Source organism: Lissotriton helveticus, chromosome 3_1 (genome assembly GCF_964261635.1).
Source record: "Lissotriton helveticus chromosome 3_1, aLisHel1.1, whole genome shotgun sequence".
Classification (NCBI taxonomy): domain Eukaryota; kingdom Metazoa; phylum Chordata; class Amphibia; order Caudata; family Salamandridae; genus Lissotriton; species Lissotriton helveticus.
The window spans coordinates 1,925,413,523-1,925,557,701 of NC_136061.1; positions in this window are offsets into that span (position 1 = coordinate 1,925,413,523).

Genomic DNA, 144,179 nt, shown 5'->3' on the forward strand with positions numbered 1-144,179 from the left:
GGGCGATAGTGCTAGTGAACTCTGTTAACATGTTGCTTTCAGGGAGTCCACTCCTTAATCCTTTTTGGGGCAAGGCAACATCCTCAGGGCTATAGTTCAAAATGTGCAGCAGAAGCAGTCCTTCAGAGTGCATTCCTTTGGGGGGCAGACCAGTTTTCCAACAGGGGAGTCCTTTTTCTCCTTGCAGTTTCAGGCAGTATGCAGGTCTCACATGTTCAGCCAGTGTTCTGGAGCAACAAGCAGGGAGCACCCCTGACCAATGGGGTACAGGGTGCCACCCATATGCATAACAGCTTCCTCCATGCTGTGGCATATTCTTGTCCAACAAAACACTGTACTCACTGTGTTCAAGATAGAGAATTGCTCTCCTTGGGAGTAAGAGCAAGCTAAGCCAAACTACTGGTGTGGCTCTTTCCCTCTAACTCTGACCTCCTGCAAATTCCATTCCTGGGCTCCCATCAGGCCGAGGGGTACAGTAAAAAGTGGGTACCCTGATTGGCATTCCTTACTATCGTGTTCTCTTTGAAGCCCAGTTGGTGTGCCTAGCACCCCTCCTTGCCAGTTCTCTGCAGTTGCAAAGCTCCCCCACCAGATAACCTCTGTCCCAATGCAGGCCACTTACCACCTCATCATAGCAGTTGGGTTAGCCTGTTAAGTGCTGGCAAATCAGGAGAGCCTGCTAGAAGGCTGGATTTTGACTCACAGAAAAGAAAGTTCTATAACTTCTTTTCTATATTAGTTATGATAAATTCAGCAGTTGCAAGTTGTTGGATTTATCATTACCAATCATTTAAGTCCTTGAAATATTATTTTAACTCACTCCTGTCAATAGTTACACTGTAGCACAGTATTCCCATGTTAGCCTATGCAGCTAAAATGCTACAATGTGGAAAACCGAAATTGGTAGTTTTTCCCTCAGATGGGCATATAAAACATCTTTCCAATTTCCCTACTTATTTTTACATGGCACCACATCCTTGGGGCACCTAGGATAGATCTTAGGTGTGACTTATATGTGAAAATAAGGTAGTTTAGTACTTTGGAAGTGCCTTTAAATCAAAGTTGTCTTTTCATGTCATTTCAATTTAAAAGCAGCTTGCAAAGCAGGGCTGTCTTTTAAAATGACAGCAGGCAACACAGCAATGTACACATAAGTGCCTCAAAGCTGCTGGGCCTTTAAATCTACATGCCCTACCATATACTAGGTACTCACAGGTAGGTTTTCAGTTCAAATTGTAGTTACACCTAATTGCCATATACCTTTTAAATCAGAGCACCAGCCCTGGTTAGTGGTGGTTGATGAATTGTTGAGACATAGCTTTCAAGAACTTCCACCAGGATTGGGCAAACGTTATTTCAGATCTTCTGAGCCCGTATAATGTTTTTCAATAGTGAGGTAATCTGTCCAGTTTTTAGTCAGTTCAGAACTTTGCCCTGTGCCAATGATAAGTTGACTACCTGAGTCTAAAAAGGGCATTGTGGGAGGTAATCTTTTTCATTAGTGAGGAGCGAATCAGATCCACAAAATGTCTCCTATTAGATAATATCTTGATGAGTTCACTTACCTCGTGAACTCACTCCAGATTACATTGCTCTTTGCAGTAGTAAGGAATGAAGGGCTGTCTGTTGGTTTTATTGGAAGTACCAGCCCAGTCTTTTTAATCAATTTGGTGAAGAATTCATATAGCTCATTACCTCTTTCTTTATAGCTGTTGATTGCCAACTTTTGTTGTTAGCCAAGTGTGCTGTTTAATAATGCCATACAATTTTCTTGGAAGGCATTTCACTTAGTACAATTTTGCTCTGAAGAAAGAGACGTTGGACCTAATTATGAGTTTGACGGCGGGGGTGTGGGCACCGGTGGTCCGTCCACACAATTATGAGTTTGGCAGTCGGACCACCAAAGGAACGTTGCAACCACCGGGGATCTGTGATCCCTCGATGGTGTTGCAGCAGTGTGAGGCAGCAATATACTTGGGGTGCCACAGCGGCACTGACAAGCATATTGCAAGTTTCATCACATCCACCCTTTTCAAGGCTGTGAGCCCACTATTAAAAGGTGAGGAAACTAAGGGGTCCTACAGAGCCCCCTGTTGCCTTTATGTCAGGTGATGCATGCAGGGGGACATATGTTGTGGCCCCCTGTCTGCATGCAACCACAGTTCCTACACAGCATGCATTTCACAGTCCATGTCATTCACGAACATGCTTTGTTGCTCCCATTGCAGTGCCTTTCTATATGAGCCTTTGAAAGGCACCCCCACAGAACCGCCAAAGCACAGCTCACCAGACCAGGAGAAAACTCCTAATCTGGTGGGCAGTCGAGTTTTGTTGCCTTCACTGCATCCCCAAATGCAATGTAGTGCACGCAACTAAATTTGTTTTATTCATTAATATGTTTACTTGCCTGTAAACCTCCGTAATCCATAGTTTACTACCCCCCACCCTGCCCCTCCCCACATCACCCCACAGCAGGTACTCCCACTACCACACTACCCACATATCATCTAGGTACTCCCACTACCGACCGCGGCTGGATGGAATGATTTGTTTTCCGAGGTCTCCGGGTCCCCCATGAGAGAGAGGGACTTGTAAGTGAACTGTAATTGGCCGATTACAGTTCCCTTACACTAGTCCTTCTCTCTCGTGCGGGAACCGGAGACCTCGAAAAACAAATATTTCATCATGGTTCAAGCACAACTTTGAACAAGGATTCCAATACCGTAGGGACACAGGAGTATTGCAAGGTCTGCCCATTCTGAGACGAGGGATCACTCATGCAATAGAATGAACAATTGATGAGCCCTGAAGAAGTCTTTAAACAGGACGAAACGCGTTGGCTACCGGCAAAGAAAAGAGAATTAAATTTAAAGTGGAATTGATTCTTTATCTTTAATGTGTGCTGATCAGATCGTTATTGTGAAAGCATAAGACGAATTGCAATGAAGTTTAAGGAGGAATCATTGACAACTGCACTGTTAGTATCTTCTAAGAGGGCTTTAAAATCATCCACCCACAAGTAAACATGAAGAACAGCAAGCGTGACAGCCTCAGTGTCAGAGCTTGCAACCTGTAAGGACCAATCAATCCACTGCAGCTGTTTTGCAGTGTTTTGATCCCGCTTTAATACAAACATGTGGGATGTTTTCCAAGTCATGTGTTGTAGATCATTCACCCATGCATGTGTGTGATCATACCATATTAATGAGCTCTCATTCCCCTTAGGTGTAACCCATGAGAAGATATAAGTGTTTAAAATGTATATGATTTCTCTTTTCATCATCATTCGATCTGGTCCACCTTTGTACTACACCCCACTTCTGTCTTCATCGGCTGTTCCACCATTTGTGTGAAGAACAATCTCTCGCACCCAAGGTTCTACTCATCTGATTGTAACGTGCTGCATGACTCAGAAGTGCTGCACATCTTCTCACGGCTGTCTTGCATTGGGTAGGCGACGGAAAGATGACTTTGACCTCTCCAGTTGCATGTTCTGTGTAGTTCCACATTTGCTCACCTGCTGTCCTAGGCTGACGCATTGGTGTCATCAGCTAAGCCTGCTGTGGATGGCATGTGTCACCTTCCAGGATCTGCTGGAGCAGGCCATAGTCACCAGCGTATACTGTAGCTCCACTACCTTCCCGCCCAGACTTTAACGTGCAATTACCAGGAAGCCATGCTCTACGCTGTTGGGTTGCCATGACATTGGTTAGAGCTTGGTACATTCAATCATGAAGCCATGCTTAGTTCCATAAACAAGAATGAAGACGAAGCCTGCATGTGAAGGTTCCTCAGATCACATGCTTTTCAGTTTTTCAGTATGGTTTCCCTTGCCCTAGGAACAATAACAGAACATGTGTACTTTTAGTCATACATATGATGTTTTGAAACATTGTCAAGGTGTAGAAATTGGTTTTCACACTGACATGCCTGTAAGCACCATGATGAGAGTTCGTAGCATAGACTGTTAGGTTGTCTTTAGCACCGAATAAGGTATCTGCAGGACTGCAGGCAGAGGGCAGAGAAATTGCAACTAGTGCAGTGATTGCTTCCAATGTCTTATGACTTCTTAGTGCGGTCTGGCTGCAATCTAGTCAAATTAAGGAGGTGTGAGTCACTCTTTGGAAGGGCTCGGAAGCCGGCAGGACTTTACCTTCAACCTTAATATGCCAATAGATTTGAATGCAAGTGATATCTCTGCAATGGCAAGGGTCAGCATGATATGACAACAAGCCCAGAAATCAGGAACGCTAGCCAGAGACATTGGAGCTAGTCTTGAAGCAGTAGGGGGTTTGATTTTTCCATAAAAACGTAAATAGGACCCCCAGGCAAGAGATCTGGATGAACAAGATGGGCAAAGGCTTCAACTGTGGGCTGCAGTGTCCAGCAGATTCAACCTAAGTGCCGGGCTGCTGTATCCTGCATTTGAATAGGCTAAATAAGGAGTTGCTCTTTGAAATTGAGTTTCTGGTTGGCAGAGGTATGCACCCTGTCCAAGCTGAAACCACAATCCTAGTCAGGGACAGTAGATCATGTACTTAGATTAACCTGTGCCCACCCACTGGTAGCTTGGCGCAGAGCAGTCAGGCTTAACATAAGAGGCAATGTGTAAAGCATTTGTGCACACTTAAGCACAGTAACACAGTCAAAACACCACAGAAAGACTCCACACTGGTATAGAACAATAGTAGACTATTTACTGTTTTCAACAAGACCAGAATGACAAAGATCCAATTAGAGATACTCAAGTAAAGCATTTTAAAAGTATACTGGTAAACAGGGTGCTTTAGCAGCATTCACGGTCATCCAGTTACTTGCGATCACTTTATCTGGGGAGAAACAACCCAAATTCGCATAGGAAATGTTCACTATTACTTCCTTGCAATATCGTGGCCGAAACAGTGCTCAAAGAGACACCTAGAAAAAAAGAGGCTTCATGGGTCCCTCGAAACCAGTTCAAATGGTTTATTTCAGCTGTCCACAAGAGCGTTGCTGGGCTACCGGGACCTTGCGGGTCCCGTTCTCACACACAGGACCGTTCTCCGAATCAGCCGTGGTGGAAGGTAGTGCATCGATGGGCCATGCTGGGCTGTACAGTCTCGAAGGTCAGATGCAAAAAAAAAAAACAGATGCAGCAATCCCCCTCAGTCAGGCCCCTCACCTCGGAGCAGCCAATGTCAACGTGCAGCGTTGGTTCTGTTGACGTGGACAGGCCAAGCTGACACGTCGTCATTGGGGGGCTCCAGTTACCAGGGCAACGCCAAGTGAGTCACGCTGGAAGGGCTTCCCTCTGCATTTGTGGTGACTTCATTGAGACTGAGATTTCCATTGGCATGGGACACTGATCCTCTTAGGTTGTAGTTGCAGGTTGGAAATCGGAGTGCTAGACCTTTGTAGAGCCCCTTCTGTTGGTCAGGATGTAACGTGCTACACTGGATGGAAATGGATTGCGACACTCACAGAGGGCACAGTCCAGCAGTGGCGTACGATCGGAGATTGAAGTCTTTTGTGGCCCTGAGACTTCTTAAACAGGAGGCGAGACATCAAGCCCTTGGAGATCACTTTAAAGGAAGTCAGAGTCCAGTTCTCCTTTAGCAGATTCAGGGGGCAACAGGCAGAAGGGCAAAAAGCAGTAAAGCAGTCATTCCAGAAAAGCAGTCCAGTTGAGTCCTTTACGCAGCACATCGGCCCTTTTCACAGAGGTTCAGTTCAAGATCCAGAAGTGTCTCATTTTAGGGGGTCACAGACCCAGTACTTATACCCAAAAGTGCCTTTGATGTAGGGGGTGACCTATGGCCTACATTAGGGGTGACTCATGTTTATTTAAAAGTTGTATATAGTGCTTGCAAGACCCAAGGGTCTCAGAGTGCTTTACAGTAGTCCAAGTTCCCACAAAACACAAATAGAATCAGGACAGCTGATCTGAGTTCAATCAAGTCAGTGGTTGAGCACGAAGGGAGAGAAATAGCTCAGACGAGGTATAGAGAGAGCATGGGTTGAAAAGCCTGTCACTTTGAGCGACTGATGACCTCCTAGTTGAGGTGTCTGTTGAGGTGGAGATCTTTTAGCTGTCTTTTAAAGCTCAAGAAGGATGTGTTCATCCTGATGTGTGTTGGTATGGAGTTCTTGATTTTAGTGGCATTGCTCGAGAACAAGCATGCCCGTGATTTTTGTTTATGGATTTTGGGTGGAATAAGAGGTAGGGTGTTTGAGCTTCTTAGGTTTCTCGTCTGACCTGCTTTTTTGTGTTTTGAGGCAAGGTAAGCAGGTTTCCCTGTGTGGAGGGCTTTGTAAGTGAAACAAGCAGTTCTGAAGCTGCATCGAGCTTCCATCAGAAGCAATTTCAGGTCTTTCAGGGTAGGGGAAATGTGGTCATATTTTCTTGATGCTGTGACCATTCTGGCAGCATTGAGAGAGGTTCTGAGGGGAGCAAGGTGGGAGTAATCCGCTCCTGTGAGGGTAGCATTCCCATAGTCTAATTTAGACAGCACTAGAGCTTGCGTGGCAGACTTCAGATAATTTGGTGGTATGTGCGGTTTAATTTTGTTTCGAAGTTTCAGGTAGGCCTGGGCGTCAATTCCGTTCCGCTCACGGAAATTGCGATAATTTGACATTTTCACGTTCCGCGGAAAGCGCGAAAATGTCAAAATTTCCGCAATTCGAATCTTACCGGAAATTTTTGTCTTACTCGTGCTGTAAAAAAATACATTCTCGCGCGCACACGATCGGCTTACCTCAATCCCCGTGTTCGCCGACAAGTTTTCCCGATCCGGTCGCGTTCTCCACGAGATGCTGGACTGTGGTACCCATTTTGCGCTATCTCTCGAGAGTTTACGCCCGCATTAACGTAATTCGGCGCGCGATCACGTAATTCGTCGCACGATCACGTCTTTCTTCTCGCGATCATGCACCGCTAGAGTATGAGATGATTGAGTACTCGAACACGTCATTCTCAACCGCGAGCGAGAGCGTGAGGACGCGGACACATCATATCGAACGCGTCAAGGAGCGAGAGAACCTGAACACGTCATATCCAACGCTACAGGGAGCGAGAGAACGCAATCACGTCATTTGGACGTGCCGGCGGAAGTAATGCGAAGCTCGAGAACTCAAACATGTGAAATTATCAATTTTGAGAAGAATATCAGCTCTAGCAGCATGAAACCTTCTGGAAATGATGATTTGGATCAAAAAAACTCCTCAGATTGACATTTGGCTGTTCTTTTTTGTGCAAGGAGTCCTTTTTGAAAAAGGTGGGGACAGGGAAGAAGTGCCACAGAATCTCAAACTTCCTGTTCCTGTCCAGCAGGCTCCTCCCAGTGCTTTGTCCATCTCCTGGACATTCTGCCTTTGGAATTTGAGCTGGAAAGATCACTCTTTTTGTCTGCTGCATCATTGCAATTGGATTTGAGGATTTTTGAATTGGATATTGTACAAGTAAGTGTATGTTGTGTCTGTTTGATTGGGGGCTTTGCATTTGTTGCAACTACAATTACATTTTGGTAACTATCATTCCTTTTTTTTTTTTAAATGTTGCAGGTAGTAGTAGTCAGTAGAAGGCCAGAGCTAGTCATGGCCTCATGGGTGTGTGCATGATGTTGGGAAGTGTGTTTTTTGGGGGATGGGCTTTCTGATGTTGTTCTGCCTGGCCATGTGGCTGGTGGCATTTCTTTGTTTTGGGAGTTAGTAGTGTCCTACTTTTGGCATATAGGCCTGCATGGTTTTCCTATTGGCTTAATGCTTCCATCCATCCACCACCTTTGCCAGCAGCAGCTCCATGAATGATGTGATGCTCTAATAATTTAATGGCAAATAGGGTCCACCTCACTTCCATTACATTTTTAATTTGGTGGTTCTTATTCTCTTCCCCATCCTTCCTGAGAGTGTAGTGTGTGTGTATACACAGTAGTATAACATAGCCCTTGTTGACAACGTCTCAGAAATGGCTAGACTATATCTTTTGTACAGTAGTAAGTAACTTAACCACACAACAACAAATGCAACATTTCACTGATGTTCTTCTCCTGGCTTATTTGCTTTTAGGTGCACAAAATGCCAGAGGAGGAGGTGTCATCATCATCACCCGTTGTACTGCCAGCCAGACAGAAGTCCTGCTGCGCATCACACCCACGTGTGAACACAACTTGTTGTGCATCTGCGTCCTTCCTGACATCTGAAGAAGATGGCCCCAAAGAAAGGTACCAGGTCCAGTACCAAGAAAGTTGCAGGTGAGAAGAAGGAACAGAAAAAGGAAGTTCCATTAACCACGATTGGTGTGCCGGCCAATGTTTTTTTTAGGAGCAGAAAAGTTACGCCTGCAGCAGCGTTGTCCGGGAGCCAAGCTGGGAGCAGCACCGCTGCACCAGAGGTCCAACCCCAGGAGGTGGCAACATGTTGGAACTCAACGTATTATATGCTTGATCATCTGTTTGAGCAGTACAGGCCACTTAATGAATATGTCATGCAAAGAGGGGATGCTACTGTGAAAGGCATGACCCTTCAGATGGAGCAATGGGGCCTAGTTAAATGCCTGACTGAGATGCTTCCTCCTTTTGAGGTCTTCACACGTGAAGTCAGCAAGGACGACTGTACAAAGGGCCAAGCTATCCCATTATTGCAAATGCTAGAGCATCAGCTGAAGAAGGTGTCTGAATCATACAAAGGTGTAGAGGACAAAAAGGAAGCCTATGACTTGGTGGAGAGCTTAGCCCGTCGCTTAGCTGAAAATACAAGGATACAAAATAAGATTTTGTCACAAGAACATTACATTTCTGCCACAATTCTGGATCCACAGGCAAAATTGGGACTGAAGACATTCATTCCTTTTTCAGAGATGGTTGTTACCCGCTCCAAAACTTGGATAGCTGAGGCAGCGAATAAGTTGCAAAATTAACGGCTGTTAATTAAAAGCCCGCAAGATCAACCCACAAGAAGTTCTGCAGAAGGGCATGTAGCATCAAGTGCAACTTTGGAGGCTGAGGGCAGTGCGTTTGGATCACAACTCTCACCATCACTATCGACAACAGCAACAATAACTGGATCACCATTAGGCCCAGTAGAATCGTTAGACGATTGGTATTTACAGTTAGGCATTAATAAGCGCAGTGCTAATGCACAGAGAAAAGAGCCCAAAAGGTTAGCAGCAGCACCCCTGAACATTGAGCGGATGGTTCAGGCCTATCTGGACGACCCAACAGAGGTGTACATTGATCAAAACCCATTGCAGTACTGGTACAGGAAAAGGTCTGAATGGCCACTGTTCAGCAGGCTGGCAATAAGCTATCTGGCTTGCCAAGTTGCAAGTGTCTCTTCCAAACGAGTTTTCAGTGCTGCTGGTTCCATTGTAACAGTGATAAAGACCAGTCTCTCGCCAAAAAACGTGGAAAGGTTAACAATGATCAAAATGAATCAGCACTTCATACCACCGAATTACACAATACATGAAGCAAGGGAGGAAGATGAGGAGGACAGCGGAAGTAGTGTGTCACATGATGATTACCTACTACTGGCTGAACCCCCAGAGTTTGAGGATGAGCTATACTTCCCTGACAATTAGGCTTGCACTTACTGTCTTCCTCCCTTTTTTTCCTTTGTTTTGTGTGTCTGTCGTTCCAGTTACAAACTTCTGAATCACAACAAATCCATTCCATTACCACCGTCTTCTACTCTTCTTATTTCAATATACAACTTTCAGGTGTCTGCATTTGACAGTACAATCCTCAGAATCCAGCTCCTCCGCTCCATCATACTGAATCTCCCGCCTAAATCCATTACCCTCATGATGATTGGATGATGGAAAATAGAAGAAAAAATAAAAACGTTCCTAGTCCCGCCAAAAGAAGTGGAACATGATGACTATTATAGCTATCCTCCTTTCAGAGCCGAGAGAGACTGCCCATGAAAATGAGATGGAACAGGTAATGATGATTGATGCCATGCATTGGATGCAGAGTCGTAGACTGAGTGATTTTGATGTTGTTTGTTGTGTATGAAGTTATGTCATTGTGCACTAATCATCTTTCTACAGTACACACTAAATGTAACTCAAGGTGAATTTTCCCCTTCTTGCAAATAAGAAATTTGTACTTCTACTGCAGCTTGATACATTGCTTTTGATTGAATACAGGAAGGGGACTCAATCTGCGCACTGAGTATGACAACAGCACAGTCCATGATGATGATGGCAAAAAAGACGGCCTGTAAACTTAAGATGAGAAGGAAGAGGTAATGAAAATGAATGACATGCATTGGACACCTGACTCGGAGCGATTGGTGTTTTTGTTGTTTGTTTGTTGTACACGAAGTAAAGTCAAAGTGTACTAGTAGTCTTACTGTACACACTAAAAAGTGACTCAAGTCAATAATAGTTCTACTCTTGTTGTGTAATAACAACATTTTACTTCTACTGCAGGCTGACCTTCACAGTCAGTCAGTACAAGTATCAGAGATGATTGATGGAATAATAACAAGCCAGCAGGACGTTTCATGCGTGACATAAAAGCCTAAAGGTAAACACGTCAACAACAACCACAGCAGACCCAAATGTCTGTGTAGAAGTGGAGTCGAGTGTAGCGGTGGGATGACTGCGGTGCTTTTAATTAACTAACTTAAATTGTAAAATGCTATGTTTGGAATAGATATGTGCTTTGCCTTTGTCCAACTCTTTAAAAAAATACTCTAAACGGAGGATGTGCAGGCCTGTCACTGTGGGCCTGCTCTGCCCTGTTGTTGTTGAAGGTCAATGCTGGAAACATACTAGAGTAGAAATGAAGCATACATGCCGCCTCGGAAAGTGTTCTTGTGTTGTAGTATTGATAACTTGTGCATTTGTTTGAACTTTGTTTCTCAATATCCCCTTTGTGTTTCCATCTACAATTAGAGGCTGGGCCTTGCCCTATACTTGGGAAAACATTACAATGCACACTTACCTTAGCAATAAATCTAAAATAAATTCCAGGCCGGCAGTTGCGACTGGCGAGTGGCGACACCCAAGATTGATGGACGAGAGGACCAAGAGGAATGCCGAGATGCAAAAACAGTTCACATTTTTGACCAGGATAACACAGTAACAGTATCAACTTTCACCTTCTTTTAAATAATTTGATTCATTTTTTTGTCTACAATCTTTACAACAGTGTGTTCTTCTTGTTGTTGTTATTATCATTAGGTTTTCTCTCTATTTATGATTCATCCCTACCAATATTTAAAAATTCTATTTGCTATCTGTAAAGGTATTAAGCCCGGAACAACAGAACAAGAAGTGTATCTAATCCGGGACTCCTTATCAATCATCATCATGCATGCATTTCCTTTTAATCCCTCAACATATTGATATGATATGGTAGTCTTCAAAGATTGTTGTTTGTTTGTCCATGCGTACTGTTTTTCACTGTCAAACCTTCCCCCAAACCTCCTTCCCATCCATTCAACAAACTCTAACCCTCTTCCCCCGGGCTGTGTGACTTATTGAGGTGTGACTAAATTAAATGTATACCAATAACTAATCACACGCTTGCTGGGGCGGATGTGGTGAAAGCAACAGTACTTCAATTTCAAGGCAGAGCGATGATCTTCTTCTGCTTGCCCACACATGAGCAGTATATTTTAGAGGTGATTTTTATTCAACAAAGGAACATATACCTCAGCATTGATTGGATTTGTTGGCATTCCTCATACACAGCACTAACTGTTATGCTGTAGGCCTAGTCAAGTGACTCGACACAACTATAGTTTTTGTAATTCTGTCTAGTAGGCTATCCCCACCACCATTACGTTTTGTTGTAAAATATTTAGCATATTATTGTTGCTCGGTAAGTTCTGTACTGTACTTCATTCTACTACTCCTCGAACAGTCTCTCAAAGGCGACTGACTGTCTCATTTTCTTTTTTTGCAAACGCTGCTGCCCTGCCAGTGTCTACGATGACTACTACCACCACCACCTCAATCATGGCATGTTAGAAAAGAAAAAGGAAACCATCTTCACCATGCAGCCATCGCTGTGCCTAAGTTAAATATCAAGCAAAGGTAAGAGAAGTTTGGGGGAGGCATAATTAATAATGGACATGTTTTCAATGAATTCACACACCCCTTTGAGTTCAGATAAAGAATGCATAGACTAGAAGAGAGAGACAAAGTACTGGTAGGACAACTCAATCAGTGAGGGGTGTCGCATCTATCTGTTTGTGTCTTAAACAGTCAGCCAATTATTTAAATCAAACACTGGCTATGGGCGGACCTGCACCAGCAAGGAAACAGTGTGATGTAAAACAGTAACGGCTCATTTTCACTGCCGCAGGGAGAAGGAGCTCGTGCTGCCGATTCTTTCATGGACTCCTTCTAGTCCGGACCGATGGACCAATATCAGTTTTATGTTTTCCGGATATCTTTCTTGGATCATATCCGAGTCACTCATTAAGACACATGGATGCTCTGCCCTGCCTTTTTGACCCATTGTGGTGGAAAAGTTGCGTACATGAGAAGTCGTGTGGACGCTCTACAGGCCATTTCTAATCCGATGCCTCAAATTACGATCGCCCATTGAGTACTTTCACAGACTGGACCACACCAATCTTTGGGAAAAAAATTCTGTTCTAAAAAATTATTCTCAGTGAGGTTCTTTTTGTATCAATCCTGTGAGACTCAACCACTTATCATACTGCTAAGGTCCTTAGAACACCGACCTTCAGTCCATGCTGCTTCTAGGACCGCCTTCCTGCACATTGTGTCAGACGTCATTCATTGCATTTGCGTCTGTCCAGTATTTATTCCAAGTGCGCCCTGATGAAGGAAGCCTTTTTTTATGGCACTTGTCCGAAACGCGCGTCGGCGCTTTTCTGTGTATGATATGTATGTGATTGTTTGTGTATGAATCTGACTGTACAAAAGGTGTGTCTGAGTGTTTGAGTGAATGGATTTTGTGCCCCCCCCTTTTTTCGAAGTTATGTTTTGCGTGTCCTAGCTTTTATACTGTTTGTCTGTACAAAAAAACTCTAATGATATATATTGTTTTACTGACTAAATGAAATCAATGCTCCATGAAATCTATAATGAAAAAAATGAATAATAAAAAAGTATTTTCTGAATAAACATCCTTCTTGTTGGTGTTGCTGTGGGTTGAGCTGAATGTATGATTAGATGTTTTGCTCTCTAGATATTTAGGGAACACCCCTTTCATGTTGCTCCTTATGTAAAACAGTAACCCCACCTACAAAACATTAACAACATTGCATGTATAGTATAAATATAGATTTAATTTACCCTAACAAAAATAAACTATGTAAAACGGAAACCCACAAAAGCTGACCCACACCTCCCTAACCTCAACCAATGTCCATAAGAAACTGAAGTCCAAAATCCAAATGTCCAAAAATCCCCAACGCCCAATTCCCACTCACCCAAACAAGAATTAAAAAAGGGGCAGAACTAATACAGGGACTGGCGGCGGGATTGGAGGACGACACGCATTTGCTCCTCTAACCGGCGGACACGGCGCTTGAGAGTGCGGCAGCAGGAGCAACAGTGGTGGGCGGCACCAGAAATGGTGTTGCGGCTAGGGCGGCGGGCGGCCGCCAGACGGTGGTGCCGTACCGCTGGAGGGCGGTGGCTGGGGCCCGGGGTACTGGAGGAGGCTTTAAGTGTTGCAGCAGTCTCCTCTTCCTCCTCTGTCAAGACCACCAGCCGCCGGTATTCTCGCTGTATCGCCTCCAGTTTCCGGCACCGTGCCTTGGCGGCCAGCTCCTTCCTATCAACCGTGGAAGGAGTAGGTGTATATCAAAGAGAAGCAAGACAATTGTAAAATATACTCCTAGAAAAACAGTAAGACAAGTTATAATTATAGACATAGTGGCATGGCAGCACTATAAAGCACAGTACAAAACATTTATTAAACTCGCCCATTCTTCCTTCCACCCGTCTTTCACTTTTTAGTTGAACACCAGGTGATCTGATCTGACTTTTAGTCTTCTCCATAAAATTTTCAAAGCGGAGTTGAAATCATAGATAAATGAGGCCATTGGTTACTCAATACTCCCGCCCCTATGCCAATTAAAGGGTGTCTTCTTCACTCTTCAAACGTTCACAACAACTCTTACTTACTTTGGACATCGGATGGCGGGCTCACGCTAAAAAGGGTCCACCCGCCTTAAGGGCGGGGGTCCCGTGGGGACAATTAGGATGCGTCCGCCACAGTGGTGGGCGCATCCTGTATTTTTAACATTGTGGTGGGCGGTGCCAAAAGCACCGCCAGCCGCAACGCTAAAAATACATGTTGTGCTTTTCCAAGCACAACATGACAGGCCCCGCGCGGAGCATAGCATAGGTAGGTACCCTCAATGGGGGCCGGCAACGGGCACCCCAAGCATACTCCGCATGCCTTTCCATGGCGGCAATGCCGCCACGGAAAGGCATTCCAAAATGCAGATTATATGGCTGGCGGTGTGTTCAGACACCGCCACCATATTGAAACCTTTTCCGCCCGGTCGACACGACATGTCAACAGTGCGGAAAATCGGCAGACGGTTTCTACCTGCTGCGGACCCCCCAGCCATTGTAATATGGTGGGGGTCTTTTCTACAGGGATGGCGGGAGGTTTGCCCCTGCAAGGTCGGCAGTGACTACTGCCGGCCCGGCGGGGGCAACCCTTGCAGTGAGTGTAATGTCAACAATAGTTAAGGCTTATGAATCTAACTTACCACTGCCCGCCACTGGTGCTGGCACTCCCCCTACCGCTCCATCGGTATCCTCGGCAACTGCCGCATCCTCTCCCTCCGTGTCGCCTTGGCTGGCCGTGGCAATGGTGGTCGTGGGAAGTGCGCCTAGAAAACATTACACATTTTTTAGGCGTCATATACACCTCCCCCTATTTGTCAGTAGCAAGATTGTAAAATGAGTTAATAGTATATAACATACATCACTAGTAAAAATCAGGTAGTAGTTTATATAAACTAAATTCCTACCTAGGAAATGGTGGTGCTTCCACCACTGTTCAGTTATCATGATTTAATTAACAACTGTAAGTAAGTGTAACAATGTTTATGTTAATGTACAGAGCTAGTCAATAAACATTTTGAACTTACATAGATTTGGCGGTATTTGGTGTGGACTTACACGAGTGAGCAAATTAAAGGAAGCATGTGCATTGCTTCTACGACTGTGAGGTTGGGTGTGTTATGTTCTGGGTTGTCTACTTGTTGGGTATCTTGGGGAGAGGGTACGGAGAGCTAATAGTTATGACAAGACACTACTATAACTAGTCGGGCAGGGGATTGTGGTAGCTTCTGAACTTCTGATTAAGGTGTGTGAGGAAGATCCAACCTACCATCACCAACATCCTATTTTCTTGTGCAAAGGTCTGTATGTGCAAAATCCCTACAACAGTAGTAGTATGTCCTATCATATCAAAATAGTAATAAATCTGCTGGGGCATTTGTTGGTGTGAATTTTCAAGGCCTCAAGATTAACAAAGACTCAAGATCAATAAGACTAGAAGTAGTACAAGAGGACGACCAAAAGGACTGAACTCAATGGCTAGAGCTACTGGTGAATCTGAGTTTATTTACAACCTTTTAAAGAAAGAGTGGCCAACTGGGCAAGCGTAGCTACTACAGTACAGACAGACTAATAGTAGTAGTAGTACAGAGAGTCATCATAGCAGAGGCAAGGATAACAAGATTTTCGAAACAGTACAGATCGAAGGATAGTTGTTGGTAAAAAATAGCATTAGGAAACTGAAGCAATAGTTCGGGAAAAATATGGTGCGGTAAAAGTTATGGAATAAGAATTATTATTAAAAACAAGAAGACTTACTAGGGCCAGCAGAGGAGCCCTCGTTGGTGTCGTCCTGGTGTTGTGGTTCTCCCGCCGACTGAGCCCCACTCCCTGTCTGTGTCTGCCTACCCCTGGGTGCTGAACAGGAAAGATATAAGAAAGAGACAAACATTGATGGATGGTGTCAAACAAATAAAATATTTTCAAAGAACGGTCAAAAAACACTTATGTAAACAACAATTGAAATAACTAAATTGACCGATTTTATCTGGTCAACAAATAGTATTGGGGGATTCGCGGATCGACTACTTCCTATTTATCAATACTAATTCAGTCTTCCATTCTGATTCCAGAATACTAAGCATAAGTACAACGTGCCACCCGACCTAGCCCACCTATTCCAGGCATGCCAATTGTACATTAAGTATGCATTTCCACTTCTTTTAGTCCTCGCCAATGCATATGGTGAAATGGAGGACACACAGGGCCGGAATGGGAACTGAAAGCAGCCCTGGCAAATTTCTGCAGACCAGCCCCCGTGTGGCGCGTAGCGAGCGAGCGCAGCGAGCGAGCCCGACTGCTACTAGGGGGGTTTGGGGGGGTTCTCCCCCCGAGAAAATTTTGGAAAACGACAGACCAAAATGGTGAATTTTACAGCACTTTTTTTCATTATATATTCAATTGTATCAACTTTCAAAGCACAGTAAATAGTAGATGATGACCTTAAAGAGCACCCAGTCATATGTACCCATAGACATTCTTTCAGAGAGCACCAAAAATAGACACAAGTAGTGAATCAGAGAGAACAAAGTAAAAGTGAGACCAGCCCCCCATATGGTATGTAGTGAGCAAGCGCAGTGAGCAACCACTACTAGGGGGAGTTTAGGGGGTTGAACTTGTCCCCCCCAAGAAAATTTGAGAGAGAGAAAGGCCAAAACAAAGCATTTTCCATTACATATTAGATTATATTACCTTTTAAAGCATAGTAAATTGTCACTCATGTTGTCACACATGAGCACACAGGCCACTGACTGATGCCAGAATACTGTGGAAATGTCACACATAAGCACCTAGGCACTGACCCAGGCCTGGTCACACTTCCAGGCAGTAAGCATGCAAACGTCACACATAAGCACCCAGGCCAGTAAGCATGGCAATATCACACATGATCCACCAGCTCCAGGTCACGGAGGCCAGAAACTATGGAAATAGCACAAATAAGTAAGCACCCAGGCCAGAAAGCATGGAAACGTCACACATAAGCACCCAGGCTGATAGAAGGCATGGAAATATCTCAAATGGCACCCTGGCCAGAAAGCATGAACAATTAACACAAAGGCCCTGGCCTTGACATGACACATCTTTAAATAGCCTACTTAAGTGGGTGGCACAATAAGTGTTGCAGGCCCGCTTGCAGCATTTAATGTACAGTCCCTGGGTACATGTAGAACCACATTTCTAGGGACTTACAAGTAAATTAAAATTGCCAATTCAGTGTAAGCCAATTTTACCATGTTTGAAAGGAAAGAGTGCAAGCACTTTAGCACAGGTTAGTGGTGGTAACGTGCACTGAGCCCTAAGAGCCAACAAAAATTGCCTTTTTGATGTAATGAGAGGCCAACAGGCACTTATCTAACCTTGTCTCAGCAGTCAGTATGAACAATATGTATCTAAAAACACATTTTGCATGTGCTAATGGCGCTGGGACTTTTTCTGTAGCTAGACCTAAACAAGAGTGCTTTAATTGTGCAGGGACTACAGGTACTTGCTGCCTGCACTTTAATTATGAAGGAATAGTACAGGCACTTCTCTGCACTGCCCCCAATTCTTTTAATGGAAGAGTACCAGCACATCTCAGCAGCAAACAGGCAGTCTGAGACGAGGAGTACCTACGGTTCTATATTTCCATTTTGAGCACTAGTATAAACTCTCCCTTTGATGCAAGCTACTTTGGATGTTGCAATATTTTAAGGCATTCCCTTCAACCAACCTTATCTCATCACACTAAGGGTGTGAGTTTGCTTGTACACTGACTCACTGGAGAAACTTCTCACCACATGATGCATGGAAGGGACCTCGGTTACTATAGACGGGCGATAACCACTAACTTGCAACAGCGCATCCCTCCTTGTCTCTGTGCAGTTTAGGACACTCCTTACCCAATGATCCTTCCTCATTTCTTATCCACGATATCTAACACCCGCCCTCTGCAGAGCCACATCCCTCTTCAAACCAGCAAGTATAGCGTTACCTACATCATGTTATGCAAACTTACTAGCACATTCACAGGGAAGCCACATGGTGTGGGGTTGTTCCCCTTAGCAACAGCAACTCATTGGTCCTGTGGGGGTTGAAGCCGGCAGTCTGATGGTGGGGAGCTTGCTCATGGTTCTGCAACGGAGCATCCGCACACAACAGCAGAGCACAGCTTGGACTGGGCTAACTGTAGGGCAAAAGTGCACCATCGGCCGAGGGGCATGACTTTCCACCACCATGCCATCCGCCAACGGAATGCACATTTGCTTTAGGTCCGGGCGTGGCATACACACGCCAACGACTCTTCTCATTACCTCTGTAAGATTGACCGCATCGACATCAGTGACACAAAACTGGACTATAAGGCCACCACCCCCTTTAGACTGAGATTGTTGAAAGAGCAGAGGGACATGGGATACAGACGCTAGTACCATGGGCTCGTAATGGCCATACACAAGCTCAGACTTCCAGACTGCACCGTGGTCCTTTGAGTACTTGGTGTATGATATAGTAAGTCTGGTCAGGCGATCCCTAGGAGACAGGTGTAGGTTCAAAGTTGGCTCATTTATTGTCCAGTATTCATTTTCTGTTCCCAGTGTTTCCTTGTGACTGTTTGTAGGGATCTTCCTCGGTGTGGGACAGTGGAAGTCAGTGGATTGCATTTATTTATTTATTTATGCATTTCAACCCTCGGGAACAACTTTCATGGATCTCCTCGAAAACGAGGGAGGTCCTAAATAATGGGGTGGTACACAAACAGTCAATATAGCACCATAGACTAAAAGCAGAGGGCTGCCTGTGAAGATCGGCGAGGAGCTAAAATTTACACACTTGAAGGAAACATTGTTCAGTTGGAAGGCTATGATACAGGTTGTGTGAAAAATAATCACAAGCAGTGGCACCCGGTGGTACAAAATACATGTGCCAATGTTAAAATCTTACCGATAGGTGTAAAAATGACCCTACAGGCTTCTGAAGAGGAACAGACAGGTAGATGGTTACACAACGGTGCTAAATGGCTGCTATAATGATTTAACAGTTGAAGTCAAGCATCTGGCGTCCCTTGTTAAATGCTGGTACCACAGTCTGTGGAGCATATGTGAGGCGCTGGGAGGATTAAGTCATACCGTGCAATAAGCAGAGTGAATCTGCTTGTGTGCAGGGCCGGGCAGTAGTCTCTGGTGAGGTCTCAAGTTAATCGTAGCCTGTCCAGATAGAGAGGGTGCCAGGATTTTGAAGGCAATTGTTGGTCCCAGAATGGGACGCCGGGGCTAGACGAGGCCTAAGATTTGCTGCAGAGGCACGAGACCGGGGACAAGGGTCAGTTCGGGCCCAGGCCCATACAAAGTAGTGCGTGCGAGGTGCAGGGATATCCACACGTCTGTGCTCGGTGTCTGAACCAGGGGCAGTTGCGGTATGCGGGGCAATGCTCCAACTGGTATGAAAGACTAGAGGGCAGCCCAGAGCAGCTTGACCTGACATGCACCTGCAAGCAGCACACCCAATAATGGCTCATTGAGGCCCAACAAGATTGTGAGAGATCCGGGGGCCAGCTCGGCCCTATGTCTCTCAACCAGTGAAACGACCAGAGACGCCAAACACATCTGGAGCACCACTCTGCTCCACTCACCCAACTCTCCCAGCAGTGAGAGTCCCACACTCACAGGTGGACATGCACGCATCATGGAAACAGGTACATGGGGCAAACGTTGAACCTTCGACTTCGAGCAAATACACTTCCTGTGTGACAATTATGAAAAGGAAAGAGCAAAGGTAAACGTTGTAATTTATTGTTTTTGTGAAGGAAGGAAGCTCTAAACATCCTTTGAAAGCCTATGACGTAGATAATGATTGATGCTGAATGTATAATCTATCTTGCCTTGGAAAGCATAAGGGCTCGATAGACTTAAGGGCGGCTAGAAAAGTAGTCCAAATAACGTTGCTTCTTAGAATCGTTAAACTTTTCACCGGGGGAACATCCAGAAATTCTACATCTCCAGCCTTCTGTTTCTCAGGATTTCACCATATGAAACGCATTTAAGTTCCAATGAATCTTGCTGATATGTTCCTTCTGAACTGCATAAACAGCCTGGTTTGAAAATGATTTCCCATCGGCGTCCTGAATCAGAAATCACGCGACAGTCCCAACTTTGCCTCGAGCTGCATGGCGCGCTACAGCAACGGGACAGAGAACAGAGCTTATTTCTTTAGCTTTCTTTGATGACAAGTGAAGGACAAGTGCCATTCTTAGAAATTATATATTTATATATTGCGCTGAGTAATTTTCCATGTAAATTGAATAACTTTTAATTGGTGAGGTCCAGCCATTCAGTATTGTTTCCTCTTATAACCATGACACAGGAGCCAGCATGTTATAGAAACGTGTTGAAAACAAATTCACCTGGCAGGATATTTTGTAGAAAATGTCAATAGATGTGTGCTCGCTCCGAGGCCAGTCATATAATATTGGTTTGTACAATGTGTTTCAGCACTCCAGTGCCAGTATCACGCTTTTTAAAAATGGAGCCTGTTGTTGAGTCTGCTCACGGGGGCCCCTTTTGTTATTTTGTTAGCCTATGGTGGTGCAGCATCATTTTCCTTTCTGTCATAAATCCAGGTGCCAACTTGTTGAGGGTGAGCAAATGTTTTTCAGCCCAATATCTATTGAAATTCCTTGAATACAGAACTATTGGCTGATAAAAAAGATTTTTTTCCGAATGTCATAGACAATTCCTGTGGGGTAAGGGGGATGTTAACACACATGTCACTAATCCAGTCTTTTTTTTACAGTAAAGTGAATCCTTCATCATTGTTCGCAGCCCACCAAAGTGTTTCGGCAATAAAGTCTGCTAAAAATAGAATGTCCGAGTCGTTGATGTAGCACAAGCAGCGGCGTAGCAATTGCCTCGCGGGCTCGAAAGCAAGGAATGGCCACCGCCAGCAGCTGCCACCAAGTGGTTAGAAAAATACAGCCATCTTTGGGGTGCAGAGAAAACATACGATTCTACAACGCCACCTACAGTCCCAGCCCTGCACAATACAACCTCCCACTGACCCACTTCAATTCGACACACCACCTACTGATCCAGCCAGCACAATACCACCTCCTGCTGACCGACTCCAATTCCACACACCACCTACTGAACCAGCCCCGCACAATACCACCTCCCGCTGACCGACTCCAATTCCACAGCACCACCTACTATCCCAGCCCTGCACAATTCCATCTCCCGCTGACCCAATCCACCCAATTCTAAACTGAAATGTTTCATTATGAAACTGTGCAAGACAACTATTTAGGCACTGGCCAGTAAGCACATGCCTAAAAGATGTTATTACTAAAAACCCATGTGTAATGAGAATCCTCTTCAAAGGCCACTGAGGAGAGTGGGTGTGTGAGGGCCCTTCCAGGTCCAAGGCATTCCTGTGCATGCTGGTACTTGTATTAGCGTTTATCCTAGTCTGACATCGGGACTACAAGTCCCAGAATGCAGAGGGAAATATGGCCCTGTACTATGCATGTGACAAGTAGGCTTTAAATGTCCCCTTACAAAATCCCATGGTGCTGGATTCTGAGATAGCTTGCCAGCAGTTTGAGGTGACTATTTTCTCCTTTGTCGTTGACGTTTATTGTCTAGCGACAACCCTCACTGCATCGTTCACACTCTCATGAGGCATTATTCACTGTCTCTTTGATTCGCTCATATGGCGGGACTTTGTTCACCATCATTCTCCTGCTCTTCTGGTCACTATTGTTCTTCTTGCTGGCAGTCATGATTCGTTTCTATTCTGAAGGCATCGCCCTTCCTTTTGTGTGTCATAGCAAAAAGTGCCATTCTAAAGTTGTCAAAAACTGTTAATTAATGAATAGCTGATATTCAAATGTCATTAGTTAAAATCGCCAAGAATGCATCCAAACGATCGTTGGCTCAGACGGCCATGTTGCTATTCGACAAAGTGGCCGCCACATCTGCATCACAGGGCATTAGGAAAGCTTATGTCACATTAGTCCAGCTGTCCTGTAGGACTATTCTCTTCTATAGTGTGGGATATGACATTACAGAAATATTCTAAATGTCAATACTTCATACTATATAATGATATATGAAAAATAATCCACTGTTTAGCTTTCTTCTGTGCCTAAACTGTTTCCTTGAAATAATGAGGTGAATTACATATCCTTCCATTCAGGGTCTGGCTCACAAACTTTTTGTGTAACAAAGAGGTATTTGGGTGCGCCAAAAAGCTGTTTCCACTCTTAAGTCCAAATCCCTAGTCATGAAGTTCGGTTTTTTAAATTGGACGGCATAATGCACCCACGATGGTAAGAAATCCAACTAGCCTGGCGCATTTTTCAGTCCATGGCAAGGCAGACGGAGGCAGTCATAACCAGGAGTAATAGATTCCTCTCACGCCTGAGTCCCGGTGCCACTGCTCCTGCTGCACTCATGAAAGCTGTGGCCTTGCATACATTAATACTAAGGGCCTGATTACAAGTCTGACAGACAGATATTCCCTGGAGCATTATCACTCTGTCTTTTCATAACTGGCCAGGTTTTCCAGTTCTCAGATGTCTTGGGTGACCTGATGAAAATCCAGCAGGTAAAATCACACGGGCCGGGGCCTCAGACTGTAGGCGGCCCCGGTTTCACCCTCTCCTACGTCACAGTGAGCACTTCCACACCCCTCCCACGCCTCTCTCTTCCACTGCCTATAGATTTGCTTTACAACCTTCATTTTCGGCCCTTTTGTTTTTTTTAATATTTCTTTTAGAAGTGCATTTCACTTGTGCAGTATTTACTTGCACCCTTCCTGCTCATTCCAGCTCCCATTTAGCTCTCTGAGACAAAAGGAAAGAAAGTGGCATCACGTCAGTTTCATGCTACTGTTCATGCTCTGTTACAAGCAAGCTTTTTTAATCTTGCACACATTTGGTGGTGTGATGCAGCCTTGTCCGTTGCTGCCTGTAGCTCTGTTGCTTGTGTGTTTTGCAATCAGGCATAATGGGTACATAATAAAACTGCACGCTTTGAGAGTGAAACAGTGGCATAAGGAGTCACATGGATATAATCAGTGCTTTAAATGGGCCGGTACTCGCCTGTACTGAGTACCGGCACTTCTTCATTTTCTCCCCTTGAGTACCGGCACTTTGTTCCAGAAGATAGAGAGTACCGGTACTCATGGGGATCTGACTTTATCCGAGGCAGCGCGCTCCCTTTATCCCTCAAGTTATACTACGGCAGCACCTTTCAAGCACTGCACGGAATCAATCACAGGAGCTCGTCACCAGGACCCAGCGTGAGCTGCTTTGTAAATCAGAGCAGGGGTCTGTCTGCAGAGTCATTTGCTTATCCAAAGATCTTTCACAGTGGGCGCTAAGAGGGGGCTGTAAAATCTAATGGGTGGCGGTGGGAGGCACTATTCGGGACATAACAAAAGAACGTATGGGAAGGCTTTTACAGTCGCCACGCATCTGAATTGCTTTCTTGCACACTTCCACTTCCACACTCGCTGATTCCTATTTCATCGACCTTGGACAGACCTTAAGACCAATCAAAAATTTGGAGATTGGCACCTGGTACCCCAGTACAGACGTTGTCAGCTCTGGCCCTAACTCTGGTTTACAAATGTTCCAGGAGAGACTTATTTATTTTATGCGTTTTTATATAGCTCTGACTTTACCCGAAGGTGTCAGAGCGCTTCACAATAGGAACAGTAATGATACACGCGGAGAAAATTACAAGTGAACAAATTACAAAAGCAAACGTTAAGTTACATAAGGCAAAAGTGACAATTGTGAGCAAACAAAATACAAGAGGTAGCAATCGGTACATTACAGGAGGAGAAAGTGACGTGTGCAGGTTACAAAAGCATAAAAAGTACAAGTAGAGGTATAGTACTGCAATAAATGGCAGACACTCCAGCACAAGAACAAACGTTACATGAAGCAATGGTGGCACTTGCGCAAGTATCTAAAGCAAACAAAATGTAAGAGGTAGCAAACAGTATGTTACAAAAGAAAAGTGACGTGTGCATGTTACAAAAGAGTACCAGTACTGGACAGATGGCTCAGTGGGCTGTAGGCCACCGGTTCGATTTAAGGCAGGCTGAAGCAGCATGTAATCCTTAGGCGGGTAATAAAATGCATGCAGATTTCGTGCATACAACCTTGGCACGGTCAAAAAGCTAACCCCGCCCCTTGTTCCCCCTTAGCCCCGCCCTAAACTCCGCCCACTGCTCCTTTTGGTGAGTACCTGCACTTATTTTTTCCCTTTAAAGCACTGCATATAATGAAAGAGAAAAGGCCAGCCTTGAACAACAGATATTTTGCAGCATGCACATACAAGCTACTCCAACCCATAGGCATAGAGCTTAAAATGCATGCACCCACAACAGAAGTAAAATATTACAAGCTGCAATTAAAAAAAGCATTTGCAAAGCAATAGGTCTCGCATTACTGAAAGTTTCAGCTATTGGCATTGCAATTAATAATGGAGCACCAATAGCTCAACGTTTCAGCAATGCAAGACTTACTGCATTGCATATGCTTGTTTATTTAAGCAATTATTTTTTGTGTGTAATATCATCCTGTGGGAGGCTTATCCCAGTTAAAAAAGTGTCTCCCAGGAACTGTTAAAGTGATGTGTGCTACAGTCACGAGAAACGTTATGCTTGAGTAAGAAAAGGCAGAGATGTCTTACGAGAATTATGTACAGAAGCCTTGCCCTCTTATAGTTTTCACGCAAGATACTGTCCAAGCAAATTTTGTCTAATAAGCATAATTCCACTCTTTTTCATGAACATTATGCGCCCTTTGCACTGGGAAAGCTCCATAGGAACTGCTCTCAACCCTCTTTCTAGGGAGTTTTGATAGGCCAATGACCCGGGGTTAAATAAAATTGTTGTCTCTCAAAGACAGTCTTCAAAATGACTACATAGCAGCATGAGACAGCGGGGGTGGATGTAGTGCATTTTTCTTGTTAAGTTTAAGTGGGGGTGTTATTCGAGTCTCGTGAAGGCTTGACTGGGGGAGTTAGGTGAGCCACAAGCACGCAAGGGAAGTGACAGGGGTTTTTCGGTGCTAAGGAAGGTCGCATGCCCCTGTCCCCACACAGCATGCGTGTGGGGACAGGCATCCCCACACGCAGCCAGCCACTGAGCCTCAGCCACACCCAGCTTGCACGGCCCTGAGAGGCGCAACTTACTTTGTGAGGGGCTGGTGTGCTTCTAAGGCTGTTGAGGAGCAACTCCAGTTTCCGCCGCCGGTCAGGACCCTCAAGTGTTTTACGGAGATAAATACCATGGCACAGAGAACTCTGTTACGGCGCCGCTCACATGATTAATCACGCTGGTGCGTGCGTAGGGTAAAAAGCGCGGTGGCTGTGTTGGGGAGCTCAGAAAGACGTGTGATCGCGAAAGGTTTAATTGTTGCAACTGCGCATGCGCGGTGAAATACGCATACGCCTAATGCGTGAAACTTGGCAAGACTGTATTTCTGTTTTTGGATCCATTTCACAGAGAAGCAAAAAAAACGAAAGGAGGAAAGAGATGGTAATGCCTGGCTGTTCGTAATGACTAATAATGACTGTCTTTCTGACTCATGCAGGGATCGGTTCCAAACGGCCAAATCGGCCCCAGCAATAGAACCGGCCCCCTCTCACAAAACCGGCCCCCACCCCCCTCCAGCCGACCGGGGGATTGCCCGGTGCCCGGACTTACCAGTCCGGGCCTGAGGACACATGACTACATTTTTTGTATACACCAAATTTTTGGTTGATTAATTGATGCTGATGTTCTGCTAGTGCAAAGCCTATTACCACCACTCATTGAACAAACTAGAAAAGGTTCTAATAAAGACTGGGGTACCAGCAGCATGTGACATAACTGAGGGGGCATCATGCATACCGCAAAAAAAATTACAAACTCATACAAAGTAACTAAACCTAAGTATCAATCCGCCCCTATCTCTTAGTGACAGGACAAAGTAAGGACTAGAGTCACTATAGCATTACATAACTTAATTTCTCAAAAATAAACTTACATAATCACGCTAAGCGAGCGCAAACGCAAAGTTGCAAACAAGTAAGATTAGTAGTAGCACAGAGGAGCACCTGTGTCATATTAATCACAGAAGACTTGTAAACCTAATTAACCTGGAATGTAAGCAGCAACATTCTAGCTGGTTGGAAGAAAAAAAGATATTCGCAATGTATAACACAGAGTAGAAGAACAGACACAAAGTAGTAATAATTAAATAGTTACTCACCAAGACCCGGGACCTCCACTCCTAGCAGGTCCAGCAGGTCCTGCTCACGGTGCAGGATGTTGGACCACCGGTGCGTCAACTGCGCCTGGTTGCGCCGGACCCCAGAGCAGTGGAACACTGCCCGGCGCACCTTCCCCCAGAGCTGTTGACGCTCCCGGAGCCCGAATCCGGACCCAGGCCTGCCACCTGCTGCGAGGGTAGGGGGGAGGTGGCGCTGCACAAAAAGATAAGTGCAGCCAACTCCACCTCCCCAAATAAGGCCCGTGCCTGCTCCCCTTGTGGGCGCCGCCTTCCGCAAGGAAGGCGGTCGCGGCTCTGGCTGTGGTGAGCCCTACCCTTTGGCATGGTTCTGGGGAGAGAGAGAGACTGGGCGGGAAAGAAAAGGTAATAACATTTAAAAAGTAAGTAAAGGAAATAAAAGGGAATAGAAAAAGAGTGAAAAAGTAGCTAAACAACTCAAAAAAAGTAGACAAAAACCAAAAATATAGAAGCAGGAAAATAGTTAGAGAGATAATAAATAACAAAGATTTTAAAAAAGCGGCTGGAAACAAAGAATTGCAAAGATACAGGGAGGATTCAAAATCAGGCCCCAGAAACAATCAAAAGAGTGAAAAACAAGATGGCCGCGCCCATTGCGACCACGTGCGCAAGTTCGCGCGATATTTTCTCCCTGAGCATGCAAAAAGCGGCGCTAACAAGTAAAAGCTTTCTGGAACAGGAAATACGTACCGCGAACGGGCACGAAGATGCATTGCGCGACTTGGAACAGGAAGTAAGCATCGCGGGCGGGCGGGACAAGTGAAAACAAGATGGCCGCATGGGTAAGTTGGCAAGCCGCGATCACTCAGAAAATATCACGAACGGGCGGAGGAAAAACATCCGCGTCTTTGCAATATTTCCGCGTGATCGCGGGGATTTTTGACATTTTTGCGATAGTGCGCAAATTTCGCAAATTACGCACACCCCTAGTTTCAGGTTGTAAAAAGCACTTTTTGCACTATTCTTTATGTGATTTTTCATGGTCAGTTTGGGGTCCACTGTGATTCCTAGTGATGATTTGACAGGGATAGCTAGGGTTTGATTGCAGTTAAGAGCATCTATGGAGTTTATCCAATCTTGCATCTGGGGTGACACTTCTGATTTGATATAAGGAGAATTTCGGTCTTGTCTTGGTTAAGTTTTAGGTGGTTACGAGATAGCCAGTGTTGGACTACTTTGAGGGTGGAGTTAAGCCGGTGTATGTTTTCTAATGAGGAGATTTCCATGTATAGCTGGGTGTCATCTGGGTATAGATGGAAGGGGATTTTTGCTTCATTGAGGATGATGGTAAGGGTTTCCATATTAGATATTAAACAAAGTGGGCGAGAGGACGGAGCCTTGCGGGACACCCCAGGTTACTGCTGCTGTAGCAGAGTTGTGGTTGATTATTTTTATTTGTTGAGAGCAGTTTTTTAGGAAAGATGTGAACCAGCGTAGCATGACTCCCTTTGCACCATTTTTTGTTTGGAGGGATGTCTGAGGGAGCTTGTGACCGACCATGCCAAAGGCCGCTAATAGGTCAAGGGGTATGAGTAGGCAACAACGGTCTACATCCAGGGATTTGTGAAGGTCATCTACTATGCTCAAAATAGCTGTTTCCGTGCTGCATCCTTTTCTGAACCCAGGGTTCACAAGATTGTTGCTTTCAGTGTATTTGTTGAGTTGCGAGATAACACATCTCTCTAGAATTTTGGCTAGGGAAGGGAGATTGGAAACAGGTCAGAAGTTATTTAAGTCATTTTAGTCTGCTTCCATTAGTGACAGGACAAAGTAAGGACTAGAGTCACTATAGCATTACATAACTTAATTTCTCAAAAATAAACTTACATAATCACGCTAAGCGAGCGCAAACGCAAAGTTGCAAACAAGTAAGATTAGTAGTAGCACAGAGGAGCACCTGTGTCATATTAATCACAGAAGACTTGTAAACCTAATTAACCTGGAATGTAAGCAGCAACATTCTAGCTGGTTGGAAGAAAAAAAGATATTCGCAATGTATAACACAGAGTAGAAGAACAGACACAAAGTAGTAATAATTAAATAGTTACTCACCAAGACCCGGGACCTCCACTCCTAGCAGGTCCAGCAGGTCCTGCTCACGGTGCAGGATGTTGGACCACCGGTGCGTCAACTGCGCCTGGTTGCGCCGGACCCCAGAGCAGTGGAACACTGCCCGGCGCACCTTCCCCCAGAGCTGTTGACGCTCCCGGAGCCCGAATCCGGACCCAGGCCTGCCACCTGCTGCGAGGGTAGGGGGGAGGTGGCGCTGCACAAAAAGATAAGTGCAGCCAACTCCACCTCCCCAAATAAGGCCCGTGCCTGCTCCCCTTGTGGGCGCCGCCTTCCGCAAGGAAGGCGGTCGCGGCTCTGGCTGTGGTGAGCCCTACCCTTTGGCATGGTTCTGGGGAGAGAGAGAGACTGGGCGGGAAAGAAAAGGTAATAACATTTAAAAAGTAAGTAAAGGAAATAAAAGGGAATAGAAAAAGAGTGAAAAAGTAGCTAAACAACTCAAAAAAAGTAGACAAAAACCAAAAATATAGAAGCAGGAAAATAGTTAGAGAGATAATAAATAACAAAGATTTTAAAAAAGCGGCTGGAAACAAAGAATTGCAAAGATACAGGGAGGATTCAAAATCAGGCCCCAGAAACAATCAAAAGAGTGAAAAACAAGATGGCCGCGCCCATTGCGACCACGTGCGCAAGTTCGCGCGATATTTTCTCCCTGAGCATGCAAAAAGCGGCGCTAACAAGTAAAAGCTTTCTGGAACAGGAAATACGTACCGCGAACGGGCACGAAGATGCATTGCGCGACTTGGAACAGGAAGTAAGCATCGCGGGCGGGCGGGACAAGTGAAAACAAGATGGCCGCATGGGTAAGTTGGCAAGCCGCGATCACTCAGAAAATATCACGAACGGGCGGAGGAAAAACATCCGCGTCTTTGCAATATTTCCGCGTGATCGCGGGGATTTTTGACATTTTTGCGATAGTGCGCAAATTTCGCAAATTACGCACACCCCTAGTTTCAGGTTGTAAAAAGCACTTTTTGCACTATTCTTTATGTGATTTTTCATGGTCAGTTTGGGGTCCACTGTGATTCCTAGTGATGATTTGACAGGGATAGCTAGGGTTTGATTGCAGTTAAGAGCATCTATGGAGTTTATCCAATCTTGCATCTGGGGTGACACTTCTGATTTGATATAAGGAGAATTTCGGTCTTGTCTTGGTTAAGTTTTAGGTGGTTACGAGATAGCCAGTGTTGGACTACTTTGAGGGTGGAGTTAAGCCGGTGTATGTTTTCTAATGAGGAGATTTCCATGTATAGCTGGGTGTCATCTGGGTATAGATGGAAGGGGATTTTTGCTTCATTGAGGATGATGGTAAGGGTTTCCATATTAGATATTAAACAAAGTGGGCGAGAGGACGGAGCCTTGCGGGACACCCCAGGTTACTGCTGCTGTAGCAGAGTTGTGGTTGATTATTTTTATTTGTTGAGAGCAGTTTTTTAGGAAAGATGTGAACCAGCGTAGCATGACTCCCTTTGCACCATTTTTTGTTTGGAGGGATGTCTGAGGGAGCTTGTGACCGACCATGCCAAAGGCCGCTAATAGGTCAAGGGGTATGAGTAGGCAACAACGGTCTACATCCAGGGATTTGTGAAGGTCATCTACTATGCTCAAAATAGCTGTTTCCGTGCTGCATCCTTTTCTGAACCCAGGGTTCACAAGATTGTTGCTTTCAGTGTATTTGTTGAGTTGCGAGATAACACATCTCTCTAGAATTTTGGCTAGGGAAGGGAGATTGGAAACAGGTCAGAAGTTATTTAAGTCATTTTAGTCTGCTTCCATTTTTTAAGTAGAGGCATGACTTGCCCAAGTTTTAGACAGTCAGGCATCACTCCAGTCATCAGCAACCGGGTTATAATTTTAGTCCAGAGGGGGGGGTTAGTGCATGGTTAAGTTTTTTTGCAAAGGAGGCTGGGAGGGGGTCAGATAGGTGGGAGGAAGGTTTAGACATAGACAGCACAGTGGATATGTCCGCCTCCGAAAGTGGGCAGAATACCTTCCAGTTCCTAGAAGCTGTGTTGTGCCCTTTGGGGTCTATTGCATCCATTGTTGTCTTGCGGTGTAGTGGATGAAAGGGTGATCATGTGGTGGGGGTTGTTAACTTCATTACTGGAAAGGGGGTTCTCCTTGGAGGACTAGTTGTGATCATCAAGGGAAGGCCCTATTTTTGTGATTTTATTGTTGAAGAACTTGGCAAATTTGTAACACCTTTCTCTGGATATCAGAGGATATTTTGGTGCTGTTTTGACGGTTTGATGTTTGATGATGTTGAAGAGTTCTCTGGGCTTATTTTGCTTTGTCCAGGGCATTGAGGAAGAAGAAGGCTTTTTCGTTCATGGCATGTATTATATTTCCTGTGTTCTCTCCCAAGCTGCTCCACGTGGGTTGTGGATGGATCTTTCTCCAGAGTCTTTCCACTGTTCTGAGCTGTCGTCCTTCGACGTCGAGGTTTTTGTTGAACCAAGATCTTTAATGGTGTGTTTCCCATCGTTTTTAGTGTTTGAGGGGCTACTTGGTCCAGGATGGAGGACACCATTGAATTGTAGCTATTAGTGAGTTTGGTTGTAGTGAGGTTCTTGGATGGGGGTGTAGTTGAGCAAACATTCTTTCTTCAAGGACCGCTAGTGGAATTTGCCTTATATTTCTTGTCCATTGGAAGGTTTTTTGCGAGCAAGTTGGGTAGGAAGGCACTTTGTTGATGCGGAAAAAAATGGAGTGGTGGTCCAACCATTCGACTGGGGGGATGTTGTCAATAGCAAGTGTTTCCTCATGCGCTATGATAGCATCTAAGGTGCAGCCTTTGTTGTGGGTTTGAAGTCTGTAGTGCTGGGCGAGGTGTTTACTGAGTAAGAGGTAATTTAAAGATTGTATTAGGGTAGTGCTTTCATCGTTCCAGTGAAGATTGAAGTCACCTAGGATGAAGGTAGGGTGTGAGAGTGAGCTGTGTGTAATTAGATCAGCTAGGTGTTTGCCAAAGGAGACTGCGCTTCCTGGTAGGTGGTAAAGAAGGTGAACGTTCATTGTGGTGTTGTCTTCCATCGTTGTGGTGGTACTGATATATGATTGAACAAAAAAGGGAGAACTATAGGCAATATTTATCCAGGTCCAGCATACATGCCCAGGAGTACATGAACACAGCAGGGTATGCAGTTCCTAGCGAGCACTGTAGGTCGATGTTTTGAGGGTGTGCAGTGGGTCACACACTTAGAGGCAGGAGGAAGTTTCCTCCTTTCTGAAAAGAGACCCTCACACACCCCCCAGCAGTGGGGTGTATTGCTTCATTATCGGGTCTGAGAGGTGGGAGTTCGGGGCATGCGTACTTTGGTTGGTGTCCCAGGATGTCTGGGCTTGTGTATGGGGCTAGGGATTATGGGAGTAATTGAAGAAGGGGTATGGATAGTGGTGTGCTTTTGGTGTGAGCTGGTGAGCAGAGTTCGACTGGTGAGTGGCTCGGTGGGTGACTCGAATCTCATTAGTGAGCTTGGAGTAGTGGTGCGGATCAGTGGGCTACTAGATGCACCAAATTCGGTGTCAGCTGGGGTGGGGGAAAAGTGGGTTGTGAGTGACGGGGTTAGAGTTAGGGGTGTCATTCTTGAGTGCTTCCTTGAGGGCATGATGAGTGTCGAGAGAGGAGGTAGAGTTATTGGAGTGACTTGCGTGGGTTTCGTTTTATGTAGTGTCCTGTGCGGCTGTGGGAGAGAGTGGTGGGGGAAAGAGGAGTGAGGCAGTGATATGGCACTTTTTAGTGACATGTAATAAAAGGGGATTTTAAGGCTTGGCAAGTAGTTTTAAATACCAAGTCAGATTGGCAGTAAACTGTACCCACAGGGCCTGCAGTGGCAGGCCTTAGACAGGTTTAAAAGGATACTTTTGTGGGTGGCACAATCAGTGCTGCAGACCCACTAGTAGCATTTGAAGTACAGTCCCTGAGTATATGGTATACCACTTTACTAGTGATTTACAAGTAAAGGAAAGATGCCAAACATGTGCAATCAAATTGAACTTTAGCAGTGGTAAAGTGCTCAGAGTCTTAAAGCCATAAGCGAGGTCAGAAAAATAGGAGAAGGAAGGCAAAAAGTTTGGGGTGACCCTTCGGAGAGGCCCATTTTCCAACTGTTGCCTAAATCAGAAAATGACACCTTTTTTGGCTACTATTGTTTGGATCAAAGACGTCTTGCTAGAAGTGAGAACGGAGTTGCTGTTAGAGTGGGGGTGGGAGGAATGGGCCCGGCAGAGGAGATTGGCATGAAAGTTAACTTTTGGAGGCACATATAAAACAACTTTTTCATAACGCTTGCAGGTCAGCATAGCGTTGTACTAAGACTACATAAAATAAGATTTACCTGACCTACTTAGTGCTGCTGTCCTAGTGAAACAATGGAAGCAGGATGAGTCTCCTTTCCCCATATCCTCTCTGTTGAACCCTAAATTGTCTTTCCCTTGAAAGTCTTGAAAGTTGTCTGGGGGAAATTCTAGACTGCCAGGCGGATGCTTCCTCATTTTAATTAGAAAACTAAACAGTCTCAGAGATCTAAGAAATAAAGTTTTGGGCCTCGCATGAGAAAGGTAACCCGGGGCAGGCATTTTTGCTCTCCTATTAAGGGCGGCAACCTATCAGGTGCTTTGCCTCTCACCCTCGCATGTGCAAGGTGCCGATGTGGGCAGGGTGTGAGCCTTGACCCCTCTATGACTTGCACAACGTGTCCCCATGTATCTTCAAGATCCTTCAGAAACATGAGACAAGCTGAGGGCATGACCGCCTGCCTAGTTTTAGCTTCATCCGGCCTAGCATTACAAGGTGCAATCTAGGCCTTCAAGGATTGCACAGTCTGTGCTCAGGTTGCTAACCTTGGTTGCTCTTCCACTTCTAACCTCGCACATGAAGTGTATTAGGTCAGCAGAAGGCAGCATCCCTCCCTTTGCAAAGCTGCATTGCTGCTCAAGTCACCAGCTTCCTTTATTTCCTGGTTGGCCTCATTTTACTCGTTTGGCTCCTTGTGCATTTGGCCATAAGGGTTACTGGGTCTTCTCTGGTTACCCTCCTCCCCCTTTAATAGTGTCCACATACAGTCCCCTGCTGCCGCTCTCACCTATGGCTCGGTTGTTGCTTATCCTCATGTCTGTCTCTTGCACCTCCTCGCCCATCATGCCGCTAGTGTAGCTCCTGCAGACACAGTAACAGCAGGGCACAAGTCCTAAAAAAGAAGTGGGGGGACTAACCTAATTGATCAGTATGCAAGAGGCATCAAGGCGTGTGACATCGTGGCGCGTGACATCACAGGAAGTGGCATCACAAGAAGTGACATCAGATCTTAAGCTCTCACATATATGTTTAGCAGGTCTATCATGAGTACATTTGAGCAGATTCATTTAGGCATAAGATTCACACTTTTGTAAGCTTCACATAAACCAATGTTGCCTTTTGTCAGTGTAAAGCTTCCTCTACCCATCGTGCTTTAAAAGAAAAAATAGTGCTATTTTAATTATTTAAATGATTACAACGCCTCCTCACGGGTAGTATGCGCTATATAAATGCTATTTATTTTGTGCAAATACTGGGAAAGATCAACACATCTGACTTCTTACAGTGCATGCATATCCCCTAAACAGAGCCTGAGCAAAGTGAAAAGCTGCCTCTCCTAAGTATGTGTGAAGTGCTACCAAGGTATGAGCCCTTGTTTCCCTTCTGCTGCATTTGCTTCTAGGTGTGAGGAGGCTCCTGACTGCTGCCAGCCAAGAGACTCAAACAAAGGGAGGCCTGATGACCCCTCAAATTCGGCCTTTGTTCTGGGCCCAGCAGGAGTCCGAAAAAAGACAGCCTCATCCCTTCACCGCATGCACGTTGTTGCGTCATCCCTTCCCCGCATGTACGTTGTTGCGGATCGAGAGCAAATAACAACGTGCATGCGCTGCTGAAACTGTCCAGGTGTTTGGAAGTTACACCGGGACAAATTCAGCATCTTTTTCAGTGGGGCCCAACTTCTTGGTAGGGAGGACAGCGTCCACCCTGTGAAAAAAGTGAGTGGACGCCGTCCACCCGCGTGTACCCCCGACTCGTGCCCTCAGTAACAGCGTCCCTCTGGTCCCTCGCAGAAGAAGTTAAAAGGCTTCCTACATAAGATCACAACAAATGCAACACTTTGACTACCATGCACTGACCATGCTCCCCGTCTCGCGGCATAGCGTGGGTTGCCAGCGCCCGGGGCAAGGCAAGTATCCTTTCACTTTTCTTTTAAAATGTTGCGCCCCTATTCAAATTTTGCATCCCTAAAAATGCCCCTAAGAATTTTACGTCTGGGGGAACCGGCCCTGTGGCCCTCCCCACGCTATGCCACTGCTCGTCTGGCAATGTCTGGGGCACACCACAAAGGATACTGAAGTGCTATATTGATGCAACAATACAATACTTACAAGTGTCAGTAGGGTTGTGTAGTATATAGATCGATGGAAACTGTGTCTCACACCATCATCTCATGAGGGAATGCATTCTTGCCTGTCTGCATGCGACAACATGAGTGTGCTTCAAATGTCTTTCTTCTACAGTTTGTGTTTAAAGTTGTGATGAGATGACGCTGTATAAGTTGTGCTTATGGTATTTTTGCAGGTGTGAGAGGCAGAAAGAGGTCTAGAGAGAGAGATTAAGAAGCGGGACCTGGTGTATGACGCTTCGCACTACACATGCCAAGCAGAGACTAGGGGTCATATTTACTAAAAAGTGACAGAGTGCAGGGTTAGCCTTTCTAACGCCGCTCTCGGCCACTTCTGAAACGCACGGTGGCACCATATGTACAACGATATGGTGCATCCCTGTATTTGCCCTTGAGCTAGTGCCAAATTTAGCAGCTAGCGCCAACTTAGACACCCTTGCACTATAGTGCAAGAATGTCTACATTGAGGGGAAGATTGTTTATGGGCAGGAAGGTCTCCCTTCCTGCTCATAAACGAGCTATACATGTTGTTTTGTAACATCTCTTTGTCCTGCTTAATGCAGCACAGATAGAAATTTCAAAACATTATTTTTTTTTAATGATTGTTCATGTGCAGGAAGGGACACCTGCCTGCACATAAACAATCAATGGTGTTTTGCTGTTTCTTTGTGCGACAACAGAGCACACATGAAAACAGCAAAAACGAGGAGAAATCAAAATTTCTCCTTGTCTCACCTGGTTAAGACCAGGTTTTCCCAGGTCTTAATTTTGGCACTGCTTCCTGTTTACGCTGCGCTTGTAAATAGGGGGCAGCCTCAAATTCAATGGGTGTTACTGTGGAACGCCCACCGTAACACCCATTGCCCTCCCCTTTCAAGCTTAGTGGGAAAGGGTGCCTTATTTACAAGCAACGTTAAGCCACAACAAGTGGCTTTACGCTGCCTTGTAAAGAAGGTGAAGTCCCTATCGCCACTACAACGTCCTGAAAAGTGACGTTGTGGTGGCGATAGGGGCTTGTAAATATGCCTCTAGATCTGCTAAAACGGCGTGAGAAGGCCCGTTCAGTGAATAACGTCAGCTGTGTCTCAAACCCCAAGCACAGAGCATCAAATAAAGAAAAATGGCGGAATGTCTATTACTGGTCATTGTTAGCCATTCTGGACAAGCTGAATAGAAACGCTTCTTCTCTACAATGGATGCCCCTTTAAATAACAACCAGAGCAGAAAGTATTAAATCCACGCAATGAGGCAGCATCTCAGCGCACATAGGTATCTGAAGGCACCTTAGACCTGGGGAAAGACAAACCAATGCAGACAGGGAGGAGAGAGGTCAGCGCAGCAGTAGAAACAAATGTAGGGCAAAGGAAATGAAGAACAAAATACATTTATAGAAAGAATGGGATGGAAAGGCGGAGCAAGGGACAGGGGGACAGGTCAGACAAGGGACAGGTAGCGCCATGGACAGAGGGACAGGTAGAATAATGAATAGCGGGACAGGGAGAACAAGGCCTAAAGGGGCAGGTTGAGGTAGGGATAAAGGGGCGGGGAGAGCAAGGGATAGAAGGGCAGTTAGAGCAAGGGGCAGAGGGTCAGACAGAGCAACGGACAGTGCGACAGTTAGAGCAAGGGATAGAGGGTTGGCTAGAGCCATGGAGAGAGAGAGAGAGAGAGAGAGAGCGGAGAGAAGTGTTGTGGCGAGAGAGTGCGAAAGAGGAAGTGTGAATATCCCCAAAAGAGGGAAATAGTAATAGAGGAGGGGACGAGTTTGAGGAAAAGAGTTTGACCCAAGGTGTGAGTAATTCTGACACTGTGATGACGACGGCGCTGATGGTGACGAGGCACTGGTATTACCAGGGGTGGTGTTTCAGTACCACCGCTGGTTCCAGCACTCTTACCGGCATTGGTACTGTCAATAATGCCAGCAATGGTCCTGGCATCCTCGGTGGCAGTGCTGCTGCACGTGCTACAGCCCTCGATACAACCACTGGAGCTGGCACAGGTGCAGGCATTATTAACATCATTGGCACTGGTACTGGTAAGGGCAGTGCCAGTGGTGCCAGCCTTTATTACTAATAGTGGTACTAGGAATGGCAGTGGTGTTAGCAGTGCCAGGGGACCGGAAGTGGCACTAGCAGTGGTTATGGGACTGATGTATTGCATGACATTATCAGTGCTACTAGACGTTGTACTGGCAGTGCCAATGGTGGTGGCAGCTGCAGGAGTTCTAACAGTAGTACTGTCAGCTGTACAGCCAGTGCCACTGGTGGTGCCAGGCCAGTGGTAACTGCATTGGCAACGGTACTGACAGTGGCAAGGGTGCATCTTCAGTGGCATGCCTTTAAGTACCAGAAGTAAGAGCTGACTCCTGGCAGTTTCGAGCCTGAATGGAGAGCATGAGAGAGGACCGTGCCCACCTTCCACCGGTGTACAACAGCGTGTCGCGGGAGACTCCTGGTGACATGTTTTAGTCACACTGCATGAGGGTTTCAGACTTTGATGCTGATGGCTGGTCTCAGTGAGGGCTCAGAGGGGTGTAACCAACAGCAGGGAGAGCCCAGCCTGGAAACACCCTGCAGGCAGGTGTCAGCTCAATGTGTGGCAGCGAGGATGAAGAGCAAGGAGGGTGGCGGCTACATTCCTGTGTCCACACTGATTAACGATGCTTCAGGAAACCGCTGTGGAGTCTGAAGGGTTCACAACACTAATGCTCACCTTGACACGCCAAGGACCTATAGAATCTGAGATAACAGCCCATAGCCAACATAGGGGTGGTCAACTACTTGTGGAAGGAAGCCCACGCTCCAGAAACAGGGACACCAACAACCACCGCTAGCCAACAACATCTTCTCAACTATTCAAGGACATTCACAAGAAGGAAATAGGAGAATAGCTTTGCGCTGTTTCTTAGTTCCCCTTTTCCCTCGCAGGGAATAATCCATATGGTCCACATTAGTTCATGTGCTGAGAAAGACACACGTAGCTGTTCAGAAATGCATATAAAGTCTTTTTATTTCAAAAAAAGTCTTTGTTTCATACACTTGATCAAAATTCTCCATCAAATAACGTGACATATACAGCTGAGCCAAAACGTGTTTCGCAAAAGTTTCGCTTCTTCAGGGCTACAATCAATGGCAAGCGACAAAATAATCTTAAATCTCCAGTTTTCAATGTTCCTTAGTTTTCTTTATAACCTCGATCTCATCTTCAGATATGTCTTCTAATATCTATCTCTGGCTGTAGCTCTCGTCTATAGAATCTCGCAGTCACTATTCAAGGACAATGACTCCTGTTCGGCAATATATGTGAAGGAAGCTATGCCGGACAACCCAGATCTCAAGGTGTGAGGGCAACAACCCATAATAAATAACCCATGAGCAGCAAACCATGATCAACAACCCCCAGCCAACGAACTGCAGGTCACAACCCAAGACCAGTAATACATGGCTACTAACCTCCAAAATTCAGAGAGATGAATAATGCCTTCTCAACACTTAGCTGGGTGCACTAGTAAATATACCCATTTTATTCCTCATCCACAGAAGTGCTGAATGATGATGGCGTCATCTGCATCTGTAGACTTTATCTTGTTTTACTATCTTCCATTTAGACAGAAGTGGATATGCTAAGGATGGGTACTCAACAGAAAGCTCTAGGTGAATGTGTAATTATCTCTAAGCTTATTAAGAGCCTCTTGAGGTCATAGCTTGCCTCCCAGTCTGCCTTTGGTGCTTGTTGAGAAAGCCTCCTATGATCAGTGCTGCTTCTCCATTTTTTCTTGTTTGTGTCTCTGATGGTCCCATCACTCCTCCGTGCCCCATTTTCAGTGTTTCTGCAAAGGACCTCACATGGGCAGTGTCGTATCTCTTCCTTGTGACCTTAGTCTCTCTACGTGATCACGTGCCATCTGTGTCACACTTCTGTTTCTCCTCTCCCTGAAGGCTCTGCTATGGCATTCTGCACTCATAATCACTTCTCTCCTCACAGTCAAGTCTCCAGTGGCCAGGGCCGGCTTTAGCTCTGATGGTGCCCGGTGCAACAATCATTTTTGGTGCCCCCACACCCTATGACCGTCTCCTCGGATTCTCTCACTACCACCAGGCAAAAGTACCCCTCATCTCTCCAATCATAAGTGATTGCTAAACACAGCCCCATTCCTGAGGTCAGCGCCCCCTTCCACAGGTCAGAGCCCAGTGCAGCTGCACCAGTCGCACTACCCTAAAGCCTGTTCGGCAATATATGTGAAGGAAGCTATGCCGGACAACCCAGATCTCAAGGTGTGAGGGCAACAACCCATAATAAATAACCCATGAGCAGCAAACCATGATCAACAACCCCCAGCCAACGAACTGCAGGTCACAACCCAAGACCAGTAATACATGGCTACTAACCTCCAAAATTCAGAGAGATGAATAATGCCTTCTCAACACTTAGCTGGGTGCACTAGTAAATATACCCATTTTATTCCTCATCCACAGAAGTGCTGAATGATGATGGCGTCATCTGCATCTGTAGACTTTATCTTGTTTTACTATCTTCCATTTAGACAGAAGTGGATATGCTAAGGATGGGTACTCAACAGAAAGCTCTAGGTGAATGTGTAATTATCTCTAAGCTTATTAAGAGCCTCTTGAGGTCATAGCTTGCCTCCCAGTCTGCCTTTGGTGCTTGTTGAGAAAGCCTCCTATGATCAGTGCTGCTTCTCCATTTTTTCTTGTTTGTGTCTCTGATGGTCCCATCACTCCTCCGTGCCCCATTTTCAGTGTTTCTGCAAAGGACCTCACATGGGCAGTGTCGTATCTCTTCCTTGTGACCTTAGTCTCTCTACGTGATCACGTGCCATCTGTGTCACACTTCTGTTTCTCCTCTCCCTGAAGGCTCTGCTATGGCATTCTGCACTCATAATCACTTCTCTCCTCACAGTCAAGTCTCCAGTGGCCAGGGCCGGCTTTAGCTCTGATGGTGCCCGGTGCAACAATCATTTTTGGTGCCCCCACACCCTATGACCGTCTCCTCGGATTCTCTCACTACCACCAGGCAAAAGTACCCCTCATCTCTCCAATCATAAGTGATTGCTAAACACAGCCCCATTCCTGAGGTCAGCGCCCCCTTCCACAGGTCAGAGCCCAGTGCAGCTGCACCAGTCGCACTACCCTAAAGCCGTCCCTGCCAGTGGTTCACTGGATTGGCTTTCACGGTCAGTGAGTCATCGCAACTCTAAGTCCTCACTCGAAGGCTCCTCAGACAGTTTCACATTATACAGCTGCTGGTCCCTCTTCCCTGTTCCCTCTTAGAAGGACTTTTTGTTAGACTGCCCTGTGTGTTAAGTATCATAGTCATCTTTCACTGCTGTGTTGGGTGGTTCATTGAGCTTTTCTGCATGGTCTGTGCGGCATCCCTGCTCTCCATTCTGTCTAGTGGTTCCTCAGGCAGCCTCTTGAGTCCAGTCTAGCGTTCCTACTCGCAGTCTTGACGCCAGGTGATCCTCGTACCAGGTAGTCCTTGCCCTATACCCCCCTGTGCTTGTCGCCGGTGGTTTCTCAGAAGATCTTTCAGATTTGCTTCCAGTTGTTCCCTATTGGCCAGTCATGTTCAATGTCAGGTCCCTGGTTTCTCTGCTGTGTTTGCTTCTTCCTCAGATGCGCTTTCATGCCAAACCTGCCCTTTCAGTCCTGCTGTTGCTGGTTCCCACGGCAAATGTAAGCCACACAATACAAAGCCGAACGCTTTATCGTTCTTGTGTCATGGCAGTAAACAAGTGGCTAGAAATGCTGCACTGTGAAAAGCAATGGTGGCCGCGCTGTTCTATGCATACAGTAATACACTACACTGTTTCAGGGAATGCAATGAAGCACACTCATTTTCAGGTGGATGTGTATATGTGCTCAGAAAATGGAAGGAATCACAGGGTGACAGAGCCAAAAACTAATGTTGATTGAACCATTCCCACTTCGCCACTCTGCCACTCTGCCGTGGATGGAATCAGAGTGCAAAATACACTCAAACAGACCAAAGGCAGAAACGGGCTGACCAAAGGCTATTTATCTGTCCATCTATCCATCCATCCATCCATCCACCCATCCATCTATCTCTGTCTGTCTAGCTTAGCTATACACATATATATATATATGAACTTTTTTTAAAAATTTCATTGGGCTCAAATCACAGCTTGGATGCAGATTGTGGGCTAGATCAAACACTCCCAAGTACAATTCTGCATTCACAAGCACCAAACATGGTAGTTGTCCCCCTGTGGGTACCGGCCACTTCAGCTATCATTGAGAGCTGCTGTTCCTCCTCTCCTGTGCAGGTCAAGGCAGGCTGTCAGGGGTCACCGTCTTTATGCCAGAGTTGGAGGGGGGGGCAGGAAGAGGCTTTGGAAAATGCACCAATGTGCAGTAACAGGAGGAGGGGAGGGATTTACAGATTTCTGATGTCAGAACTTCATAACATGACGTGTATTTGTAAAGCAAAACACACAAGATGATGGATGGAATGTTGCACAATGGCAAAACATTCACCCCCAGTCACAGATCTGGGTTTAATTCATCGTTATTTTGCTCACCAAGCCACCCCAGTTCAGATTGGTTCAGATGCTCCGTCCATCACCACCCCCTTTTGTACCACTTTGTGTATTTGTAAAGAGCACATTTATTGCACAAAATTCCCGAAGTTATGCCATTACACTACGTTGCATGATTATGTAAGCACCTAGCTGTTATTTGCAGTGCTTTTGTTCCTTTAAACCATTGTTTTAGTGTGGAATGTGTCTTTCCATCAAAACTTTATATGAGGGTGCAATTTGCTCTAAAATATCTCAATGACAGATTCGCATTTGGTGTAATTATGTGTCAATTTGCTGAAATTATGCGTAATAACCTGAACTCAAATTACACGAATTTCATGCACTGCTAATCAGAAATACAGCATGACTGATTCTGAATGTAATCCTATTAGAATTACAACTAGATGGGTTCAGAATCTAACCTTATACGGATGACAAGGCCTTAGTATTAAGTGTCACATACAATAATCATTAAGATGTACTTAGATTCAAAGACTGCTGTATCCTCCCATCAATCTCAAATTGCAGATTTAGCGCATACTTCTCTGAAGGTATAAACCACAAACATATTAATTCCTGAAGAGTTAATTCAGAGTTCTATCAAGGTTTTTCAGTTATGTAAGGAGATATGGCTGTTGTAGTTCTACCGGGATTTTGCTCCTCAGTAAATTAAACAATATTTGTGTCCAAAAACATAGATATACAGATACATATGTATATATGTTAAGAAATGTGAATATTGAGTGAGTGACCACCCACCTAAAGGAATAATCACACTCTTTCTCAGGCTAAACCCTCAAAGTCACTAAATTAATCTGAGCTCAACCCCCTGGTATATATTGAAGAGAGCAGGAAAGCTTAATTTAGGGCAATGTGTAAAGTATTTATTTGCTACCAAAACAGTGATAAAGTCAAAATGCAAAACAATATGAATCCCAAACCAAATCAGAAAAATTGAGTAAAATGTAATAAACACAATTACACCAACACGACCAAAACCAATAAAGGGAATCGTAGACATACATTTTTTAAGTTTTAAATCGAAATAGCTAAAACAAAGCACAAATCACCAATGAACGTCAATGGTCACAGTAGACCGGGAGCTAGGTGCAACCACACTGGAGCGGTGGTAGGGTACACCAACTAGATCATCCTGGTCAAAGATTTTATTTTCTGATTTAGCCTTTTAAGTCCCAATTCACTACAGGAGTACACTTCTAAACCCCACTAGGACCTATGGGCAGGCACTTAGAGATGCACAGGCAGTGGCGGCTGGTTGGGAAAGATGGCGGGGAAGAGGGGGTTAAGAAAAAAAAAAGGAAAAAAAGGAAACAAAGTACCATATCATCGCTGATCGATAGCCGCCGCCTTTCCTTCTCCGACACAGGAACAGGAAGAACCTATCCTCCAAGAATCCCCTGATCCATCAAAGCGCTGCTAAGGCAGTGTTGTGATTGGTCTGAGCACCATGGTTCAGCGCTGAGATGGGGACTGAGAGGCTAGGCATACTCTCATGCGCACTCAAGGGCAGCAGGAACTACTCCTCCTTCTTTTCCCAGGCAAGCCCAGCCCTGCCCTAACCGGTCTGGTTCCAAGAAGAAAATAATAATAAAGTAAAGTTTTTAACGTTGCATTATTATAATTTTTTATTTCTTTTTGTACTTATTGAGGCGACGCTCCTCCGCCTTAGCAGAGGAGCCGCCCCTGCTCACAAGGTGTTGGTAAAGGCTAGCAGCAGGGATCAGTCCACTGCTCAGGTTAGGACTTCTAGGGAAAGGCCTCTTGCAGATTGTTATCTTCCTGTACCCACACAGAAGGTCAGCCAACTGGCCTTCAGAGTCCATTTCTTTGATCTGTGTACATAAAAAGCAGGTCCACGCCTTCAGGGCTACTCTCAGGTCACAGACAGCAGGTCCAGTCCTATTCTAATATTCTTCATGTCCCGAAAGTAATCAGAAGGGGGTGCCTCGTGGTGCCACATTTATGTCTGGCATGAGCTTGGGTGTAGGGCTGACTCTTGGCTCTTTCCTAACCAATGGAGTAAAAGTTCCTACATGTAATATTTGATGATTTTTATATTATGAGATCGTGCCAGACAGGAAAGCCTGTAAACTTCTGGAGAGATTCTAGCAGGAATTATTGCAGTAACAATTTTCTACCTCTAAGTTTTGTTTAAAGGGAGTAACCAACAATAAAATCCATCACTACAAAGGTAATCTGTGAGATTTTGTGTAAAAATATACCTGTCTGCAGGCTCTTGTTCATTGCAATTACTATCCACCATTAAAAGCCTATTGGCTTTAGCATAGGTGTCACATCGTAAATAAAACTGGCCTGCTACCATGGCCCTAACTTTTTACAATGAACGGATTAGACCCACGGCATATGAAATACCTTTTCCTTGTGAACCAATCAGGCCCATAGTTGTCATTGGCTTGTCACCATAACCAACTTAGACCTACTATACTGAGCTTAAGCTGCAATGCAACCACCAAGCATACGGTCATTAAATTACAGAACTGTACAAAATTAAAGCTGACAAAGCAGAATACTATCTCTCCTAAGTCAGTCTAACAAGATTTCTCTGTATCTTTTATACCTGTCATCAATAATGTCAATAGTAATGTCATCAGTGATGTAATTGAACATGTCATGAGTGATGTAGTATGTGAGGTCATGAGAGTTCTATGGCGGGGGTGCAAGTTATAGTCATCTCTAAATTAAAACTGGTATTTCAGTGTTATTTTTTAGTTTAAAATTGTTTTTTGGCTCACATTTTCATCTAGCCATACCATCACTTTAAAATTAGTTTTTTGCAGTGAATTTTGAAGTTTTTTTAAACGTAAAGTAAGATAATATTACCAGACCTGACTATCATGTCACTTTAACTTTTGTTTTTTTGAGTGAGTTTCTAAGGACTTTTTAACATAAAGTAAGATCCTATTACCCTACCTAACTATAACATCACATTAGCTTTTGATTTTTCAATGAATTTCTAGTTTTTTGTAACATAAAGTATGAACTTAGTACTAAACCTAGTTATAACGTCACTGACCTGTAGCGGAAAGGCCCTGCACCCAACCCCACCAAGGATGGACAGCCACCCAGTGCATGGCTAGCCTATGAGAGAGCTCAGCCCATTATAAAGGAGTGCCATTTTAAATATTGCTGGTCTACCGGCTTCCTCAATAGATCACCACATCAATATATACAGAAGGCAAGCCCGTTGGTTTTCTCAAAGGGTCACCACATCATTGTATAATGGCAAAAATGTTGCCATTTGCAAGGGTTGAGCACATAAATTTACAAATCAATAAGAATAGGCCAAAAATCCGTTACACTCGCGAAATTTGCGGATTTTCGGCAATTTCGCGGTCCGCGAATCTCGCGAAAGTGCCGAAAATTCGCGAGCGGGCGGATTTCTTTTTTTTATGGCCAGCTCACTCAAGGGACCCCTGCGCCCTTCGGCGCGATGGCATAGTAACCCACACATGGTCACAGGAGACAACTCTTCTGGCACTTTACACAGCTGTAGTGTAGGAAAAGCACTATACATTTACCCAACGAGGTAGCACTTACTGATTAGCCAGTGGAAAGTACTCCAGTTGTGTAGAGGTATCGCCCAAAACGATGGCGTCTTCGTGGATAAATATGAAGGGCAGGGTTCATTCTGGCACGATGCTCCTGTCACAAAAATTAAACCTCAACAGGAAGCACTTACAGTTATAAATAAAGCAGGTGCCCGAGTTGATGCTCCAATTCAGTGACGCATTCATCAGCCCAAAAACAATTGTGAGCTTTGTCGAGGCTGGACAGGTGTGCTTTCTCCCCATGGCTACCGTTTCTGTGCGGGCCAAACGGGGGGGGGGGCTTCTATGCGAGTTCACATGCCTCTTGTGTGTATAAAAGGTCAGAGACCGATCAGAGCAGCAGACGAGGAGAAAGAAGCTCCTGGTCACAGGAACTGCACAGGGATTGCGCTCGTAAAAGTGAAGGAAGCAAAGTGCATCCTTCACTGGCATAGAAGCCCGCCCGTTTGGCCCGCCCCACACACTAGCAGCGTGCACCATCTTCCTGCCATTTACCCACTATGATGGACAGCTCACTCAAGGGACCCCTGCGCCCTTAGGCGCGATGGCATAGTAACACACACATGGTCACTGGAGACAACTCTTCTGGCACTTTACGCAGATGTAGTGTAGGGAAAGCACTATACATTTACCCAACGAGGTAGCACTTACTGGATTAGCCAGTAGAAGGTACTGCAGTAATAGGTTATGCAAATCGCAAAAAAATCCGCGAGTTCGCTGGAAAATCCGGGAACTCTCAGATTTTTTTGCAATTTCGCACGAATTCGCGGACCGCAGATCTGCAAAATTCACCCATACTTACAAATCAAGTCTATTAGCTTTGTCAAGGGGTCCCCGCATCCTTATATAAAGATAAGCCTATTGGTTTTGTCAAGTAGTGACCACATCAATATATAAGGCAAGTCTATTGGTTTTGTTATGTGATGTTAAAAACTTTTGTTTACATTTCTTGGGTCATACAATGCAACTATAAGTCCAACCACAAGGAATGGACCCCCATCTTATTTCTGCATATCCAACCTCATTCATCTCAATGTCACATTTCAGATTCCTCTATATTCCATCCACTTGCTCCATATTGTACCCCATTTCCCAGGGCATCCCTGGCTTTGATAGGCTACTTTTTTGGCTGCCCCACACCAGTCAAGAACATTTTCCCAGTGTGTAACTCTGGGAGGATGTGCTGCCCCCACACCGCGGCAATGTTCCTTTTGGCAATTACAGCTGCTAGCAGTAACCACACCCTAGTGTGTCACGGCCATTTGGTCTCCCCAGTGATGCATAGTATGTGCCATCTGGCGTCTAGTGGAACCGGTTGCCCCATAACTTAGACATCACCTGCGTGATTTTGCTCCAATATCTGTGCAGTCCCGTGCAGCCCCACAGTATATGGTAGAAGGTACCCTCTTCTCTACATCCCCTTACACACATGTTTGAATCACTTTTACCCATCTTGTATAGTCTTGTTCTCATGTGTATGACCTGTGAAGGATCCTAAGTTGTATGAGTCGGAATCGTGCTCTTAAGGCTACTTCTCTGGGGCTCTGTATAGCTTCCTCCGAGTCATCGTCTTCTATAGCCCCCACATCCTTCTCCTACGCCTCCCTCACGGTCCCAAGTGGGTCGGGCGCATTATTCATAATTTGTTTTATATATAAGGGAAGTGGCTTTCTCAGTAAGTGGGTTTAAGAGTTCTCTATCTTCAAGTGGCTCTCTTTTGGGTATTTGTACTCCCGCTGTCATTTGCGTTTTCATGGCATGTTTGAACTGTATGTATCAAAATTGTTTGGTGTCTGGCATTTGATTGTCTGTCTGTAAAGTTCGGAAATTTACCATCTTTTGGTCCTTCCAGACATATCCTAGATAGTCGATTTCTAGCAGTGACCACGCATGAAAACCACGTAACCCACTTACCTCCCTCAGGAGGCACTATTCCACAGAGGTGTGTGTTCCGTTAGTTTGCTTTCCCATCCATGGGTGACCAGTCTCAGTCAGGACACCATCTACTTTTTTAATTACTGGGAGCTGTGGGGGAATTCCACATCACAATGGGAAGTGCATTTTTTGAAAAAAGGCTCTTTTTTCGCAACCAACTTTACCATGCTAAGAATAGACCCAGGGAGCTCTTCAACATTGTTAAAGGACAAACCACGCTCACAGCCCTACACAAAATAACAGCCTCCAAAGAGCGCTGTGAAGAAATTGCTAGCTTCTTCACTGATAATGTTGCAAAATTGATCAATCCTCTTAACAGAGAGGGGTGTTTTTGGTGGGAAGCCAGCATCACAACTCCCCACAGGCCCCCTTGTCCCACAGTTCAGCAAGGTGGAGCACACACCCCACCCCACCCAAAAGCATGTGGCAGCCATTACATTATCCCCATCACACTAACAGGTAGGTAGCCATCTTAACAGAGAGGGGTGTCTGTGGGTGGGAGGCCAGCACTACAATTCCCAAAAGGCCCCCATGTCCCCATGTCCCACAGTCCAGCAACATGGAACACTCCCCCCCAGCCAGAAGATTGTGGCAGCCATTGTATCTCACCAACCAAACTTATAGGTAGGTAGCCATCTTCATAGGGCGGGGGGTATTTTGGTTTGAGGGCATCACCACTTCTCCCGCAGGCCCCCTTGTCCCACAGCTGAGCAGGATGGAGCACACCCCTACCCAGAACCATGTGGCAGACATTGCATTGCTCACCTTCACCTAACAGGTAGGTAGCCATCTTATGCTCTCTTGTCCCACCCCTGAGCAGGATGAAACACTCCCCCCCAACCAAGAGCTACTTGTAACCTATTCCCTCACTCTGCCAACTACACAGGTAGGTAGCCATCTTCAGGGGGAGGGGTGTTTGTGGGTGGGAAGCCTGCACTACAACTCCCAACAGGCCCTTGGCCCAAAGCTGAGCAAGCTGGAGCACTCTACACACCCACAACCATGTGGCAACCATTGAATCTCAGTCATCAAACCTACAGGTAGGTAGCCATCTTCACAGGGAGCGGTGTGTGTGTGGGAGGCCAGCACCACAACTCCCACCAGGCACCCTTGTCACAAAGCACACTATGATGGAGCACTCACCCCACCCAGAACCTTTTGTCACCCTTTGCATTGCTCGCTTCAAACTAACAGGTAGGTAGCCATCTTAACAGGGAGGGGTGTTTGTGGTGAGGAAGCCTGCACTACAACTCCCACCAGGCCCCCTTGTCCTAAAGTAGAGCAAGATGGAATACTCCCCCCACCCACACCCATGTGGCAGACATTGGATCTCACTCATCAAACTAACAGGTAGGTAACCATCTTCTCAGGTAGGTGTGTGTGTGTTGGAGGCCAGCACTACAACTCCCACCAGGCCCCCTTGGCCCACCCCTGGGCAGGAAGAAGCACTCACCCACCAGCCAGAAGCATGTGGCAGCCATTGTACCTCCCCAAACAAACTGACAGGTAGGTAGCCATCTTCACAGGGAGGGATGTGTGTGGGTGGGAGGCCAGCACTTCAACTCCCAACCGCCCCCCTTGTACCACCCCGGGGCAGGATGGAGCACTCCCCCTCAGTCAGAAGCATGTGGCAGCCATTGTACCTCACCCACCAAACTTACAGGTAGGTAGCCATCTTCACAGAGAGGGGGTAGGCGGGTTGGAGGCCAGCACTACAACTCCCACCAGGCCCCCTTGTGCCAACGCTGAGCAAGATGGAGTACTCCCCTCACCCATTATCATGTGGCAGACATTGGATCTCACTCATCAAACCAACTGGTAGGTAGCCATCTCATCAGGGGGGGTGTGTGTGGGTTGGAGGCCAGCACTACAACTCCCACCAGGCCCCCTTGTCCCACAGCTGAGCAGGATAGAGCACTCACCACACAACCAAAAAGTTGTGTCAGAAATTCCCTCCAAATGTGCCAACAGAATAGGTAAGTAGACAGTGCATGCACCACGCCATTTCTCTCAAAAATCATGGAGCCATATGACCACACCTGCCCTCACATCCCACCAAAATTGTCATGGATCCAATTGCCACTTACAGTGCACAGACAGCTAAGCATATGTAACTGTCACAGAAACCAAAGTGTGACTCACCAAATCACATCTTGAAGAAATTCAGTGCACAATCATGCACACCACTAAATGCTATCTGTAAATGCCATGGGGGCAGAGCATCATGGACCATATTAAAACAAAGCAATCATGGTCTGTAGTACAAATAAAGCAAAGCACATGACATGCCAAAGGTATGTATGAGATAACAATGGCTAGTTCATGCTCAGATGTAACGTCTGCCATGCCGAGTAATCAACAAAGATGCTTCACATAAAGTCGTTGTGCCGCTAGTCGTTAGATGACAACATGTCCTTGTAATCACAAAATCTGCATGTGTGGCATGGTATCTATTGACATGTCACACCATGGTCAAGTAATGTATGTACCTCCACATCATGTAATGATGCACAGTACTGTGCAGATATATAATGTGATAACTAGTAAACTGTGTGGTGTATAACCTGTAAATAAGATACATCTAACACCAAGCTAGAGAGGTGCACTTCAATGACCATTTCCCATCTGTTCCACAGGTGACAAAGAACTGACAGCAGAAGATGAGCACACCAACCTGCAGAGCCAGTCTCCACCCCCGGACATGAACTCTCTGATGCTGACTCCCTGGATTTCGCGGTTGCAGAGCCAGAAGCCGGCCCATCAGGCATGGCAGGGTGCAACAGGTCCCAGGATCCCACTGTTCCCAACACGACATCAGCAACAACAACTACGCTGACCCCTGCTGTAATGACCTGTGCGGCCTCCACCACCACCACCACCACCAGTACTGCCTGCAACACTCTCCCTGCCTCAGAGGATCACACCCCACCACACAATCTGAGGAGGGCAGGGAGAGTACGCGGGTGCGTAGAGTGGTGACACCACAGGTCCAGGAGAGCAGGACAGGTGGGAGGGCAACTGGGCATCAAACCCAACCAGACACTGGGACCGAAGCCCTGGTCAACATCACCAGAGTCCTTGGGGCATGTGAACGAGCCCAGGGACACACGGACCAGGCTCTTGAAGAGTCACGTGAGCTCCGCCTGCTGCTGAGGTCCATCAACACCCGCATGGGCCAAATCGTGGACCTCTTGGGCCAGCTTGTGGCGGTTTTGAGAGACAGGCCTGCAGCCAAAACAACAGCTCCACCTCCTTCCAGTGGCCCGCAGGGTGACAGTTCCTCCATCTCCCCTGCGGGCACAGAGAGGGGTGAGTCCTCAGACCCCGCTGAGCCTGCAGCAGAGGCCCCCCCTGCCAAACATTCAAGGGGCTGTCCAAAGAAATCCCAGGGAGGATCCTGTGGCAAAGCACCAGCCAAACGCCAGTCAAGAAGCCAGCCATGATGACACCCCTCTTCACCTTGCCATTGACTTTGTTGATTGTCCTTACCCACACTGCCAAGTTAATGGCATGCGTCTGTTGGACTGGGTCACCACATCAATGTGGTGACTACTCGATTGTTTCATCTTCCATCACTGACAACTCATTGAGTCCCTTTTCACCTTTTTGTAAATATTCACTCCCCTGTCACATATACCCATTGTAAATAAACATTCTTTACACACCTATGTGTTCGTATCAGCTCGATGTTTATCACAGGATGCACAATGTTGACTCTGTTTACAATGTACCAGGAGCACTGATTGTTTTGAGACATCGAGAAGCTGAAGGGACCTAGGAAAACACAAGAGAACAATATTCACTTGTCTTCATAGCCATTAAACACTTGTCATCAAGGTTCTCAATTCTGCACACATTACAATGAGCAACAGGACCAACATAGACATCTTGTAGTTGTGCATGACTACCCTGTCCCAGAACCATTAGCAGCCAGCACAGAGTCAACAACAGGCGGCAGTCACAAAGCTCACCTATGCCTTTTCAGCGGATGTATGACGTTACAACACAGGCTATTACAACGCCTGCCTTTACAACGTGGTTTTTACATCGCATACCATTACAACGCATAGCGCTTTTGGGTGCTGGATAGTGAATAGTTTAATTTACTATTCCAACTCCAGTCCCCGTGGACACTAGGGAAGGTGTTGGATAGTAAATTAAACTTAATCCCTATCCTAGAGCGCCCCCCAGCGCAATGCGTTGTAATAGTTTGCGTTGTAATGACCGCGTTGTAATGGTAGTGCGTTGTAAAAGTTTAGTTGTAAGTGATGTTTACCCTTTTCAGCAACAACAAAATCTGCATACAATGGCACCGTTGTACGTTTTCACTCACCTTCAAGAGAAGTAGCAGCTGATGAGCTGTTGACGCAGGTCGACACCTTCCTCCTCTCCATTATCCTCATCACTGGACATGTGTGGGTATGCAGGCGGAAGCCTAGGCTTCTCATCATCGTTCAGGAGCAGGGGGATCTCCTTGGTCAAGGCCAGGTTGTGGAGCATGCAGTATGAAACTACGATCTGACACACCTTTTGGGGTGAGTACATCACTGCACCTCCGGTCTTGTCCAGGCAGCAAAATCGTGACTTATGTAGACCAAAGGTACGCTCCACCACACTACGTGTCCTGCAATGGGCATCATTGTAGCGGACATCCACCGGGGTCCTGGGATTCCTCAGTGGAATCAGCAACCAAGGCCGGTTGGGATATGCAGAGCCACCTAGGTGTGAGATACACAGACCAATATTGTAATATAAACAGTAGCTGAGAACAGCATGTCACAAATCCAGCACACTTCTTAACTCTGCAAACTCACCCACAATCCATGCATGCTCTGGATGCAGATTTGCCATCAGATGTGGTACGATGCTGTTACGCAGGATGTAGGAATCGTGGGCTGATACTGGAAATTTGGCACAGACATGGGTAAGCGAATGCAATAAGATATCATGCTTTTGAATACATGTTTACATATGCATATTTGCAGGTGATGTGAATGTGTGCAGTCACCCGGTGCTCACGTGATCAGTTGATGCGTGTGCCATAATGAGATGGTTGCAGGTATGAGGAATCTCTGTAACCATCTGGTAACTATGCATTTTTATTAAGTAAATCCCGAGTCCTTTGGAGTGCTTAAAACAATTTGGCGGTATTTACTCTTGGCACGTTCTTTCTTTTCTTCTCAATGTCATACAACTACAGGTATGATGTGAATCTCGTATGTAGTGAGAACTTGGAACCCCTTTAACATTGAAGAAGTTGCACAAAATGTTGGCAACGAAACATATTGGCTCTTCATAATTGAACATGGTTTGATTGAAGCCATTTTTAATTGGGACAGTGACAACACTGAATAAAAGTTACGTTGAGCCAGTAAGCTGTACCTCATTTTAACGGTGGGAATTGTATCTTTATTCTCAAGGGGTCCAGTGGGCACTTTAGTGACATTGTGCACTGTTAGTTAATTTTCCTTTGGGTTTCACTGTCTTTTTCCTTTCTCTTCAGTTTTTCGAGAATTTCAAGATAGAACACACCTTTTTCTTTATCGGGAGAAAGCAACCGATGATGATAAGTGGGTGTGCTAAGAGTACCAACCAGCTAGCCCCCCTTGGTGTTATAACATGAAGTGCTTTCTCTCCTTTCTCATACTTTTTTTATGTTTGGGTGGGAGTTGTCCTACGTTGTATTGACATTTTTGTTATAAATAGAACACATGGACACTTTGACTAGCGATAGTGAGTCGCTATTGTGAGGGAGTATTTGAAATATATTGAAAACTCCTACAGCATTGTGTACTTTATAGTAGGTGTTCTAGCTAAGTCAGCCTTCGTGTTGATTAATATTCGCTAAGTGGGGGGCAGCCTGACTTTCTCTCCCCCTGTTGCTCCAGTTGTGTTGATTAGATTATCATATCCGCCTGGCATACCACTTGCACATTGATGGAATGGAAATGCTTCCGATTCCTGTAGATGTGCTCACGTGCCTGTGGTGGAACCAGGCCAATATGTGTGCAGTCAATGGCACCAACAACACTAGGGATGTGGCCAAGGGCATAATAATCACCCTTCACAGCCACCAATTCATGCCTCCTGGGGAAATGGAGGTATCGGTCCTTGTAGGTCATCATAGCGGACAGGACATCACATAGTACCATGCTGAACACAGGTTGCGACATCCCAACTGCGGTGGACACCGTATACTGGAACGAACCAATAGCAAAGAAATGCAGGGTCGCCATCACCTTACACGTTGGTGTCAAAGCAGTTGGATAGGTTCTGCGAGGCCTCACATGGGGCTCCAACAGAGCACATAGGTCTTGAAAGGTAGGTTGATCCAGACTGAATTTCCGTATGATGTCCTCATCCTCCATGTCCGCCAGCACTGTGAATGGACGATGCACATTTGGTCATCTCCTAGGTGAGATGAAAGGGCACACATGTCAATTAAATCCCCCTATTTGATTTGTCCAACATCTTACGTGTTCACTGAGACAGCGCCAACAATGACTGGCAAAAACACTTTAGCTTACAGCACAACTCACATGTAGGGACACCTTGATCTAAACTATTCGCACACTTGTCCAGTATTCACACAGTGAGTACCCCTAAAACAGAATCAGACTAAGTGAATTCCAAAAGGTACATTTCAACATCTTGTGTCACCAGCCCTGGGAGTAATTGACACAGCACATGTGTGAGACAGCAACACTGCTAGCCTCTACATAGCTGCTGTACCTGCCACATCTACTTGCGTAAGTCGGACAGGGCACCCACTAACAACACAATGTGCACAGTGTGTGCACAAAGAGCAAGTATTATCATGAGTTCAGCAATCTACACTGTGAAATAGGCACATGCTATGGTCATACCTTCATTATTGTGTGTCGCTTAGCCATCTCACACATTGAAATGTGTACATATGTGGGAGTCCATCACACCACAGATGTGTTGTACATGCACAACATTTCATAAGTAACATGTGAGTGAGTGCATGCCCGTGCATGTAATCGTGTGCACTGACATGGCATGTGTAATCATCAGTGTGCTAAATATCACACTAGCATTGCTTAGCACTATCTAGTGGCATGATTCATGTGTCTACTGTACAATATTTTGATCTGGCCATTGACACTGCCACTGCATGATGTGTCCATAGGTGCCATAAGCGTGCACTGCCACCACAATCACGGCCATGGGCACCAATCTCAAGCCGCCAAATCATGGTAGCGACCGCCTGGCCCCTGCAGTGTCACCGCCAATGCCCACCGCAATTACGGTAGTGATATACACATCGTAAAATGGTGGTTGGTGTGCTCCACCAACACAATCACGGACATGGGCACCAATATCAGGGCCAGTCCCTTCACCACAGAGGAGTTGGAGGTCCTGGTGGACGAGGTGCTCACACAATATGGGAGGCTATATGGTGCTCCTGATGTCATGGTAAGTGTTTCAGAGTGAAAGTAGGGGAGTGCAGGGAGTGCACTAATAAAGTTGATCTGCTGCAGTATGTGCCTGAGAGTGAGGGTATGTGTGATACACTGCCTAGCATGCTGACTTCAGGGGTAAGGGGTTTGTAGCCTATTTTACACGTATCCCTGTCTGCATATCAGGATGGGAGGGGCGGACATGCAGTATTTTTGCAGCCATACAGTGACACTGCAAGTGTGGTAAATGGGAGTCAGGACAGAAATTGCCTGTGCTAATGGATGTTTGGGTCCATGAGGTTCTTCACAGGCTCATCTGTGACATTACAAAGGGTTTCCGTCCAGAGGGTACTGATGCAAGTGTGTCTGATTTAATATTGCCACAATGGATATGTCAGCAGTATGCACAAGAGTGAAATGCCAGAGGGTGACACTTTTGGTGGAAATTCACCTATGTCACAGCAGATTGTTGTACTTTTGAAACATCCCCCTTCTATTTTCATCATATTGTATACTGACTCGCATGTGTAGGCACTGTTTGCCCTCTCATATTGTACATGCATGGGACAGTTCTGATGGCCCACATTAGACCATAGAATGAGCCCCCCTGGCCTGCACAGTTACTGCCCAATTTGTCAGGGACCCATCACTAAATGGACAGTGAAACATATGGGTTGTCTGCTACCCTATTCCTCAATGAGCTATCATAGGCCTGTGGATTGCACAAGGTAGACCTTGTGATAAGGGTGTGAGATTGTAAGATCATGTCCCCATATGTCACCTCCATGACACAGGTACCCATTCACAGGCCAAGGACATTGAGGGGTTTGCAGTGTTGGACACAGTGAGTCTGCCCCAAAACATCCTTTGCAATGTATGTCTTGCTCCCTCACATACTGCATTGCAGATGTGGGCCATCTTCACCTTGCTTTCTGTGCTGGCATTCTGCATCTGTATGAAATGGCCAGGTACTGTATCCATCCTCATAGCTGCATGTATCTAGGATTATCTCATACTAATGTACTACGTGTCATGCTGTATTGCCTATAATGAACATATCTGTATAGCTGTCCTGAGTGTGTGCTTGCTCCTGTAATGAGACACAGTGGTACATAACCCAGTGTTACTGAAATTTGCTCTCCTAGTCTCCCATGCCTGCAGCTCAAAGTCCGCCAGCGGAAGGCCATGTGGAGGGCCAGTGCACGCAAGGTGCGGGCTCTGGGTGTCTCCAACCAACGGCACACACATTGTCACAAGAGGTGAGATGACATCTGCCGGCTGAGGAAAAACATGGCAGAGATGACGCTGGGGCTACTCCCTCAGACTGGCAGGTTGGCGCGCAAGAGCATGACACCACTAATGGCCCGCATCTTAGCTGTGACACAGCCTAAGTTGGATGAACGCTTGAGGACCCATCAGAGCAGCAAGTTGGGGTGAGTATTCTGAAAAGGGTTACTTTGGGCCTGAGCCAGTGATGGGCTCTGTGATGTTGCTAGAGTGATGCAATGACTTGTAAGTGACCTCTGTGTTGGGTGCAGCTGTCATGCATTTTCACTGCGTGTACTTTTTAATATCATTGATGTAATGGCCCTTGACGTTGCATTCTGAGTTGTGGCCTTATGGCATCGGCTGCATTAGAGAAGTCAGGGACATCCAATGGCAGTGAACGGCAGTGTACCTCATCTGAGTGTGCTTTCGTCAATGTGCGCAGTGCATGAGCTCTAAATTGTGAGAACTACACATCTGACACCAATGTGAAATTGTAGTTGTACACAAAAGCATGACATGGTAGATGGCAGGAGCTAATGGCCATTGCTAGATGACATTTTGGAGTCTGTATCTGTGTTGTCCCCTTATGCTGACTCCATATGTGAATGTGACAACATGTTGGGATGTGCATCTTTTTCACCCACAGTGACGTAGGTATATTCACAGTGATCTGTATGTCAGGTTACGCGGAGGCACGGGCAAGCTATTTGACTGTGTGGACATCACATGGGTCAATAATGCCAAGTGTGCATGCTACCAGCAGCCGCGGCCGGTAGTGGGAGTACCTGCCGGTCAGTGACGTGGGGAGGGGCAGGGTGGGGGGTAGTAATGTATGGATTACGGAGTTTAACAGGTAAGTAAACATATAAATGAATAAAACGAATTCCGTTGCGCGCACTGCATCGCATTTGGTGACGCAGTGCACGCAACGAAATTCGTTTTTTATTTATATGTTTACTTACCTGTTAAACTCCGTAATCCATACATTACTAACCCCCACCCTGCCCCTCCCCCTCCCCACATCACTGCCCGGCAGGTACTCCCACTATCGGCCGCGGCTGGCCACCAGGCATCTTTTGAGTTTTGAATTAAGGTTGCACAATGTTACTGCGCAGGGTGTTGTGCAACTTGGGGGTATCATCATCTTGTTTTGTGCTTTGCTTGCATACGATGTGTGTGTGTATGACACTAAACTGATCCTACGTCTCTGTCTCTTGCAGCATCTACCGAGGGCACAGAAGGACATGGGATAGACACCAGTGGTGAGGCATCTTGCATGACTGCTACACATGATCTCACTGACACTGATGCGACCAGCCCCTCGGATGGCGACAGGAGTGTCCTTGAGGAATCATGCCCGGAAACACCAACCTCTACGACATCTGACGCCAGCTGAGAATCCTCAATGTTGGCGGGCACAGGGAGTGGGAAATCTGCCTTCTCTTCCACCACACATCGTCCAGTTCCCACCCTCCCAGCTACTTCCACTAGTGCTGCACGTGCTCGTACCAGTAAGAAGGGAAGAGTGTCCTTCCCCCCAGGCACTGCTGCCCCTGCCCCTCTCTCCCCTGCTGCCCTCTGTGTTGAGGCGGTGGACCTTTTGCGGCAGCTGTGTGTGGGTCAGACAACTCTCCTGAATGCCTTCCAAGACCATGACAAGAAGTTGGCACAGGTGGTTGCCTTCATGGAGGGCATTCATTCAGACGTGGGTGGGCTACACAGCACTGTCCAATCTTTGTCCTCTGCAGTGACGGCAGCGTTTCAGCTGTCACAGACTCAGAGTCCAGCTCCGATCCCTTTGGCAACCCCCCCCCGCCAGTGTCTACATCTGACGAGAGTAACCACAAACCACAGCCCTCAGGCTCCATGTACACCACACACAGCACACAACAGCAGCAGCCCAAACGGGCTAGAGTGCAGACACCATCCCCCATACAAACTAAAGTGACACAGGAGCGCAAAGGCAAAAGCCCTTCAAGTGACACTCAGGGGCATCAAGCCAAGAAGCAAGCCTCAGACTCACATGCCTCAAAATCAGCCCCATCCAAGGACACTCTTGTCCCAAAAGCGTCTTCCCAAAGACAGGCAGACAGTTGCTGTGCCTGCTGTGAAGCTGGTGTCTGCTAAGAGTCTGTAGAAAAAGCCCTCTAAGGCAGATTCACCCATAACCTCAACTCCCACCCACACCCCTGTGAAGCTGGGAAAGGAGGGCACTGTAGGGGGTTCACCTGGTCAACAGGGGATGGAGGGGAAAAGGCAAGGCCAGGCCAAGCGTACCACTCGATCCAGCATATCCCCAGAGGGAGGGCCACCACCTGCACCTGATGCACCTGTGGTAGAGAGTGAGTCTGTTGTGCCCGCCACTCTTACCACTCCTACCAAGACACTCATTACCTATTGAATCCCCAAGAAGTGGAAAGGCACCCCTACATATTCTCCCTCCCACACTGTGTCTCACGGCAGCATTTCTCCGCCTCCACGTTCCACCACACCACCCGGTCCAAGCAGCCCTCCGGCTCACAAAGCCACTGATGCCTCTACCGCAGCTGGTCCTCTCTCTACCAGGTCCAGTCCTACAACTGTCCCTGACGATCAGCCACCTCCAAGTCCGACTGACAGCCAAATCTGATGCTGAGTCCCCCTCCCACTGCTACTCTCACAGCGGTGCCTGGACTGCCCATTGTTATTCCCCTAGCTGTGTTGCTTCCCATGGCAGTGTACGGTGTCACCCATTCCTTGTGCAGCTTCTCATGCACACATGTGCCTACTTTGAGCTATGGACTGGCCACTGGCCTTGCTGGGTATCACTTTGTTTATCCAGTCACTGTGTAGCTTCTCATGCACACATGTGCCTACTTTGAACTATGGAATGGCCACTGTCCTTGCTGTTTGTCACTATGGATGTCCATTCCCTGTGCAGCTTCTGATGCACACATGTACCTACTTTGAGCTATGGACTGGACACTGGCCTTGCTGTTTATCACTTTGTTTGCCCATTCCCTGTGCAGCTTCTCATGCACACATGTGACTACTTTGAACTATGGACTGGCCACTGGCCTTGCTGTTTATCACTTTGTTTGCCCATTCCCTGTGCAGCTTCTCATGCACACATGGGCCTACTTTGAACTATCGACTGGCCACTGGCCTTGCTGTTTGTCACTTTGTTTGCCCATTCCCTGTGCAGCTTCTCATGGTCACATGTGCCTACTTTGAACTATCGACTGGCCACTGGCCTTGCTGTTGTCCACTTTTGATGCCTATATGGGTAATACCTAATCAAGACAGTTCTTCCTTTTGTCAGCTTTGTCAGTGTCCTTGCTTAATAAAACCTTTTCTGTATGGGTGTGGTTTCATGTGACACATGCTCAGTATGCCACTTTGACATTGCCAATTGTTTCATTTACTTTTTCAGGGTTTGCCAGTGGTGAGGAGCACTTTAGTTCTTCTTCATTCAGAGGCTTGAGGGTGCAATGATGGGTGTTTGTGATGATCTACTGTTATCATACTCATCATATGGTCAGGTTTGCTAAATTGTACACGTCATATTAGGGCGCACTACCAGCACAGAAGAGAATTCTATCCACAGGATTACAGGGAGGCTGGCCGGGGTCCATCATGTCTGTGTGGACTTTCTCGATGTGTGAACAGCAGTGTTGATGTATGGTCATCTTGTAATGGCCTGTCTTCCTAGTCACATGGGTACATTTGAATGTGTGCACTTCAGTGGGCATGAAGGGTGAAGGGGGTGACTTGGTCAGTAGTGTTCATGGTTATGTGCCCTTGCAATGCCAATTGCACACATGTATGACCCAGGAGCTGAGTGCCTGTTTTTTCTTTTGTCAGTCCTGTGCTTGTGATTATGTGGACATGTAGGATGTGTACGTTGTGCACTCTGCAGTGTGTTGGTGTGTCCTTGCAATCCTGGGGGACACCTACTTGTTGTTGCTGCCAGTTGTGAGTATGCAGTGTGTGACAGCCAAGTATGTGTCTTGTTACTGTTTGTGCTCACTGTGCAGACCTGCTCAGCCACACTGACATTTTTGGTGAGTTTTCTCATGAATTGCTGTCACTTCAGCCATTTTTGGCTCCAGTATGGCATGTGGGATGTGGAGTCCCCTAGCTTTGCTTCTGATGCCTAACCATTGCGAGTGACTCCTCCACGTATTTGTGTAGAGTACACTCCTGACCTGTCGACTACTGACGTACACACCACTTCACTCTCATGTCACCTATCCTGTTGGGTTGCCAGTGTGCGAGCCTTCCCACCACTTCATTTGTTACACCATGCTTAGTGGTGCTGATCTGTGCACAGGACCAATGTGCCACTCAGGACAGTTTCCCAATTAGTTATGTGTGATTTGCTTGTACTGGTTTGCAGTCATGGTTGCTCATGTGCAGTGCAAATGTTTGTGCTGCACAGTCTTCTGGTCATGTTGTTTGCACCTGGGTGTCCCTGAGTTGTGCATCTCTGAGTGTTGGGTTAGCTGTATGTCTGTTCGCTGAGGTACTGCTACCTATCCTGAGTGTGATGTTGTCTGTGTGCTGTGCTGATTTGTGTTGTGGGAGTACATGGTATGACACTGAGATGTGTGTGCTACTAATTTGGTTGGTGTGCACAAACTGCTTAGCCTGCATGCATTGCCGTCAGTGTATGTTGCCTTGTACTTGCCTTTTGTGCACCCCCTGATGTCCAGTTGAGTTTGCAATGTGATAGATTGGCATGTGCATCTGTTGTGTTTTTGTTGTCAATGTATGCCTGTGTTGGCACTTTCTGCTGACAGATGCTCTGTGTGTGGTGTTCTATTTGCATGGCATTGTGTGTGAGTAGTTTGGGCATTGTAATACATTCTGATGTGTGTTGCAAGTGTAGTGTGCATTACTTGTGTGTGTCACATGCAGCAAGGTGTGTTCTAGTTACTTGCCTTGTGTTGAGTGCACACTAGTGCTATGTCCTCCTAACTTTGACTTGTCACTTGTCAGGATTGTGCATGTGCATGAATGTGGTATACTATGACACCATGTTGACTTGATGGGTGGTGTGGTGTGTCTGTCTGTGTTGGCTTATTTTCCCAGTGATCACAGTTTGTGTTCATGAATGTTTTGAGATGATGCACTTCTTGTTTGTGTTGGGATATGGTGTCAGTGCATTGGTCCCGAGTGACAATGTTGTGTACTCCAGTTCTGTCTGGGGTCCCATTGCCTTTCCACTGTTTGGCTGGCCATATGAGGGCTTGTTCGACTTCTATGTATGCTGTTTGAGAGGTTTGTGTTTGGCTATTGTTTTTGTGTCAGCATTGGTTCAGGCATCCCTGAGTGTGTATGTGATGTTTGTGGATGTACCCCAGGGAGTGTGATTGGTTGTCAGTGTACTCACATGACATCATTTGCACCATTCTGTATGTTTAACACTGGTGTTGAGTACTGCAGGGGTGAGGTGGGTAGAGGAGGGGTATGTGTGAAGGATCCAACTTGTGTTTGACAGTCAGGTAGTGTGACAATGAGCCATGTGTGTTGTGCTGATGCCATACACATGTCAAGTAAGTTAGACAGATTTGTGCCTGATCACTGTTTGACTTTAGACATTCCTATCATTCCTGTGCCTATACATGGCTTGCCTTGATGTCTCCCTGAGTGGTTGCACAGAGGTCACTTTGGTTTAATTCTATTCACTGTGCCACCCATGTCTGATTTGATGGCCTAAGGGTGGTGTGATATGTTCCTTCTCTTGCATGCGATGTACACATGCTTTGTGGCTTGCTTCATGGCTTTCCAGCACTGTCCACTTCACTGTTGGCTAGACCATTTATTGTCCTCCATTGCTGCCGACATCTGGTAGGTGTATGTGGCTGTGTGTCAGTGTGGGGTGTGTCTGAGTGACTTGACAGCCAGTGTGTACAGTTAAGTGGTTGTTCATATGCAGTGTGAGTGTACATTTTGTGAATGGACTCAGTTTGCTTGACATGAGTGGAGGGTAGGTGTGAGGAGGAGGAATGACCTGCCCCTGAGCTTCTGTGCAGAGTGTTCCTCGTCACCCCCACCTTCTGAGACAGGCTCCCTGGTTGTTTGATGTGTGTGGTGCAGGGTCTAGGTACACCTGGCTGGTTAATTGTGCAGGGGGGCACATGAGGAGCACACAACATGTCCCCAAATGGGTGTGGGGGGCATAGTGTTTGAAGGGTGGAGGTGGGGCCCTGAGACTGTTTGTGGACTGCCCATGCCTGGCACTGGCCCTTCATACTACATTGTGCACAGGTTTTGCCGCGTCTGCACCGCTGCGATGACGTGACCGGGACATTGCTGTGATTTTGCAGTTGATGGATGACCCGGATGCGGAAGGGTGATTTTGTGACAGGTAGGATACTTAGTGTAGGTGGGTACACTTGGGGATGGGTTCCTGTCCCCACCAGAGTGTCTGATGTGGATAGGAACAGCATATCAGCCCAGGAGTTGTGTGTTGTGGTTGTGTGCGGAGTTGTGTGATTGCGTACCTGCGGCGCTAACCGCGACAGGCCATTATTTGCTTGTAGTGGATCAGGTTCAGCACCGCAAAGGCTTGTAGAGCTGGATCCATTGCGGTCGGGACCGGGTGGAGGGGAACGGGAGTCTGGTTTCGCGCTCCGCTGTTGTGCTTCCGCCGTCTCCGGGTGGCTAGTTTCTCTGCTGCGGTGTGACAGGCTGTTTGGGGCATCCTGATTTGTACGCCTGACGGGACGTCATTCCGCATGGTGGTGGGTCTCTATTGGCTCCCAACACCGCGGTGGCGGGCACATTTTTATGCCGTGGTTGTGGGCACATTTTTATGCCAGTTCACGTCGCACCGCGGACGACGGGAAATGGGCTATGTTTGCCCATTGTGATATGGCGGGCGTGAGGACCGCTGATGGCGTGCGGAAAATGACATTTTCCGCCAGCACCACAGAGGTGCCTCCGCCTGCCATCCTAATGGGCCCCTCAGTGTCTAGTATCATATATAAATCTACGTTATTCTATGTTTTTATTTTATGTAAAACGCTCTGATACCTTTGGGTATAACTTGCGCTATATAAAACTGTATAAATAAATAAATAAAATGTGTAATCCCCAAGGCCCCTGCGACTCTGCAGGCTCCCCTCAAGCAGCCCCTGTCCTACAGGTCTGTGTGGGAGCCAGTAACATTTTCTGTCTGCTTTCTAGGTGTAAGTAGCTTTTTTTCTTGGCTTCCATCTGGCTAGAGCAAATTTAAAAGCACCAACCCCTGTACCCTGTCCCAACCATGGGTATTTACAGCCAAAGTGCACCATCCAATTGGTTTTGGAAGGTGGGTGCTCTACAAGGGCTAGGGATTCCTGCTATCCCTACCACGCCCCCTTATGTCCTTTTTAAAAAACTATTTCAGGACAGGGAACCAAGTCTCCGAGTACTGTACTAGCCACCGCAACATTTATTTTCATGTTGCAGGCTGAAGAACCGGGTCAATCAGAACCGGCGGTGTCAGGGACACGGCCGATGTCTTCGGATTCCCCTGTCCTGGCAAACAGAGACACGGAATGCTTCTAGGTGGCGTCAGAGATCAAATTTATTGGCTGCAGCCAGTAACAGAAGTCCTAGAAGTCATCACGGTATGAGTTCTCAGGAGACTGCTCAATTTTACAAAGCAAGTCATCCCTTTTTATGCCAAACATTATGCTTCAGGCAAACATTCCTAGTTTACAGTTCAACCAATCACATGTTTCCACAGCAATAAGTATTGCATAACGACAAACCCATTTTACAGTTGTCCGGCCCATGATCAATCACTGAACAAACCCAACATTCTTCTTTAGACAAGCCGGACAAACCCATAATAAAAGGACCACAACCCATATCATAAATAGACCATAAAAGTAGGAACAGAAAACAGATAGAAGTAAGATAAGGCATGTTTGTGTGCAGTAAAATTTTACAACGTCCTGTGCTCTGATCCTTAATCTAGATCAGCTAAAGGGCAGGAACTGGGTCAACAAGGTCAGCTTCAGGCAACAGGGTCAGTTCACTCAGGTCAAACAGAAGTCAGCACGAACTGGAGCTAAGGTATACGTATACTTAAAAAGACTAGTTCATCCACAGTCATCGGCCTATGTGAGGGCAACCACAAAATGGCTGCCACACACACAAAATGGAACCCAAGGGTTCAAAACGAAATCCCTAAATACGTAGTGAATCCATCGGTCTAACATGACGAAAACACTCATACCTTCCGCACTAACTAGTTACGGTTCGCTAATATCAAATTTGTAACGAAACCATGCCATTTATAAAACGGGTTCAGAATTCACGGAACCACAGCCCCTCCTTTTGCCCTTACATAGGCAATCACTCAGTCTGTGTCTGAGTCAATGTCAATATTCATCAGATCATCAAGATGCTGCTGGAGCATCATCCTATTACTCAGGACTTCTCTCGAGACAGGTCTTCTCACACACGTAGTAGCACAAAGGCCCCATATGGCATGGCCACACTGTACACAGAGACAACATGAGAAGAGAATCGCAAAAACCATCCCAATGATCATCAGAATCTTCCATCCCCAAGTGGATAACAATCCCCAAAACCATCCAGTCAACGACCAACCGTCATTATTCACATGTATAGACTCGGAGATCTTATGTAACTTAGATATGGCCTGGTATACTGTAGGAGCATTGTCTGGAATGAAAATGCAGCAACTTGATTGGATCACTTTACATACCCCACCTCGGTCCGCAAGTATGACATCTAAAACCATTCGATTCTGTAATGTCATAAGGCGATCCGCTTGAAGCTCAGCGGTCAAATTACTAAGGGCACCGGCAGTTTCATTTATGGTGGATACAACCACTCTCGTTAATTGCCGTAAGTTTCTACTGTTTGCCATAGGTCCCCAAAACGCTCGGAAACCCTTAAAGAAGTCTCCCACTTCTTGTCCAGTGGTATCTTCCTGATCGAAGTGTCGTGTATTTCTATAGGTTCTGAATCAGTCCCCCTATTCCTGACCCTATTCTGGTTAAACTAACTATCAAGTTAACTAACAGTCAGCCCATGTGGCAAGAAATCCCCCATGATGCAGATACCGTTATCTGACGCAGTCACACTACGGCACAGGAACGTGTTATCTGATTAGGTCATAACGCTTGAGATCTAATTAGACAAGCGACATTCCTCCAGCCCCTGATAAGGCATACGACGTTCTCATAACAAATCAAACCTATGACAACCTGGATAATCCGTGCGGCCATTGTTTTGATTTCACAGAGAACTTTAGTAAAGAATGTGCTAACGAGCAAGTCGTATGACATCTTTATTGACGTACCTATGTCCATCCTTACGTCAATCCCGGCACCTTTAAGGTATAAATATTGCCGACCTTGCCCTATGCAAAGACACGCGTGGTGACAAGACGGAGCAGCCATACTTGCCGAAGCCGAGAGCAGAAGCAGACCCCGCTGGCAGCAGCCCCGCCTTCCTGACGCGCTGAGAGACGCGCTGCTATCTCAAGCCGAGAGACCCAGCACCGGCGCTTCCGGGTAGCCCTCGCAGGCAGCCTGGAATATCGAGAGCAGAGAAAGAGATACCATTCCTCATCCATCCTAAATTCCAGGTACAGAACTGAATAACCCCTCACAGAGAATTCTTTAGTTATTCACTTGGCAAAAACAAACTTAACTTAAACTGTAACTTTCTATTCCCGCCCACGCATTAGACTTAGGTCAGGTACACGGGGTAGGCGTATCTAGAAACACCAGTTGAGTACGTTTAGTCAAATGTATATGTGTATGTAAATATATTTTAATCATTTTAAAACATCATATGGCTCAGAAACCATATCAATGTTTTTACAGTATTATTTTATACTATTGCTTTTAATGTATGCACTTTACTTAACTATAAGTATTGCAATAATATCGATCCATTTCTCTTGTACGAGAAAAGAGACTGATCAATAAATAACACCTTTTATTGAACACGCCCGTCTCTTCCTTTTCTCTACATTCTGATGAGACTAAGAATGCACGTACTGACTGAGTAAAATAATTGCCTTGTGCTCACACGACTCTTGAGATTGACTCTTGATTAGGGGAGAGCAAAGTTGTCATGTTCTATGGTTGTCAGAAACTAAATCCCTTCTTGTCTAATCAGGGGAGTTAATCCTTCCTTGAACATTCGAGAAAGTTTCTAGCTGTGGTATATAAATAAATAATACCGGATCTAGGTTTGACTGGACATAGTAATAACAGATAGCTCAATAAATAAGAGTCAAGATTCGAGGTAGTAGGAGTTTGCAGGTTTTAATACAGCATAAAGGACAGGAACAGGACAACCTGCACGGGAACAGGATGGCAGGGCCCTGCAGGGGGGACAGGGAATGAGCGCGCTAACTTTAATAACAGTACACAAGTATATATACTAAAACAGTTGCATTACAGTGAATACAATAGGCGGAGCAGTGGGTGTGGTCAATAGCAGTCGCGAAAGATAAGGGTGAAAGTAGGTGTAACAGGAGGCGTATACATAGACATGTGATGTAAACGTAACAGAATATGTCATAAATGGGGCGGAAACATGGAGGGGGCTACCTAAGGAGCCGGGACCTCTAACCTAATGGTGCGCGCAAACTGACAATGACGTGTTACTAGGAAGAAGCTGGGGGCTATGAACTCTGCGCTAGGAGTAGAGACTGGAGTCTGGAGAGTCAGGGCGACATGTACCTAAATCCTATCTAGTATCTAATGTTTAGAGAACATGTTGATATAAACTAAGAGTCAGGAGGGGAGAGGCTAACAGACTCTAAGACTGGAGCATGCATTATTCTACATGTAGTGCGTGATGAAGAATATTAAATGACCATTAATACAGTATTTCTCTTACATGGAGACGTAAAGGCTAGACAATGACGGAAACTATTGATGCGATTCAGTAGCTTAGGAATGCAGAGAAGGAGGGCTGAACTGATAACTAGAATCATAACATACTCTTGGCAGACTCGTAGGCAGAGCCAGGCTGAGCCGGGCACTGTGAGGCAGGAAGTAAGTGAAGGGTCGAGGATACAGGTGGGGGCTGTATCGCTCCTCAGCGAGGGTTCAGGAGACAGGAGCTGAATCTGGTGTCCGGGCCCTTTTGAGGCCTAGAAAACGGGGACTTTACAATGAAATAACGTGCACACTGAGAAACGTGGCAACGTAACTTTACATAGGCCTAATACTCGTAGCTTTCACGAGAACTGGAAACTGGCATACTAGAGATGGACACAACTATAATTGCGTCTTTAATCAAACATAGGGAATACATATGCATATTAATCATGCACACATAACATAAGATGGGGGACACGTAGGGACACAGAACATGGCAAAATTTACTTTTCCACATTCCCTCCTTGTCACTACGTTTCCATCAGGAAACATCAATATTCATGATACCATCTATCATTTCATACAGTATCATTTGCTCGTCTCGAATTTTCTTGGAACGGGATTTAGAACGGGACTTGGGACTAGGAATACAAGAGGTAGCACAAATGCCGCAAATCGCAGGGCCACATTGTATACAGAGGCAGCAACTGAATATGATCGCTACTGCAATACCTAGAAATGACAATACTTTCCATCCCCAGGCAGAAATTATATTCCAGAACCAACCGGACCATGTCCAGGTGCCTGGATCTTGGTGTAACAGATGGGCAATTTTATGGAGTCTGGTAATAGCTGAATAAACAGACGGCGCGTTATTAGGAATGAAAATGCAGCAACTAGATCCGATGACTCTACAGGCCCCGCCCCTATCGGCCAGTATGACGTCAAGGACGAGACGATTCTGGAGCACGACAATTCTCATAAAGGATTGCTCTTCGGTTAAGTTACTTAGAGCAGAAGTAGTCTCAATCACTACTGCTTCGAGGGTTCTGGTTAATCTACGTATCAGTTTACTATTCACGACAGTACCTAAGTAGGGAAAGACACCTTTATTGATGTCTATGTATTGCTCTAGAGCAGTTTCAGTATAATCGACAATCGGGAGGTCTCTTTTGTGTCTAGTATGTACTAGGTGGGAATTCCTATGATAGTCAGGTGGGGCTAGGAAAACTGGTGGCAGTAGGAAGGCAATATAACAGATACCATCCCAATCGAGGGGCAGACGAACATATGCGGTTTGACCACAAACAAAATAAGAATGACGTGAGGCTTTGAAAATAGATTTCCTACTGTCACTATACTTGATAATAGTAGTACAATCACTATGGCCTACATGTACAGAACCATTCTTTCGGACACATAATTCGCCTTTAACTGGTAGTACTGACATAGCAGGTAAGTCTGGAGTAGAATCAGACTGAACATTCAGGACCATGAAATTCGAAGAATAATTACCCAAATTATAAACTTCATTTTCTAGATCTAACCCTGTTCTGTGGGGAAGACCTTGCTTGTCTGGAAAACATGTACTGTTAAGAAAAGACATATCTGTTGAGGATGACGTTAACGTGGACCATGCTCCACACGAACCATTATGTGAAAATGGATAAGGAAAGAGTGGCAGAACTCCCTTCGGTGTCTGGAAAGGGGGGAGTCGACCACACACCCAACAATTAGTGGCATTGCTGGTCTGGTGTGAATAATGTAACATGCGGATAAAGGAATTATTACGCATAGCAAGACGATAAGAGAGTTCATGAGGAGGCAGATCACTAAACGTGTGCTCTACTGTAACAATAGAAGACTTATTTACATGAGAAACTGGAAAATACAAATAAAATGCATAACATGTGCAGGTAATCATAAGGCTGAGATATAGCAGAAAACATAAAATAATAGTGCAACTTTTAGAGTTCTCACTAACTCTCTCTCTGTGGGGGTCTATTATATACATGTCAGAAACCGGTCTAACCGTTTCACCTAGGGGAGGACTTAGACAATCAAACTGGCTGACTTATTTTACTAGACCTTAATTTCTTCTTATACTCCTGCTGCGGAGTTTTCTCTAACAGGGAGGGATTCGTATCATAGTCCTTTGCGGGACAGTCCTTAAGAATAGTACTTTGGCAGTCTTTCAAATCCTCGGAAATGTTCTTGGTAACAGACTTCAATCCAAAAAATCTTTTCACATGTGACAAATGGACCCAGCCCTTCCTGCCTTCCAACTTGACGGCAGTACGGGTGGCCAGGAGGACCTGTTTGGGTTCTTTCCAGCGGGGCTCCAGCGGACTTGAACGATCAAAGTTCCTCACAAGAACCATGCATGCGGGAACGATTTCATGCGGTGCCACCTCGGTATTGTCTGGAAATGCGGCAGCAACCTGTGAACGACAAGAGTTGAGGGCAGACATCAAGGAAGCTAGGTAATCTGTCAGCATATTACTTGAAACATCGGTAATACTTCGGGGTCTAGGTGTACCCCACATGTTAGGGGGGCGGCCGAATACGACCTCGTACGGAGACAGACCTGATCTGGAATGTGCGACCATGCGCATATAAAACAAAGCGACTGGCAGAGCTACTAGCCAGTCTACACCTTTCTCTTTACATACTTTTGCAATTCGGATTTTCAGGGTCTGATTATGTCTCTCTACGAGACCGGCTGCTTCAGGATGGCGTACACAATGGAACTTCCACTGGTACCCTAACAAAAGGGAAATATGTTTCATAAGCTCAGATGAGAATGGCTGGCCGTTATCAGAATATACGACTCTAGGGAGTCCATAACGGGGGAAGAATTCACGAACCAACTGCTTGGCAGTGGTCGCGGCTGTGTAATCTGGGACTGGATATGCCTCTGTCCACCTGGACAAAGCGCATACAACTACGAGGACATACTTGAAACCTCGACATCGCTCCATCTGAATATAATCCATCTGGAGGACTTCAAAAGGGTGGTCAGGGGGCTGGAATCCCCCTTGTTCCACCGGGACACTTTTACCTGGATTAAACTGGCAACATATCATACAGGTACGGACTTTCTGCTTAGCTGCAGCTCGTAAATGCTTGTTGAACCAAATGTTCTGGATACTATCTAACATAGCTTTTTCTCCTAAATGTGCTGGACTATGTGCGGTATTGATAATGACTTGAACCATAGAATCGGGGAGAAACCATGTGGCTTTTCCCTTCGTTACCCATCCCTGATCTGTCTGGACCCCTCCTTGTTCGGACCATTTCTTGATTTCATCGGGAGTAGCATGTAACTGGATATCTATGACATCTTGAGTGGGGTCCTTAACTGTCATACAGGCAGTCGGATCTGGAGTATGTGTCTGTGTCGGATTAACTGGAATGTCTGGAGTCTGTGCTGTAAGCTTGGCTGTGCGATCTGCTAGATCATTACCTTGAGAAATAATGTCAGTAACTTTCGTATGTGCTTTGCATTTCATGACAGCAATAGATGTCGGTAAGTGTATGGCATCTAACAGAGCTTGAATAAGGAGACCATGCTGAATCTTGGTTCCATGAGAAGTCATGAAACCTCTCTCCTGCCAGAGCACTCCGAAGTCGTGTACAACTCCAAATGCGTAACGTGAATCTGTGTAAACATTGACTTTCAGGTTCTTGGCGTGTATGCAGGCTTGTGTCAGAGCAACTAGCTCTGCTGCTTGAGCAGACAGGGTGTCAATACGGTGTGTTTCTATAACTTCAGTGTCTGTAGTCACTGCATACGCGGCTACTAGTTCTCCTGTACTTGTTCTCATACATGAACCATCCACGTAAAGTGTCAGGTCGGGATCTGGTAATGGAATATCTGTCAGATCTTGTCTTGGCTTTGTCATAGTGTTAACTACTTCCACACAGTCGTGTGTGGCAGAATTCGAAATAACTGATGGTAACAGTGTAGCAGGATTTAGAACGTTGCAGCGTCTGATTTCTATGTGTGGCTGGAACAGTGTTAGTTCATAACCTGTTAAACGTGCAATTGTCAAGTGCTGAGTCTGTGTTCGGTTTAAAAGAACTTCCACGGAGTGTGGAACTTGTACTGTCAAGGAATGCCCTAATACTATGGAATCACTTTGTCTGATAGCTAGTGCTGTGGCTGCAACTGACTTGAGGCACGCAGGCAGAGCCTGGGCTACAGGATCTAGTGTGCTCGAAAAATAAGCACAAGGCTTGTACTGTCCTGCTTGATCTTGTGTGAGAACAGATAATGCTGTACCTTCGCGTTCTGTGACGAAAAGTGTAAAAGGCTTACTGTAGTTCGGTGTAGCTAGAACTGGAGCTTGGCATAGAGCTTTCTTTAACTCATTGAAACTAAGTGTATGTTCAGATGTCCAAGGGAGGACAGTCGATACGGCTGCCTCCTGTGTCGTTAACTGTATCAGTGGCTTGGCTAGAAATGCATACTGAGGAATCCATTGTCTGCAGTAAGAAGTGAGGCCGATAAAAGCACGTACCTCCTTCTGGGTCTTGGGCTGAGGAAGACTCGCTATTAACTGGATACGGTCAGGTGTCAACTGCCTACCCCTCTTGGACAGTAAGTGGCCTAAATAGATCACTTGCTGGACACAGAATTGAAGCTTCGAAGGGGACACCTTGTGCCCCATCTCGGCAAGGAAATACAAGACTGTAAGTGATGCTCGCTCGCAAGCACGTTCAGAACGGGCTGTGATCAGTAGATCATCGACATACTGGAGCAGGGCAGTGTCAGTTGGCATGTGAATGTTGTCTAGTTGTCTCTTAAGTGCTTGACTGTAAATACTAGGACTTTCTGTGAAACCTTGAGGAGCTCGTGTGAACATATAGCTTCTTCCATTTAAACAAAATCCGAAAAGAAACTGGCTGTCTGGATGAATGGGGACACTGAAAAACGCGTTCTTGAGGTCTATGACTGTAAAAAATGAGGCTTCGGAATCAATGGCTGTCAATAGGGATGAAATATCTGGGACAACTGGGTACTGGGGAATAATACATTTATTGAGTTCTCGAAGGTCAATCACTAATCGATATACTGGGGGTGCATTTGGATCAGTACGTTTCATGACTGGAATGATCGGAGAATTACATACATTGGAGTCAGTTTCTACAACTACTCCTTGAGCGATGAGCTCGTCAATAATTTTGGATAAGGCTGTTACAGCCTCAGGTGGCAATCTGTACTGTCTGATTCGTGGCAGGACTACACCTGGCTTGAGAGTCACACGATGGGGTGTGATTTGCATATAACCAACATCAGTTGGACCTTGCGCCCATAGATGCTGCGGAACATTGGACAATCTCGGATCAAAATCTCGTAATACATAGTGACCCTTGAAGTCACGTAGGAACAATCGTATTCCCTCTGGGGAGCAGCAAATAACTGCACCTAATTCTTTCAGTGTTTTAATTCCTAACAGATTTTCTGGGCATGACTTCGTAAGTAACAGATCAGTAGTGCGGGACAATGGACCTACTTCTAGAGTAACTGGCTTAGATATCTCGTTTACAATAGGCTTTCCTGAAAAACCAAGGGAAACATTTCTAGAGCCTGAGAGCGGAGCCCCTGGAACTTCGGCGTGACTGATGGTCGTCCTACTTGCCCCTGTATCAATCAGAAACTTTCTGTCTTTCCCTAGTACTTGACTGTGTACATAGGGACCTTCTTGATCTACAGGAATCTCGATGAGAGGCAAGCCTACCTCCCTCTCTAGGCTGTTTCATGAATACGGTTGATACTCTGGATACTCAGACTGGGCATACTGGTACATCTGCTGTGTAACATGCTGTGTTGCAGCTATAGGCTGCGGTGCTGGAACTGTCTGTTGTGCATTCTGTGGCTGAGAAGTCTGTGAAACTTGTTCTTGTCTAGGCGGACGTGGTCTTTCTTTAGTCTTACCAGTAGCTATATTATGTTTCAGAACTGCACACTCGTTTATGAAATGACCTGGCTGTTTACAATAATTGCATGTCCCTTTAACGGGAACTGCAGGATGACTGGCTTGATTCGTACCCCTCTTCTGACTGTCTTGAGGAACAGATTGTGCAACTAGTACTTTCATTTTCGTGTCTTTCATACGTTTTCTTTCATGATCTTGCTCTTCTCTGATTCTATTCTGGTGGTACTGGAGCATCTGTAACATCTGGGACGGAGTACTAGCTTGCCATGTGCTTTCGACTTTCAAAACTCGGTTCTTAACTTGTGGACTTGAGTTCTCGACTAATTTAGTAACAAAAAGATGAGGGTATGACTCGCTACTCGTCTTGAGGCCACTGTTTATAATAAAGCATTTCTCAAATCTAGAATAAAAATCACTAGTGTCTTCGTCTTGTTTCTGTTTACAGGCTGAGATTGCATCCCAGTCTTCCTTTTTAGTGGCTAATAACCTTGGCAAAACTTGTATTAACAGTTCTGGTAATTCTTTACATTTCTCTCCTAGACCGGTACCTGGTACTCGTATCTTATCTTCAGCTTCTAGAACTGCCCAATCGATCTTTTTCTCTCCCACCTCCCATTCTTTTTCCTTGGGTTTCTCGTATACCCCTGCGGGCAACAGGACCTTTAACATTTTAATAATATCTGGATACGTGTATTCTCCCATACGGAGCATGTCTTTTAATTCTCGGTGGAACCCTGCTGGATCTTTGTCGTGACAAGGAATTAATTTCTTCATCTCTAAGAGTTCCATCTTTGTAATCGGGGTGTAAACAAACACTCGTTGCATTTCACCATCTGCTGTCCTGACTGGGTGTACTTCTCGTAACGGATTCTGTCTGTCTATGTAAAAGGGTTTACTTTCTGGGGGTGAGACATGAACAAAATGTGGGTTCAGGAACGTTCTATATTTGTGGCGTTGTTCTAGAATGACACTAATTAAATCGGTACCTAGACCTTTCCATCTATACTGGAGTAACTCGTTCAGGACATCATGTAACGGACCTGGATCAGAATGTTGACCCTCATACAGAGTAATGAGGTGCTGGATCATATACATACCCACCAGTCGTTGCTCGGCTGGGGGCAATTTCAGAAACATTTGTGCCACTATTTCGTCTGGAAAAGTGGTAGAATCAGTAATCCATCGGACTGCTGATCGGGCTAGTTCTTGTTCATGCATAGTACTTAATTCACTATAACCGATTCGTGATTTCAGAATGTGATCGGTAGCTTGAAATACTTGTTCTAGAGAACCTTGTTCTGGTGCTGGATGATGAAAAACTGTCTTGTGTTCTAGGCGTAAATGGCGATCTGGAAATCTAGATTTTCCTACATACGCTATTCTGGCGGGATTCTCGTCCTCTACCTCTTCAGTAGAAGAGTCATTTTCTTTCTCGCTTACTTGTGCTGCTTTTCGTTGTTCGTGTAACCTTATTATTTCCTTACGAATTCTCTTGTACATACTCTCTATACTACTGATAGTTCTGTGTTTACCCTCGGCTATATTATCACTCCACCTTGTCAGGATTCTCATTTCGGCCGGATCTTTGGTCGGGGAATCTTGTTCTCTTATTAAACAATTAATCAGAAATTTTAATATCATGAGCTGGATCTCAGCTTTCCTTTGAGACATGGCTTCACCAATACTTTCTGGATCATCCCCTGTACGGATGAAACGATATATTCTGTCTAGATCTTCTTTCATGTCCGGTAGGGTGTCCAAATACCCGGTCACCCGTCTTACACGGATGGAATATATTACTGTACTATCATCACCTGCAACTGGATCATAACGGCATTCAGTAAGAGCTCGTCGGATGTCTGCAACGGACTTATATTTGGGCGTACGCTGTAACGCACATTCATGTAACTCGACTAACGTTACTCGTTGGTGTGGTGGCGGGGTACCAGGAGGACCTCCTCCTGCGGCCCCTAAACTAGAATCGTCGACTGATACTCATCGTACCGGTGCGGTGGGAAATTGTAATGTAGGCTGGACCGGGGGTACCGTAGCGGGTACTGCAAAGGGTGCCCCGGTGTCTGGGGGAGCAGGAATTGCCTGATTTACAGGAACTAGCGGAACAGGATTTGCATATTCCGGGACTGTGTCGTCCAAATAGGACGAGATGAAAATATCAGCTGCGGTCGGTTTGTGACGTAGCTTAGTCGGAACTAATGGTGGCGGAAAATTACTGGATGCCTCCGGGGTCGCTTTTGGCAAGCCCTCGGCAAGAAGAGGATACATACCCTTAATAAGGGCATGCCTCTGTCTGTCTGACTGTTCGGTTTTGACTCGTTCACCTATCTCGATTAATTCCCTTTCTTGGGCTCGTTCTAAGGATTCTCTACTTAATTCTGACTTTCTGATTTCTTTTTCGGTTCTTTTATGAGATTCTTTGCGCCATAACTCGATGGCATCTTTCTGTGACTGTCTGGCTTTCTTTTTCCATAATGCTTCTTCTACTCGCATGATGCACTCGGCATCCCACGTGCCTGATACGGGCCATCTATACTTTTCCTCTAACTGTTTGGTATACTCTACCCATAAATCTAGATATAATATGGCACTTATGCCATGCTTTTGATACATAAAATTACCTGGACTGTCCCTAGGCGGGACAGGAACTGCTGCTTCTAGCAGACCTTTTCTGGTTTTTAACTGACGTAATTTAGAAAATAAGGGCATGACTGAACTGTAACCTAGACACAATACGCAATTACAATACACAATGAACACGGTAATTACTCCACATTCATACCACGACATTACAATACATGAAAAACATTTAAAATAACAGTTCGAACAGAATACTACCTGGAATACTGAAAACAAAATACATGAATTTTCTCGAGATACAGAACTGACTAGAACAGAAACTAGATGCACTGCTAAAACAGTACGAAACTCACCGGTCTCATAAAGAGACACGTCAGGACCCGCATCCACCGAAGTGGACACTTCGTCTTGGGATCTGTGTACCACCAAACCCCACGGACCAGAGACAATAAGATTGACCCTGTCTAGATACTCCCCAGCCACGGTACTCACCGGGCAGCAAGAACGGAAGGCCTCGGACTGGACTGGATTGGACTGCTTCGACGCCGGACGGACGAACTTCGGACTTCTGTTACGGGTGGGCCTCCGGATACCTCGGACCTTGGACTCTCGGCTTGGGCTCTGGTCGGGACTCGCCGCGTTCCTCCACCGCCTCGTCTGGATGCTGGACCGCCACCTCCGTCTCCTCCGTGGGCCTGAGGGATACTTGGAGCTGAAATATCTGCACGTGGCCGGTATGGTTCCGTCACGGCTGCAGAGGGTCAGGGGGCCGGCGTGGCTTCACCGGCGCGTGGGGAAAGGGCAAGTCCCTATTCGGGCGCCATTATGTGGTATATAAATAAATAATACCGGATCTAGGTTTGACTGGACATAGTAATAACAGATAGCTTAATAAATAAGAGTCAAGATTCGAGGTAGTAGGAGTTTGCAGGTTTTAATACAGCATAAAGGACAGGAACAGGACAACCTGCACGGGAACAGGATGGCAGGGCCCTGCAGGGGGGACAGGGAATGAGCGCGCTAACTTTAATAACAGTACACAAGTATATATACTAAAACAGTTGCATTACAGTGAATACAATAGGCGGAGCAGTGGGTGTGGTCAATAGCAGTCGCGAAAGATAAGGGTGAAAGTAGGTGTAACAGGAGGCGTATACATAGACATGTGATGTAAACGTAACAGAATATGTCATAAATGGGGCGGAAACATGGAGGGGGCTACCTAAGGAGCCGGGACCTCTAACCTAATGGTGCGCGCAAACTGACAATGACGTGTTACTAGGAAGAAGCTGGGGGCTATGAACTCTGCGCTAGGAGTAGAGACTGGAGTCTGGAGAGTCAGGGCGACATGTACCTAAATCCTATCTAGTATCTAATGTTTAGAGAACATGTTGATATAAACTAAGAGTCAGGAGGGGAGAGGCTAACAGACTCTAAGACTGGAGCATGCATTATTCTACATGTAGTGCGTGATGAAGAATATTAAATGACCATTAATACAGTATTTCTCTTACATGGAGACGTAAAGGCTAGACAATGACGGAAACTATTGATGCGATTCAGTAGCTTAGGAATGCAGAGAAGGAGGGCTGAACTGATAACTAGAATCATAACATACTCTTGGCAGACTCGTAGGCAGAGCCAGGCTGAGCCGGGCACTGTGAGGCAGGAAGTAAGTGAAGGGTCGAGGATACAGGTGGGGGCTGTATCGCTCCTCAGCGAGGGTTCAGGAGACAGGAGCTGAATCTGGTGTCCGGGCCCTTTTGAGGCCTAGAAAACGGGGACTTTACAATGAAATAACGTGCACACTGAGAAACGTGGCAACGTAACTTTACATAGGCCTAATACTCGTAGCTTTCACGAGAACTGGAAACTGGCATACTAGAGATGGACACAACTATAATTGCGTCTTTAATCAAACATAGGGAATACATATGCATATTAATCATGCACACATAACATAAGATGGGGGACACGTAGGGACACAGAACATGGCAAAATTTACTTTTCCACATAGCGAACTCTGAGCTTAGCTGGCAAACCCAAAAATTAAGTCTAGTATCGACAGTAGTAGACCTAGTTAACGTCTGGTCTAGGCCTTTACTGCTGTAGGTACTATTCCAATGCGCAGAGCCTATTGGGAAAATAGGAGCTACACTACATGGCGCCCAACGCGTTTGGAAAGGGCGATAAAACTAACGTAAGACATTTAGAGTAACTCAGTCGTGCTTTCTCACTCAGACCCCTTTTCCCGAATACTCCAAAGACGTCTGGAGTGGGTGAAAGGTTATATCCTCCAAAACCTCGCAGGAGGGAACTCCTATGTATGGTTCTTGGTTAAGTCAACGTTGAAGGATAAAACAGTTCCAGAATATTGTGCATCTAATCTCTGTCTCCATAAGAAACCTGATCTGCAAACAAACATAATACCATCCTGTCTGTAAAATGGCAGAGAGTGATGATGAAAGAGAGGCAATTAGATTAGCTACTGAAATAGCAGATGCTGATGCTACCATGCAAACAGCAGACCCGGATATAATACTCATCCAGGTCGCCAAAAGGAGATCTATAACCTTAAAACTTATAGAAAATGGACTGACACCTAGAGGTGGCACAGTCATATTCGTAATTGAGGCACACGAATATCGGCAGACAGAGGTATACTATACATGGATACATTTTCCAGCAGCTAATGCTGTAACAAAGTACTTCCACTATTACAAAGTAGAGGAACCTCCTGAAACATACACTCCTTTCGAGGAGGTGGAAGTACCACTCAAATTCCAAGAGCATTTGCTCTTATTTGATGGCGCCCTAAAACACAATAATCACATTACAAGGCTCGGTCCTTTAGGAAGACCAGGAGCAACGTGGCCGGTCCTAGCCGGATACACACCACATCCAGACATCGATAGGATGCCTGCAGCTGAATTATTAACACAGCTGAAACAATTACTAAAAATTCATAGACAATTAGTTCAGTATGTAATGCGGACTTCAACAATTCAGCCAGCGATTAAACTACCACAGCTGACCCCACACCAGGGGAACACAAATAAAATTACACCACAGAACATCCAATCCTGCCTAGGTAAGGTTCCAGCTAAACGGGAACAAATACCATTCTGGTTGGCACAGAAAATTACCCAAATAGAGGCGGTGTTTCCTGACACCACCCCGCTGGAAAAACACAGGATTCTGACTATATGTCTCCCAATGGGAATCGCACCACACATTGAGGACTGTGACACTTGGGGTACAGTCTTTGCTTCCATCTACACAAAAACGCACGGTGTTCCATCCATTTCGGTAATACCAGATGTGCTTAAACAAATTCAAGATGAATACGGTCCAGAACCTGCTTTAACTCTTGGTATGAAATTACTGAAAGACTTCAAGCAGGTCTCGGCTATATTACTAGCCAACATAAAGGGTGAAGCAGCAAACGTGGCGATCCGCCAGAGGTTAAAAGAGACAGATATAGCAGACCAACCAGCTGAAATTGCCAGAATCATAGAAAAATCCTATGAAGAACTAGGCAGAGATAGTCTAGGTGGAATACCAGTAAAACCGCAACTGACTACAAGTCCAGAAAAAATGTTTTTTAACAATAATAATAATTCACCAAAAAAGAACTGGGATGGAAACAAACAATCCAATCCTAAAGAAAAGAAATTCCAGTCCAGAGGAAGGTCGCCTAGGCGAAGAGAGAAATCTCCAAACCCAAGACAAAGGTCACCCCAGAGTGACCCCTCTGGGAATAGATATAACCTTAGAAATAGGGATAATATTAAAAAACCTGATAGATATCAAGACATTGATACACGTCCCTCTCAATCTTTTCAGAATTCCTCGCAGAAATCGGAAAGAAGAGGACGATCAGAAGAGCACGCCAAGTCCAAAGACAAGGAACCTGCTCAACTGAAAAAGAAATTACAATTTCCAAAAAAGAAGGTAGCCAGTATCAAGGTAGTTAACAATGCCGAGAATACTGAGGACACAACTGAAAAACGGAGAGTGGGCTCAGACAATGCTAGACAGCGCAGCAGAGGTGAGCATAGCTCGCAAAGTCCTTATGAATCATCTGGAGACAGTGGACACGAATGAATACCTTCAAGTGGAAACTGCAGATACCAGAGTTAGCAAGCCCCACAAGATATACGAGATAACATTACGTATAGAGGGAGATAAGACTAGGAAAATAAGGGGACTATTTTGGGATAACCTATCCAAGGGCTATGACATCCTTCTAGCTGAAAAAGACTGGCCACTAGAATTTGTCAGGGAGTGCCCTCATGGCGAAGAGGTAATTATGCCTGCCTTCTCGAATCAAATACCGATTCATAAAAAATATACACTTGCTAGAAAGTGGGCAGTGGCCTTAGCACCTGCTTTATATAAAAATCATGTAGGATGGGATGAGGATTCTCCTCCTCACAAAATCCAGTTAAAATCACAACCAACTGCACAAAGGCAGTACCCAATTAAGCAAGAAGCTAAAAAACAGGTAAATGAAATACTAGACCAGCTAGAATACCAGGGGGTGATTGAAACTTGCACCTCACAAATGAACAATCCTTTGTTTCCGGTCTCCAAACCAGACAATTCATACCGTCTAGTTTTGGATTACCGACACCTTAACACATGTTGCAAAACCTTTGCAGTGCAAAACTCACACAGTGCTGCACTAATGAATAACATAGTGCGCAAAAAATACAAAACAACCTTGGACATCTCCAATGGATTCTTTTGTCAAAACATAGCACCAGAGAGCAGATCTTTAACTGCATTCTCAGTAAATGGCACTCAAAAACAATTCTGTCGGTTAGCCCAGGGGTACAAGAACAGCCCAGGGGTATTCTCAGCGAGAGTAACAGAATTACTACAACTATATGATGATGAAGCATTATCTTATGTCGATGACATTTACTTAACAGATGATGACTTGGAGACTCACTTGAAAAGAGTGAACACCATAATACTTGGGTTCGCTGCAGAGGGTTACAAATTCAACTTCAAAAAATCCAGAATTGCCCATCTAAAAATTCTATACGAAGGATATGAATTATCAAGTATAGCCTGGTTGACAATTTTTTGAGAACTAGAAGAATTAAAAAATCTAAAATATGAAAAGACGTATCCTCTGCCAATCGACATTCTGCCTCTACGACATTACGCCTGTATAATCTATACAGACGGACATGCTCAACCCTCCGTTTGGGGAGAACATGCATACAATCCCACATGTGAGATTACAAAAGAAGTGTGGCGCGGAGGTAAACTAAGACCTCTATTAACAAAATCGCACTCAGTAGAAACTAATTCAGAACTACAAACTGAAATAATAGCTTTGAAAATGGCGCTAGATAATGCGGATCGCGAATTCCCGACACTTATAGTGTCAGATTCATATTACTGCGTCAAAGCATATAACAAGGATTTGCAGACATGGATTCAGAACGGTTACAAAGATGACACAGATGCACCAATAAAGCAGAGACTGCTCTGGGAACAAGTAGCTCTTTTGAAAAAAGAACTACCAAAGACTCACGTGACACACTCACTGAGTCATCAGCGTGATGGCGTTCACGTTGTAGGGAATTCATTGGCTGAAACAGCAGCAGCGGCAGCCACTAAATCGGCTCCCGTAGATCGAAAAAAGCGTACATTAAAATACATTGACGGTGAAACATTGCTGGCGGTGAAAACGTCATCAAAAGGCGACTGCTCAGCGTTACCGATCAACTATCCACTCAATTATACATACATAATCGATGCAAACTCCGTCCCTTTTACTCGAATCCCTGGAGTGGGGGATAGAGTGATTCCAAACATGGACAGGAGAAACTTGTTAATCTCAGACGCACACATGGGCGAGGGTCTCAGACACCTTAAATTAAAAGATTCTCTGGAAGAATTACAATCACGGTACTGGTGGCCAGGCATGAGCCTGCACTACACCATGTTTGTAAAAAACTGCCCAAACTGCAACAGAGATCGCAGAGGGGAGAGAAGCAGTTTAATACCTCGTCGAATCAAGGCAGATAATATTACCAGCAAAAAGAATGGCTTGCGATTAACATATACAGGCTAGTTTCCACTTATAATGTAGATCCACGGCACTCGGCTGACGTCCGGACTGTTATACAAGATTTGCGAGTCTAAATGGCATATACGCTAAGAGCATGCTACGTTCGACCATTGTTTTCACTCAGGCAAACCAGCCTGGGGGGGAAACATGGCCAAATGAGCACAGCCCAGCGGGAATCTTCTCACTTCCTTCCTGAGGGTATGGGATGGTGTAAAGAAAAAACCAAGGCAGAAAGCAATCTATAATAGAAAGGATATTAGGTTCGGGAGCTGGGTGGGTCAAACATCTAATAAGTGTCCAACGTAGTCTAAATAACTTGCCAAGAAATTCTCTGAAGGGATTCAGTCCGTACGAATTATTATTCGGAACTAGGATGTTGATCTCTGACCTTGATAGTCAGACTTCAGTGGTAATAGAAAAAACCTTTGATGTCAAAGACCATTTGGCTATTTTGCAGGACTTAAACAAAACAAGAAAAGACCTGAGCAACATACAGTTGAAACAACAGCCAACAACCACTGAAGAATCACCACCTGTCCCAGCAAGACCTGTCTGGATTCCAAAAGTCGGGGATCTAGTCAGGGAGAAGATCGCGGTAAAGAAGGAATTTGGGCCTTCTTACAGAAAAGCAGTTCCTGTCTTGTCTGTCAACGGGACAAGATCAGTTGTACTACCGCCACTTGCTGGAAAAAAGGAGAACCGAGTTGTATCCATCGACCTGGTAAAACCACAACATGTGGCCGATAACAAACGGTAGGCCAAGTGGACTCCCAATAAGTAGCAGAACACCAAGGTTTGCTACCAGTACAGAGGTCCTATCAAAGAGGCTCATCACATTCGAAACGCCTACAGAAGAACAACAAGGACTATGCAACAATGCAATAGAACTAAGACCTCTGAAAACCCAAATAAAAACATTTAGCAGAGACACACCAATCTACAATGAAGTTCCAAGTGAAAATACAAGAAACAAAAATCCTGAACCAATTGGAACAATTGACAGAACTGCATCTGGTTACTTCATCAACTTCGATGATTCCTCTGAAGGTTTCAGCGAACAAAAGACACAGCCATCATCAAAATCCTTTAAAGACAAAGCTAAGGAACTTTTGAAACAACTGAAAGAAACATATCTGGTTTCCCCATGGATTGAATTTTGGGTGGGTTCTGGTGCATTTATCCTCATACTTTGGCTCATCATGGTATTTACTTTGGGACGCTTCATTGAGGGAAAATATGCTAAAATGGACACAGCAAGTCAGAACATCAACTTGGTCCTCAAACCACACACATCTTCACACGTCGAGAAAAGAGAACTTTCTTCAGAACTTTCTTCAGCCAACTTCACAGCAATTCCAATACCTGGTGGGGTAGCCTGGGACAACACTGACTATGAAATTTATGGTCCGGTCGAGATCCTGAAATATCCACACCAAATCAAGATCTCCTTGAGTGACTTTGCAAAACCAAACTCATTTGCTGATGATTGGGACTTTGAAAGTATAAACAATATGATGTCTGACTTAGTAATGTCTGCTAAATTTACAAAACATGATTATTTGCAAGGTTCTACAAATTATGATAGTATGTATTGCTATAACCATTATGGTAACAGTTTTTTGCATAAATCTGCACAACCAAGAAATGTTTTAAATTATAATTAATGGGAACATTGTGCTACACCTCCAAAAGGGAGCTCTAGAACCGTTTATGACAAATATTCATACTTTCGAGGTTTTAACACTAGTAATGCTGAAACATTTTATTATAAATTGTCAAACACATTGAGGACTGTGACACTTGGGGTACAGTCTTTGCTTCCATCTACACAAAAACGCACGGTGTTCCATCCATTTCGGTAATACCAGATGTGCTTAAACAAATTCAAGATGAATACGGTCCAGAACCTGCTTTAACTCTTGGTATGAAATTACTTCAAGCAGGTCTCGGCTATATTACTAGCCAACATAAAGGGTGAAGCAGCAAACGTGGCGATCCGCCAGAGGTTAAAAGAGACAGATATAGCAGACCAACCAGCTGAAATTGCCAGAATCATAGAAAAATCCTATGAAGAACTAGGCAGAGATAGTCTAGGTGGAATACCAGTAAAACCGCAACTGACTACAAGTCCAGAAAAAATGTTTTTTAACAATAATAATAATTCACCAAAAAAGAACTGGGATGGAAACAAACAATCCAATCCTAAAGAAAAGAAATTCCAATCCAGAGGAAGGTCGCCTAGGCGAAGAGAGAAATCTCCAAACCCAAGACAAAGGTCACCCCAGAGTGACCCCTCTGGGAATAGATATAACCTTAGAAATAGGGATAATATTAAAAAACCTGATAGATATCAAGACATTGATACACGTCCCTCTCGATCTTTTCAGAATTCCTCGCAGAAATCGGAAAGAAGAGGACGATCAGAAGAGCACGCCAAGTCCAAAGACAAGGAACCTGCTCAACTGAAAAAGAAATTACAATTTCCAAAAAAGAAGGTAGCCAGTATCAAGGTAGTTAACAATGCCGAGAATACTGAGGACACAACTGAAAAACGGAGAGTGGGCTCAGACAATGCTAGACAGTGCAGCAGAGGTGAGCATAGCTCGCAAAGTCCTTATGAATCATCTGGAGACAGTGGACACGAATGAATACCTTCAAGTGGAAACTGCAGATACCAGAGTTAGCAAGCCCCACAAGATATACGAGATAACATTACGTATAGAGGGAGATAAGACTAGGAAAATAAGGGGACTATTTTGGGATAACCTATCCAAGGGCTATGACATCCTTCTAGCTGAAAAAGACTGGCCACCAGAATTTGTCAGGGAGTGCCCTCATGGCGAAGAGGTAATTATGCCTGCCTTCTCGAATCAAATACCGATTCATAAAAAATATACACTTGCTAGAAAGTGGGCAGTGGCCTTAGCACCTGCTTTATATAAAAATCATGTAGGATGGGATGAGGATTCTCCTCCTCACAAAATCCAGTTAAAATCACAACCAACTGCACAAAGGCAGTACCCAATTAAGCAAGAAGCTAAAAAACAGGTAAATGAAATACTAGACCAGCTAGAATACCAGGGGGTGATTGAAACTTGCACCTCACAAATGAACAATCCTTTGTTTCCGGTCTCCAAACCAGACAATTCATACCGTCTAGTTTTGGATTACCGACACCTTAACACATGTTGCAAAACCTTTGCAGTGCAAAACTCACACAGTGCTGCACTAATGAATAACATAGTGCGCAAAAAATACAAAACAACCTTGGACATCTCCAATGGATTCTTTTGTCAAAACATAGCACCAGAGAGCAGATCTTTAACTGCATTCTCAGTAAATGGCACTCAAAAACAATTCTGTCGGTTAGCCCAGGGGTACAAGAACAGCCCAGGGGTATTCTCAGCGAGAGTAACAGAATTACTACAACTATATGATGATGAAGCATTATCTTATGTCGATGACATTTACTTAACAGATGATGACTTGGAGACTCACTTGAAAAGAGTGAACACCATAATACTTGGGTTCGCTGCAGAGGGTTACAAATTCAACTTCAAAAAATCCAGAATTGCCCATCTAAAAATTCTATACGAAGGATATGAATTATCAAGTATAGCCTGGTTGACAATTTTTTGAGAACTAGAAGAATTAAAAAATCTAAAATATGAAAAGACGTATCCTCTGCCAATCGACATTCTGCCTCTACGACATTACGCCTGTATAATCTATACAGACGGACATGCTCAACCCTCCGTTTGGGGAGAACATGCATACAATCCCACATGTGAGATTACAAAAGAAGTGTGGCGCGGAGGTAAACTAAGACCTCTATTAACAAAATCGCACTCAGTAGAAACTAATTCAGAACTACAAACTGAAATAATAGCTTTGAAAATGGCGCTAGATAATGCGGATCGCGAATTCCCGACACTTATAGTGTCAGATTCATATTACTGCGTCAAAGCATATAACAAGGATTTGCAGACATGGATTCAGAACGGTTACAAAGATGACACAGATGCACCAATAAAGCAGAGACTGCTCTGGGAACAAGTAGCTCTTTTGAAAAAAGAACTACCAAAGACTCACGTGACACACTCACTGAGTCATCAGCGTGATGGCGTTCACGTTGTAGGGAATTCATTGGCTGAAACAGCCGCAGCGGCAGCCACTAAATCGGCTCCCGTAGATCGAAAAAAGCGTACATTAAAATACATTGACGGTGAAACATTGCTGGCGGTGAAAACGTCATCAAAAGGCGACTGCTCAGCGTTACCGATCAACTATCCACTCAATTATACATACATAATCGATGCAAACTCCGTCCCTTTTACTTGAATCCCTGGAGTGGGGGATAGAGTGATTCCAAACATGGACAGGAGAAACTTGTTAATCGCAGACGCACACATGGGCGAGGGTCTCAGACACCTTAAATTAAAAGATTCTCTGGAAGAATTACAATCACGGTACTGGTGGCCAGGCATGAGCCTGCACTACACCATGTTTGTAAAAAACTGCCCAAACTGCAACAGAGATCGCAGAGGGGAGAGAAGCAGTTTAATACCTCGTCGAATCAAGGCAGATAATATTACCAGCAAAAAGAATGGCTTGCGATTAACATATACAGGCTAGTTTCCACTTATAATGTAGATCCACGGCACTCGGCTGACGTCCGGACTGTTATACAAGATTTGCGAGTCTAAATGGCATATACGCTAAGAGCATGCTACGTTCGACCATTGTTTTCACTCAGGCAAACCAGCCTGGGGGGGAAACATGGCCAAATGAGCACAGCCCAGCGGGAATCTTCTCACTTCCTTCCTGAGGGTATGGGATGGTGTAAAGAAAAAACCAAGGCAGAAAGCAATCTATAATAGAAAGGATATTAGGTTCGGGAGCTGGGTGGGTCAAACATCTAATAAGTGTCCAACGTAGTCTAAATAACTTGCCAAGAAATTCTCTGAAGGGATTCAGTCCGTACGAATTATTATTCGGAACTAGGATGTTGATCTCTGACCTTGATAGTCAGACTTCAGTGGTAATAGAAAAAACCTTTGATGTCAAAGACCGTTTGGCTATTTTGCAGGACTTAAACAAAACAAGAAAAGACCTGAGCAACATACAGTTGAAACAACAGCCAACAACCACTGAAGAATCACCACCTGTCCCAGCAAGACCTGTCTGGATTCCAAAAGTCGGGGATCTAGTCAGGGAGAAGATCGCGGTAAAGAAGGAATTTGGGCCTTCTTACAGAAAAGCAGTTCCTGTCTTGTCTGTCAACGGGACAAGATCAGTTGTACTACCGCCACTTGCTGGAAAAAAGGAGAACCGAGTTGTATCCATCGACCTGGTAAAACCACAACATGTGGCCGATAACAAACGGTAGGCCAAGTGGACTCCCAATAAGTAGCAGAACACCAAGGTTTGCTACCAGTACAGAGGTCCTATCAAAGAGGCTCATCACATTCGAAACGCCTACAGAAGAACAACAAGGACTATGCAACAATGCAATAGAACTAAGACCTCTGAAAACCCAAATAAAAACATTTAGCAGAGACACACCAATCTACAATGAAGTTCCAAGTGAAAATGCAAGAAACAAAAATCCTGAACCAATTGGAACAATTGACAGAACTGCATCTGGTTACTTCATCAACTTCGATGATTCCTCTGAAGGTTTCAGCGAACAAAAGACACAGCCATCATCAAAATCCTTTAAAGACAAAGCTAAGGAACTTTTGAAACAACTGAAAGAAACATATCTGGTTTCCCCATGGATTGAATTTTGGGTGGGTTCTGGTGCATTTTGCCTCATACTTTGGCTCATCATGGTATTTACTTTGGGACGCTTCATTGAGGGAAAATATGCTAAAATGGACACAGCAAGTCAGAACATCAACTTGGTCCTCAAACCACACACATCTTCACACGTCGAGAAAAGAGAACTTTCTTCAGAACTTTCTTCAGCCAACTTCACAGCAATTCCAATACCTGGTGGGGTAGCCTGGGACAACACTGACTATGAAATTTATGGTCCGGTCGAGATCCTGAAATATCCACACCAAATCAAGATCTCCTTGAGTGACTTTGCAAAACCAAACTCATTTGCTGATGATTGGGACTTTGAAAGTATAAACAATATGATGTCTGACTTAGTAATGTCTGCTAAATTTACAAAACATGATTATTTGCAAGGTTCTACAAATTATGATAGTATGTATTGCTATAACCATTATGGTAACAGTTTTTTGCATAAATCTGCACAACCAAGAAATGTTTTAAATTATAATCAATGGGAACATTGTGCTACACCTCCAAAAGGGAGCTCTAGAACCGTTTATGACAAATATTCATACTTTCGAGGTTTTAACACTAGTAATGCTGAAACATTTTATTATAAATTGTCAAACAAGACAGGGATGAAAACCATGATAACCAACACAAAATTGATATATTCAGACATATTCTTTGAAAAGATGAATACTTTTGGATTTGATTATTGGGACAAAAATGTTGATTTGAAAAGTGTTTGGGGTACAAAAGAATGGCAAGTACAGGGTTTAGAAGCTTTGTTTAGAGCCTGCATGATCCCAGAACAAATGATATTTTTAAATGACACTGTTCAACAAACCACCTGTCTTGGTTTAGCCAAAATCAAAGATTTAAATAACCCGTCTATTCCAAAGCCAACAATGTTTAGCAATAGCTCTGATACAGATGAAGAGATAGACATAAACCATATACTTAACCAAAACAGAACACATCCTGAGTGGAAACAATGGTTGATCTGGCCCACAGATACAAATCACTGTCAAGATAGATTCCTGAATAAAACACAGGGTTTCATAATGACAAGGCCAGACCCTAGATATCCCCAAAGACATCACCCAGGGATAATAACAACCTACAGTGTGGGCAAATTATGCCTTCAATGGCTACAAACTTCCACACTGCCTGAAATTAAGCAACACCTAACTTTACTTACTGATGGTGCTGACTTGCGTGATTTCATACTGGGACCACGCAAACAGCGTCATAAGCGTTTCATAGCAGCCTCTGTATATGCAGCATACAATGAGGCCTGGAAGGTTACTCAAATTGAAACAGCAGAAAGAATACGGGAAATTGACCGTATTAATTTGGAAAAATCACTTTCTGTAGTGGACAATGGGTTAATGACTCTGTCCTCCAGAATATTTTCATTGGACAGCATTGTGTCTTCAGCAATCGATATATTATCGCAAGACTTACTGTTATTACAACATGGTCAGTCACAATTGCGTTCTATTGTACAGCTTGGCTGGACGTTACAAAATCTGCGTTCAGGCTATGTGCCTTGGCGTTTAATCAACACAACGTCACTATTCCAAATCTTTAACCTTACTGATAGACAAATCGGTATGGCACAGAAGGGTGCTGATTATACAATCTTGAGCATTGAAAAACTAGAAAGATTACCATTGACAATGTCAGAACGACCTGTCAGTGAATGGATAATCCACGGAATCATAAATATTCCAATCTCAACCTTCAGGTTTCAATACTGCCAAAAATATATACAGGCTGGCATGTACGAGAAATTGGGAAAGGGGTACCTTAAAACAACTTGGAACCTGCCCTATTCACATGCATGTGTCAGTAATAAAGGACAGAAAGTGTTTCTTAGTGGCAACAATTGTGCTATGTCACTAAGCGGCACACTTCTGTGTAACGGTATTAGTTTGCACGGAGCCTGTGAAGGGAATTCATACAACCTTTCATGTCACCAGCAAGGCGCACCTGCAACTGAAATAGAACCATTCTTTCAAAGACTCTATAATGGGAGTTACATTCTTATTGTAGACCGCAGATGTTGTAGTCTTATGCCCGGGACTCCTTATCTCGTCACTACGACGGCGAAGGTCAAGTGCTGTGGACGTGCTTTGTTCCCCAGCTCCTTTCCAGACAGGGAGGCGAGGGCATGGCCCAGTTTGAAAATTACTTCTATTCGAATAGACACTTTAAGCAGAATGAAAACAGTGCTTCTTCAGACGCCTACAAGGCTCACGTCATCAAAAGAAACGTATGATCTACAAGTCGCAAGGACGACTGCAGAGATACATACATTATTATCAACCAATTCCCCCGTACATTTCGCGGAAATCTTGAGCGAAATCTTAAATATTTCTGATACCACTGGGGTCTCAAAGGTATTTAAGACAGTATTTTCGATGGCATTAACACCATTCAAAGCCATACTGGGTATTTTTCCAGATTTCGTCCATTCGATTTTTGGCGGACTTCCCCTGATCCTGGGACTAATTGCAGGAATCCTATTCCTAGTCCTTATTTTTCGTTATGGCAACCCATGTCACAGATCAAACTCTCGCGACAATGGAAGATACGATCCTAGCCATTGGATACCGGGACCGGATATCAAAAATCCTGGGACTCTCCCGGCTTAGAGACCTAAACATGACTTGGTTTCTATCATTTCGACCAATGTGGCAAAGGTGTGTTTTACCTGTACTAAGGTGTCTGCTATGCGGAGAAGAATGCGTGTTAGACACCTGTCTGACGCTACAATCGGATGCGCCGGTGGATGCAGATACACTGTTGGTTCCTACCAAGGTTCACGCTTTGTGCTGCCCTCAAAGGCTGCCAATCCTGATGACGGCATTCCTGGAATCTTCACCACTGCGATTGAAGGGTAGTGAAGTTCAAGATGAAAGCAGCATCGAACAGGTACGACCTTCTGTCAGCAATGCAAATCAGAATGTCAATGCAGACAATCATGCGCATGAATGCATGGTTACACCTATTTCCGACTTAGTGGAACTTTCCCATGAAGCTGTTGACAGTTTTTTCGAAAGCCTGAATGATATGATGTTCTCTCCGGAACAGAAATAGAGACTTTTGAGTAAACTCGCACACGGCGTTCCCTGAATTCGGCCTTCAACTTTTAAAAAAATAAAGTCACATGAACAATTACTATCCAGTTCACGGACAGCAACTTTTTTCAGCAAGCCCCTTAAAATATTTTTCTATATATTTTTTTCCGGGACACTGATCTTCTGCTTAAAGTAAGAAACTATTCCTAGAGAACTAAGATTTCTATTTTTAGATACTTTATATAGACTTTAGCTGCCCGCTGGCATGTTCACAAATATTTTATTATGTGATGAAATGGTCTCGACTTTCCTTTCTGTATAGCCATATTAAGAACCATTTCATGTGTATTTCTCATATACCAATAAGCAATAATGCATAACAATGCGTGTTTACTTTTGCATTTAATTCATAGCTTAAGTGCATACAATATATATGACTGCAATTTTTCAGTATATTTGAAAATTTCGAAATGCATTTATGTATTTTGGGGTGGTAAGGTATACACTATACTCTATAGTATGTTGTACTATGTTATACTATGCATAGATTAGTAGATATGACCATAGTTAGCGTGGAGTGGGTGTCGTGTATTTCTATAGGTTCTGAATCAGTCCCCCTATTCCTGACCCTATTCTGGTTAAACTAACTATCAAGTTAACTAACAGTCAGCCCATGAGGCAAGAAATCCCCCATGATGCAGATACCGTTATCTGACGCAGTCACACTACGGCACAGGAACGTGTTATCTGATTAGGTCATAACGCTTGAGATCTAATTAGACAAGCGACATTCCTCCAGCCCCTGATAAGGCATACGACGTTCTCATAACAAATCAAACCTATGACAACCTGGATAATCCGTGCGGCCATTGTTTTGATTTCACAGAGAACTTTAGTAAAGAATGTGCTAACGAGCAAGTCGTATGACATCTTTATTGACGTACCTATGTCCATCCTTACGTCAATCCCGGCACCTTTAAGGTATAAATATTGCCGACCTTGCCCTATGCAAAGACACGCGTGGTGACAAGACGGAGCAGCCATACTTGCCGAAGCCGAGAGCAGAAGCAGACCCCGCTGGCAGCAGCCCCGCCTTCCTGACGCGCTGAGAGACGCGCTGCTATCTCAAGCCGAGAGACCCAGCACCGGCGCTTCCGGGTAGCCCTCGCAGGCAGCCTGGAATATCGAGAGCAGAGAAAGAGATACCATTCCTCATCCATCCTAAATTCCAGGTACAGAACTGAATAACCCCTCACAGAGAATTCTTTAGTTATTCACTTGGCAAAAACAAACTTAACTTAAACTGTAACTTTCTATTCCCGCCCACGCATTAGACTTAGGTCAGGTACACGGGGTAGGCGTATCTAGAAACACCAGTTGAGTACGTTTAGTCAAATGTATATGTGTATGTAAATATATTTTAATCATTTTAAAACATCATATGGCTCAGAAACCATATCAATGTTTTTACAGTATTATTTTATACTATTGCTTTTAATGTATGCACTTTACTTAACTATAAGTATTGCAATAATATCGATCCATTTCTCTTGTACGAGAAAAGAGACTGATCAATAAATAACACCTTTTATTGAACACGCCCGTCTCTTCCTTTTCTCTACATTCTGATGAGACTAAGAATGCACGTACTGACTGAGTAAAATAATTGCCTTGTGCTCACACGACTCTTGAGATTGACTCTTGATTAGGGGAGAGCAAAGTTGTCATGTTCTATGGTTGTCAGAAACTAAATCCCTTCTTGTCTAATCAGGGGAGTTAATCCTTCCTTGAACATTCGAGAAAGTTTCTAGCGAACTCTGAGCTTAGCTGGCAAACCCAAAAATTAAGTCTAGTATCGACAGTAGTAGACCTAGTTAACGTCTGGTCTAGGCCTTTACTGCTGTAGGTACTATTCCAATGCGCAGAGCCTATTGGGAAAATAGGAGCTACACTACAGAAGACACCTCTAACAACTCTCGTTCTGTGGTAATCTACAGCAGCAGTATACGTAGGGGGCAACAAATACGCCACATAACATGTGCCCGAAAAATCAGGGGGCAACCATGTGTATGCTCTATCATAGCAGACAAAATACGTGCCCTTAGCTGCTAAAAACGGTGGGGAAGTTTGGGACGCAAAAACATACGTCTGAGTACAACCACTCATCCCTAACTGAGCTCTCGGATTCTTGCCTTTCCCTTGCAGACAAAAATGACCACGATGGGGTACAATCCAAATCGGAGGTGACCTTTTTCGTCTCTGCTTCTCACCCAGACTAATACTATATCCGGTTGCATTCCAGCCAACACATTCTAATAACTCATCCTTGGGAATAGTCTTATACGTTTCGATATCTCTACTAATATCTGTAATTCCCTTCACCAAGGCTTTATTACTTGAGTTATCTCTCATGGAACGCAGGGGATAAACTTCGATGGCATAAACAAACATCGTCTGATATGCCCATACGGACCCATTGTAACTGACTGGCAGAACCAGATAAGGAATACCTCTATCCATAGTATGTGGCATAAGACCACACACCCAACAATTAGTGGTGTTTACTACTAACTGGTGTTGATGCAGAAGTTGTACAAAAGAATTATTCACAAATTCCGACCTTCTAATTTGCTCGTGTTCAGGTAAAGTATGAAAAGAATGCAAAGAAGTAGTAGTAGGAAAAGACATAGGTTGGGAGGTGGGTGCAGAAGTCAATTGGGAAGAAAAAACAAGATATCCCACTAAGAACATCGTTATGCTAAGTAACATTAAAAAACATGTTATCAAAAAACATTTGTTACTCATTAGTTTACACAGTTTCATTTTAAAGTTCTTTTTCTCTGCAGCTCTCTCAATCTCAAAAAACTCCATCCTCTAACCGATGCTGTTCACGGCGGTTGGTTTTCTTCTACTAAAGAACGCTTCTGTCAGCCCAGGGAACTCCCTTAGACCAACCAGAACCGTCGACCTTGCGTCTTCGGCTTGGACTCTCTAGTCTTTTCACAGTGACCCTACAGCTGAACCCGGATGGTGGTTCACAAAAATATACCAAAAAAGTTTCTTGGCTGAGAGAGTTCAGTTCCAAAAATCAAAAAGGAATTGTTCGCTTTATTAGTTCATTGTCCCTAGGTCGTAGATTATAACGGTCTTTTCCAGGCTTCGTTTGACTTCGAAATAATAGTTCAAGTTCAGTGGTGTCCAATCTCAAATGCGGAGGCACAGCAGCTTGTAGAACTTCCTCATCCTCACGTTCAGACCTTGTCCATGTCAAATGAGCATCACTAAATGGAATGAATCTAGGGACCTTCTCACAATCAAAATCAGCTTTACCATCCCTTACCCACTGATCATATGGCAAAGGCAAAGGAACTTTTTTACAATGGGTGGCATGCACCCAGTTCTTTTTGCCTGCTACTCTAACAGCGGTTCTAGTAACCAACAAAATCAGATAGGGGCCGGTCCATCTAGGCTATAAGTTCTTAGTACGCTGAAAAATCTTCACAAGAACGTACTGTCCAGGTTCAAGTACGTTGCCTGGATCTGTAGTGGCTGTCGGCAGAGTGTCATAGACCTGTTGGTGGAGAACACGTAATTTAGCAGTCAAGTCATGTAAGTAATCCACCAACATAGGGTATTCAATACTGCTGTATTCTTTCGAACGAGGCACTCCCCAAACATTCGCTGGACGACCAAACACAACCTCATACGGACTAAGTCCCACTCTAGAATGTACAGTCGTCCTTGTTGACAAAAGAGCCAACGGCAAGGCATCTGGCCATGTAAGACCAGTGCTCGCTTGTACCTTAGCCAATTTTAGCATAAGCGTACCATTGTAACATTCAACAAGTCCAGCAGACTGGGGGTGATTCGCTGCGTGGAACTTTTGGTTAATTCCTAATCCAGAGCATACTTTCTTCATGATCTGACCCACAAATTCACTCCCATTGTCCGACCATACAATTCTCGGCAATCCATACCTAGGGAAATACTCTCTCAACAAAACCTTGGCTGTAGACAAGACAGTATTATCTTTTAGGGGGTAAGCCTCTATCCATCTAGAAAAGGCGCAAACAACCACAAGAACGTATTTTAGGTTGTTGCATCTCTCCATGTGAATATAATCTAACTGTATCACCTCAAACGGATACGTCGGAGGAGAAAAATGACCAGCTGGAGTTGGAATTCCCTTACCGGGATTATATTGCAGACAAATCATACAATGTTTCACCACGTTCTCTGCACATTTCAGGATTCCAGCATTCTGCCAAACTGGAGCCAACAACTTGCATATCCCTTTCTAACTTATATGAGCCAATCCATGAGCCATTGTAACCACTGGGAGCACATACGCATCTGGCAACAACCATCGCTGGTGTTCCGACAACTCAATCCAACAACGTGTAGAATCCAACATACCCGTACTCTCTCTCCAAACATTAATTTCCTTTTCTGTAGCTTCAGCCTGAATCATCTTCACGCTTTCTATCGTGTCTTCACACATTCCACCAGCCATAACCCAATTAGCTGGGCCTGCAACATACATACGGCTCATCACATCCTGCGCTGTTTCCTTTGCAATTTCATCCGCAAACGCATTCCCTCGACCAACATCGTCCACAACTTTTTTATGCGCACTACATTTCGCAATTGCAATCTGCTTTGAGAGAGTGAGAGATTCCAAAAGTTCATTCACTAACTGCCCATGCTGAATTTTCGTTCCATGGGAAGTAAGGAACCCTCGCTCTCTCCACAAACGCCCAAAACTGTGAGCAACACCAAACGCATACTGACTATCGGTATATACATTCACTCGCTTTCCTTCCGACAACACACACGCTCTAGTCCACGGGTACTCACAGTACGGCCCGCGGGCCACTGGCGGCCCGGCAAGCCTTCCGTGGCGGCCCGCTGACCTTGAGTCATCATGCCCGTGTTTTAATTATTTTTTTTAAGAGTGTCTGCAGCAGCGCGAGAGACTCTGCTGCTCTGTGGGGGCGGGCGATCCTAGCGATAGCCAGAGTAAAGCTGCAGGGGCCTAAGAGGTGAAATACATCAAGGCCTCATTAACATGAAAATGATCTTTTAAAGACCTGTTAAGTGCTCTGGGTGCGGCTGTGAGTGTGTGTGTGCCCCGGCAGACACACAGGCAGGGTGAGATGAGAGGGAGGGGGACTTATAAACACACGCACACCTCAAAGGAAAAGCGCATTCTTTAGCTGGAAAACCACCTACTTAATCGGCACTTCCCGCTCGCTCAGTCTATTGCCCCACATTCAGGGTCTACCACGGAATGCAAGACCACCCGAGAGAAAATTACGATTTACATTTTTGTCCAAAAATAATCAGGGCTAACAAATGCTACTGCAGCTTTGAGTAACCTTCTTACATGTAATCGGTTATAAACCCAAACAAGGTAATTTAGCCCTTTCCCTATCCTGGATGCCTGTAAGAATTCGAATACTCCTTCATATTCAGCAACACATTTATAGCACAGGTCAGGTTTTACTAAGAGGGATTGCCCAGCGTTTATTTGGTTAAAGTAGTGTGTGTACTATTGATTCAGCGCCGACTATTAATTCTATATTTGACCCTATGGCTTCCGGTAATTATGCGCTACATTTGTTTTAAAAAATATTATGTTTTTGTAGGTGTTATCTAATCACAACCCTGTTTGCTCTGTTTGAGGCTGTGTGTGTATGTGTGCCCCGGCTGACACACAGGCAGGGTGAGATGAGAGGGAGGGGGACGGAGAGGGAGGGAGAGTGAGAGGGAGAGAAAGGGAGGGAGAAGGATTGAGAGGGAGGGAAAGGGAGGGAGACGGAGAGAGAGGGAGGGAAAGGGAGGGAGATGGAGAGGGAGTGAGAGGGAGGGAAAGGGAGGGAGACGGAGGGAGAGAAAGGGAGGGAAAGTGAGTGAGGGGGAGGGAAAGGGAGTGAGACGGAGAGGGAGTGAGAGGGAGTGAAAGGGAGGGAGATGGAGAGGGAGTGAGAGGGAGGGAAAGGAAGGGAGACGGAGAGGGAGTGAGAGGGAGGGAAAGGGAGGGAGACGGAGGGAGAGAAAGAGAGGGAAAGTGAGTGAGAGGGAGGGAAAGGGAGTGAGATGGAGAGGGATGGAAAGGGAGGGGGAGGGAGATGGAGAGGGAGTGAGAGTGAGGGAACGGGAGGGGGATGGAGAGGGAGTGAGAGAGGGAGGGAGAGAGAGAGAGGGAGTGAGACAGAGTGAGTGAGACAGAGGGAGAGAGGGAGTGAGAGGGAGTGAAAGGGAGGGAGACGGAGAGGGAGTTAGAGGGAGGGAAAGGGAGGGAGACTGAGGGAGCGAAAGGGAGGGAAAGTGAGTGAGAGGGAGGGAAAGGGAGTGAGATGGAGAGGGAGTGAGAGGGAGTGAAAGGGAGGGAGACAGAGAGGGAGAGAGAGGGAGTGAAAGGGAGGGAGACGGAGAGGGACTGAGAGGGTGGGAAAGGAAGTGAGACGGAGAGGGATGGAAAGGGAGGGAGACGGAGAGGGAGTCAGAGGGAGGGAATGGGAGGGAGACAGAGAGGGAGTGAGAGAGAGAGGGAGAGAGAGAGAGAGAGAGAGGGAGAGAGAGTGAGTGAGACAGAGGGAGAGAGGGAGTGATAGGGAGTGTGAGAGAGTGAGAGAGAGTGAGAGAGAGTGAGAGAGAGTGAGAGGGAGTGAGAGAGAGAGAGTAAGAGGAAGTGAGACAGGGAGAGAGGGAGGGAGAGAGAGAGAAGAGAGAGAGCTAGAGCGAGAGAGGGAGACCAAGAGAGAAATATAGAGAGAGAGAGAGATGTGTGTATGCCGGGTCTGGTAGCTCAGTGGACGAAGGCGTCCGCGGCAGGGACCTGTGATCAACCTCATGGTCAGTTTTTTTATTGCTCTAGCCCCGCCCCCTTCCCCACTGATCACGCCCCCACCGGTGCGGCCCTCGGACACAAACCAAACTGTAAATTTGGCCCCCGAGAGAAAGTTTGTGAGTACCCATGCTCTAGTCAATGCAATCAGCTCTACTGCTTGCGCAGAATTCTGTGGTATGAGTGCTGTCTCAACAACTGTATTTAAAGTTGTGATAGCATACGCTGCAGTCGTTTCACCATTCGGAAGCTTAAAACACGAACCATCAACCCACAGCGTACCATCAACATTATCAAAAGGAGTGTCCCTAAGATCCACTCTAGCTTTTGTTTCTTCCTCTGTACGAAGAAAACAATCATGCTGTTCTTGAGCATCGGTCTCTGTAGAGATCGGCAACAACGTAGCTGGATTCAACACGTTACATCTCTTAATATGAACATGGCTAGCCAACAGTGTCAACTCGTAACCTGAAAGACGTGCACTAGTAAGGTGCTGTGTCTTAGTCCTGTTTAATAAGGTATCCACTGCATGCGGAACCATCACAATCAACGTATTTTCCAATACCAGACCAGCAGACTGTCGGATAGAAACGGCAGCTGCGGCTGTAGCTCTCAAACAACTCGGCAATGCTTTAGCAACTGGGTCTAACGTCGCTGAGAAATACGCGCATGGACGCTGCTTGTCCCCAAAAGATTGTGTCAACACTGACAATGCACATCCTTCTCTCTCGTGCACGCACAACGTAAAGGGCTTGCTATAGTCTAGAGTACCCAACACAGGAGCCGAACACAATTGCATCACGTAATTCAGAAAAACTTTTCTTGCATTCATCAGACCAGGGAAGAGGATACGGAGTATCTTTCGTTGTCAATGCTTACAGAGGTTTCGCCAACAGTGAAAAGTTGGGGATCCATTGCCTACAATACGACGTAATACCCAAAAAAGCACGAACTTCTCTCTGTGTGGATGGCCACTCATTTGCGCAATCGCTTGAATTCTTTCTGGGGTCAATCGCCTTCCCTCCTTCGACAAGAGATGACCTAAGTAGGTTACTTCTTGGCGGCAATATTGCAACTTTGAAGGTGACACTTTATGGTGAAGGTCAGACAAATACCACAACAACGAAAGAGTAGCCTCTGTACAAATCTTTTCATCATCAGCAGCAATCAACAAATCATCAACGTACTGAATAAGAGTAACACCAGCAGGCAACAGAAAACCATCAAGCTGAGTTTTCAACGCTTGACTATAAATTGAAGGACTTTCACAATAACCTTGGGGAGCTCTCTTAAACCGGAAGCTTCGTCCTCCCAAAGAGAAGCCGAAAATATCCCTACTCTCCTCAGCGATCGGAATGCTAAAGAAAGCATTCTTCAAGTCAATGACAGAGAACCAGGCTGCCGAAGCAGGAATCAACGTCAACAATGCAGTAATATCAGGTACCACGGGAAACCGTGGCACGACGATCTTATTGACCTCTCGAAGGTCGAACACAAACCGATACACAGGTGGCTTAGAAGCATCAGTACGCTTAAGAACAGGCATAACAGGACTGTTACACACATTTCCTCTCGTTTCTTCAACTACACCCTTCTCAACCAAATCATAGACAATCGCCAAAAGAGCTCTCTCACCATCGCTCGATATTTTATACTGGGGAATACGAGGTAGCTTAGCATTCGTTTTAAGGGTAACAACATACGGTGGAATCTGCAAAAGACCAACATCATTTGGACCCGTAGCCCAAAGCGTATCAGGAAGCGAACGCAATTCCAGTGGCAAACAATCTTTAGACAAATACATTGGAAAAATCACTTTCTTACCAAGAGTAAGCTGTACTCCCGAAGGAGAACAATGCAATGTCTCATACAATCTTTTCAGCAAGTCCAATCCCAACAGATTCTCATTACAACCAGTCGTTAGAATAAGTGGAGCTTCCAATTCACAAGGGCCAATGGAAAGGGACAAAGGACTAGAAACTGGGTTACGAACTGGGGCGCCCGAAAATCCTACGGAAACATTAGTTAAGCCAGACAAAGGTGCGCCAGGGAGTTTAGAATGCATAATAGAACTCTTTGTCGCACCAGTATCCAAAAGAAAAGGCTCTACTACACCTGATGTAATCACTTCAACATAAGGTCCACTCTGATCTACTGGAACTGACACTACCCCCTCTCTTTGCCCATGGCTGTCCTAGCTATCATTATAGCCAACACTCTCACCTTCGACACAGTAATCCTCAACATAATACTGGGCAGGATGTCCACTCGGAGCATTCTGTCTGTCAAAATAATTCACAGAATTCTGTAGGGAAGAGGAACGCTCATTCTGGGGGATCACACCACGACCTCTTCCTCTAGGCGCTTGCTGAAAACCACCACGACCTCTCTGACCAGGTGCACCATTCGCACGCTGTAACAGAGCCGGGCAACTATTCTTGAAATGACCTTCTTCTCTACAATAAACACACTGATTAGGGCCAGGAAAGAATCGCTGAACATATGGCTCAGGTTTCTGTAACAATCTCTGAAATTGCGGAGGTTGCTGAAACTGAGGCTGATTCTGACAAGGCGGATATGCTTGCTGCAAAAGAACTTTCGTCTTTAAATCTTTCGTTTTCTTCTCCGCTTTATCCTTCAAATCTTTATCCCTATTCTCGTAATATTGGGCAGTAGCCAATATCTGGGCCGACGAAGAAACGGCCCATGAACTCTCAGAATCTTTCAACTTATTAGAAAGTTCGGAAAGCAAATTAAAGACAAATTTATCCACGAACAACCTTTGACCACCTTCTGTACTCATACCCTGACCACTGTGATCAATAAACGTCTCTTCAAACCTAGTGAAGAAGTCAGACACACTCTCGTCTTTCTTCTGCTTACATGCTGCTAACTTATCCCAATTCACTCGTAACGCAGGCATCATCGTTTTCATCAAAGTAATAATTCTACCTGGCAATTCTGAAACCAAAGGTTCAGGTTTAGCACCTCCCTCTTGTCTACCATCTGCAGCAATAATATTCGCCCGAGTATCTCCTAATTCTGCTGCATGATTCTCATGACGAATCTTCGCCCACAAAGGTTGCGGAAATACATTACCCATCAACATATCTATGTCAGCTAGATTCATGATACATGCTTCTACTGTCTGTGACAACTCCTTGTAATAACCAGCAGGATTCTTACGAGGGTCAGGTAAGGTCTGCTTAAGAGCCAAGACCTCTGATCTCTTCCAAGGAACATGTACCCATATTCGCTGAAAATGTGCCGGAGCGGCAACAATACCCCGATTTACATCAGCCTGAACTGCTTCCTTCCATACAGGAGGAACTTCTCTCATTGGATACTGTCTCGCTTTTCCCCTAACAGAGGAATCAGGTTTGTACAATGTCTGAGGCGGAAGTCTAGACCTAAAAGCCAGTATCGTCTCTACGGCGTCTGTAATATCAGATTCCACTGTCATCCCTTTAGCAAAATCCGACTGAACATCAAGTAGTTCCTGCGGGATCAAACCCAAATCATTATCTTCCCCTTCCTGATGCAGAAACATACACATCACATTAAAAACATACCTTTGCTTAGGCGGTTCTCACTGAAAGAAAACATCCATAACTGCTGGCAAATCATACTAAAGCATTTATAATCCATCTACGAGCCAACAAATCCAACACAGCCCGTTCCTCGGAACCAGGAAGCTGACTACGACTCTGCTTACGTTCCGAAACAGGGGTCATATTCAGTGACCCAAACAATGGAGAGCAGGGTAGAAACAGTCTCTGTCATTCGTTTTCGAACAGAAGGAGAAGAAGCAGACATAAGAACAGGAGAATATGTGTTTTGAGGCAAAGAAGGTGTAGGAACAAGAACAGTAGAAGTCTCAGATGCAGAAACGGAAGGCAAAGAAGTTTGAGGCAAAGCTGGTAGCAAAGCTGGCGACCCTAGAGCGGGTTGCGCAGATGGAGGCAAAACCATCTGTGGAGCACCGGGTGGCTGAACAACAGCAGGAGGTTGAACAACAAAGGGTGGAACAACCGGTGGTAATGGAGGCGCAGTAGCACCCTGTACATAAGGAGGTGGCAATCTCAGCAAGTGAGAAATCAAAGGATCTTTCTCAAGATCTACAATCGCTTTTGGAGAAGGAGACGGCAAGGCCGGATAACATTTATCTATGGCCATACAACTCTGCCTATCTGACACCTCAATTGCTTTATCTTCTTCGTTTTCCTTAAACTGCCTAGCAGCTTGCATTACTGACACATTCTTTTCTTTTTTTTATCTCTTTTAGCTTGTTTAATTTCTCTCTGTTTGGTTTCTTTACGCCAAAGGCGAAAAGAGTCAAACATTGCCGGCCGGGCTTTCTTCCTAAACAAATTTGTTTCTAGATTACCTAAAATCTCACTATCAAAACTACCATTTTGGGGCCATCGTAAAACACCATCCTTTTTAGTGTAGCGGATCCATACTTCATTATAAGTAATAGGACCCACTCCGTGTTTTGAATATAGCTCATAAGTCGGAGTTCCAACCGGAGGTATCGGACACGAGTCCTCTAGTCGGGAATCCTTGTTGCAACCACAACTAAACCATTTTCTAAGTTTGCTAAGACCAGGCATCTTATAGCTCACTAATGTAGGTTCCAACTTCAAGGGGTTATCGACTATCGATACTCTCGCAAATATACGAGCCCCTCGGCTTCGATTGCTGCAGCAGCCGAATCAACCAAGAACCAAGAACCAAGAACCAAACCAAGAACCAAACCAAGAACCAAACCAAGAACCAAACAAATTCGTGGGAGCGACCCACTTATACTTAACCAAAATATCTGTCACGCCACCAGAAGACCGTCTATCATCTCGCTCTACAAATCATCTATCAAGGGTCCAAGACAGGGCGACAGTCAGGGCAGCAGTCCTTCGTAGCCGTTGGAAAGCAGAAAGCCTCGCAGCAAACACCTTCGGTCCACGTCGACATACAGGGGTCGATGAAGTGGCGGCCTTCCTCCAGAATTTCCTCACAAAGCTCCTCACGATCCTCGGGCTTGGACCGGTACCACTGAAGTCGCCCCACGTTGGGCGCCAACTGAAGAACCGGGTCAATCAGAACCGGCGGCATCAGGGACACGCCCGATGTCTTCGGATTCCCCTCTCCTGGCAAACAGAGACACGGAATGCTTCTAGGTGGCGTCAGAAATCAAATTTATTAGCTGCAGCCAGTAACAGAAGTCCTAGAAGTCATCACGGTATGAGTTCTCAGGAGACTGCTCAATTTTACAAAGCAAGTCATCCCTTTTTATGCCAAACATTATGCTTCAGGCAAACATTCCTAGTTTACAGTTCAACCAATCACATGTTTCCACAGCAATAAGTATTGCATAACGACAAACCCATTTTACAGTTGTCCGGCCCATGATCAATCACTGAACAAACCCAACATTCTTCTTTAGACAAGCCGGACAAACCCATAATAAAAGGACCACAACCCACATCATAAATAGACCATAAAAGTAGGAACAGAAAACAGATAGAAATAAAATAAGGCATGTTTGTGTACAGTAAAATTTTACGACGTCCTGTGCTCTGATCCTTAATCTAGATCAGCTAAAGGGCAGGAACTGATTCAACAAGGTCAGCTTCAGGCAACAGGGTCAGTTCACTCAGGTCAAACAGAAGTCAGCACGAACTGGAGCTAAGGTATACGTATACTTAAAAAGACTAGTTCATCCAGTCATCGGCCTATGTGAGGGCAACGACAAAATGGCTGCCACACACACAAAATGGAACCCAAGGGTTCAAAACGAAATCCCTAAATACGTAGTGAATCCATCGGTCTAACATGACGAAAACACTCATACTTGCCGCACTAACTAGTTACGGTTCGCTAATATCAAATTCGTAACGAAACCATGCCATTTATAAAACGGGTTCAGAATTCACGGAACCACAAGGCCTGCCAATTCAAGCACTCACTCTGAAAAAGCCTCCTCACTCAATCAGGAATGAGGTCACACAGAGATACATTTTGAACCTTAATTTCTCAGCAACTTCTGAAGGGATTTACACTAAATAAAAAAAATTGTGGTTTGTGGGTAAAGAGCTTTCTCCCAAATGTGGCATAGTGCCGTTCAAACATTTGGGATGTAGTGGTGTTCAATAATCCCGATGAAAATTGCATCTGAAAATTGCATTTTGGGACCCTCTATTTTTCTCTGCCCCCGCTTGATGGATCAACCCAAAACTGTCCAGGTAGGAGCTGAGGTGGATGCACTGCTTTTTCTAAAGGTTTTGTGAAGATACGTCAACTGGCACAAAAGTCACTAGCAAAACAAAAATGCATTTCCTATGGTAACTTGGTCCTAGCGACAACTACCCAGTGGTGATCGCCAGCTGACTGGTGAGAAGCTCGAGAGACTAATCTGTAAATTATTGCCAAGAAGTTCCTCTCCCATGGAATGTACCTCCCTCCATAGGAGTGAGAATTCATTCACTTTATGTACCCATGAAACAAACAATCGTTCAACCAATGCATTTCAACATTATGTCTTGACCCCGGTCTATTTACCATGTCTGAATTAAAGAGAGCATCAACCTCTTGTGACATTCTCCCATGATTCACCCTGATTCATTACCCAAATAGTCTTTGGGTGGCCAGTCACTGCAAACAAGCATTTAGGATTTGCTCATTACCCTTCCAGTTGAGAGAATCCTTGTGGGATCGTCAGAAGAAATGGTGGAACATCTAACCATGGCAGGGTCTTGACAGTACCTAGCCTCTGTGCTGTCAAGGCCTGATGGTGCCTGCATCTGTTTCCTGGTGCTTGGCATGGCAGGGCTGGTTTGTCTGTAACAGCAAGATGGTAATGGAAACAGGCAGGCAGGCAGTAAGACTCCAGCATCCTTACACTAGTTGGTTCATGTATTGCATTTCCAGAGGTTTCGAGTGGAGGGGATAGAGGACTGGAAGTAAGATCATAGTACATGAGGTCACGCAGCGGATTTCTACTGAGCCACATTTGTACTGAGTAACATTTTCCTTACCAATTGCATCCCTCTAACAATGTTAATATGCCATAGGCACTTTGTGAGGAGGCGACCTAAACAGCATTGGAACTGTATGCCGATGCTTCAAAACTGATGTGAATGTTTACCTCTGTTTCAGGAGGACCACTTGACGTCTGCTTATAATTTCTGCATCTCATTAATTGCTAGTTAGATGGTGGTTTGGAGATTAGGATTTGTGCAAGGCTTTTCTCGTGGCAAAACTGTACAGCCTTGAGTCAGGTTTGGGTGTTTTTCATAGGCTGAGGGTTTGTTTATAATCGAGGGTTTTAATCTTGGGTTAATCGTGTTATTGTGTCTGAGCAAGCACTGGCACTGCATCTTCAAAAGTGGTTCTGCTACATATTAGCTACTTTTAATCTAATAAAATGTCCCACAATCCTCTGAAATATGTTTCTAATGGACTATCCAATCATATCTGGAAAGGGTAATTGAAAAATCTATATACTGTGTTCTCCTTTCAGCACACCCATGCTGGTATTTGTTTTAATAGGCCAGTCTGAGTAATCAGGATAACTGTCCAGCACAATTCTTCTTATTATGAAATTAAATATATTTTAAAAAAACAAATTTGCTAGAAGCATATGATTATTACCAAAGTATTCAGGGCTTCATTTACAAGGCCACACGGGAGGCGCAGTGCGCCTGCCCATATTTACAAGGCCACGTAAAGTCAACCTGCATGACTTTTGATGGCCTTGTAAATATAGACACATACAGATGGTATACAAGTAAAACCGATAGGAAGTCCAGGTACACAGGACTAGATGTAGGTCAGCCAGTAGTCAAGCCTTTAGTTCCATGTAGTAGCAAACCCCACCAGGAGCCGCCTGCCTGCTGCTCAGCCCATCTCTAACTGTCATTCTCACAGACACCCAACATTCCATGCATCACTGAATTCCCAATATTCTACAGTAAACATACACACTGGCTGAGCAGCATGAAGATTGATGAACTAAAAGATATATGTAAACTTTGCAGGGCATAACAATCTCTACACTGAGCGGATTACCCCTGCGGCTGTGGATCCTGGAGTGAAATCCGACTGGGGCCTACACCTGTGTGGGGGCAGAGTGCTGAGAGCTGAGGCCATGGTGCTGAGCAGCAGTGATGAGCCGAACTGATGGGTGGCCTGACCACCCCTAACCTCCCCCCCCCCCCACTGGCCTGAAAACAAACCTGCCGAAGCAACTGCAGAGATCGCCGCCTGGGGCAGCAGAACTGACACACATTACTGGCCAGATCGGCTCCGTTGCCAGGACTCAACACCAACGAGGCCTCTGATGGATGAATTGCTTACAGGTGAAAGCAGCACTTCCAGTAAGCCGGGAGAAATGGCGTTGCCACTCTCCTGCCTGCACGCCCCTCCCCGCGGATGCAGTCTGGAGGTCGTGTTGGGACCTAGGTTCGACCATGAAGGGGAGGTGAAGGTTGATGCCTCCCCCTACACCAACGCCCATCCCTACACCTGCAAGACCCTAGTTGGGGGACCCTGTGTGCCAAATCTGACCCTTTGGTGGGCCGGATACTGTCAATAAACACACAGGCAGGGGCACGGGTGGAATCGGGTCCAGGCCTCCACCTCATGCTGCAATATGAAAGAAGCACAATGCCACACGGCCCTGACTGCCAAGAGCATACCTAAGGCACACCCACAGAGATGCATATGCGGTGCCTATGCACACTGCGTGTAAGCGGACTGCCACCTGGCCGGATTGGCACTGCTGTTGAGCAAGGAGCAGTGGTGTTGCTGCTTTCCTACTACCCCTACCCTCTGAGCGCAGCCCTACCTGAGAGACCGTAGGCCATATCGGGCCTAGGCCCGACTGCTTGGGAGGAAACAGAAGACATAGTGCTGGGTCCCTATACCTGACCTCTAGCCTGGCACCTTCCCTGTCATATAAGATAAGGCACCATACTTGAGGGCCCTACGCAACAATACAGACACCTGGTGATACCGCAGCCTGGCCTACGTCTTGAGTGGGGGCATGGGAATGGACCTGGGCCCTTACCACCAGCTGTGAATTGGTGCTGAGACCTGGTGCAATATCCCTGGGGCTCAATATGCAACACTGCACACCGGCTCTCCCTCCTGGCCACCAAAGAGTGAGCTAATGTTCTCAGAAGCCGATGTGGATTTAGCCAACACCGTCACTCACAAAATGTAGTGATCTGCCTGAGGCTGACCCGCAGTCAAGACCAGCACAGGCCTTCTGGGAGGTTTTCTCCACACTCATGTAATGCGAAAGGGGGACTTTTGCGGAACAGGCTGAGCTGTGCTGATGTATGAAGTGGTCACATAACCCAACACAAACATACAGTACCCCCCCAGACACAAGCTTCATCCCCTCCCCAACACCAACCACTAAAGTTGAAGTGATTTGAATACTACCACCTGCCCACATCACCTGAATTGGCTAAGCAGCCCCTGCACTGCCACGCGTCCCTGCAAGCACAATTGAGCTAGCCTTCCCCTGGCACCTATCACTTCTTAAAGTGCACATCTGCCTGGAGCTGGGGTCAGCCTTATTTAGTGCCCACAGCCTTGTTATGCTACCGTTCACAGCAGAGCCAGCGACACTTAAACATTCAACGCACATAATAACCCTGGCCCCCCCTGAGGATCCAACATGTCAGCTTACACAACATCAAGACTGACAGCTCACTAGCAAACCTGAAGATGAGCTGAGAGACACAGGCATTGGACGCACCTCACCACACACTGGCCACTCAGGTGCCCAATACCTGCCAGCTGGCCATGGATTGCCAGCATTCAGGGTACCAGCCCGAGACGGCGCACCCTACCTCAACCACAGAACGATGAACTGGAGACCAAATGGTGGACGGATCACTTGTCTCAAATATGTCTCTCTGTGCCAAACTGGACACAGTCCTGCAAGCAGTGGAAAAGATCGGCACAACCCTTGAGCACACATGCGCATCACTCAAACACAGAATTGACAAAGTGATGGCAGATTTCACCCTGCTGTATGCAGATCATAGCAAACTTGCAGACAAAGCGAACTTGGATGAACAGGATCTGGCTGAACTCCAACCAACAACCCGCAAAACAACGACCTTGATAAGACCCTGATGGACCACGTGCATGTTCTGGAATGGAAAGCTGAAGACGCAGAAGGCTGCTCTCAGAGGAACAATATACATGTAGTAGGTCTTCCAGAAGGAGTAGAAGGTCAAAATGCTATGGGGTATGTCGAGAACTCGATCCGTACATTGCTGCCTTGCGCCACGCTCTTGCCCTTTTTCTCGATTAAACATACACACAGAGTGCCATTGTGCAAACCACCAACTGATGCTGACTCCAGACCTTTTCTGTTCCGTCTACTGAACTACAAGGATTGGGAATCCATCTTACGTGAAGCACGAAAACTGCAAGACATCATTCTGTCATCATCTTTCCTGACTACACCATGGCAGTGTAGAAGCAAGGGAGCTAGTTTTCAGACACCTCAGAGACCTTAACATTAGGCCTGGGCGGTGACCCCTGTTCGTGGAGTTTGCAGAGTTTTTCGCACTCCACAGAGCTTGTGGAGTTCCAAAAAACGCAGTTTTTTCCATGCTCATATTCACCAACCGTCAGTTGGCGAGTGAGGAAAATCCAACACTAGACTGCTTCCCAGCGAGATGTCTCAATGCGGCAGTGTCAGATGGTCGCTACTGTTCGTGTTGAGAACCCTTCCATTCGCGTTAATGAGCTGCTGCTCAAGTAGAACTTCTACTCCAGTGCGAGAAAGAAGTAGTGCCCTATTGCGCTGCATGTGATGCTCTTGCGCTGCATGTGATGCCCTTTGCGCTGATTTTACAGCGTGGGACAAACACCCAGCGCTAAAAATCAACATGAACGGCGCGAGGTAACATACTCGGCCGCTTGTGGAACTCTGCATAGCTTGGCGGATTTGTTTGTCACTCTGCTGAGTTCCGCGTGGCAGAACTCCGCAAACTCTGCCAAGGCCTACTTAACATAAGCTTAAGTAGGCTATTTACCTCTATTCCATGCCCATCTCCGCGCCCTAGTTAACGGGTCAGTACACTTCTTCAACTCCTCCGAGGAAGCAAGGGACTGGAAGGAAAGTGCCAGACTTATGGCCTTGTGCCCTGCACCGTTGGAGCAGGGAGAACGGGAGACGCAGTGAGGGGCCCGCAATCATGAACGATGCAACAAGACAAGTCACCCTCCTCAGCCAACAGCAGTGCCGGACTTGTAACAAGTAATACTAGAACAATGGCAAGCCCAAAAAATGGCGCCCATGATGCGGGAACATGATCTGACTCCGGACCAAGATGCAAGCTCCACTAAATCCTTTAGTGACAATGGTTTTTAACATGTCCGTCCAGGCCTACTCCTTAGCCCTACCAGAAGTTACTCCATAAACCACAAATGACATTCTATGAATTGCCGATGAGCTTGTTCCAGCGGCTGTGCCAAATCCACTAACGCCTAACTCACATTTGTATTGTTTCATATCTGTAAATGCAAGAGACCACTCAATTGCAGTAGCCGAGAACCCAAGCATCCTGGTAGTTGTAATGAGGAATCATGCAGGCGGAAAGAATGATAAAAATGTCACATGCTAGGAGCTGGTCTGGGGGATGTTGGTCCATAGGGTGTGGGGGTCCACGTGGCCCACACTAATTATTCATATTACACCCCAGGGAGGTGGTTGTCACCGGGGCTCTCAGCAGCCCATGGCGGGAGGTCCTTACAGTCCTGCTTCAATATTTCAAATTAACCCCCAGGAAGGTGGCTGTCCCTGGGGCTCAAGAGAGCCCACTGTGGGGGACGGCACATCCTCACTCCAATATGTAAAGAAAGCCTTAGGAGGAGGGCCTCATGCGATCCCATCTTTTTTAAAATAAAAGTCCCCAGGACCTGGTCCACCCGGGGACTTCTTGAAAAACAAGCACAGGAGCCCGCACTAGTTTTTTTTAAAGATGTTGCCAAAGATTTGCGGCTCTGTCGCACCCGGTGGCTATTTCTTTTTTTTTAATGTTCTTTGGCCCTGTCATGGTCACAGGAGAGCCCCAGCACCACAGTTAGGGGCACTGGGTATTTCTAACGTGCCCCTATTTCTTTTTTTAAATAGTTTTTTGTGGGGCTCGCTGAAGCTGAGTCCCGAGATGGCTGCCAACACTTCCTTGTTGAAGTGTTGGCAGCCAATCAGATTTCAGCAAGGGGAATGTTGGATCCTTGGCAAATCTACATCTCTATATATAGAGGGGCAGATCTACAAGGAAGTGCCGCAGTGCGGCAATGCAAGCCCTTTGGCTGCGCCACCCTGCATCACTTCCGAAGCACAGGAATGCAACATATTTACAATAACATGTTGCATTCCTGTGCTTCCCCCTGTGCTGGCACACAAACTGAAGCCACGCGCCGGCGAAGGCACCCTTGCACCATGGTGCCAGGATGCCTGCGTCATGGGGGATATTGTGTTTGTGCAGGAGGGGGCACCTTCCTGCACAAAAATAATCACTACAGGCATTTTCCTATTTCAATGTGTGCTGTAGAATGCAGCACACTTTGAAAGAGGAAAAAACAAGGAGAAATGAAAACATTTTTCCTCGTTGCGCCTCGCTACGCCTCCCTATGGAAGGTGTAGCAATGGCACGTATTTCCAGATTTTCGATTCCTCGTAAATCAGGAATTGTTCCATGGGTGTTCCGTGGGAACACCCACCCCAACACCCATGGAACGCCCCTTCCATGCAAAGTGCTGCATGTGAAGGGGCCATATTTACAAGGCAAGGAAAAGTCACGCATGGTGGCTTTTCCTTTCCATGTAAATATGGAGAAGTGAAATGCACCTCCAGTACATCATAAAAAGTGACGTACTGGCCTCAGGGGGCTTGTAAATCTGGCCCACTATTTCTTTTTTAATACCTCAAAAACTACTGAACGGATTTACACCACATAACAACAAGCATTTGCAATGCAATAGGTCTCCCATATACACGAGTTTATGCTATTGGCATTGGAAATGACAATGCCTTTTAGTTGTTTTAAAATCAAAAACAAAAATAAAAGGCTTTGTCATTTGCAATGTCAATGGCTCAAACTTGGGTAAATGCGAGACCTATTGCATTGCAAATGCTTGTTCTAACTTGTATTGTTCACACATCTGGACCTCAGAGTCATGTAGCTTTCAAACAAAACAAAATCCTGCTTTGTTTATTTTGGAACTTGTATTCTTTGCCCTAATAGATGGGTGTGTGATAATTATACTTTGTTTTGGGATACAGAAACGCACAATCTGTTGATTATCCATCTGAAGCAAACACAAGCCGTCAAAAGAATTACATTATTTATTTAACTTAACGCCACGAGACGAATACACTGCAAGTACTTCAACCCCCTTCTCAAACTCGGGGCACGATGTCGTCGCTCACTGCCTGTCCGTCTCTGAAGAAGATTCTACGGCCATGGGCGAGCCTGTTTTTGATGCGGTGTTAGCTGCACAACACAGGCCGCGTACAAGCATAGCTCTGTAATCACGAGACCGACAGGGTCTTATTAGAAGAGCAGATGGACAGGGCACAAGCCAGCGTGTCCTCAGCGGATCGTGTCACGGTATGGATCCACAATGTGACCAGAAAGCCTTACTGCAATCAGATCGCAGAAGTCGCGTTGGAACGTTAGGAAATCTGTTCTATTTAGGGCCTGTTGTGACCGCCCTTATACCAACAACGAGGGGTTGTGAGCATAGTTCCATGCTGTATATAGCCGTGCTGTATCCTCAATGACCTTCCTCACCCCGAGAAACGGTCCAACGATGCTGCCAGCCCACTGACGGCTGACGGCATAGCTCTGTTCAAAGGATGCCTTGGCCATTTTATGATTTGTGATGACGTCAGCAGTTAAACTGGACAACTTGAGCGCCGAGACACCCCCGGGTAGTTGTTTATAAAAATAGCAAAAAACATAAACATAAACATAAACAACGAGGAAGAGGTTGACTTTAAGCACCCTAGAGTTTTGTCCCTCTAATTTCGATGCAAATAAAAACACAAGCACTTAAAAGAGGGAGGATTTTAAAGTGGCACCTTTCAGCAACTACAGAAGGATGAAGAGCAGAGGCGAAAATCTGACCCCTGGGGTCGGACAGAAGGCCGTTGGTGCATTTACACCACGCATGGAGAATAGCGCCTGACTGGGAGGGAGGGACGAGAGGGCAGCTGGAAGGCTTGTTTACCTTCTTCGTTTCCCCTCCTCCCCCTGGAGACTTAGTTTGGCATCTGCAGTGTAACGGCGCAAGTGAAAGATCCAGTCGGGGTGGGCGGGCCAAAAGGAGACAGGGCGGTAACAAGGAGGGACTAAGAAGCCTCAATGTACTAACCTGTCCATGGGTTATTGTTAGGCAATCAGTGGACAGTTGGCGCTTCCTTTGCCACAAATCAACACAACACAAAGATGCACTGCGACACGAAAGCAGCACAGCCTCATCCTTGGAACCCATTCTTGTCACATCCGCCCCCTGCGCCCCCAGCATTAGCAGTGAAAAAATGTCTATGAACTCTCTCCGCCATATACTCTCCTTAGCTACCTGTGGGACCAGCCAGGCTAGGGAACATGTTCCTGACAGAATGGGTGCCATGGTCATCAGAACTGACGGCGCGGGCAATGCTACACCCAACGCCAAGGAGGAAGCAGGGGTACCGGGTGCCCCCAGAGGGGGGGCGGCCGAGGAAACAGCCGGTGTCAGGGCAAGGGCCACCGCGGGCGAAAGGGCATCGTGGGACACAACTGGGTGCCACCGGCAGCACTTGGGGAGGGAGCACCGTGGACACAATGATTGGCGGCGTGCTGTCAAGCCGGGAAATCCCACCGGACAGAGGACTGGCCGTGTCCCCACCTTGAACTGCAGGCCCACCCCACACCCTTGCAACGTCTGCCTCCCCAGCGGGAAGAGATGGCACCCCCACTGATGGGGCCACAATCTGCAAATGCATAGGATTTGGGGACTGCACAGGAGTAATGCACAAACCCGCTCTGATTTCCGACATGAATGAGGCCAGCGAGTCCGAGAGCTTACCCAAATCTTCCCGGGTAGCAAACTCCACAGTAGGCACCACCGGGCGAGGCGGTGACGGGGGGCATACCCGGGCCGCCGCCGGGGGGGATGCCGGGGCGTGCACAATGACATTCCTGACAGGGTCCACCGCCCTAGTCTTACTGGGGGGTTCTGCGGGAAAGTCCTTCACTGTCGGTTTCTTAATGCGCTTAGGCCTCCCCGTGGCCAAGTCCTCAGCCACCTCTATTTCAGTTATCCGTGGGGCGGGGGGCGGCCCGTGGGTTGTCAGGGCGTTGGGCAGCAGGAGGTCACTGGCCCACGCCACCCCGTTCGCCTTTATTAAATCCAACAAAACTTTCATCTGAGGGTCCTGGGAAGGTCCTAGACCCGAGTCATCAACCTGGGACGTCTGTGTGAACAGCGATGGGGACCCCTGACTTTCCATGGTGCTTGCGAGTGTATCCTGAAAAGAGAGATAACCATGAGCCACCATGTTCCACATCTTGTCCACAACCCGCATGCCCCGCCCAAGGACCGATCCCACCCCCCCCCCCTACCCCAGAAAAGCTTCCCCCACCAAGGACTAAGGAGAAACCGTGGGAGGCGGAAATGAACGCTCGGGTCAGATGGGGAACGAGAACAGAATGTCGCGGATATCTAGGTACCACCTTCGTACCGGCCCACCCTGCAAGGTACATACCTCTCCTGTACTTCCTAAGAGAACGCACGAGGTCCGAGCGGGGTATGCCCCGGGGTCTGCTTCGATGGCTGCGAGCACTGTGTAAAATAAAAGAGAATGAAACACTGGACCTTACACATTGTACCGGCCGTAGCCGGGAACCAACAGCCCATCAGTCTCACTGCGAGACCACTTCCAACCCCTCTTGAGCCCCCCGTCGGCCTGCTCACTAGCTTTAAATCATATAGCGACATCTCTTTGTCGTACATACCTTGCACCAATAATGTGGGAGGAGGATACGTGCTGAACCTCTATCGACGCGAGAAGGGGGGGGGGGTTTCCAGGATGCGTTAGGCGAATGCGACCGAATCTGAAAAATAAAGACGACAATGTCACCTGACGCCCTCATCATCTACATTGCAGGCCCCCACTCCAAAAGGGAGTATCGTTACTATTGCTGTGCTCCCTTGACCGGGGGGGGGAGGGGGGTGAGGTGACACCATACCTCCCCTTGGAGGCAAAATGAGGTGCTGCCCCGACATGAACTCACGCCCTTGCAATAGGTGAGGCAGGGGAGGCCACTTACCAGGCTACCCAAGCCGAGGGGGCAGTAAAGTGGGTGAGGCAAAGCAGGCGACTACCACGCTACCCAAGGCGAGGAGGGCCTTTGCCTGAAACATGGCGGCCGGGCTGTTCAACAAAGGCCCGGTAATAATTAAACACGTGGATCACAGCGCCCCCCGCTGCATTTGAACAAGCGCCGACCACGCTAACAAGGCCGAGGGGGCAGTACCTATAACATGGCGGCCGAGCCGTACATAAATACACATTGATCCCAGCGCACACTGCTGAGCTGAACAACAAGGCCGAGGGGGCAGTACCTGTAACATAGCGGCCGAGACGTACATAAATACACATTGATCCCAGCGCACACCGCTGCGCTGACAAGCGCCGGAGCAGGCAGCCACCCGACCGCCGTGTAGCCCAAGCGGCGGCACAGGCAGCCGCCCGCATCGCAGACCAGGCGGTCGGTTACCCAGTCAAGCATGCGTTAACGTACGAGAAGCATTTCAGGCGTACACACGCATGGCGGAAAACCGCCGGTTATGGGGCGCTCGACATGGACCTGTACTCCAACTTCAAATAATGCATCAGATATGAAACAACAATGCTCTGCTCAATTATACGCACCAATAGAAAACTTGCACTGGTTAAAAGGACAGTGCGCGCCAGCCATGGTCCCGTTAACGTGCCACCACCGGACCCCCCCCCCGTACAAAATGGCCGCTGATGACGTCGAACCCGGGGGGGCGGTAGGAACCACGGTGTTTGCGGGGGTTGCCAGCAGAGCAGGGAACACTACAATACCAGGGCGAGGGGGGTGCATCCCGTAGTGGAAACGAGCACCCCGGCGCCTCCACCCGCAGATTGGACCCCACCCCCCCACCACACGAGGCTAGGGCGGACACAGGGCATGGCTAGCAAGTCCCGAAAGCCGCGGCGGGTCCGACATCGAGGAGGCAAGCCCGCACGCGGAGACCACCAGGGAGACAGTCGGATCCCCCCCCCACAGCAGCCCACGCATCATGGGCTGCCTCGCCAGGCTTACCAAGGCTGGAAGGAGCAGGCGGAGGGGAAGGGGGGGGGGGTGCGGGTAGGCCGTTCCGCACCCAGAGACCACCGGGGAACAGGACACAGGACATCCCCCCCCCCACAGCAGCCCACACGTAGTGGGCCGCCTCGCCAGGCTCACGACTCGGGTAAGGGAGCAGGCGGAGGGGAAGGGGGGGGGGGAGAATGGGCCGGGCACGGCCTCGCTCACCTCAGAGAGTGTCCTGTCTGAAAAAGAGTGTCCTGTCTGTTCGCGACGGCGTCCGGGCGGCAAAGAGGCCCTCCAAAGAGGAGCAGGGACCTAAGTACCCTGGGAGGCCCATCCCCGCTGCCCCGGACGTGAATCTCCATCAGCCACCTCCTCCAACCAGTAAGGAGGAGACTGAACATCCTGTTTGGGGGCGGGACAGCCCTCAGTGACTAGTGGCCCGCCCTCTCAATGGCCACTGCGTGGCCTCGGGCAAGCGCATTCGCGCCACCTGCCCGCCTGTTGAGCCAAACAGCACAGTGGCGAACCACCCAACTGCTGTACAAATAAAATATAACTACTGACACACCCCATGCGGGGCGTGACTAGGCAAACCCCCGGTTGCACAGGCCCACAACCGCCCGAAGGACTACTGGGGCGCCGACACGAATTCCTGCACCTCCCCTGAGGTTACAGGTTAGGCTCTGGCACCCCTATGTGCCCGCTGAAGTACATCGTTCGTTTGCACCTCTCTTCTTCCGGATCGCCCAGTAATTCCGCTTAACTCCTCCTGCAACGATAAAGAACACATTAAAAACCTCCACAAATCCCCACATCCAGGCACTCTGGGTTAGAGGAAAGGGAGGGGAAAAAGAGTGTCCTGTCTGTTCGCGACGGCGTCCGGGCGGCAAAGAGGCCCTCCAAAGAGGAGCAGGGACCTAAGTACCCTGGGAGGCCCCTCCCCGCTGCCCCGGACGTGAATCTCCATCAGCCACCTCCTCCAACCAGTAAGGAGGAGACTGAACATCCTGTTTGGGGGGCGGGACAGCCCTCAGTGACTAGTGGCCCGCCCTCTCAATGGCCACTGCGTGGCCTCGGGCAAGCGCATAGTCACCTCAGAGCCACAAGATAACCCCCCGCCCCCGCACATTCCCCAAATGCGCAAAATAATACACAGACATAGTATTAGTTTGGGAAAAATTTGCTGCAGGTTTTATTACATACAACATATGTAATGATGGTGGGTAACATTACGGGCGATCCTGGGCAGGCTGCATTCTCGCCACCTGCCCGCCTGTTGAGCCAAACAGCACAGTGGCGAACCACCCAACTGCTGTACAAATAAAATATAACTACTGACACACCCCATGCGGGGCGTGACTAGGCAAACCCCCGGTTGCACAGGCCCACAACCGCCCGAAGGACTACTGGGGCGCCGACACAAATTCCTGCACCTCCCCTGAGGTTACAGGTTAGGCTCTGGCACCCCTATGTGCCCGCTGAAGTACATCGTTCGTTTGCACCTCTCTTCTTCCGGATCGCCCAGTAATTCCGCCACAGCCTGTGCGGTGGTACCCGCTGCCGCACAGGTCCCCCCACCCTTGCTACCTGAATTACCTGCAACCTTTGCTCATGAGTGCTTCCTTCAAATCCAGCAGAAAAAGGTCTAAGCCCACAGGCGTGAGGTGAACACCATCCTCCTCAAAATAACCTTTAACTTTGTCCTGAAGCATTTCATGTCTGATAAAGCCCAGACCTCTGCGCTGGGTGAACTTTTTCATGGCAGCGTTGATCCTCCTCCTAGACCTCTCTATTGCCTCGCAAGACAAAGCACCCCGCCAAGATCTCCTGGGGACAATTTCAGACCACCAGACCTCACTATCCCGCAAGAGGCCACTGATGATTCCCAAGTCGGTCTTCATTTTTTGTAGAACAGTGGACCTCCCCAAGTACGTAATGTCATTGCCTCCCAGGTGGATAATCAAGTGGAGGGGATGAGGACCACCCCGAGCAAGGGCCTCCCTAAGTCGGAAGAGGAGGCTATGCCAGCACATGCCCGGGAAACCCCACCACACACAATCAATACTTGAGAAGGAGCTGGTCCACTGTCTGACCTCTGCCCAACGTGCCAATCTGTCGACCATGGAATGCCCAATGACCCACACTCGAGAACCTGTCAAGGAAAGACGCAATATGTTCAAGGGTCTTTATTGAGGAAATCACAAGAAAACAAAGAATGCCACAAAACACAGCAAACAAAACCAAAGTATACATTCTTTTGTAGAAATCAAGGCCTAATATCACAAGAACAACAAAGAATGCCACAAAACACAGCAAACGAAACCAACGTATACATTCTTTTACAGGAATCAAGGCCTAATGTACCGTTTAAAGCAAGACGATTCCCAGCGCCCCACAGACTGAACCTGAACTGGTTGCATACCTGCGCGAAACGCTGAAGTAGCCGCCCCTATGCGGAAAGAATGGCTGGAGAACTTCTTCCCTTGTACTAGCAAACCAGCCCTGTCCAGGCAGGCCAGCATGATTTTGTCCATCTGGTACTTAGTCAAGGGGGTGCGGTCCGCATGGACAAGTAGGTACCCAGGCCCCTCAGGGCGCAAGGCCAGGAAGGCCCGGAGAACGGATAACGGGCAGCAACCAGGGTCCCCCAGGGGAGCAAGTCTGATAACAGTACCCCTACCAGCCTGATCAGTCTTGGACCGCCTGAGCGTAATGGACAACCCATCCCCAAAAGCAATATCCCCCACTCCCAACGCGTCTCCCGAGACATCTGACTTAGAGCGGGCCACCAGCTCGCAGCTCCGGAAGGCCCCGAAGAAAGCTAGGCTAAAGGCCGCCGCAAACAAGGCTGCCTCATACTGGGAGTGGACAACAGCGCGCAACACCTGTAACATAGCCTGTAATGACGGAAAATCAATTGGGGACCTGTCATCTGGGGCCCTTGGATCCTCTCGAGCCCAACCTTTCAGAGCGGCCCTCATCGCAAAGGATTTTGCTGGATCGCTCCCCCCACACAACCTAGCTTCATGGCTGATGGCCGCCAAGTGGCCGCAAACCCAGGAGTGTGACTTATTTTGTTTCCTAGCCCACACAACGAATGCCTGAACTCTCCCCTCTAGCGCCAAGGCTTGCAAGCCTAAGTCAGTGATGACTTTGCGAAAGGTAGCGCGTTGGCTCGCATAGCGTTTCCTTGTACCCAGCGCTAACGATTTCTCTCCTAATTCTCTCAGTTCCTGCTCCACTCCAAGATGTGCCAGAGCCAAGGTGCAAAGGGGGTCATCTCCTCTCTCGCCTGGGGGCATGCCGCCCGAAAACGGTCCAGCTGTAAACGAGAAAGAGCATCAGCTGCGACATTAGAGACCCCCGCAATGTGTCTAGCTCTAAACTCAACATTGCAACGCAAGCACCTGCTAGCCAGTTCCCGGAGCAGAGACAGCACTAACGGACAGTTGGCAGAAAGACCATTGATTGCCTGAACAACAGCCATGTTGTCTGACCAGAACAAAACTTTCCTGTTAGACAGGGTATTAGGCCAAAGATGTAAAGAAATCACAATGGGAAAGAGTTCCAGAACAGTAATGTTAGCAGTAATACCACGCCTGCGCCAAGCATTGGGCCATCCCTGCGCGCACCAGAACTCACCCAGAATGGCACCGAATCCCTCGCTACCTGAAGCATCCGTGTACATGTTCAACTCAGGGCTCTCCACCCACGGGGACCTCCATATCACAGTACCATTAAAATCAGAGAGAAAATCATCCCACATTAGCAAATCTTTTTTGAGCGCCGAGGTCAATCTGACAAAGTGATGCTGTCTGTGGACCCTGGCAGTGGCCCTGGCGAGTCGCCTTGCAAAAACTCTCCCCACCGGGATGACCCTGGCCGCAAAGTTCAGCTTGCCTAGAAGACTCTGGATGACCCCCAGGGGTGCCTTATCCCTACCTAGCAAGGCATGGATATCTCTCTTCAGCCCCGCTACCTTGTCTGCAGGGAGACGGGACACTCCCTCAACTGTGTCGAGCTCAATCCCCAGAAAGGTCAGTACTTGAGCAGGGCCCTCAGTCTTACCTGGCGCCAGGGGAACCCCTAAGCGGCTAGCTAGATCAATGAAGCAGTCTAGGCCCTCCTGACACTCCTGCGTGCCCTCCCTCCCAATGAAAAGGAAGTCATCCAGGTAGTGAGACACTGCTGACACTTTGTATTCCTCCGTGAGAGCCCACTGGAGGAAGGAGCTGAAGGCTTCGAAGAAGGCACACGAGACAGCGCAACCCATTGGCATGCACCTGTCAAAGTAAAACTCCCCTCTCCACTTGAAACCCAGCAAGTGCTGACTGTCTGGGTGTACAGGTAACAAGCGGAAAGCCGCCTCGATATCAGCCTTCGCTAGCCAAGCCCCCTCCCCCGCTCTCCTCACTAAGTCAATGGCCATATCAAGTGAACAGTAGGAGACAGAGCAAGCCTCTTCAGGTAGCCAGGAATTAACAGAATCCCCCTCAGGAAAAGACAAATTATGAATCAGCCTGAAAGCCCCAGGTTCCTTCTTGGGGACTACGCCCAGGGGGGACACAACAAAGTCAGGAAGGGGGGGGGGAAGGAAAGGGGCCCGCCACCCTCCCCAATGCCACCTCCTTGATAATCTTTTTGTCAACAACCTCAGGGAGCTCCCTGACAGATTTTTGGTTCTCAGCATCCCTGCTGACACGAGGACCCTGATATGGAATTAGGAAACCCTCCAGGAAACCCGAAGACAGGACCTCTCTATCCTTAACATTAGGGTAAGCTCGCAGGAGGGGCAACAGGCTGGCAATGATGACTGGAGACGGGCCTTTAGAGGGCGAGACAAGAAAAGTACTCCCTGCTAGAGCAGAAGAGATGGGGTGCAAAGCCAAGCAATGGGAGGGCGCAGCTGAGAGGACATGGGGGTCAGGAGTGGGGGTGGCGTCATTATTTATCCTTATTGGCGGCGCTGGCAGGAGCGGACCGCTTCTCACAGGAAGACTCTGGGTGGGAACCACCGCATTTGTTGCACGCATGGGAAAATCTGCATGCTTTGCCCCAGGTGCAATTACCTGCGTTGAACAATCTGCAAGTGTGCGAGACATTTTTCTTGGCATATTGTCTGTTGAAAGTTCCCCCCCCACGCCCCCCTCGAAAGGACTGCCTAAAATTACTTTTCTTCTGAGAGAACTTCTCATTGTCAGACTTCTTAGATTGAACAGCACTATCAGCACCACCTTCTGTTTTACCTTTACCCATATGTACGATCCATGACCTAACTTCAATCTGGTCCCACCCAAGTTCAGGACAGACAGACATTTTCTTGCGGAATTCACAATCATAAGAGTACCACCCCATCCCTGCAGATGCTTCCGCTTCATTCGTTATGATGCTATTGTACTGAAATAGACCTTGCGCCTGCTCAGGGAAGCGCTCTGTAATCACTGCAGCCAAAATGGCAAAAGCCTGTCGCCAGTTTTTTATCGTTTTTTCTGGCCAAGACTGAAAACGGGCCTTCTTCACCTCATCCTTGGAACCCATTCTTGTCACATCCGCCCCCTGCGCCCCCAGCATTAGCAGTGAAAAAATGTCTATGAACTCTCTCCGCCATATACTCTCCTTAGCTACCTGTGGGACCAGCCAGGCTAGGGAACATGTTCCTGACAGAATGGGTGCCATGGTCATCAGAACTGACGGCGCGGGCAATGCTACACCCAACGCCAAGGAGGAAGCAGGGGTACCGGGTTCCCCCAGAGGGGGGGCGGCCGAGGAAACAGCCGGTGTCAGGCAAGGGCCACCGCGGGCGAAAGGGCATCGTGGGACACACTTGGGGCCACCGGCAGCACTTGGGGAGGGAGCACCGTGGACACAATGATTGGCGGCGTGCTGTCAAGCCGGGAAATCCCACCGGACAGAGGACTGGCCGTGTCCCCAACTTGAACTGCAGGCCCACCCCACACCCTTGCAACGTCTGCCTCCCCAGCGGGAAGAGATGGCACCCCCACTGATGGGGCCACAATCTGCAAATGCATAGGATTTGGGGACTGCACAGGAGTAATGCACAAACCCGCTCTGATTTCCGACATGAATGAGGCCAGCGAGTCCGAGAGCTTACCCAAATCTTCCCGGGTAGCAAACTCCACAGTAGGCACCACCGGGCGAGGCGGTGACGGGGGGCATACCCGGGACGCCGCCGGGGGGGATGCCGGGGCGTGCACAATGACATTCCTGACAGGGTCCACTGCCCTAGTCTTACTGGGGGGTTCTGCGGGAAAGTCCTTCACTGTCGGTTTCTTAATGCGCTTAGGCCTCCCCGTGGCCAAGTCCTCAGCCACCTCTATTTCAGTTATCCGTGGGGCGGGGGGCGGCCCGTGGGTTGTCAGGGCATTGGGCAGCAGGAGGTCACTGGCCCACGCCACCCCGTTCGCCTTTATTAAATCCAACAAAACTTTCATCTGAGGGTCCTGGGAAGGTCCTAGACCCGAGTCATCAACCTGGGACGTCTGTGTGAACAGCGATGGGGACCCCTGACTTTCCATGGTGCTTGCGAGTGTATCCTGAAAAGAGAGATAACCATGAGCCACCATGTTCCACATCTTGTCCAAAACCCGCATGCCCCGCCCAAGGACCGATCCCACCCCCCCTACCCCAGAAAAGCTTCCCCCACCAAGGACTAAGGAGAAACCGTGGGAGGCGGAAATGAACGCTCGGGTCAGATGGGGAACGAGAACAGAATGTCGCGGATATCTAGGTACCACCTTCGTACCGGCCCACCCTGCAAGGTACATACCTCTCCTGTACTTCCTAAGAGAACGCACGAGGTCCGAGCGGGGTATGCCCCGGGGTCTGCTTCGATGGCTGCGAGCACTGTGTAAAATAAAAGAGAATGAAACACTGGACCTTACACATTGTACCGGCCGTAGCCGGGAACCAACAGCCCATCAGCACAATCAGTCTCACTGCGAGACCACTTCCAACCCCTCTTGAGCCCCCCGTCGGCCTGCTCACTAGCTTTAAATCATATAGCGACATCTCTTTGTCGTACATACCTTGCACGGATCACTGAAAGAATATCGACTGAAAGAATATCGACTACCCAAAATATCGTTGAGAAAATATCGAGTACAAAATATCGAGTTTCTATCTACAAACAGGTAAGTACAAAAATATCGAGTACAAAATATCGTTTACAAAAATATCGTTGTTAAAAATATCGACTTTACTAAAAACAATGTTTAATTACATTAATATAAAAAATTTATTACTAAAATATAATTAACAATACTTAAAATAACTTTTAATAATTAAATAATTAATGAAAGTAAAAAAATATTTTTTTTTCATCATATTTCTTAAAACATATATATATAGTAACAAAATTTAATTAAATAATAGGCAATATTGTATATGTACCCCAAAAACCCCAAACTGACCCTGAACCCTAAAAATACCCCTTTACCCAAAAACTGAAAACTGACCCTGAACCCTAAAAATACCCCTTTACCCAAAAACTGAAAACTGACCCTGAACCCTAAAAATACCCCTTTGCCCAAAAACTGAAAACTGACCCTGAACCCTAAAAATACCCCTTTAATTTAACATAATTAGCAATTAATCAATTAAATTAAATTAATTACCAATTAAATTGTAAATAATTAACATATATTATTTAATTACCAATTAATTAATTATTACTACCAATTAATAAATTTACATATTTAATTTATTATAATTAAATTACTTCCCACCCTATTCCCCTATAAACCCACAACCCGCTACAGAATAAAATTACACAATAATTAAAAAAAATTATTAATTAAAAATAATTATTTAAAAAAATGACACTTTTCACATATATTATAACATAAAAACACTATAAATAATTAAATATTATTGAAAAAACTATATTTTTTACTATCTAGATTATATACTTGGATATTTTCACTGTCTATATTATTTACAGTCGATATTACTTCACTTACCTTAAAAACGATATTTTGACTGTCGATATTCTGTCTAGTCGATATTTTCTCCAAACGATATTTAAAACTCGATATTCTTTCCAGTCGATATTTTGGAGTCGATATTATGTCTGTGCACCACCTTGCACCAATAATGTGGGAGGAGGATACGTGCTGAACCTCTATCGACGCGAGAAGGGGGGGGGGTTTCCAGGATGCGTTAGGCGAATGCGACCGAATCTGAAAAATAAAGACGACAATGTCACCTGACGCCCTCATCATCTACATTGCAGGCCCCCACTCCAAAAGGGAGTATCGTTACTATTGCTGTGCTCCCTTGACCGGGGGTGGGGGGGTGAGGTGACACCATACCTCCCCTTGGAGGCAAAATGAGGTGCTGCCCCGACATGAACTCACGCCCTTGCAATAGGTGAGGCAGGGGAGGCCACTTACCAGGCTACCCAAGCCGAGGGGGCAGTAAAGTGGGTGAGGCAAAGCAGGCGACTACCACGCTATCCAAGGCGAGGAGGGCCTTTGCCTGAAACATGGCGGCCGGGCTGTTCAACAAAGGCCCGGTAATAATTAAACACGTGGATCCCAGCGCCCCCCGCTGCATTTGAACAAGTGCCGACCACGCTAACAAGGCCGAGGGGGCAGTACCTATAACATGGCGGCCGAGCTGTACATAAATACACATTGATCCCAGCGCACACTGCTGAGCTGAACAACAAGGCCGAGGGGGCAGTACCTGTAACATAGCGGCCGAGACGTACATAAATACACATTGATCCCAGTGCACACCGCTGCGCTGACAAGCGCCGGAGCAGGCAGCCACCCGACCGCCGTGTAGCCCAAGCGGCGGCACAGGCAGCCGCCCGCATCGCAGACCAGGCGGTCGGTTACCCAGTCAAGCATGCGTTAACGTACGAGAAGCATTTCAGGCGTACACACGCATGGCGGAAAACCGCCGGTTATGGGGCGCTCGACATGGACCTGTACTCCAACTTCAAATAATGCATCAGATATGAAACAACAATGCTCTGCTCAATTATACGCACCAATAGAAAACTTGCACTGGTTAAAAGGACAGTGCGCGCCAGCCATGGTCCCGTTAACGTGCCACCACCGGACCCCCCCGTACAAAATGGCCGCTGATGACGTCGAACCCGGGGGGGCGGTAGGAACCACGGTGTTTGCGGGGGTTGCCAGCAGAGCAGGGAACACTACAATACCAGGGCGAGGGGGGTGCATCCCGTAGTGGAAACGAGCACCCCGGCGCCTCCACCCGCAGATTGGACCCCACCCCCCCCACCACACGAGGCTAGGGCGGACACAGGGCATGGCTAGCAAGTCCCGAAAGCCGCGGCGGGTCCGACATCGAGGAGGCAAGCCCGCACGCGGAGACCACCGGGGAGACAGTCGGATCCCCCCCCCACAGCAGCCCACGCATCATGGGCTGCCTCGCCAGGCTTACCAAGGCTGGAAGGAGCAGGCGGAGGGGAAGGGGGGGGGGGGTGCGGGTAGGCCGTTCCGCACCCAGAGACCACCGGGGAACAGGACACAGGACATCCCCCCCCCCACAGCAGCCCACACGTAGTGGGCCGCCTCGCCAGGCTCACGACTCGGGTGAGGGAGCAGGCGGAGGGGAAGGGGGGGGGAGAATGGGCCGGGCACGGCCTCGCTCACCTCAGAGAGTGTCCTGTCTGAAAAAGAGTGTCCTGTCTGTTCGCGACGGCGTCCGGGCGGCAAAGAGGCCCTCCAAAGAGGAGCAGGGACCTAAGTACCCTGGGAGGCCCCTCCCCGCTGCCCCGGACGTGAATCTCCATCAGCCACCTCCTCCAACCAGTAAGGAGGAGACTGAACATCCTGTTTGGGGGGCGGGACAGCCCTCAGTGACTAGTGGCCCGCCCTCTCAATGGCCACTGCGTGGCCTCGGGCAAGCGCAGATCCAGTCGGGGTGGGCGGGCCAAAAGGAGACAGGGCGGTAACAAGGAGGGACTAAGAAGCCTCAATGTACTAACCTGTCCATGGGTTATTGTTAGGCAATCAGTGGACAGTTGGCGCTTCCTTTGCCACAAATCAACACAACACAAAGATGCACTGCGACACGAAAGCAGCACAGCAAGAGTTGAACACGCAGCATATTGCCTCGAACGTACTAACCTGTCCGTGGCTCCCTGTCTCACTGGTAAATACTGGCTCATATCACTCACTCTTACTGCCTCTGTGTCTCTCTGGCTCTGTCTCCCCATGAGCCTCTACCTCCCTCTTTGTCTCATGGCTTGCCCCATTCTTGTCTGTGGCTTATTATTAAACAATCGGAGGACAGTCGGCGCTTCTTTTGTCACAAATCAACACAACACAAATATACTCAGCGACGTGAAAGCAGAAAAGCAAAAATTGAACACCAAGCATATTGCCTAGAACGTACTAACCTCTGTGTGGCTTATTATTAGACAATCGCAGAACATTCAGCCCTTCCTTCACCACGCATCAACACAACACGAACACGTGAAAACAGCTTCACTTAAATGAAAAATTACCTACAACCAATAATAATAATAATAAAGAAAACAGTGTAATGCCGCAAAAATGTATGCGATGCATAGACGTGAAAGCAGATTCACTTAAATGAAAAAAGTGCCCACACCAACTAATAAAGTCAATAGTGTACCGCTGCAAGTACACAGTGCAGTCCGGATGGGCGGGGCTAAAGTTAGACAGGGCAGTAACAAGGAGGAGCTAAGAAGCCTTTTGTAAAATCCAAAACCAGCGTTTAGCATGGATGATGACACAAGCCAATGAAATGCAGGGGCAGGGCTTAAACACCACTTCTGAAATCTTACTGATTACAATAAGCCTCGCAGAGCGAGGAACGCATGCGCACGCCAGCGCTAGGTCTGCGAGACCTAAAAAGGGTTCTTTCTGAACCAAGAGCTACCTCTTTGCCACATTTTGTGTCATTCCGACCAGTGGTTCGGGCTGTAGTCGTGTCTAAAACTCTCTATGGAAATTAACAAGGGATAACACTTTTTTTGATCTCCCGTATTTTTCCCCAGCCCCTGCTTGATGGATCACCCTGAAACTTCCCATGTGGAACAAGAATCACAGAAGCACTTTTGGGGAAAAGTTTGTGAAGATTCCTCTACCGGTGCCAAAGATATAGGCATGTCCTAGCTAAATGCTTTCCATACAGAAATTTCCCTACTGGGGATATTGAATCCTAAATAACAGATACACCTTGATAACAGGGCAGCATAAGAGAAACAAATGTAAAGCATTCTGAAAACAAAATTGAAAAAAATATAAATGTGCAAAGCAAGTTTTATTCACTTTGAAATATAAATGTAATGCAGCATACACATTACGAAACCACTTCAAAGGTATTAAAGCTAGTCAGGCTACAGCTAAATGATTATTAAAGCAAACAGAGGTAGACTCCACATGTTTAAAATTTCTGATTAGAGCTCTCATGTTTCCTGAGTTCATGACCAAGTAGCTCATACAGGTCAGAGTTTATCTTAGAATCCAGCATCTATTACGGCTATTTATCACATTGCGTTGCAGATAATGCAGGATCAGCTTGCTTTTTATTTTGCTATCTAGACCATTTACGTTCCAGAACGAAATAGTAATGTCATGTGCGGCATTGTGTATCATTGGCATAATAACCATCAAGAGACTTTACCATTCACCACCAGAGCTGCCCCCTCGCACCCTCTTCATGACTCTCAATTGCCTGACAACTCCAACTCTCACCCTCCTACCCTAGAGTGAGTACTGTATAAAGCTAGCACTTCTGTACACAGAAACAAGTGAATACTCTCTCCAAACTCCCCCCACCCAGCTAATCTGCTTTGTGAGTCCTGAACCATCCACTCCCCCAACTTGCAGAGCTCCTGTTGCTACAAAATAAACATCTAGTAACGAGGGTAGGCTGAAGCCGCGTAAGTGGTAAAGGTTCAGCTGAACATATTGACAGACGTTTAACATCCCCCTTGCAATTGAAAAGTACAAGAACTATGCCCGTTTTGTGCCAGTCGATTCCAGGATAGTAGTGCTTTCGTTAGTCCTCATCCTCTGCTGGAGCTCCCCCCCATATCATGTACCTCGAGTCAAGCATGTCACAGTGCCTTCTCCTCGTTACTTACAACTCCTCAGAGAGGGTCTTTGAGGGTGCCGCTCAGGTGTTCTGCTGAGAAGGCTACAATCTCTTGTTGCCAGCTGAGGGGAAGTTATCTGCTCCCTATTTGCCCTGGGCCGATTCGTTCTGCATTTACCATGTGTTCCCCTGCTGGCAGCTGTCCAGCCCCTCAGCCAGTCCCCACACCTCCACAGGTGTGGCAAATCTACAATCACTCTAGGCTTGGTGGCGAAAAGCATCATATATTTAATCTCATTGGCCCACAACACCTTTTTCACTTAAAGTTTTTAAACTGACGCTTGACTTGTAGCGTAAAATCTGGGAAGAAGTGAATCACTGTGTTTCCCAGGCACAGGTTGCCCTGTGACTGGGCTTCCTGCAGGATAGCAGACAGGGTTAAGGGCTAGCGTTGAGTGCTGAGGGTTGGTTTTGGGGGTTCAGTGCTGTTGTTTAGGCCTTAGGTTTAGTGTTTAGGATTCATGGCTAGAGTCTAGGGTTGTTTTTTTAGCATCCTGGTCTCTGTAGTTCAAGACCTGTGCAATTATTATGCGCGGAGGGGCCCCGGAATTTGGGGGAGGACACAAAGCTCAATGTGCTCTCTCAACTGAAAAGGTAAATAGCCTTTTTACTTTAAGCTTGTTGAGGATAAGGTCCTCCAGGTCAATGATAGGGCCCTCTGTTTCTTACAGGACCCCCACCATTCTTACATTGTTCCTCCTGGCCCTACCCTCCTGATCCTCCTGCCTTGTGATCATAATTGTGCTCTATTTCTTCAAAGTTTGCACTTGCTCCTCCAACCATTTTGTTGTGGAAAGCAGTCCATTAATGTGCACCTCCGCTGCTGATACTTTTTCTGATATCTTGTGGAAGTTTACCCTGAGTAAGTTGACATCTACGATTATCGTGTCTAGTTTGGGCTTGTCGTGTAGTTCCTATAACCCTATATGGGATCTGCGCGTTTAGACAACATACACTGCGGGCTTGGTGTCCAAACTGATTCCGTACACCCCCACCGAATATGTCAGCCTGTATACCAGATAGCTAACATTGCCTCTAGAAACCCCTCTTACCAAGGAGAGGATAGTTCTCGGCAACTATCGAACATGACAACCCTGATTCCTCAGAATCGTGGAAACAGTGCTACTAGTCGCTCAGTCATTCGTGCTCACTTTGTATCTGAGAGAGGTACACAGAATAAACGATTTTCACGTTTTCCCATAAGTATTTATTTGAACCAGCATCAATATAGTATAAAATAGATGTGCTGAAACAATCATTAGACAGTAACAGAAATAGATGATTATAAGCACTAATAGAGTAAAGGGATGGTAGATTTCTACAATAGGGCTAAAAATATAAATACAGGCAAGTATAAAAAATACATGACAGTAATAAATGCGTACTGCTACGATGCGTCCCTAACTAGTTGTACCTGAATGTACCTAGCATGGATGTGGGTGTAAAGCCAAAAATCCCTTTAGGATAAAGTCAACCCCATTACCTGAGAGACTGTGGGACCCCGTTCTGGTCTTGAGGTGGACACCCTGCAACGGATGTCAGACCACTGCAAGCTAGAATATCTGCTTGCAGAAGCCTCCGTGTCTCGCGTCAGTGTGTCGGCATGGAAGTCCTTTTCTCCTATCTCTACCTTACCAAGAAATGGTGTATATACACCCAAAGTAATACCCCATGTAGATATACCTCACTGTGTCACGTTGAACTAGGATGACAGAATGAATGACCCATGAACATAGTTTTTAGGCATGAGATGTTCGGCCTGGTGTCCAGCTATGATTCCAAGAATCCTTATGCATAATGAATGAGGCTTAGACCTTTTGGAGAAAACCCCAGGTCCTCTAGTTTTTACCTCAACTACGTAAAAGGTCGGTCCTAAGTACTGTTATGTAGTGCAATATGAGGGCAATGTAGGTGAAAGGTGCAATTAATACCTGAGCCTATAATGGGGTAACTATATGGAATATAACACCCACTCCTCATCCGACTGGACTACATACTAAAAATTCTAACATAGTCTAAATATAGCACATAAAATAAGTCTATAAAAAAGAGTACTTAAAAACTTAAACAGTCTAAGAAATGTTAAAAAACATGTGTAGTAGGTGATAGAAATCTAGAATATGTTTGTGGATATAGTATGAACATAGAGTGACTGAAAGCCATGCAGCTTAGACTTAAATTTCTTGTTTAAAATTCCAAATTTGGTTGTTTTGGGAATAGGAAAAGGTCGAATTCTCCCAGCACACAATGAGCCAAATGTTTATGTGTCCTGGCTGGGAGATGCAACATCGCAGTTGCCTGCAACCGCTGACGATGATTCCTGCAACACGTCGCAGATCAGGTCAATCGAGCACAGATGATCCTCCGTATTCACCACAGTCATTGCTGGTGAGGCGCTAGTGTCATCCGAGCTCTGAGTATTTGTTGTGGAGCCGGTATCCTTCCCAACAGGAGCTGAAGCATCCTGTGGTGGCTCTAAGAATGCAGACATCAACATTGAAATATGCTGAGGAAACTGCAGAACATGAGCCGTTATCGGGTCCAGTAAAGCATCAACATCCGGTGGCACAATTGTTGGAAGTGTTAGACAGAGATCCAACACACATTCCTTTCCGCAGAACAGGACAGGCTGGTCTAAATGACAAGAACCAAGAATCGCTTAGTTCTGAAAGTCGAGGTGTGCCCAGATGGATTACCATGCAAACACGGTATCGGCACTCCAAGAGCGTGCGTTCCATCTCCTTGGTGACTGGGACGTCCATTGCGTAGCAGAAAAAGGACAATCAGGATGCCTGCTATTAGAAAAAGGATCACCGGAAACCCTGCAAAAATGCTTCTGAATACAGAGTGTATAAAGTTGGGAACAACTCAGAGGATTTTCTGAAAGGTGCTTAACAGTCCAGAACCTATGGTCTTAAATAGGTGGACAATATCCATCGTATCAGACATGTTAAAGATATGTTGTACCATTTCTGTGAAATGGAAAGGGCAATTTGTTCATATAAGTGCCTCTATCTCGGCCGAAGACCTTGCAACCTGACAATCATAAGTTTCTCGGGCGGAGGTTAAGTGCACGGTTTGCTGTAAAAGCATGTCTTTCATTCGAGTATCAAACCGTATAAAGGAAACATTCAATGAATGCCATAACGGCGCCTCCCTGATTGTGTGGTTTGGTGGAAACAATACTTGAATACAGCAAGTAACCCTGGAGTTTACAGTGACAAGATATGCTATGCTCGGAAGCATCCCACAACAACCTTGATCATGCAGCATCAAGTAACTCTTATTTGAAAGTAACTCGAATACCGGATTAATCACGGCAGCCAGGGTCCCTTTTAAGTGACAGAATAAGTTTGCTACTGAACCATGACAGGCCCCGTGATGCATAATATTCTGGCATATATTAGAGAGCCGCTTAAAGCGCTCTTACAGTTAGTACCTCTAAGAAACACTTCTGTGTTCCCATTCCGGCACTGAAATCTGTAAGGCAACTCCCAAGATTCCTTGATGAATTCCCTACCCATCGCTTCATGTCTGCCTGCCTGGCGCTGTTCTAAGCAATATTGAAATTGGAAAGTTGTGACTGGTAGTGTTATAAGGCCATGAATTAACCATTCTGTGGAAGGTGACTCTGCCACAGTAAAAGGTTTCTTGTCAAGTTTTTCAAAACACAGAATTGTATATTGCCCTTCCCTTTGTGCCATTGCTATCTGTTTTTCAGTCACATTGTATGCTGAAAATAGAGACGTACTGTTGATGAATAGCCAAGGCACATAACCAGCATGCAAAGATTGCAGCGTCTGGCTTGAAAACATAATAGAACGCAGTTGTGATTGTCCGTGTTGTAGAATTGACAAGTCCTGTTCTAGTATATCAATAGCAGAAGATACAATGTTGTCCAGTCAATAAATCATGGATGTTAATGTAGTCATACCATTGTCAACTACAGCTAACGCTTTTTCTAGGTTAATTCTATCTATTTCTCAATATCTCTCTGCAGCTTCTTGTTGAGGGATTTTCCAGATTTCATTATAGATGGCAGAATAGAAACGTTTCTGGTGTGGCTTTCGGGGTCCTAATAAAAAGTCCCTTAAATCCACATCGTCTGAGAGTAAGGATAAGTGCTGTTACACATGGGACAGTATCGAGGTTTTTAGCTAATCAAGGCACAACTTCCCTACACTATAAGATGCCACTACCCCCGAATGTTCTCTCTGTACATATCGTGGGTCTGGCCTATGGATACTGAAGCCTTCAGTTTTACCCCTGAATCTTGATTGACATCTATTTGTGTCTATGGGCCAAACTAACCATAAGTTCCAATTGGGGTCTGAAGTATTGTACTGCATGATGTCATCTACTGTATCCCCTCCACTTGATGTAAAATTGATGTGTGAAGGTGTGGGGAACCATGGTGTGTTCAAATATTTGTTCTTGGATAGTCCAAGACAAGAAGTCTTTTGCATAGTTTCATTCAGAAATATTATTTGTTGCGGAATGAGGCACGCTTGAAACAGTGCTTCTGTACCCTGAACTTGCTAAGCCTTAGAACCCCAGACTGATTTTGTGTCTATAGTGTCCTTCCATAAGTCAAAGCCCTGTTCAGACAGTTGGGCCATAAAGCATACAAAGTAAATCTGTTTGGTGTTAGTCAGCATATTTTTTTGTGCAGGTGTAGGTGGAAGCTTATAATAAAATGAAGTACATTCAAAAGTGTTGAACCCTGAAAAATATGTAAATTTCTGTGTGAAAGTTTTCGAACTACCTTTTGGTGGTGTGGGACCAACTTCCCATTGATGGTATGTGTAAATATTTCTAGGGACACTTGTTTTGTATACAAAGTGATGACCAAAATGATGATAACAGTACAGATTATCGAAATCAGATGTGTCTTCTAATATTTCATTGCTGAAAATGCAGCAGATTTTTCTAAATCAAACAACTTATTATTGACAGGTTCAAAATCCCAATCGTGAGAAAATGTAATGGAGGTAATGATATAATTTAGAGATATTTAATAAATGTAGTATTATTAAAAGTTCTGTCGGGCCCAATACATCATAATCAACTTTGTCCCAAACAATACCATCAGGAATTGGAACAGCTGTAATGTCCACGGAAAGCAAGTCTCTTTGTTCACGATGAGATGATGTATGTGATTTCAAGACCAAGTTCACAATGGATAATTCAGAGCATTCTGGGAGATATTTTCCATTCATAAGTAAGCAGAAGACAGTCAGAATTTGGAACTTATGAGAAACTGGAGCTGGCGGTGTCTGAGGTTCATTAGGATCAAGAGACAATGTGTCAAACTCGATGAAGTAGCCAGATGCAGTTCGATCTATCTTTGGTACGTCAGCAGGTGCTGTTTAATTGGCATGTGTCTCTTTTTGAGGCATATTGATGTAGATATTAGTATTCGGTCGAATTGATATTTGTGTTTCACTCAGGTTTTGATGTTGAATTTGAACAGGAACAAGTTCCATTTCATTGTTGGAAATTCCTTCACTTCAAATTGGTGATTCTTCGAATGTTATGAGTCTTTCAGTCTAAACTTCCTGTATGGTAGCAAAAGGAGAGTGTTGGCTACTCAGGAGCCCACAAGGTCTACTTTTCAGCCACATAGTGTGGTTTGATCAGATCAATGGAGACAAATCACTTTTCATTTTTACCTGCAAGAGGAGGAAGAAGTACTGTTCTTGTTCCTTTAACAGCCAGGATAGGTACAGGCTTTCTGTATGATGGCCCAAAGTCTTTCTTGTCCTCGATATTTTCTCTGACCAGATCCCCAACTTTTGGGACCCAGACAGGTCTTGCAGTGACTGATTTGACTTCCCCAGTGGCGGTCTGCTTTACCTGCACATTACTCTGTAGTGCTCTGGATTCATACAGATCTTGTAAAACAGCCACATTTTTATTCATGTCAAAAGGTTTTACATCCATCACTGTGCCTTCACAATCAAGATCAGGTACCCACATTCCCATCCCAAATAGGACCTCATAAGGAGTGACACCGTCTAGAGAACTTCTTGGCAAATTGTTGAGGGCACGTTGTACCCCATATAGGTGATTGACCCAACTACTACCCGAACCTAATATCCTAGCTGTTAAAAACTGCTTTAAGTCACGGTTTTTCCTCTCCACAACCAAATTCCCCTCAGGATGGTATGGGGAGGAGTACCACAGTGCTACACCCAAACTTTCCATGGCTTCCACGTAAGCCCTAGAGCTAAACGTGGGGCCACGGTCAGAATGTAGTGTGCCAACTGCATATGTCCCTATAAAGACATGCATGTCTTTTATAACAGTTCAAGCGTCAGCCGAGCGCTGAGGCCTTAGCCATAGGAATCTCAAGCATGAATCCTCTGCCACCAAGATATGCTTGTAAGCCCCATCCGAATGTAGGGGTCCTCAGCGGTCCAGATAGACACACGTGAGTGGTCTGTCTGATATTGATAAAGGTGTCTGCGCTGGATGTGCTACGGTGGAACCCTTCATCTGCTGGCAGATGTGACATTTTAAGACAATATTCTTTGTCTGCTTTGTTAAACCAGGCCACCAATAGCGTTGTTTCAGTAATGAAAGTGTTGCATTAGGTCCTGCGTGTGCAGAACTTAGACCCTCATGTGCAGCTAGAATTTAACCTAATCTGTGATCCATATTTGGTATTACTCTATCACCCACTCCATGAATCGGAGCATACAGAATGTTGTTTGCATCTAACTTGTAGGAGTACTTGAGCAGAATTTTTTTGGTACAGCCGAGCTATTGGGTGTAGCAATGACAGCAACCATAATGTCTCTGTCTATTCTCATTTTTTGAATGAGTAATAGCAGCTACAGAAACCATACGTACAGCCCCTTTCGCAGATTCATCAGCCAATGAATTCCCTACAAAGTGAACGCCATCACGTTGATGACTCAGCGTGTGTAACACGAGAGCTCTTGGTAGTTCGTTTTTCAACTCAGCTACCTGTTCCCATAGCATTTTATGCTTAATAGTGCCATCTTTTGAGTCCTTGAACCCATTTTGACCCCCAGTAGTGAAGATATTTGTTGTATGACTGAACACAATAAAAGGAATTGCACACAATGAGTGTGGGGAATTCCCGATTCGTATTTATTAGTGGAAGTAATAAAGCGTTTAATTCTACTAGCTGAGCCGTGCAGTCTCCAAGAGACTGCGTGTTCGTATCACTGGTATGGAACTTGCCTTCCCACATACGATCTTTTACAATCGCTCAAGCAGTGCTGTATTGTTGTTTACTCCCTACGGCCGGCTGAGCAGATCCATCAGTGTAAATTATAAATTCAAACTGATCTAGAGGCTTGATTTTATTTGGGAGAGGATATTCTTGTTCATATTGCAGTGTTTTTAGCCTCAGATCATATCTGTATACTACATCTGTTGCAGTGACAGCATTAGCCCATTGTATCCATCTTGGATGTAAAGCTTTAGCATTAGGAATGCTAGCTTTAGTAACAGCCTCTAAAGTTGGTACTGGAGTTGCGACAAGTATGCAATTCCCCTTAGTCAGTGCTCTTTCTCTCGCTACAGTGGTCTGTACTGCTGTCAGAATTTGTTCTGTAGAAGTAAAATGCATTTCAGCGTTTGTGTACAAATGTGATTTGTATGCTATGGGTACCGTTTCGCCTTCATTGAAGGTTAGCCGGATTGACCCGCAACAACGCGGATCACCAGATTGCGTACTTTTACACGTGTCTGCAAGTGTTTTGAAGCTATCATGTCAGCTTGTAGGGAACGAAGAATACCTGTGTGCGTCCCTGTGTCCAATGCCTAACTGAGAAATCAGGTCTTATGAAGTCATAGTAAAGATTACTCTTTCTGCGTAATTCAAAATGTATGTTCTGCCAAAATTTAAAAATCCCAATATGGATTGTACATTTTTCAAAGATTTGGGAGGTTGGAGCAGTGCACACTTTTCCAAAAAATTAGCTGCCAGGCTTTTAACTACTTTTCATTGTTTATATCCCAGAAATAGCACATTGAGGTAGGCTATTTTTGATTTTTTAAAGTAAAATTGTTTGCCCTCAGAGGCGAACCCAAAAATTATGTTGCTCACCCTGGTCAAGTGTTCCTTTAAATCATTGTCCATCAGATAAATATCATTCTCATAGGACAACGTCTCTTCATCCAAATGTTGAAGTAATTTTGTTATCCTAGCACTAAACAACCCGAGACTTATAACTTTGGGGGAGTCTACGAAATTGATGCTGGGAACCTAATGCGGAGAATACGGTCAGATACCTGCTTTCAGGTGCTATGTTTTGGCAGAAGAATCCATTTGAGATATCTAGTGTTGTTTTGAATTTGTTTTTGTACAATGTTATTCATTAATGCGGCACCATGTGCATTCTGTACCGCAAACTTTTTTTGTGCATGCGGTAAGATGTCTATAATCTAAAACTAGACTATATGAATTATCAGGTTTAAGAACGGGAACAAAGGAATATTCATTAAGGAGGTACAAGTTTCTATTACACCCTGGTATTCAAGTTGATCTAAGATCTCCCTGACCTGTTTTTTCGCTTCCTGTTTTATTGGGTACTGTCTCTGTGGAACTGGATTAGTTTTAACTGGGATTATGTGGTGAGGTGACTCAGCATCCCATGCAACATGGTTGCGATAAAGTGCTGGAGCAAGGGCTACCGCCCACTCCCGTGCATATGTATGTTTTAAATAAATTGGAACGTGGTCGGAAAAAGATGGTAAAAGTTCAGTTTCTCCCTTTGGGCAAACCATAACAATTGCTAGGGCCCAATCTTGTTCAGCTAAAAGTATGTCATAGCCGAAAGTCAAGTTCTTCCAAAAGAGACTTTTAACTTTTCTGGATTTGTCCCCCTCCATTTGGAGTGTTATCTCATGTAACCTATGTGGGACACTTACCCTCGTATCAGGTGTTTCCACAGTGATGTACTCATTCAACTCTGCTGTCACCAGAAATTCCATCAGCTATTGTTACTTCTGCTGTGCTGTCTAGCATTGTCAGAGCCCCTTCCCCATTCAGTAGTTGAGTCCTCAGAATTCTGGGCATGTCTAACTTTGAGACCTGCTACTTTCTTCTTTTTAAATTGAGGTTTAGATTGTGGCTTGTCTTCTTTTTTAGAAGTGTAGCTTGAAGCGCGTGCTGTGTCTCTTGTCTTCGTAAGCTCTTCTTGTTTGCGTTCTGACTGTCATTCTCTCTCTGACTTTCTTGGTGAACCCTGAAAGGAACGAGAGGAACCTGTATCAGTATCCTGATACCTGTCAGGTTTTTTAATGTTATCCCTATTCCTAAGGTTATATTTCCTTTCGGAAGGCTCCTGTTCAGGAGACCCACTCCTGGACTGAGATCTGTTTTAGGTTTTTTATTGCTATTATCCCATTTTTTCTTGGAAGAATCCGGTGCTTGCTTTGTGTTATCCCTCTCAGGACCACTCATGAGTTGAGGCTTTAATGCTCTAGCTCCCAAACTATCCCTACCTAATTCACCATAGGTGCTTGTGATAATTTTAGGTAATTCACATTCCTGTTGTAAAGGAGTGAAATCCCTTAGGCGTTGGTGTATTGCCACTGCTGCTGCTTTCCCTTTTATGTTTGCCAATATTATAGAAGATACCTGGACAAAACTGCTTAGCAATTTCATCCCTAAGTTCAGAGCAGGTTCTGCTCCATACTCAGCTTGTATTTGTCTTTATACGTCAGGTACCACTGAGTGGTACAATCCTCTATCTGGGGAGCTTTCCCCATTGGCAAGCGGAGTGTAAGCACTCTGTGTTTTTCTTGAGGGCTTGTATGTGGAAATACTGCCTCTAGCTGGGTAATTTTCAGAGCTATCCAGAATGGTATTTGTTTGCATTTAGTGGGCATTTTACCCATAACTGCGTTTAGTGTTTGTGGTGTAATTTCAGTTGCATTTCCCTAAATCGGTCCTGCTTGTGAAGCTCTTGTTGGTTGAATTGTGAGTGTTCTCATCACAAATTGTATCACATTTCTGTAAAGTTGTATTATTTCTTTTTGAAATGTACGTAAGTCTGGGACTGGCATTGTGTCAATGTCTGGGTGCGGTGTGTTAGACGCAAGGACAGGCCAAGTGGCCCCGTCTCTTCCGAGCGGACCAAGACATGCTTTATTTCTTGTATGGAGAAGGGTGCCTTTAAACCAGTTTATGTGCTCCTGGTAGGTGAGCAGAGTTTTAATGTCCTCATATGGACTGTATTCATCTGGAGGTTCTTCTTCGGTGAAATCTATGTGTTTGTGCATCTGCTTGTGGTAATCTAACCCATGAATAGAACACCTCTGTTCTATATGATTTGTGAGCCTCAATCACAAAAATTACTGTCCCACCCCTAGCTGGGAAATGATATTCTGCTACTTTTAAGGTAAGAGCAGTTCTAAAATTTTCTGAAATGTTAATTTCCCCTTTTTCTTTCTGAACTAAAGCGTTGTGCTGGCACAGCGGCATCTTCTGTCATTGTTGAAAAAAAATGTTTAAGGAAGAGTTTCAGGGAAACAGAGATAAGGTTTTATGCACAAATATAACAACTGTTTGTCCTTCAAGCTTGATAAACCTACTGCCAATAAATATGAGTTTTGGCTGCTTTGGCATGATAGTTCCCTTCTCACTTCAGACGTCTCTGAAGTAATGTGAGTCGGGCTCTCTGAGAAAAGCAGGACTGAACTACTCAGATTTGACTGTTAAATAATTACCAAAACCAACATTGGCAGTGCCATGTTGTGTAGTTCCTATAACCCTATATAGGATCTGCGCGTTTAGATAACATACACTGCGGGCTTGGTGTCCAAACTGATCCCGGACACCCCCACCAAATATGTCAGCCTGTATACCAGCTAGCTCACAGTGCCACTAGAAACCCCTCTTACCAAGGAGAGAATAGTTCTTGGCAACTATCGGATATGAAAACCCGTATCCCTCAGAATCGTGGAAACAGTGCTACTAGTCACTCAGTCATTTGTGCTCACTTTGTCTCTGAGAGAGGATCACAGAATAAATGATGGGGATGTTTTCCAATAAGTATTTATTGAACCAGCGACATTCTAGTGTAAAATAGATGTATTGAAACAATCATTAGATAGTAACAGAAATAGATGATTATAAGCACTAACAGAGTAAAAGGATGGTATATTTCTACCATAGTGATGAAATGATAAATACAGGCAAGTATAAAAATTACATGACAGTAATAAAAGCGCACTCCTACGATGCGTCCCTAACCAAATGTACCTGAATGTACCTAGCATTGATGCAGGTGTAAAGCCAAGAATCACTCTAGGATAAAGTCAACCCTATTACCTGATGTGAGATTCTGTGGGACCCCATTCTGGTCTGAGGTGGACACTCCGCAAGGGATCTCAGACCACTGCGAGCAGGAGTATCTGCATGCAGGAGCCTCAGCGGCTTGTGTCAGTGTGTCAGCATGGAAGTCCTTTTCTCCTCTCTCTTCCTTAGCAAGAGATGGTGTATATATACCCAAAATGATGCCACCTGGGGATATACCTTGCTATGTCAGGTCGAACTAGGAAGACGGAAAAAATGACCCTTGTACAAAGTTTTTATGCAGGAGATTTTCGGTCTGCTGTCCAGCTGTGATTCCAAGAATCCTCATGCAAAATGAATGAGGCTTAGGTCTTTCGGAGAAAACCCCAGGTCCTCTACGTAAACTATGTAAAAGGTCAGTATTAAGAACCATTAAGTAGTGCAATATGAGGGCAATGTAAGTGAAAGGTGCAATTAGTACCTGATCCTATAATGGGGTACCTAGATAGAATATAATAGGCTCAATAGGTACAATTGAGCCCCATAGATCCTGGATTGCAGCTATTATGGAGCGCAGGGAGGGCTCCCCCACCTGCTGTGGTTCTCCGCCTGCCCCTCCACAGTCCACCCTCTGTGGCATCCTGCCCGCGGAGGACATCTTCATTGCGTATTTCTCAAGGCTATTATAAGTTGCGCAGGTATCTGGGGGCTGCCACTCACCATGTGTAGGGCCCTCACCACTTACGTGCAATAGCACCACTTGTACCATCGCGGAACAGAGGGCTATCTTCACAGGGAGAGCGAGTGGACTGTCTGGCCCTGCTCTTGCCCCTTAGGCAATTTAAATCTGTATTTCTGCCCTTGGTAATGCAGTCAAAACAACACAAAGCATTCTAATACACTTTCAACAATTGCTGTTGCCCACTGTAGTGTCCACTAAGTGTACACTAGAGGACATGTAGAAGTCTGAATAAGTCTTGCAGAGTTTATTAAGTTTTAATGGGAAGAGGAGCAGACCTGGAGTTGAAAGAGGACTCCTCACCACACTTCCCCAAATGACTACACGTTGTCAAGGTGCACGGAGGAAAAGGGGCCTCATTTTGCCCACACTGTCGAAGGAAAGGAGATGGAAAACCTCATCAAGAGGTATGATTTAGTGCCCACAATGGACCTGATTAAGATAGATAACAAGAAGGAACCCAATCCAACATTTAAAGGAAGAGACTGTCACTCCTATATAGACTTTATTTTGGTGTCCCCAACTCTCAAAAAATGGATTACAAATTGTGACATCATTTTGAGCCCCTTCAGCGATCATAATCCACTGAAGTTGAACATTATATGCATGAATCTCAGCTTAAGAGTGGGTGGACCGGAAGCCCTGGAACAGGTAACCGCACAGGGGAGAAGGCTCAAATGGGTAAAGATAGATGGGGATAAATTCTATCGTGATCTAGTGAGGAAGGGACAAGCACATTTAAAGATTTGTCTAGATGAAAATGTGACAGGCCCAACTGTAGTAAGTGCATTTGAAGAAATTGCTAAACTCATAAACAATCTATTGAAAATATCCCCACGAACAGGACCTAAACAGCCGCTAATGCCACGCTGGTTTGACCATGACTGCACCAAGGCACTAAAAGAGCTAAAAAAAGCCTTACGGATCAACCAAAAGACAAAGCCAAGATCGCAGGGAAGAGAGCTATTTATAAAAAAGCCCTGAAAACTCGCAAAAACTCTCTACAATATCGAGTATGGGAGGATTTAAGGGAAGCGGCAGAGCGTAGAGATATGTCGGCTTTCTGGAAAATTATTAATGATCCATGTTTTAAAGACTCGAGAGGGCCGGACATAATAAATACCATACTACCAGAACAATGGCGGAACCATTTCTGTGGTCTTTACAACCACATGGGGGCCACACTACAAGAAAAAGGGTCAAAACCCCCAACAACTTCATGTTTATCGTTTACACTAAAAGAAATAAAATCAGCCATTCAAGGGCTTTCTAAGAATAAAGCCCCTGGCCCCGATGGCATTCTCTACCAGATCTCTACCTGAGCAATATAGACTTGTGGGCTCCCGTCCTCACCAGGGTATTGAACGAGGCAGTTGTGGCAGGACTGCCCCGCTCATGGTCCTCTGCAACTATTGTCCCCATCTATAAAAAAGGCAGTCGGGATGACCCCCAATGTTATCGGCCCATCTCATTGATAGATGTTACGGCAAAAATCATGGGACGCGCCATTTTAAATCGTCTGCAAGTTTGGGCAGAGGATCATCACATTTTAACTGATGTACAGTATGGTTTCAGGGAAGGGAGATCCACCACAGACCAATGTTTAAACTTATATTTACTTACCGCTAAATACACCATTGCAGCCAACGGAACCATATATATGGGTTTTATGGATCTCTCAGCTGCTTTCGATCGTGTAAATAGACAGAAATTATGGGCCGTGATGATTTTGATGGGGGTGGATTATGAAATAGTAGACATTTTAAAGGCTCTGCATTGGGAGACCACGGCTACAGTCCGTTACAGTAACGAAGGGATGAAGACCGAACCGTTCCCTTGCACAAGTGGAGTGCGGCAGGGCTGCATTTTAGCGCCGTTTTTATTTTCTTTATACATAAACAATCTGGACAAAAGCCTCATGGAACTTGAAGTGGATTGCCCCAAGATCGGCCAGCGCTCAGTACCAGTCCTCCTTTATGCGGACGACGCTGTGTTGCTGGCCCGAACGCCACTGGGACTCCAAAAACGTATTAATGGATTCGTAAATTTTATGAATTCTTTGGACCTTTCAGCCAATCTGGATAAATCTTTCATCATGACCACAGGCCGAAATCCAAAAAATAACTTCTCATATAGTATAGGTAGTCATAAGATGGGAGTAGTTAAGACATTTTCTTACCTTGGCGTCCTCTTCGATGAGAAACTAGAATTTAAAAATCTGGCCGAAAAGCACGCATCCAAATTGGTGGCCTCTACGGGTGCTATAATGGCATACGGAAGGAGGCTTGGTAGGTGGTCACTGGAACAGATACTAAACTTATACAAAGCTGTATCCTGCGCAAAAGTGCTATATGGAGCAGAAGTGTGGGGTTGTAAAATTAATCACATTCAACAAATACAAACTGAGGAAAATAAATTTTTCAAAAAACTACTTAAAGTTCCTCAGAGTACCCCGGCACATATAACCCACTTGGAACTGGGAGAACCCTATATCGAGGATAAAATCAAGATTCGACCACTTATGGCCTGGATCAGGATATGGACAAACCCAGAGGCCAGCTTTAGTAGACAGATAATTATGGACTGCCTAACCCGGGACAAATGGGAACAAATCACGTGGTTAAAATACGTCAGGGATACCTTGGTCCGCATTGGCTGTAAAAACATGTTCACTGACCCAGAGCAGCTGACCACACAGAATAAATCTTTGCTTAAAAACTCATTTGAAGCATGGTCAACTGATAGGAGGGCGCTTACTGAATACAAAAAACCCTCGGTAGCGGCTTATGGCCTAGTTATGACCACAAATCTTAAAATGGAACCATATTTGGCTGTACTGTACAATGCGCAGGAAAGATTTTATATGACCAGGTTTCGTTTGAATTTGTTACATCATTTATTGGCAAGTCCTGCTGGTTACACATCTACGGTAGAGGCGAAGGGTACCTGCGGCTGCGACTCTAGGTCTCCGCAGGACACCCTTCACTTTGTTTTATTATGCCCCCGTTTTTCAGAACCCAGAAAGAAGTTTTTAGTAAAGATTTTGAAAAACCGAAAATTTAAGCACGCCAAAGATGCCATCTTATTTTTGCAAAAGGCACCAGATCCTCATACTTTGCTGAGTGTGATTAGCTTTATTAAATCTGCTATAAAATTGAGGAACATGAGGGAAATAACTGTAGACTCCACTTGAATGCAGACGCAGACTGAAACCCCCATTACCTGAAAATGATAAACTGTACTTTTTCCTTATTACATACATATGAAATTTTTTAATGTTTTTTTAACTGTTTTTATATAAATTGTAGGTATGTATTTGTTATGCACTTTAATGGTATCTTTCTAAGTACTGAATAAAGGAATTTGAAAAATTTGACTACACGTTGTTCTGTCTCTAGAATACTTTATTGTATGAGGCTGTGAAGAATATAACTGTCAATCAGGTTCTGTATTTTGAAATGCTTCCTGAGGCTCAATAGGCCTCATATGGCCCCTAGCACTAGCAACATGGAGAACCTTCTCCTGACATTGTATGTCATGCCTGGGATAATGGGACCGCTTTACTACAGCTGCTTGTTTTGATGGAACCAAATCGCTCCAATAGCAAGCAGTGGGCCAAGGCTCCACAGCCAAATGCTAATTTTCTCGATGCTGGCAAAATAATGTACAAATTAGAGGGGATTCCTCACAGGTGGCCTTGGAGCTCTCTTAAATTGCGGCCATCTTTACCGGCGGGTAGCCACACCACCACAGCAAGTATAACAGAACCATATGCCTGAGGGTGGATTTAATCATTGAGCACCTTGAACAACTCTTTGGAAGAGTTACCCGCATGTTTATTTGATTACAAATAAAACTCCGCCTGGCCTTTCTAATAAGAGCATGGTATTCAATCAGAGCAGATATGAAAGCTTATTTAACCTTTGAAGACTTTGAGCCTCGCCATCATCTTTCTATTTTCCTACATCCGGCCTTCAGCAGAGTAAGTCATTGGTGAACCAGTGGGAATGGGGCCTAGAGGAAGTCTGTCTAGAAAATTTAGAGGGTGCAATTTTGTCAAATGTCACCGCTAAGGCAAGGTGATAGTTATCTAATGCCACATTGTTGGGACCTGGTATTCCAAGACACTGCCTAGGAAAAGTTTTCAGGCATGATATTCGGCCAAACTCTGTAGAGTTGTTTTTCAGCTAAGAGCAATCAGACTTATTGGGAAGTTGTGGCAAAGAAAAGCCCTTCAGTTAGCAGTTGGTTTGACAAACCAAATATTTGAACTTTGTCTTAGAGTGAAGTTTTGGTAGCAGATGTGGGGGGTCATTGAAGATGAGTGTTAAAGAAATTCCCAGAACTATTCACAGACAAATGGAATAATTTGTGGATTTGAACACAGGATTATTTTAAAAAGTGATTCTTGTCCAAAAGTGCACAAAGTTAGGAATATTTCTATTTTACTAAGAGATGAGGTAACAAAACAGTTGGAAATGGTGGTTTCCTTAGATGTTATAGAGTCTGCTGAGGCATCTGAATGGATTTCTCCCCTTGTAATGGCAAGATGCAGCAAATTACAAAATAATAATGTCATTGTTGACAGGTTTCCTCTATCAAAATTAATGAGCTGCTGACCTTAAGCAGAGGTGCTAAGTGGTACTCTACAGTGAATTTATCTTCGGTTTACCTCCATATATCTCTTACACCAGATTCAGAAAATGTACTGCATTGATAACTCCAGTAGGGTATTTCCAGTTTAAACATATGCCTTTCATCCTTGCTTCTGTATTTAAGCGACTACTGTTTCATTTATATCACAAATGAAAAGGTATAGCGTTTTTTCAAGATGACATTGTAATTTTTGATAAAGATGGCCAGAGCATGATATGAGATTGAGAAGTTATTAAACATTTTGAGATAGAATGGTTTAACTATCGAATTTTCCAAATACACATTTGCTAATACTAGCGTTTCATATTTAGGACATGTGTTTGGGGTATGTGGTTGGGATATGTTATTACTGAGGACGGAATCAAACCTAATTCATTCTAAACCTAAATTCAGTCTGATCCAGCACCAGCCAAGAAGGATGGATTTAGAACCTTCCTGGATCTTGCTGAATTTTGTGGAACATAGATTTCCAATTTTGTGGAGAAGACATTTCACACCTACCACGCCCATAGTGGGCGTGTGACTTGACTATGATTAAAAACAGGTGAACTGCTAAAGTGTCGTTTGTTCTTTCCTGGCTTGTGAACAAGGGCGACAGAGCCCGAAACACGTAAGGCCATCAGGAAGAGATTTGATGTCTGTTGCAAATCGTGCACAGATTTCACCGTTTGATTATGTTAACCATCTGTGAGGCAGCTTCGCAAGGGCAACCTTTTTTCGTGTGAGATGTTTAAGCGGCCGGTCCGGTCGCGAAGCTTGCCCGCCGCATGAAAGCGGATCCAGGAGGGCCTTGTACACGTGCCACCCGAGGAGCAGATGGAACTGTGGTGGGATTTTTAATGCGGAGCACGTCTGGAGCAGACATTTGAATCATGCCACTTGGTATAATTTTTATTTTGGAACACTGTGAGCACATTTAACGGCACGCCCACTTGGGTTGAAACCGTAGAACTACCTTTACCAGAATCCTCAACACACCTACCACGCCCATAGTAGGAGTGTGACTTGACTATGATTAAAAACAGGTGAACTGCTAAAGTGTTGTGTGTGCTTTCCTGGCTTGTGAACAAGGGCGACAGAGCCCGACACGCGTAAGGCCATCAGGAAGAGATTTGATGTCTGTTGCAAGTCGTGCACATATTTCACCATTTGATTATGTTAACCATCTGTGAGGCAGCTTCACAAGGGCAACCTTTTTTCGTGTGAGATATATCTATATATATATA